Source organism: Myotis nattereri, assembly GCF_964212035.1.
Source record: "Myotis nattereri genome assembly, chromosome: 5".
Classification (NCBI taxonomy): Eukaryota; Metazoa; Chordata; class Mammalia; order Chiroptera; family Vespertilionidae; genus Myotis; species Myotis nattereri.
The window spans coordinates 95,366,872-95,511,050 of NC_138080.1; positions in this window are offsets into that span (position 1 = coordinate 95,366,872).

Below are 144,179 nucleotides of genomic sequence, written 5' to 3' on the forward strand. Positions count from 1 at the left end.
ACCATTGCCCAAATGTAGAAACAACCCAATGTCTATCAGTGGATGAATGGATGAACAAAATGTGGAATCTATAATAATGAAAGGGTAATATGCTAATTAGACCAGACAAAGCCGCAGTGGGCAGGGGCCGCTGCAGAGGTGGCAAAGGCCCCCAGCTGTGGTGGTGGTGGGTGGGGCCTGGGGCAAAGGCCCTTGCAGGAATTTTGTGCATCAGGCCTCTAGTATACATACAACAGAATATTATTCAGCCTTGAAAAGGAAGGAAATTCTGACACATGCTACAACACAGGTGTACCTTGGAGTGGAAACATATAATACAGTGGGGCCTTGACTTACGAGTGTCCCGACTACGAGTATCCCAGTTTTTTGAGATACCAGCTGTCTCTTGGCCGATTTTTTGCATTGAATTGATAGAGTAATTTGAGTTAACGAGCTCTTTAATGAACTCCTTAACAAGCTTGGTCTCAGAATGAATTAAACTCGTAAGTCAAGGCCCCACTGTATTTGTCCTTTTGTGCCTGGATTATTTTACTTATTGTCATGTTCTCAAGGTTCATCCATTTTGTAGAATGTGTCATAATTTTATTACTTTTTAAAAATATATATATATTTTATTGATTTTTTTTACAGAGAGGAAGGAAGAGGGATAGAGAGTTAGAAACATCGATGAGAGAGAAACATCGATCAGCTGCCTCCTGCACACTCCCTGTTGGGGATATGCCTGCAACCAAGGTTCATGCCCTTGACCGGAATCGAACCTGGGACCCTTGAGTCCACAGGCCGACGCTCTATCCACTGAGCCAAACCGGTTTGGGCAGAATTTTATTACTTTTAATTAATGAATAATAGTCCATATCTGTACATGCAACATTCTTTTGTTCATTTTGAGTGTGGTTGTTTATTCTGTTGTTATGTTAAGTTGTGTTTATATATGCTAAATATTAATCTGTTATCAGATATGTGATTTGCAAATATTTTCTCCTATTCTGTGGATTGTCTTTCATTGTGTTGATAGTGTCCTTTGATGCATAAACATATTTTAATTTTGATAAATCCCATTTTATCTATTTTTCTTTTGTTGTCTGTACTTTTGGTTTCATATCCAAGAAATCATTGCCAAACCTATTGTCATGAAGATTTTCCTCTATGCTTTCTTTGAAGAGTTTTACAGTTTTAATTTTTTAGATCTTTGATCTATTTTGAGTTCATTTTTATATATGCTTTGAGGTAAGGGTCCGCCTTCATTCTTTTGCATGTTGCTGAAAAGATTATCTTTTCTCATTTAATGGTCTTGGCATCCTTGTCTGAAATCAACTGACCATATATGTAAGAGTATTTTTAAAAATTAAATTAAAGTTTATTTCTTGCTTGATATCTTAGAAGCTAAACAGAGTATAAGAAGGAAAACAAATATTACTAATAATTTTCCATCCAGATTAACATTGTGGTATATCTATTCTTTCTTTTCTAATTGCATAACAAAATGCAGAAACCTAATCAGACAGGTGTAAATGGTTAAACAGTATCTGTCTTATATTCATATATATATATATATGTATATATATATATATATATATATGCTTTTTATAATCAAATTTAGATTGCATCATAAAAGATTTTACATATAATTTTTCACTTGGCATTATACATGGACATTTTTCACGTATTTCCCTATTCTTTGAAACATATGTCATTATTTAAGAGTTGTTATAGACAGATTTCACCTCCCTGCTTTTTTGTTTTGAAGGCACTTGTGGTCCAAAGACCATTAGCTCTACCCACCCATAAGTAGCCTGACTCCCTGTGGCTCCCCTCAGCTCCCCAGGGGGAGGGTAGAGAAAGAAACATATATCACCATTTCTGGGAACCTTTTCCCGCTCTCCCTGACCCCAGGTAAAATCTGGGTACATTCTACATCTTGGTATCCCTGGGGCACTTACTGTCACATATACATCATGTAGTAGGTGCTTACTAAATGTTTGTTGAACTAAAGGTCCCTCACACAAAGCTTGTGTTCAGTAAACAGTCAACTTGAATCTGTCACATCCCTTCATCCCCTCTTTGCAACTTTTTATATCCTCTCACTGGGCAGCAGCAGGATCTCAGGAGAGGTCTGGCATGTGACGGCTAACCAGCAAGTGTTATGGAGGCCCATGTGGTGCATGGCCCTCACTGACTCCAGAACATGGAAGAGGCTCTGCATCGAGGTGCCCATTCAGTTCTACTCTGCTCTGCTGCCCGAAAGACCAGGTGCACTGTTCCCAGGGAGGAGGGCATGAAATGAGAGTTCTTATAGACAGATTTCACCTCCCTGCTTTTTTGTTTGAAGGCACTTGTGGTCCAAAGAGTAATGCTCTACCCACCCATAAGTAGCCTGACTCCCTGTGGCTCCCCTCAGCTCCCCAGGGGGAGGGTAGAGAAAGAAGCTTTCCCGGGTAGTTGCATTCATTTCAGCTTCCTTCTCCTCTTTCTCTCCATACCTTACACTAAACCCGGGAGGTGAAAGTGTACTCAGAGACCCTGGCTCTGGCTGCACCACTTACTTGCAAAGATTATGAAAGTCATAAACTTCAACTTCAGTTCTGTAAGCTACACACACAAAATGCTCCCTACAAACTCCCATCTTCACAGTGTGAGCAAGAAGTCTTCAGCTTTATGCTTGAGTAACCAATGGCATGGGCCCCACTCCTTTGAGGAGTGGTCTGTGGATGTTTCTCCAGCCCCCTCTCCAGGAACAAGCTCCAGGCTGTGGATACTGAGCACTCATGCACTGCCATTATTACCCACTGGCGTGGACAAGGACTTTGGAGGGAAAGCTATTTAGTCAAATTGAGAAATATCACTTACAGAATGATCTAAGGCTTAGAAAATATAGTATTTCATTGTCGTTATCTAAGTAATTAATACTAAAATAAAATAAGGACAGCTAAAACAAATTAAGCTTTGACTCTATTCCAGGAACTAAGCTGAATGCTTTATATACTTCTAAAAAATTTAATCGTCATGAAACTCTGATCATTTTACAGTTGAGGAAATAGAGGTTTAATGGCTTGTTGAAGGTTGCACAGCTACTCAATAGTTATTTGAAAACTGGTGGTCTATAATTAGAGCCCATGCCCTTCTCTTGCACCATCTTTCCTCTTATTAATTCCTAGTCATCCTTTTTAACTGCAAAAATTGAAAACTATGTACATATGTATATATTTCACTCCAAACTTAGAGAGGCATGCTGCCGGGATAGTTAGAACTAGTGTCTGTCTATGTGTGGGCATTGCTGGAAGAGTCTTTGTTATAACCTTAGAAAGAAATGTCAGTAGTACTGACTGCCTCCTGAGGAGTAAAATCTCCATCCTAGGGGAGGGGTATACACCTAGGGCTGAAGGATTCTTATTAGTCAACAACATTGCAGAGGAGATTGTTGCCATGGATGGGCAGTTGGGATAAAGGACCCTAACGCTCTCTCTTACTTGTAGAATCATAGGTGAAAGGATTTCAGTAAGCCCCTTTTAGATTTTCTGCCCATTTTTGTTTGTTTGTTTGTTTGTTTTCTTTGGGACATTCCTCCACACACCCAGGATACAGGGATGACCCTCTTTAACTCACTTTGGGCCCCTTGCAAACCACAGTTGGATCAGAGAAGTTACCAGATCCAAGATGAGTCAATCAGCTTTCCTTCCTCAGGAATTTGAAACGGGATGAGAAAAAGCAAGTCCAGTTAGTACCTTAAACAGAGGAAATTTAAGCTGAAGAACCCTGTGTTCACGGTTCCCACTAGAGATAGAGGGAGCTGGTGCATGGGCTGGGAGAAGCGAAGATGACCGATGGTGGGTAAATACCCGCTGATGGCCTCAGATTCCCAGCTCTAGTTCTCCCTGAGGACTTTGGGTTCTGTTGAGACACTTCTGTATCTTTACAATCAAGTCCCCTAATGGGTTTCTGTTACTTGAACCAACCAGAAAAGCTCAATTTAAAAAGGGACCAATTGGGAACATCCTGTACTTGAACATGGGTGAAAGGACAGGTGTTCCCTGCTTTGCTAGGTCACAGCAGCACTACAGTCCCCAGGCTGGAGGGCCTCCAGACTGTGAGTCCCCACCACCCTTACTTCACTTTTGCTACTGTCAAGTCTGTGAATGCTCAGGGGAGTCCATTTAAAAAAATAGTTTTATTTATTTCAGAGAGGAAAGGAGAGGGAGAGAGAGAAACATCAATGATGAGAGAGAAGCATTGATTGACTGCCTCTTGCATGCCCCCTGCTGGGTATCGAGCTCAAAACCCAGGCATGTGCCCTGACCGGTAATCGAACAATGACCTCCTTGTTCATAGGTCATCCCTCAACCACTGAGCCACACCAGCGGGCAGGAGGTCCATTTCTGTGTTGGGGAGTTGTATGAGTGCAAGGGAGAGAGATTGATTTGATTTAGCTGTGGCTTAGAGGGTCTAGTGAAATCAAGGGTGCAAGGGAAGGAAAGCTTAGTCAACAAAAGAAGCTCAGGAAACCTGGTTTTGACCAAATCCAACCATTACATCTCAGAGTTTGACCCAAGCCTTATTCTCTGGAGGTGTGTGAGATGTTGTCATCACTTCTAGAGAAATTCATAGAGATCCCTGGTTCAAACATGATAAATCACCTCTGAGAAAGGCTTCGGGATGAAGCCCATCGGCTGCTTTCCAGTGAAAAGCTTGGGGCTTGTGAGCACACTCTTGCACTGGGCAGGCTTAATCAGAGCAGCATCGCCCCAGAGAGACGCGTAATCTTCCCATTCTTCAGGAAGTCTGGGCTGTTTTTCTAGCACACATGGACAACTCATAATTATTCTTAAGTAACCCTGAGAATTTTAACATGAATTGAGTTATGTGTTTCTTGTTAAATGGATCAGATTTCAACAAAGCCCGGGAAACATCTTGAAAAATCACATGAATGCAATTTCCAAAGAAAACAATCCAAGAATCACTGCCAAAGAGTTTTATTTCCACTAGGAAGGAAGAGAAGAGTTTCATTCTGCCCCCCACACAGACTGGATGTGCAATTTGCGGTCTGCAGGGGAAAATTCTGCTGATTTTGCTGAATTCAGGGGTGGAGAGAAATGAAGGGGACTATTGTTGTTTGAGTGATAAAACTGTCTTTCTCCCTCTAGTATTAGTATGTTATGAGCATTTTCAATTCTGTTCTACAAATACTGAGTTTTAATAGTGTATGAGGTACTTACGGTGGGAAGAAAGACAAAGAACTGACCACATGATGCTTGTCTCATGGGCCTTGTAAAAGCCCTACTCATAGGCCCTGTGTGCGTATTAGAAAAAGATGCCCTTTTCTAGAAGAGGTAGCCTTCTGACTGTTACAGTTCTGCCTGCAAGGCATGTAAAGGGCTAATCTGAGAGTCACCCATTGTCTAAACACATGCAGTACAACTGTCATTCTCCGTCTTCAGTGAGCTTGCTAGAAATGCTTAAGCCTCGTCCAGGACATCCTCATTCAGCATGACCGAGGTGAAGTCCAGATACGGCTTCTACACACACTCCCCCAGGTGTTTCTGATGCAGGTAATCCAGGAACAATCATTTGAGAAGAAAACATGTAAGAAGCAAGTAGTCTGAGTCTTCTGGAAGGAGAAGAGATCAAGGCCGGTTGAACTTGCTGGAGAAGACCTCCAGAAGGCAGAGTATTTCAGTTATGTGATAACTAAGCTGTAATTTCTGGAACTTTCGTCTTAGTAGAAAAATGTTTTCATTTCCCAAAATGGATGAGAAAAGCTCAGCGAGACTTATTTGAAATTGCCCAGAAGAGAACAATGACAGCTGAAGAAAATAGTTCCTAAGATAAATTCTTAAAATAAGCTTTGTTTGGGAACTGAAAACTTTATAGCCACTAGTGCTAACTTCTGCCTTTGGACAGAATGACAGAAATTTGACATGTTCGCTGGGACTTGGCAGAGACTGACGCTAACACTGGACACTAGGACAGGATACTTCTGCCACCACCTTTCCCATCAACTTCTCAGATGCTCCCCCAGGCACCCCCAACTCTCCAAGGAGCCTCTGATGATACCACACATACTTAATAATAGGAAACAACTCTGGCTCCCGGAACACGATCTCCTTTGGAAATGGGACTCTTGCTACATATGGAATGATGGTTTCCATGAAAATAAGTTCATTGGAGGTTTTAAGGCCTTCAGCCCAGAGCTTTGTATTTTTTTAAAGATCAATGCTCTATAATAACAAGGAAAATATAATCCAAAGTATTCTCTGGCACATAAAATGTTCTTGTTTCTTTTCCCATAGTAACAATTACCTTTTTATTGTTTATATGACCTTGGAAGAGGAATTTTCTCTCTTGTTACTGGGTCAGCCTTTTATCTGTACATTTTGTCTGTGGTGCAAGCAATAGTTTTATTTGTAGGGACCACATTTAAGAGAGCCCAGAATGAGAAAACGTGAAGGGACAGGTGCAATAGCAATCCCATAATGTAGCAATCCTCAGGACTTCGCAGTCTGCATGTTGGGGAATGGCAGGGACAAGCACTGCAGCCGTTCATCTGTCATAAGAAACATGGCAGGACCTTCACCTCCAGACGCACTGGCTCCTCTGTCCTCAGCCCTCTCATACACTCCTGCTCCATCCCGCATTCCTGGCCAGCATCCCTCTTCTCTTTTCTTCCGAGCCCTTCCCACTGTGCCTATGAAACCTCCATGCTGCCCTGCCCCTTCAACTGTTCAATCTCAGCCTCTTCATATGTCCCTCTAACATTTTTTTTTAATATATTTTTTATTGATTAAGATATTACATATGTGTCCTTGTCCCCACGTTACCCTCTACCCCCCCTCCCCCCCGCTCATGCCCTCACCCCCCCTGTTGTCCGTGTCCATTGATTAGGCCTATATGCTTGCATATAAGTCCTTTGGTTGATCTTTCCCCCTTACCCCCACCCTCCCCTACCTTCCCTCCAAGGCCCGACAGTCCAATCAATGCCTCTCCGTCTCTGGATCAGTCCTTGTTCATCAGTTTACGTTGTTCATTATATTCCACAAATGAGTGAGATCCTGTGGTATTTATCCGCTCTCCAGTTCCATCCATGCTGTGGCAAATGGTAAGAGTTCCTTTTTCTTCTTCCTCTTCTTAAAGAATACCTTTCAGCATTTCGTATAATGCTGGTTTGGTGGTGATGAACTCCTTTAGCTTTTTCTTATCCGTGAAGCTCTTTATCTGACCTTCTATTCTGAATGATAGCTTTGCTGGATAAAGTAATCTTGGTTGCAGGTTCTTGCTATTCATCACTTTGAATATTTCTTGCCACTCTCTTCTGGCCTGCATGGTTTCTGTTGAGAAATCAGCTGACAGTTGTATGGGTACTCCCTTGTAGGTAACTGACTGTCTTTCTCTTGCTGCTTTTAAGATTCTCTCTTTATCTTTTGCTCTTGGCATATAAATTATGATGTGTCTTGGTGTGGTCCTCTTTGGATTCCTTTTGTTTGGGGTTCTCTGCGCTTCCTGGACTTGTAAGACCATTTCTTTCACCAGGTGGGGGAAGTTTTCTGTCATTATTTCTTCAAAAAGGTTTTCAATATCTTGCCCTCTCTCTCCTTCTGGTACCCCTATAATTCTGATGTTGGTATGCTTGAAGTTGTCCCAGAGGTTCCTTACACTTACTTCATATTTTTGGAATCTCTTTTCTTTTTTCTTTTTCGGTTGGGTATTTTTTGTTTCTTTGTATTTCAAATCTTTGACTTGATTCTTGGGATCCTCTTGTCTGCTGTTGGATCTCTGTAAATTATTCTTTATTTCAGTCAGTGTATGCTTAATTTCTAATTGGTCCTTTTTCATGTCCTCCATGGTCTCACTATACTTATTGAGGGATTCATTAAATTTATCGGCGGTTTCCATAAAATTCTTGACAAACCTTATAAACGTGGCCTTGAACTCTATATCCAGTCATTTGCTTTCCTCCATTTCTGCCATTTGTTACCTGTTTCTTTGTCTCCGCATTTTGGCTGCTTCCCTGTGTTGATAGCATGGCCCTGCGCGCCAGGTGTCCTGTAGGGCCCAGTGGCTCAGCCTCCCCAGTTACCTGGGGTGGACACTCTTGGTGCACTCTTGGTGCCTTGGTTGTTGTAGGATCACTGGGAGGAATTGACCTCCAGGCCAATTGGCTGTGAGAATCAGCTGTGTCTGAAGTGGGAGAACTTCTGTGCTGAAGACACCCTTCTGGGGCAAGACTTACTTCAGTGGGGCTTTGGTGCTCACTGAGTCTGCTCCCTGAGTGTGTCCCTTATGGATCTGAGGAGTTGCAATCTGGATGGTTCCCCTCTGACCACTGGGTACATTGGCTCCTGGATCTAAGGAGGTGCTAATTCAGCCTCTGCCTGAGGCCACACAGCAGGAGCCACGAAGAGGCTCAGCTGTGAAGCAATGCAAGCTGCTGCGGGGCCTTGGGCCTTCTCTTGGAAGTTCCGGGTCTGCCTGGCTCGGCTGCAGTTAGGTACATTCACATGCAAAAGCCTCTGCCGTAGCCTGGGTGGGGCGGGTCTCAGGGAATCAAAGGGCAGAGCAAGGAGCTATGGCTGATTCTCCGCCCGGAGTCGCGAGTCTCAGTGACCCGATAATTGCTGAAGCACCTCTGAGGGAAAGCCGCCCTCAAGTTCGCCCGCTGTCCGACAGACCAGCTTCTCCCCGTATGAGTCCTGGGTCCCCAGAGACTGCCCGGAACCGGAGTTCAGAGCAGTCGGGAGCTTGTGATTCAAAAAAACAGCCGCGTCCTCAGGTGCCACCCCCTTTCCGCATGCGCGCGAGCCGCCGTACCTCTGCACTTCACCTCCGCAGCTCCTCTGGCTCTCAGCGTGCTTTTCTTTCCTTCTAGTTGTAGAATTTACACTCAGCCAGCCTTCCTGTTGTTCTGGATGATGTCTGCTCTGTCCTTTGTGGTATTTTTCAATTGTTGTGGGAGGCGGCAATTTCCCGGTGTTTATCTATGCCGCCATCTTAGTTCCTGTCCTTCCCCTCTAACATTTTTGAACGGGAACCCAGATCTCCTAAATTCTAAGTTCGTATGTTTATACCCAAATATGTGTTCAAACTTTCCATTTGAATATCCTAGAGACACCTAAACCTCAGCGTGTCACAAATGAAAATCAATGCCTTCCCCAAATTTGCTCCTCCACCTGTGTTGGCTCAAATTTTGACAGATTAGCTAGCTAGCTAGATGTGTATATATACACCATAAGTATACTTTAGACATGGATCATGTGAATTTAATTACACTCCAGGACAAAACAATACGGCAGTAAGATTTTAAAGTTGTAATGCTCTTGTCTGCATGCCTGGTATTAATTTAAGAATATTAAATTTGTATGTCACAAGTCAAGAGAAGGTATTGGATCTCAAAATGTGATCATTGCATATGTGTTCTGCAGGATTTTAATAGAAATGCACAGAAGCATTCCAGTCTAAAAAGAAAATATTGGAAACACTGGGTTAAACACTACCTTCCTCAGAAGATTTCTGAGGTTTTTTAATGTGCTTGATTGACACTATGACTCAGCAAGGTAGGCAACGAGTGTGCAGCATTTTCAGACTTTCTAAAAACCATGGAATCCTTTCTCCCACTTTCATCTATTTTCTCTTCTACACACACACACACACTTTCATAATTCATATTCAATGGAATATACTTTTTAAAATATTTGCATTTGCTTATTAGGTTCTCCTAAACAAATTATGTTCACTTCTCAAACCCAGCCTTTCATCCCAGTCATTAACAATTTACTTCATGGGCTAAGATAATTAAGATAATTATCTTAGGTCATTAAAATAATCCCTATGTTACCTTCCTATTATTATTAAACTGTAGGTTTCATGAAGGTGAAACTTAGAATATGACTTATTTATTCTATATTTTCCACCACATTTAGAACAGAAAAGGTTTTCAGTAACCACACCAACTAGGGAGCGAAATTAAGTCCTGCGGCTTCTTCTACACACCTGTCCATGCTTGGTTCTGTGTCATGGAGATGTCGAAGCATGGCTGTACATTCTTTGGCACTCCTCCCATCGAGAGGAAGGTCTGTGTTAACACTGGAATCTGGGCGGGCTTATGCCTTGATTAGCAGAGTATGAGAGAAGTAATGCAATGCAGTTTCTGAGGTTGAGTCATAAAAAGTCATGTGTCCTCCACTGTGTTCACTGGAACCATCTTCGAATGCTGATCTTCTGTGTAAGAAGTCTGAGTTCCTTGAAGCTGCTATGCTACGTGGAAGCCCAAGGCACATGGAGAGGCCATGTGTAAGGTCCCTAGACAACAGTCCTGGCTGAGGTAACACTTCAAGTCATGCCAGCCTCGGCCCTGATGTGTGAGTGAGGAAGCCTCTAGGTAACTCTAGCCCACAGCTGTTCTAGTCACCCCAGCTATTTGAATGATCTTAGCCAAGGGCTAGATAAGGCATATCCACTGTGCCTTGTCTGAATTCCTGATGCAAAGTATTTGTAAGCATAAGAAGGTGGTGGTTGCTCTATGCCACTCAGTTTTGGGGTAGTTTGTTATGCACCAGTAAATAACTGGAACACCTGTCAATCTTAGTTTGATTTTATAGCTTAGTGGCTCATGGCCTAGGCTTCCTATTTTTTTAAAAAAAAATTAATAATTTTGAGAAGATTTTTGGATATTTCATCATTCCTCCATTAAAACTTTGATGTAATTAGACACCCTGGTTAGGGGTGGTGTTTGATATTTTGTGTTCAGTTTTCTCCTCTAGAATTCTGTGAAATAAGATATAGCTCTTGATATATCTGGAAACAAACAAACGAAAAATACAATTGTAAGTTAGCCATTTCTTTGCCTGGTTTATCCACTAATGTATTCACTTACTATCTTGTCAATGTTAAAGGCTGAATTATATTTACCTTTGCAAAATGAGAATGTAATCTGTGTGATCTAGCACTGTTATCAAGCCAGTGTAAAGCACATAATAGATGCTCAGTAAATAGTTGTTTATTCTCCAAATATATAGGGAGTGTATCTATATATATACTCTTTCAATATATGAGTACTGCCATTTAATTGTATTCTATAATGAACATATGCCAAGTGAATTTAAATTATTCACATTATTATAAGATAAATTCTATACTATAACATTTCATATTATAGGGTTTATTTGAAGTAGGTCTTTGAGGACTAATGCTATTAAAATTTTGAATGGCTTCATGTTCATGTAGAGAGATTCTTGAAATAAATTGTACAAATAACTTATTTTAGTACATTGCATTTTTTACAACTTGCATATAAATATAATATATATCTTTTGTTCTTCTAACCAATACTGTGAGGTAGAAATATTAGGTATATTATTATTATTTCCACTTTACAAAAGGGAAAGGCAAATTTCATAAAAATTCAAATGATTTTCTTAAATTTTTTTAACCTAATAGGTATGGGGCAAAGGATTGTAACAAAGATTTCCTGACTTAAAATACTCTATATTTTTCCACTATGTGCCATTTTTTATTTTAATGTACCATGAATAAAGTTAAAATTTGTTTACTTGATGTGGTTGGTAGTTAAACTTAGAAAATTAGGTGTTCTTTCTGGTTTGTTCCGTAAATACAGAACCATACTTGGAGGTTGAGGGGTATGGTGACAAGGACCTGGGTATGAAGTTAGAACTGCGCCACATGGAAGTGACTGAAATTACAAATCTCTGTAGAATTCCTTAGGAAAATCCAAAGAAGAAAAACAAAATAAATAAGAAAGGACAAATGAGACACCAGAAACATCTGTCTAAATTCGAAACATTACTTAACTATTCAGTCACATAGTTTTCTCATCTGTAAAATGGAGCTGATTATGTTTATGGCACATGATTGGATAAAATGAAATAAATAAAAGTATAAAACTTCTGAAATTCTCTTAATTCAGTGCTTATGTTTCTGTATGTCTGGCTTGGAAGATTTTAATTATTCAACAAATTTTAAATCAATTTCTTATATAATGAAATAGCTAATTAAAGTCACAGTAGTTTTGTTTTTCATTATCCTTGCCCTCCTGCATTGTGGGCAAGGTTGACTAGTGCCAGGCTTTTCCGCATCTGGAAACTGCATAATATTCAGTTTGTGAATAAAAATATTTTACCATTTCCTGGTCAATTTATTTTTTTAATTTCCAAATTTGGCTCATTCCTTTGTAAATGATGAAGAAGGCCAAAAACTAATGCAACTTTTTTGAAAAAAAAATGTGTTTTTAAATGACCATCGTGTTCCGTAAAATAGCTCCACAAATTAAGTAATGTAGAAATTCTGTTTATGACTAAAATCCAGTTCTGAAAAAGAAACCGTTCACTGACTCGTTCACTTAAATAGCCATCAATAAATATTCACTGAGTGTCCATTATGTGTTAACAATTATGTTGGATAATTAGAATTCAGAGATGAGCAAACCCCAGAATTTCTCTTGGAAGGATTCTAAACAGAAGAACATGTTTTCCTGGTGATCACCTGCCTTGAGCTTTCAGCCCCACTTCTCCAACAGCTGCAGAGGTTCTCAGAAACACATTTGCTGTATCTCCAACTGCTTTGTCACCGTTGGCCGCGGACAGAAAGAATCATAGGTGGAGCTGTTCTTTTAGTAATTAAACAATGATCAAAACTTTGCTCATTTTTTCCAACATTTGTCATCTAATTTTCCATGAGATGTGTGACCAGTGTGTACAGGATCATACAAACAACAACAACAAAAATACACTGACTGCACACACAGAAAACAAAATATACCGGGTGAGGCATAATTACTACTCAGTTTTAAAAATATGTATCCACCCCATAAAAGGCATTTGCTAATTTAAGATTTTGCCAGGGACATCTGTTGTTTTGCATGACCACCTTATGTTCCTTTTTCTGGTGGCATCCCCCTAGCTAGCTGTGCTTGGGGAAACCAATGCTGTCCCATTCTTAGTTCATGTGTTTTGAGTATGCTCCTCAGATCTAGTAGTGGAAATGTGCATACGCTGCCAATCAGGACATGCCAATCCTCAGGCCACAGTCATTGGCTCTGAGGCAATCACGTGATGCAAGCCAATCCAATGAAAGCTTCACCCAAGTTGCTGGAAGAGCCTAAATAGAGGCAACATGGTCTTCCCTTTAGGGTTACTAACAAATTAAGATGTATCCTTGGGACTTCAGGCTTCCATCTTGCTACCACATGGGGAGATTCATCCAGGGAGTGGAGCCAAACCAGAAAGCAGAGCTAAAATGAGGGGAGAAAACTCACACTCCATGATATTTTAAGCCTTTTTTTCTAGACTAAAAATTCCTTAAAAATTTTTGTTTGCTCTTATTAAATTAGCAAACCTGTCACTTTTAGTAACTTCTTCTGCCTTTCTAGATGTTTATAAGGTAACCAGTATATATATATACATATTAGTTAAACACTCACTTTGCTTTAATAAGCTGCCTTTCAAGCCGCTAGAGAAAGATTTAAAGGTTAAAGAATGATGTAGGTAATTTATGTTTGAATTAACCTCCTGTTTTATAGACTATGTTAAAATGTACCTATAAATATTTCTTTTTGCCATCTTCAGTAATCTTAATGGGTTAAGTGCCCAGCATGTTCTACATGTTCAATTCACAGTGATCTACCTGAGCAGGCATCGGCTTCCCACCCATTTGCCACTTCCCTTTTCTTGTTTCCATCATTACTTCAAAGTCTGTCTCTTCTGCAGTGCAGGGCAGTGGGATTCTAAGAAGGTCACTGAGAAAGATATATTTCTGGCCTTAACTTTCTGCTTTCGCCCCCAGGATTCTGATTCCTATAATAACCATAGGTGGAAATCCAAGAACATACATTTTTTCACTGAGAAACCCAATGATTTTTATTCAAGTGAGCTTCTCTCGGTGAAGTATTAGTTTAAGGGAATCCTAGAGGATTATGGCTGGAGGGAACTTTACATACGATATAGTTCAATCTTATCCCCAGCACATGATTTGCACTTTTGAAAACTAGAACCTAGACCCAGAGGTAAATGTAAATGGTGCCAGCACTAGAATCCAAGTCTCTTGACTCTCTTCCAAGCTTTTCCAATGGTGGTCTTCACACTCAGACCTGCATTAGAACACGGCTGTGCTCTCCCCTGCAGCTCTTCTTCCCCCTCCTTCTCCTCCTTCTTCTTCCTCCTGAGGACTAAAACCTTGACCTCAGCCAGCAAACCTCAGCCTGCAAATGTAGGTCATTTGTTATTGTATGAGTGACTGACAGTGTGTACTAACCCCACATAGCAGTTTAGAATGAAGTAAAAATACTTTGTCTTTAGCAGCAGAGAACATGTTCTAAAATAAAACCCCAAAAAGTTCAGATGCCTGGGACATGTTGGAGATCACTGATCTTGAATCTCCAGTGATAAAGGGAAAGACTGGGATATTCCTGCTGCTGCTGCTGCTGCTGCTGCTGCTGATGATGATGATGATAAATAGTAACATTCAATGAGAGCCAATAATGTCCCAGACACTGTTCTTCAGGTTCTGTATACATTATTTCTTTTATTCCTCACAACAGTCCTACGATATAGGAATCATTATGACTCTCATTGCTGTTAGAAATAAATGGAGTCAGAAACTTGCCACAATTCTAGGTAAATGGTGTAGTTGGGAGTCAAAATCAACTAGTTGAGCTCCTGAGCTTATGCAAAATAGGGTGATGGCTAAGTGATACAATTGAATGAGTTGCCCAAAACAGGATGGGCAAATCCCCAAATTGAAGTCTTTAGGAATGGTCAGGAAGACCATTTCTCATGCTTCTTTTATTGTGTCTCCAAGTCCCTAGGACAGCATTACTATGTAGAATACTGACAGTATTAGTTACTAAGCCATTATGAGAATGAACTCTGTATGCTGGACACATTAATCCCTTTGAAAACATTATGTCATGTAATCCTATGGTCATCCCATGAGTTGGGTATTCTATTAAATTCTACTTGCAGATAAATGGCTGCATAACTTGCCCAATGTCATTGCCCAAGTTGATATCAAAGACCTTGATCAGACACACTTCCTGAATTACTAAAGAGATTTACTTAATTATTTTCTTTTCTGGGTCTAAAAGTGTTCGAACACTCCAGGAGTCCTTGTAATAAGCTACAAGAGCTTGGTTATCCCCTTGCAGAACTAACCCCCATCTTAATGTGGCTGTTGGTGGCTGAGAATCCTTCTGGAATGCTGTGTCTGGAGTTGTCATTAAACATTTTTCTATGAGACCAGAGTGGAATGACACAAACCTTAGTGTGTCCTACAGAGGAAACCAGGTGAGGTCAGGCCGAGGCTCAACTTTTGAATAGAAATGAACTTTATGTTTCATTTTTCCAGATCATTGCTGATAGGGAGCCCATTGGAAATAACCAAAGGCACCCTTTCAGAGACTGCATTATGATTACTCAACAATGAATTACCCAAAAATAAAGTTTTAAAGTCATGTCGTTTTATATAACCTCCATGTATAGTTTCAATAGCTTTCTATTAGAGTTTTGTTCTTTATTCCCCCTCTTACTAACAAAGCAGCTCTCTAGCTGATTTCCTGTCTGTGGTTTTGGGTTGAGTTAGAGTATGTGGGTTGATCCTACAACCCACAGTGGGCTCTCTCCCAATACCATCTGCACACCTCATTTGACACTGAATCATACATTCTTCTGTCCTAATGTGTCTCTGGTATTGCTGATTGTAATGTTATTTAAATTTGTGTGTGTTTAAGTCTTGTATCTTCAACTGGCTTGTAAGTTCCTTGAGGTCAGGGACAGTGATTTCTTCTTCCTTGCAACTCCCATAATGCTGTTCAGTACATAGCCAATGAAACACATTGAAGGAACTCTCTCCATGCTGTCTGATTTCTCCATGCCTTGCATACTGTGGTGACTTCATAAACTTGAGGCACCATCTCTGCTCAAGGCATAGTAACAGGCCCCCAGGAGGGTTCAGTAAGAAGTGGTGGGTAAGGGTCAGAATGCTTTGGCTTAAATACCAGCTCCACCACTCATTGGCTATCTGACTTCAGCAATTTTTAAACCTCTCTATAACTTAGTTTCTTCACTATTATATTGCAAGTAATCATGCCTACATTCTAAGGTTTAAGTTAACACACATACATTGCTTAGAAGAGCCTGGGTGTTTGGTAAATGATAAATAAACAGTGGCTATTATTATTACTATTACCAATGCCCTTCGGGCAAAGACCACCAGAAACGTACCTATAGTTGAACAAGTTGGGATTATTGCTCATTGCAGTGAGCGAGAATGTACAACTTGAGGAGCCAGTGGGACGTCTCAGTAAGAGGGGGTTAGAAAGAACTCATTGTAGGGTTTGAGCTTGTGGTAGGTGATTTTGGAGTGGATCTAAGAAAGCAGGGTTTTGTTCTGGATGGATGCTGTCAGAAAGTAGAGTTAATCCTATGATTGAGTATCTAAAGAAATCTTATTTTGAAGGAGAATCTGGATGGAGGATGAGTATCTACAGAAGTCTTACATATGTAGGAACACCAGACAGTGCTAAGGCTATAATTGGTTAAGAAGCAGCAGTCAATCATATTATCCAGGAAAGAAAGAAGTTTGGATGTTTTTGTGCTTTGGACCATGTTCATGTTTTTTTCTGTATTCAGACAGGATTATGGAGAGGTCTTATTTTTGTCTTGATCCATTGTGGTCACAGGGTGGTCTTGTCTGACATTGTTACTCTGTGGAAGTGTTTATGTTCTATGGATGAGCACCATGGCTGAGCCGGCAGTACCAGGCCAGCTCATGGCCATCCAAGGTGGCTTCTATCTTTCTCATTATAATAAAGTAATAATCATAATAATAATGGCTCCCATTTATTGAACACTTTTTACTTTCCAGACATTGTGCTGAGCAGTTTGCCTGCATTAGTTTATATCAGTCTTACAACCATCCTGTAAAGTAGCTGTTATTAACTTCGTGCAATTGAGGAGACTTAGACACAGAGAGGTTGAAATAACTCAGCTGAAGTTATAGAGCTGGGAAGTGATAGATTTTTATGAAAACCCAAGAATGACCAGCTCTGAAGTCTGTGATGCTCAACCCTATGGGAGTAACAGCTGATTAAGGAATTGCTTTTGGCCCAGTGCTTTGCAAGTCCTATCTCATTTTTTCATGCTGAGGGTGGCGGGTACAGTGGGCAGGTAATTCTGGAACTTGTCCTTGGAGTCAGACTATGGGGCTTAAAGTCCAAATTTCTGTAAAGAATGGGGAGTCATATTATCAAGGGACGTAAGATTGACAAATGGAACAGGAGGCCTGATTTCTGCTTCTCTTTGATGCTTTCTTATTTCTATGGATTGGTTTATAAGTACTCATTGGCTCTTCTCAGATAAAATCCAGTGATAACAGAGCAAGAAAGACAGATTTTGTTTGTCACAAATGCAAATGCAACAAACACAATCTTTGAAGTTTATAATATTGAAGAGAGTCATGTGTCTATGTCACTAATGCGCTAACGCTTTCCATCATGATTACTGTTATTAAAGAAGTAATTCTCATAAAGCCTCAGATGTCTAGGTATTGGCTGGCACTGGAGAAGACTGATTAATATTCTGGACAAACATGTGGCTTTTCTACTTTGTTACAACTTTTTTTTTTAGTACTCACCTGAGGATATTTTTCCATTGAATTTATTTATTTATTTATTCATTCATTCATTTATTTATTTTATTTTTTTTAGAGAGAGAGTGGAAAAGAGAGGGCAAGACAGAGAGAAATATCGATGTGAGAGAAACACATCGACTGGTTGCCTCCTGCATGCACCCCTACCAGGGCCTGGGCCGGGGAGGAGCCTGCAACCAAGGTACATGCCCTTGACCCGAATCAAACCTGGGACCCTTCAGTCCATAGGCAGATGCTCTATCCACTGAGCCAAATCATCTAGGGCTATTTATGTAACAACTTTTGAAAAAAAATTCCTTTTATAATATTGACACTTTTTCCATATTTACAAGTTCAAATGAACACTGAAATTTTTTTCAACTGAGTGGAACTTTGTCCTCTATTTGGACAAAATACCAATATGGCTGTGGGCCTGCTGTCTGCTCCTGGGGTGGGACCATGTGAGTTACAGGGAGGGAAGAGATTTCTGGAATGTTGTCCTGTAACTGTGGACTATCTTATTGTAATTGTTAGGATTCTACTTAGTTGTAACAAACTCACTTAGTTTGGCTTAGGGAAAAAATAGGCATATTTAGATAAGGTAGGGGATACCTTATAGTATTTTTGATCCCTGCTATCTATCTACTTTGCATATGGTACCTACATATCGATGCCTTTTAGGATATCACCTCTTCTCCATGTCAGTTCATGGGCTTCCGTAGCACTGGCTTTCCTTCTGTCAACAGCCTGGCCATGTGATTCAGGTCTGTCTGCCAGAACCTCACATTCCCCCAGGCCCTGGGTATTGGCTCAGGATGGCCAGTTTGAGCCATTGAGAAGCATTAAGACTTTTACTGGAAATCCTGTAAAAGGGTCTCACTTTTGCCACTGAGAATAAACTTACCAGAGTAGGGTGCTGGGAGATTCTGGGAGCCATCTTCTGAGTACGAGTGATCAGCCTGCCCAGAGCTGAAAGAAAGCGCTACGAAAGCACATAGTGGAGCAATGGAGAAAGAGAAGCAGTTGCATTGCTTGAGGCCTGGATTGAGCAATGCCTGAAGCTGGACACCTCCCAAATTGTTCACTAACCTGAAATAGTCAACTCTCTTGCTTAAGTCAATTCGGGTTGACATTTTCTCTCCTTGCAATTGACACAGAGAAGGATGCTCAGTTCTGGCTCCACCTCTGCCCTTTAACATCTAGGCTTATATCACCAGCACAGAAAATTCCAAACTAACAATCTAGTGCTTTGGTTTATGGAGGTGGTCAGAACCCTACTAGTATCACTTGCAGAGCTTTCAGAAAACATTGCAGTACCTCTCTCCTTTCCCCGGAGTACTTGGATCTGGATCTCTGGAGTGGGAGTTCAGGCTTTGGCAGTTTAGCAAGGTCCTCTACCTGATTGCAAGGGGCAGCAGGTTAAGAATCTAGTGTGAGGGACTATTTACAAAGAACGGGCTCTCCTGCTTGGTGAGCCCAACTCATCAGCAAGGCTGTCTCCTCATCTTGATTTGGGATGGCAAAGGCAAAGCCAGTGCTCAGGTGTCCTGGGACAACATCCCATCTCCTGTCCCAGAGTCCCCGAAAGCCTGTCTCCATGAGCTGGCACTCATGTGCACATATCACCCCTCTCATACCACACCGTGCTGAGGCACCCATGTTAACCTCCCTTCATCTTGTCCAGATGAGGCTAAGCAGGGAGAAAAGGTGGGGCTGTGATTCACCAGAAGTCTTACATTAGAAGGTGGGGAGGAATCAGCCTCCTAACAATGAAGATTTTCAAACGTCCCCACATGGCTCAGGTGTCACTGTGTTCTGGTCACTCATGGCCAGAGAGTTGGCATCATCCGGCATGGACGTGGCTGCTGGAGTCCCAGCCTTGCCCCGTGGATCTGGGATGCAGGGTGTGTGGGAGAAGCAGTGCCTAGTAAAGGGAACCATTGTGAACTGGGTAAACACTCCAAAGGTTCCCAAAAGAGAAATGCTATAGGTGGAGACAAAAGGGACTATAGGAGGATTACATCCCCTGTATTTCTCATCAATCGAAATCAGCACTCCCTTCAAACCCTCCATCCATGATGACATGTTCTGTCATGGGAGAAGAAAGAAAGAAATGATGGAGAAATATGGCAAAAGAAGTATGGGTGAAGGAATGCGAGGGCCTTGGAGAAGTGCTGGAACCTACTTAGAAACAAAATCTTTGGAGCCCAAGTTGCCAAAAGAACAGAGGGTGGGGCAAACCTACCTCCTTATCCCAACCGATACCATAAACGTCAGCGGGAGAAAACCTGAGTTTGTTTGAACAGCTGGAGTAGGGAGTTTGGTGTAGTCCAGCCGCTCTGTCAGGCTGCCCCTCCCAAGAGCAATTAACCCCAGCATCACAGAATGACTGGCCTGCAAAGGGCCTTGGTGCTGGTCAACCCCAGTTCCTCGCTCACCTTCCCCATGGGCAACGGGAAGCCCCAGGAGGGGAAGAGGTTAGTGGCGGGACAAGGACTAGCCTCGATGTCTTCTGACTTTGGACGGTGCATGTTCAACTTAGAAACAGGGTTTACCAGAAAGAGCCCCAGTGAATCCCTCCTCCTCACCCCCTGCCAAGTGAACCCGTGTCCCCTCTTGAGACAGAAGAACATTCTCTTCCCAGCTGCCGCCCACCGCTCCCAGCAGGGTCAGCTCTAAGTTAGACGATGAAGTAGTCACCGGACCTGCAGACAGATTTCATTCGTGAAGAAAACAGCACGCTCCCGATGAGATTACACAGACGACTCTCTCCCATCCTGCCGTGCTGCGCGATGGCTATCATCGTGTGTCATTTAGGCTTTTTCTCTTTTTAATTTTCTTTCGTTCTTTTTTTCCTTTTTCTGAAACAGTAAAACCACATTATTTCAGACTAGTGAGAGCATGTCCACATGGACTAGTGACTATGATAAATTCGACTGTGTTTCCAAAGAAACATGTTTTCATTAGTTGAAAATGTGCTCCACAAACCCGGTTAGGTGACTCCATTTCTTATGAAGTCCTTAAGGTGTCTGTTGAAGCAACATACACTCAATGACTATTTCTTAGTGCCTGCTGTATGCTGATGGGATTGTTGGTAGAATTGCAAGATGAAAACTGCTCGTCTCTGTATTTAAGAAGTTTACAGTAGAGTGGGTGGTAGCATAATTAGTTAAGATGAGAGTTTTTGCAGGATACCAGGGTCTCTAAAACAATTGATAAAATGGAGCTTTTTCATGCAGCTTAAACATCTGCCAATCTTGTGCCTCAGAATTTTCTTAATGCTCTCCGTGCCCTCAGCAAACCTTTTCATTATGGAAAGTATATAGAGTAAGATCAGCAAAGCTCCAGTTGGAGGGACTGCAAATTCTGACTCAGTGGGGCAAGTTTGGATGAGGTATTCCTTGCACACAGTAACCCCCGCAGAGCACATAACCTTTCTTGCACCAGAATAACAAATCCAATGCATGTGTTTGCTGGTCTGATAAAGCTTATCTCTCCATCCTAATCTCTGCAAAAGGCATGAGGGTATGTCTTTCTTTGGCCCCATCTCTAAATCCCCTCTAGCCCTGAACTCCCAGCCTCTCCCCAGGCGGCAGGGAGAAGGGGCCCCTGTTATCTGGCTTTGCTGATATGCCAAGCTAATGGCATGAAGCTGTCTTGGCTGTCCAGAATGGAAGGAACAGAACACCAATTTAAATCATGAAAAAAAGTCAGTGAATCTATCATCATTAATCTTGCTGTCAGTTTTAATTTTGGGGACATTACCTCACTCAACACCAGTTGAAAAGAACTGCCAAAACCGATGATGTCATCATCACCAGCCACATCTGACCCTGCCTGCTGATTCTCAGAGCTCGGAGCAAGTTAATAAATCCCCTGGCACTTGGACACACAGTAGAGTTTTATTACAATGAAGGTATAACCCATGATGTTGTTTCAATTAAATGGCCTGAGAAAAATACTTTCTTGTGTTTAGCAAAACTGTAAAACATAATTATCCTCATGCAGTTCATTGTGCTGACGTGATGATTATATATTCTCTTCTTCATTCTCTCTTTCTCTCTCTCTCTCTCTCTCTCTCTCTCTAACACACACACACACACACACACACACACACACACACACACAGTCTCAGAGAGGTGTGGAGGGAATTCCAAACATGGCTGTAAAGACGGCTGAATATCCCACACAAATACCTTTTCTAGGCCACCACCTCTGCCTGCTGGCTGCATGGCTGCAGAACTACACTGGGGCTCGCAGGAGCCTGCTGTGGGAAGGGCAGTTGAGGGAAGCCTGGGCTTGGTTGGCATTTGAAATCTCAGGGCAGAATCTTGACTCTTAAAAGGGGGCGGATACACTGGTGAAAACCTTGGACACCCACAGCTGCTGACTCAAAACTCAGAGCTCGTGGCTCTGCAAATATGTATGAATAATTCCCCTCGACATGTTTGCTAACTGCTAAAGATATTAGTTTTTGCTGCTTCTTACTCATGGCCCATCTGAAGTCCCCTGACCTGATCCTCCCGTGAAGTCATCCTGCTGAGCGGCATCATGGTGTCAGGGGCATTGCCATGGCGTCGGCCGGCACATGGGCCGTAAACACAGGCCCTGGTGAGGCCCTGACGGTGCAGCTGGAGGAGAGCGGGGTGCTAAGGTGAGAGGCCTCCCTCCTCCCAACCCAATTTTCTTTTAAGCAACACGGCAAGTTCAGAGGACGTGACACTGGGTACATGACGTCGATGTTTCCAAACACTCTTTGGTGGTAATTATCTCCTCCCTTAAGCACTGTCTATGTGATAGGATATTAGGTATGTGTGGCTGTATGGATGTATACATGGACACATACACACACACACACACACACACACACACATTTTAAAGCTTTGAGCATGGTGAGAGTTGGTAAGCATCAGAAACCTGGCTCTCCCCATAAGTCTTTTTCCTCAGAGTTATTCCACGTGACTCTTCCTAAATTCCTATTTTCCCCCACCCCAGCGGGCTCCCCTAAATGGCCTTCATCAATCATGCCAAATGGTACAGTTGGCTTTGCACAGAGCACAAATGAGGATGAGGGAAGACCCCCAAGCTCATTTTTCATGCCCATCTCCAACAGGAACTGGTCCTCGGTCTCCAGGGGTGAGCGAGCAGTACACAAATTCCCTGCCTCTTTTGCCCTCCCAGATGGAGGCCCTTGGGGATTCTTTATTATTGTTTTTTGTGGTCTAATATAAAGTATATCCATTCACAAGATACATTGCCTGACGTAAGAATCCCTAACTGTGTCCTGTTAACAATCCCTGCTGCTTATGGGATATTATCTTGACATACTTGTTAAACCTCAATAAATATGTTCTTAATAACCATATGGTATTTAACATATAATAACTGTCATATTAGGACTAAATTAAATTCTTGCTCATGAAACTGAATTTAAAGTGTGACCAGTCTTTTCCTGGCTAAGAAGGGATTTGAAATAACCATAGTACGGACATTTCTTTTGGAGAGAAAAGACTATTTTAAAAGTCATTTGTTTTGATGATATGATTAAAGCAAAATTGCATTTAAAAAAATTCATACATGGGAGATAGAAGTGAATATAACCTACAAGGGAGTTGTAATATACAGGAAATCGTCAAGTTAAAGGGCCTCCTTCAGAACACACTTATTTCCTGCCCGGATCACACAGACTGTGAAGTGTGTGCTAAGGGAAAGGCTGGGGCTTGTCTCTCTCTTTGTTCTTCCTGTCCTTCTCCATTGCCCAGCATGAAAGTAGTGGACAAGGCTCATTTTGGACAAAAGAGTGGAGAACAAAAATTAGGTCACAAAGCACTCACTTCCTTTATCGGTGATCCCTCTACCCTCTTTATCGTTGCTTTGTCAGTTTTACTCATTTTGTGCCCTGTTTATGTTGTTTCCCACCCACGTGCCATGCTCTTAATATTTTCCTTGACACTTTGATAATCCCCAGTGTGAGGGGGGACAGGCAGTTAGGAGGCTTGCTGAGGACCAGTTGGGGAGATGCGTGGCATGGTTGTGTTTTGGATGATGGATTTTTTCCAGGCAGGGAGATTGCCCACAGGGCTTTGGAGGTGTAAGAGGCAGAAGGTGGTGTAAATCTTCACCTGAGAAGCAACCTACTCTATGGGGTAGGGTGAAGCGTAAGGGAAAGAAAGCCCAAGTGAGAGTAGAACAAGAGTGAAAGGGAGAGAGTGAGAGAAGGAGGCTACTGATGGAGGAGTCCAAGAGGACCCAGCTGCTATCAGGAAAGGCTATGTGGAGGAGGTGGCACTGTAGCTGAGCCTCTAAACCCAGCGGTTCTCAACCTGTGGGTCGTGAACAGTGAAAATACATCCTGCATATCAGATATTTGCATTATGATTCATAACAGTAGCAAAATTAGTTATGAAGTAGCAACGAAAATAATATTATGGTTGGGGGTCACCACAACATGAGGAACTGTATTAAAGGGTCGCGGCATTAGGAAGGTTGAGAACCACTGCAGCCTTAGGAGGAGTCACAGTCGTCCTGGTAAAAGCAGAGGTCACATGAATCTTGATAGTGGTCCTATGGTTCCCAGCCAGCAGCTTCAGCATCACTTAGGAACTTGTTGGAAATGCACGTTCTTGCCTGCCAATGCCCAGATGTATGGAACCAGAAACTCAGGCAGTGTGGTAGAGCACTCTGTTTTATCAGACCTTCAACTGACTTAGGCACATGCCAGAATGTGCAATCCACGTCTCTGGAACAGGCTTCCTCAGCCTCAGTGCTGCAGACATGTGGGGCAGGATATTTTTTTTTGTTGTGGGCACTATTCTGTGCCTTGTAGAATATTTAGCATCCATGGCCTCTACCCACTCTAGTGGGCCCCCTTCACAGTTGTGACAACTACAAATATCCACAGACATGACCAAATCTCCCCAGAGAGCAAAATTGCTCACCCTAACTGAGAATGTTTGCCCTAAGAGAAAGAACAGCATATGATAATGATGGCGGTAGGGATCCGAGTAGGTTTGAGAAGTAATGAGTGCTCCAGCATGACGAGCCTTCTAGGTAAAAGTATAGAAATGTTGGAAACTAAGCTACAAAGGAAGATTCAAGGATGAGTTAGGATACCATTCAATGGTGGTAAGTTTGTTGAGACTTATTCACAGGGCACTATGGAGTCACTGACAAGTTTAGGTAGAGTGTGACAGATCTAAGTCTCTGCTTTGGAATACACTAGATTTGAGCAGTGACTTTCAAACCGTTGTGAGAAATACAGTTACGTAATGGCTCACGGCATAGACATACACCTTTAATAAACTTTTACAAATGATGTTTATGTTATTTGTAATCCAGGCTGATTTTTTCTATTCTCTTCTATTTTATTTTTTAAATGCTGGTCATGACACACTACATGATTTCATAACCCACTAGTGGACAATGCCCACTGCTTGAAGAACACTGGCTTAGCATTGAAAAATTGAAAGACATTGGAAGCAAGGGAGCAGAGGGATTGGGGGGGGGGCGCATATTTCAAGTGTCCGAGAAAATGCAACCCTAGTTCCAGGGTGGGAATGGGACAGAGGGAAGAGCTGGCAGGAAAGTTTCAGATATAGAGACTTAAGGAAGGAGAAAAAAAAAGTGTGGATTTTATCTATTTTCATAATTATTTTTTTAGTGCCACCAACATAAATAGATGCCAAAATAGTAGAGTTGGGAGAGTTGTTTTTGCTTTTATTTCCTTACTAATTTTTGGCAGGGAGGACATGATGTTTCTGGCTATGGATCTGCAGAGTTCGAGCTGCTTAGCATGGTAGAAATGTCCAGAAAACCTCAGGAGATGTAGGCTGTGGCATGGAATACTTCGGGTCAGGGGTGATGTGTGGATTTATGAGTCATGCCCATGCGAGGCCTGGTGGATGAGGTCACCAGAGGAGGAGAATGCGGTTTCTGAGACTAATAGCTTCTCCCTGTATATTGATATCTATCTGAGTAATAATATTCATTTCTAGTGTAATAAAGACCCACTCAGCAGATGGTATCACATCATAAATAAGTCAAAGCAAATCCAAGACTCGAACCTTGCCCTTTGAGAGGCTATAATTCACTCAGGCCCCCTGGCTTGAGCCGCATGGTATTTTCATATTTACGAGCACCAACTATCAGCCACAGACTATCCTAAGTACTAAGAATAAAGCCGAGAACAAAATCAACACCCCTGCCAGCATGGAGCTTATTCTCTAGTAGAGGGCTATGGACAATAAACAGATCAAACAAGCAAATGAACAAATAACTGAAATATATAGTATGTCAGATAATGGTCAGTGCTATGGAGTGAAATAAAGCAGGGAAGGGGAGGAAGTGTCAGGTGGAAGAATTGCAACCTTAAATCAGGGGAGTCCTTGAAAAACTGGCCATTGAGCCCTCTGGGAGTCCCGGGTTTTTTGGAATGACTGACATGTCCAGGGATAAAAGCATGAGTACTGATGGTTTTGAGACAGAACATGATGGAAGGTTATGAGGTGGGAGGGAGGCAGGAGGTGTGGCTCTTGCTAGGACTACTCAGTTTGGGCTTCTCTTTTACTTCTGCTTTGGAGGCACGGAGGCCCTCCACCTTGGTTTCTGCCTTCTTCATCTCATGTGGTTCCATTGACTAACTCTCCCTTTCCAATCATAAAACTCTCTGAACGTGGGGATCTTAGAATTTACTCTGGCCTAAGAGGCCCTGGTCTCCTGTTCTAGGTGATTCTGTTTGTAGCTGCCTCTGGGGCACTGTTTCTATGCGATGTTAAAAATTATACAGGAAGCACTAACCGGTTTGGCTCAGTGGATAGAGCGTCAGCCTGAGAACTCAAGGGCCCCAGGTTCGATTCTGGTCAAGGGCATGTACCTTGGTTGCGGGCACATCCCCGGTGGGGAGTGTGCAGGAGGCAGCTGATGGATGTTTCTCTCTCATCGATGTTTCTAACTCTCTATCCCTCTCCCTTCCTCTCTATAAAAAATCAATAAAATATATTTTAAAAAAATTATACATGAAAATAGGATTCTGTGGTCAACTGCATTTGGGAAATGCTGGGCTAAACAAGTTTACCAGGATTGTTGACTGTAGATTTTACAAAATCTGTAATGTGCTGCTGGGCATTGCAAATCTCCACAAAGGAAACAACTTGTGTGGTTTTCCAATCTTATTGGGCCATGGAAACCCTTTTTATGGAAGTTCTCTCAGAAGACTGTTGTTCCAAGTACACACGTTGGGATACAGTCAACTGCTATATTGTATGATGATGGACAAATCATTTAGCCCTTCTGAACCTTACTCTCCTCATCCATAAAATGAGAATGTTGGTCTGCTGCCCAAAGAATGTCAACAGTACCACGGGACTCTCAGTCCTTGGCCTTGTTCATGATTTTATCAGTGACTTTGGTGAGGAGAAAAGGGATAATTATCACATCTGGAGATGACACAAGGTTGGGAAAGGTGACTAATAGGTCAGGTGACAGAATCAAGACTTAAACGTCTCTTGACATGTTAGAATAATAGGCCAGACTGATCTGTAGAAAATTTAATAAGGATGAATATCTAGTCCTGCAAATAGTTTTAGAAAATTGATTTTTAAAGTATGAGATGTGGGAGAGCAGGTTTGACAGCAGTTTATATGGAAAAAGACCTGAAGGTTTTGATTGACCACAAGCCCAAGACAAGCCATCAGGGAATGTGGCTGCTCTAAAACTGAACCCAATGAGGGCTTTATTGACAGAAATAGTCCTATTCTGAGGGAACTTTGGCCTCCTCTGGGGCTGGCTCTTCTCATCAGTTACCACTTGGAGTATTAATATCTAACATTTTTTAGTGCTTATTAAAATTTTGTTATATGTATTGTGCCTGGTGAGTGTCATTTGATATATTCCACCCCGCCCCGTTCCCCCCCCGCCCCCCCCCCCCAGTATACACATCAGATGCTATTATAATCATTTTCATTCTACAGATGTGGACATTGGAGTTCAGAGGCCACCCCAAAAGTAAGCTATAGAACCTGGATTTGAAAACAGGTGGGCTCTGTCCAGGGCCTGGGTTATGCTAACTTCTCCTAGGATGACAAGAGATCTGGGGATCATAGATTTGATGGAACAAGTGATACTTTTTAAAATGTTAAATGGCTAAAGATGAGCACAGTCTCTTAACACAAAAGCTCTTCAGTTGAAGAGGCATCAATTCTTGCTTTGCTAATTCATTGGGTGGAACTGGGAAAGGCTAGTGGAAGCCACAGAGGAAGATTTTAATTTAATATAAGAAAAGACTTTCTAAGGGTTAGACTAACCTAAGTTTTAGATTTATGGACTTAGAACAAGCTTTACTCTCTCTGACAATAAACCAGTTGAGTTAAAAGATAGAGGTCATCAAGCCTGTCAACACGCTTTAACTGAAATATGTGTAGAAACAATGGAGGCACCATGGAGGTGTGATCTGCCTAGGGGGTTTGGGAGGAGGCCAGGGCGGGTTCATGATGAGGAGATGCTTAAAGTACCAGCAGGAATTAATTCAGCCAAACAAGAGAAGAAAGGACAAAACTAGCAGAGGAAGTAATAGGATCAACTCCGCAAAGGCCCACATAGTGTGGTCATGGGAAAACCTTCCACCTCTCAAGTTGTTCTATGATTGGATCATTGGTTATCTATTACCTAAGGCACCCAGGATGATTTTAGGTGGATGGCACAAACTCCAGACATTAAATAAGACTGAATTCGTAATTAAAAAAAAAAAGTTTTTCTCCCCTGGCTGGTTTTTCTTGGTGGTTAGAGCATCAGCCAGCAGATGGAAGAGTCGGGTTTGATTCCCAGTCAAGGGCCAAGGGCAAGTACCTGGGATGCAGGTCTGATCCTGGCCTGGGTTGGGGCATGTGCAGGGGATAACCAATTGATGTTTCTCTCTCTTTCCTGCTCCCTCCTTTCTACTCTCTGTAAGAATTAATGGAAAAAAAATATCCTTGGATGAGGATTAACAAACAAAAAAAGAAGGTGTTGTTTTTTAAAAAAAGTTATCTTTTAAAAAAGTTAATCTTTGTGAACATGTCAAGGAGAATGCCTTAGATTCATACTGATATGCAGACTAACTGCCTTTTAACAGAGAGCAGATCTCAAATTTCTCTCTCTGTGCCTCAGTTGTCTTTTCTGCAAAATGAGGGCTGACAGGGTGACAATAGGCACTAATTCATAGAGTTGTGGTGATTAACTGACATATTTTTTGGAAAGCATTCCAAATCAGGCCGGGCACATACTAATACCTCAATAAATATTGCATGTTATTATTTTCATTTTTGTTGCTACTGTCTTCCTGGACAGGCAACACTTATCTGGCGGGGAATGTAATAATATGGCTTTTTATTAAATTCATTTTTACAGTTAACAGTTACCTTCTGTATATTGTAACTGATACTAGTTTCTTTTAAAATTAGATTTATAAAAGTAAAGAATAATAAAAGTGTACATGGAAAAAGCACAGTCAGGCAGGCAGAATGGGAATGGATACAGTTTGGGAAATGTGGACCTGGATGGTCTCTAAGGGTCTTTGCAGTTCTAGAAGCCAAAGATTGTACCTATGCAGGGAGACCCAGAGAGAATAGGAACTTTACCCAAGGTCACTGGCCTCATTAATGGCAGAGCTAGGGAGCAGATCCAAGACCTCCAGATACTCAGCCTCATGTTCTTCTCTCTGGGTCTTGCACATGGTCCCAAACCCGGGTACTTCTCAGCTGAGAGAGCCCTGTCCTGGCCTTGCCCTGGTAGAAGCAGGACCAACAGGGGTGCAGCCCTAAAGAAAGCTCTGCTCTCTCCTTCGGACTGCAGTAAACCCTGAACCATGTCCTAAAAGCAACAATTGCCTGTGGTAATCTTACTCATTCTCATTGAGCCCTGACACCACATTCAAAGCTGGGAATTTGGGTGGGCCTAGAGCGAGTGCCTTTAGTATTACTGCTGTAATTCAAAACATCCAAATTATTATTTTCTCCATAAGACGCAGCCAGGAGGGTGCTGTTAAATGGGGGAGAGGGGGGAGTGTTTGTTAAACTAGCCGTTCCAACAAAATGTCCTCCTTTGCCATTAAATCATAGCATTTCTAAATGAAATGATATTTTTCAAACTTTGGCAGTGCCTGAAATTTGGACATTGTGCAGATTTTTTTTCTCCCTTTCCCATTTCATGCTTTTTCTCTATGTGATCCAGAGAATTATTATTTGCTGGCTTTCCTTTTCTTGTTTGCCTTTCCTTATGACCCAAGTTCTCCATCTTCCCCAAAGACCTCAGTTAACTTGATTTTCTGCCCACAACTTATCATTTTAGTGAATAATGAGGGTGATAAATAGAGTCTCAAGAGAGTACAACCCATTGCCCAAATGGTTGCTTCCCAGTGTCCCCTTTTTCTAGTGTTAATTGTGAAGGGCTCCATGGAAAGAGACTTGCTTGTTACCATGACATCCTCAACCAGAAAATGAGGGTCTATTTATATGATAGTTAACTCCACAAAGATTGAAGTCAATCAATAAAATCTCTGAAAAAAATTGCTTCCACCATATTAACCCTTCTACTGGACAAGTGCAAGCAATACCAACGTCTACCTACACATTCTCCAATCACCCTTGTTTCCACAGGGCAGTTCTGAGTAGAGTTGACTTGCTGAGTCCCAGCTTGTCTCTCATTTCTTCATCTTCAACTGGCAAGGCCTGCACAGTTCATCTGGGTGGCTTCTGCATCCTCTGCCCCCCTGTTGGGGTACAAAGCCTAGGATCAGCAGCTGAGGAAATCCATTGTCAGGCTGGGTGTGTCTGAGCCTACAGCTGGGCTGCTCTCCTCCTGTAAGACCCAGGAGACATGCAGTAGGACTAAGGTTGCAAGACAAAACTCCCTGCGTTCTGGCTTACATTAGGAAAGACACCCCTGGTGACCTTGGAGGGACGGTTTGATTGCTCCTCTGCTCTCTGGCCTGGAAACAAACACAGCATGCTTCTTGGTCAGTGTCTCTCCATAGGCTTGGCTGTACCTGTTTGGGGGCCTCCTTTTTCTGCCTTTTTGCCAGCTCTCCTTTCTTAAACAATCATTTAGGCCTATAACCTAACTTTGGAGAGTTTGGACTCAACACTCAGGGCACAGAAATGAGAAGAGCAACTGTGTTCCCTGGCTTGGCCTGGGAATGGGATGTTCTCATTGATTGAGTATCTTGGTATTCATTCACTCATTTCTTCATCTGTTTAACAAATATTTATTAAGAATAGTGTCAAGGGCTGTTCTAGAAATGATCTATGAACAAAACAGATAGGAATTTTCATTCTTGGGATTAAGACCAGTTTCATCATTTGCAGGGCCCAGTGCAAAGCCCTTAGTTCAAAAATTGGTAAGGATTTCAAGATGGCAACAACAGCATATTAAAACATGGGCCCTTCCAAGTGTGGGGCCCAGGGTGACTTGCAAGGTTGCACACCCATGAAGCTAGCCCAGGTAGGGATAAGGGGAAAGTTAAGATGTGCACCACAGCTAGATGGCCAATGCAAAGGATGGGACATAATAAATCTATTTTCTACAGGAGTGACAATAGTTGGATTATCCTTTGCTGATTCAGGGGTCAAGACTATTTTACTGGGTATCAGGCCATCATTAGATTGTCATTAGTCATTGCACAATTATAGTCTTGGCTTTGTGAGCTCTGAGTAGCTGGATGATGGCTTACAGAGAGTCACTGTGCTTGGGGATTCTAAAAGGAATCACGCTCCCACAGAAATGATACATTTTAAGATTAAACTGAGTAGAGTTCGTATGATTGCTTTCCATAACCTCCTAAAAATCCTCTCACTATCCAAACAGAGAAAAGTCAGCATACCACATGAACTGAAATTGTGACAGCTGCAGTTAATCTGATAACGTGGGACAACCTGTTTTAAAGGGACCCCAGCAGAGTACAACGCAGTAAATGGGCACAGGGGTTAACTTCTCAGAAGATCCATATAGATGCTCAATGTGATTTTTAATACATTAGCCATAAGCCATTCGTGAATGGTTATTCCATTGTTTCCTGAAGTTTAAGTCCCAGGCTTATGCCAGCCCCTTCTGTTACCCCTGTTCCAATGTTTCCCTTCCATCCAAAAGTAATGAAAAGAGAGCCAAGGCTCTGACAGTCAGATTTTGTTAACTTCACTTCTGGAAAAAAAAAATACAAAAAATCCAGGAACATGATTCCGAATTTCAAGCCCAACTGACAAGGAGGGAAACTGGAGTGAGTGAATGTGCTGGCATACGTATCCCGGAGTCTTATGAAAATAAACTAAACCATGTCATCTTTGGAAATGAAAAACAATTGAGTAATAGCACTGTGCAGGAATGGTGTTTTTCTCAAGGTGACTCTTTCACAACTTGGACTACTTGGGGACAAATATGTTTGACAAGCGATGAGGCTGGTCATCATTGTCTAGTCCAGTGTGTAGGGAGATCATTGAATGAGGAATCAGAATAGCTGGTTTTTGAGTCCTCTATCTGCCATTATGTCAACTTTCTAGCTCTCTGAGCTGTTTCTCATCTTTAAAATGAAGGTGGTAGGAATCAACCATTACTGAATGTTATTGTGCGGCTGAAATTAGCAACATAGGTATATGAAAGTACTTGTAATCTGCAGAGCACTTGACAGATGTCGGGATATTATTATTGTTATTGCTGTTACTATTAGTTTCTATTTTCCAAGGTGAGCTCTTTCAGAGGCGAATGCAAACATGAGATGAAAGAGCCATTGCAGGCGGAGCCATCTGATCCTTTGCTTTGGGGGAAGTGGATAAATTACCAGATTTTGCTGGGCAGTGATGGTGGAGGGCAGCTGAATCCTGTCACAGAAAATTTTTTTTTTTTTTTTTAAATATATTTTATTGATTTCTTACAGAGAGAAAGGGAGAGAGAGACAGAGTTAGAAACATTGATGAGAGAGAAACATCGATCAGCTGCCTCCTGCACACCCCCCACTGGGGATGTGCGCAACGCAGGTACATGCCCTTGACCGGAATCGAACCTGGGACCTTTCAGTCCGCAGGCCGACGCTCTATCCACTGAGCCAAACCGGTTTCGGCGTGTCACAGAAAATTTAAAGGCCCTCCCCTTTTTCATTTCCCTCCGTGAACCTCTGCCTGTAGTAATAAAAATCCCTGTGTTTGTGGCTGTGTCGCTTCATTTTAGGAGCTTGACTTTTATATGAATCTTTGTCCCTATGTGGGACTGCTGAGTATTATTTCTGCCTCATCTTACCGATGAAGAAAGGGAAGTGTGTGACATTAAATGATTTGCCCAGGTCACCCAGAAAGTCAGTGATGGAGTCTACGAAAAAAAGAGTCCATTGTTATCCCTCATTCTCCACTCCAGCTCCCAGAGGAAACCCTGCAAAGTGTCCAGGATAGTCTGATATTTAGCCCTCCTTCTGTGCCAGGACCAGGAGCCATGGTCATCCCTATAGGACATGGGATTGACCTCCCCGCCCCATTTGACTGGGAGAGCTTGTTTTCCTGCAAGACCAACACAGGATTAGCACACAGGATTAGAAGCAATATCTACTATGTGCAGAGCCCTGAAGGCTAGGTGCTGGCAGACACTGTGAGGAGACCTGCCACACTGACTGTGGAATCACAAGCGAGGAACCTAGAAAGACCTGCCCTGGAGAGCCATTTACACTTGGGTTTGAACCTCAGGGTAGCCAGCTGTGTGATTTTCAACAAGTTGCAGAACCTCTCTGAGCCTCACTTCCTTCACTTTTAGGATGGGCTTTTAGCATCTACCTCAGGAGGATTATTGGGATAATTCCCAGAGCCTATACGTGTCTGTAACTGTGGGCATACGTGAAGAATGAGATTGAGAGAAAGGACAGGAGAGAGACCAGCACATGCTTAGCACAGGTTGGTAGTGCAAGAAACATCATTTCTAAATTTCTTTTCCTGAATTGGCCAGCTATGAATCCTGACATTCTTGACCATAAGACACTTTTCAAGGGCTCTCATAAAGAATTATGCACTACATTGTATTCACAGAGAATTATTTAGTTCTTAGAAACTATGGGGATGGCCCCAGAGCAGGTGAGGCCTCAGGCGTTGTGTCCCCTTAGGTCCATGAACTCCCTTTAAGAGGGCTCAGTTGCTATTATTAGTACTTGTTTTAAAGTCTGTCTTCTCTGCCAGACTCTCAGCCCCCTGAGGGCAGGGGCAGTGTCTATCCCAGGGGTGGGCAAACTTTTTGACTCGAGGGCCACAATGGGTTCTTAAACTGGACCGGAGGGCCGGAACAAAAGCATGGATGGAGTGTTTGTGTGAACTAATATAAATTCAAAGTAAACATCATTACATAAAAGGGTACGGTCTTTTTTTTTTTTAGTTTTATTCATTTCAAACGGGCCGGATCCGGCCCGCGGGCCGTAGTTTGCCCACGGCTGGTCTATCCTGTTCATGACTGTCTCACCCACACCGACCTTACTGCCTACACGTTTAGGGAACCAATAAATGTTGCTGATGCATGATTGTGTGAAAGGTCGGCAGGAGTTAAGTTGAGTTAAGTTCTGGGTGCTGGGTTTAGAGTGGGTGACTAAGGGGGTAAGCACACTTCAAGTCCATTTCCATCTTTTCAATATTGGTGTGTACAGGACAACCTGGTTCTTACCACAAGAACCTTGAGTCTGGCAGGACCTTGTGTTCACTCATTCATTCAACAAAACACATTTTAGCATCAATTACATGCCAAGGACTATCCGGGTGCCAGGATGCATATTGGAGTGACATAAAGGAACCCAAATCCCTGTATTCCAGGAGATTATGTTCTAGTGGGAGAAAACAGACCACAGACTAATAACTATACCATGTGGCAGGGGCTGTGGAGATCTGTGAAGGAAAGTGAGGCTGGGTGGGAGCGCTGGGAAGTGAGGGGGGTGTTGTTTCAGATGGAAGAGAGACTAGATAAAGGGAAAAAGAGCAGAGGCCCCAGGCCTTGAGGGGCAGAGCCTGCGGTACCAGAGGGAGCAGTTGGAGGTAGAAGTTGACTGTCCTGATTGGCATTTACTGTGGTGGAGGATGGGAGCCCGAGGCGGGAGGGGCAGCTATTGGAACCAGTATGGGGATTGTAAAGAAAATACATTTTATGCTTGTCAGTCTTGCTCCAGGCAGTCCTGGCTCCTCTTTCAGGCAAGTGCAGGTGACCATTCTAGTCCTTGGGCTAGAGAAACAGCTGTGGCTTTGTTTCATACCTCGGCCAGTGTTCTCATGACTGTTTAATGATGGAAAATGCAAACCTGTAGGAATGATTCCCACACTACCTGAAGGCTGAACACCTAGTTATGTTACTGGGTTGCTGCAGGCCATAACTCCTTGGCTCTGGGAGGGGATAAGCTGAGAAAATAGCCCTTGGGAACCAATTGAGGCAGATGCACACCCCCAACCCCTAACCCTGAATCCTTCACTGATGAGCAGCAGGGAAGAGGAGCAAGCTGCTCCCCACCAGCAGCGAGGCAGTTAATCTTCCATCTGAAGAAATTCACAGGCAGCTAAGAGAGGACATATTTCCAATTTCTCCTGAGAGAAGCTGAAGGGAAAGTCGCACCTCCCAGTTGTTCCCGGTTCACGGCGAAGAGCCTGAGAAATCACAGGAGGAGGAGGAGATGTGAAACAGCTCCTCTGAGGAGCTCTGAAGCGCAGTGGCAGCTGGAAAACCTTGCTTTCCTCAGGTTTCCAAACTTCCTCAGCAAACTTCACTGTTGATCTCCGTCTGGTGTGAACTGATTAATTCTTCAAAATGATGCGGGAGTCGCAGAGATCCAGGCTGCTTTTCTCTCTTCTGAGGCGAGCCAGAAACATATCTTATCACTACCTGCTAGTTTTGGGGGATTTTGTTTGTTTGTTTTTTCATCTGACCCTTTCCCCATAAATATTTGTGCTGGCAATTTAAAATGGCCAAGTGATACTGTATGTACCTGAGACTCATTTGCCCTTATTACTTTTTTTGTTTGTTTTGTTTTTCACACCCTGTCTGCTTTGGCCACAGGACACACTCATCTGCTGATCTAAAGAGCTAGTATTCCTGTGCTCCCTAGTCCCAGAGGTGATGCTGTGCTTGGTAAAAGTTGGGGCTGAGGAGGTTGATCTGGACTAGGGGGATTAAGAGAAGGTCAAGTAGGTTGAATGGCTGTTCAGTTTTGAAGTGATCTCTTAGTGTTTGGTGAATATTCATTGATCTAACAATATTTATATTAAGTGCTGATATGTGCCAGGTGTTGGGATTACAGAAATGAATAAAATGTAACCCTCAATTTCAAGGGGGTCACAGATTGGGAGGACAGTATGAAAATAGAAGACCCATGGTGGTGGGGGTCCACCCAGAAGCCCCTCCCTCCCTCCCTCCCTCCCTCCCTCCCTCCTTCCCTTCCTTCCTTCCTTCCTTCCTTCCTTCCTTCCTTCCTTCCTTCCTTCCTTCCCTCCCTCCTTCCTTCCTTCCTTCCTTCCCACCTCTCTCTTCATTATTTATTATTGAGCACCTTACCTGTAACAATTACCACTTAACAAACGGCACATAAGAACAAGTTGTTACCGTCACACATTGACATTTTAGTATTTAATATCTAATGTTTTAGTGAGAAATGGTTTATATCAGAGGACCAAATAGCCGAGCTTCAGTTTTCACCCCTCAAGCCACAATCTCTAGAAATACCTCAGAGGCCTGTAAGCAGTTCCTGAGGGCGGGAACTCAGGTTTTCCAATTCCCCTCCATTGCCTGTTTACCCGACACAGAGTAACAGCTCAATAAGTATTGAATGAGTGACTGAATGAATGAATAAAATATTCACCTTACCACAAAGTGGCAGCGAGACTTGACAATCCACCAGAAAATTGGATCTTCATTGGCGGCCAGACCAGATAACTTAAGCCACGGTTGGAAAATTTACTTTGGGGTTTGAGTTGTATGCCATAGACATAACTCACTAAAAATATGTGGCTTTCCTGCCCAGGCAATTTCTAGACCCATCTAGGAAAGACACTCGCTCGAAGTATTCTGACAGCTCCTTTGGCAACTTCTTTCACTGCTTGAAAGTTGGGTTTTAGGAGAAAGAAAATTTTACCAGTTCTTACCTGGAATGTCCTGGTTATGCCCAAGGAAGCCTGAAGATGACTTGGGTGGAGGCCGCTATGCCTCCTGCCCTTGCCAATCCCATGCCCTATTGCTACAGCCCTGCGCCTTTGAATTCGGGCTTGAACTGTCTCTTGGGGCTGGTGTGGTGGAAATGAGGGAAGAAGATTGAAGTTAAGGGATTGAAGGGCAAATATAAGTAGTGTGATCTTGAGCCTGCCTGGTATTAGTCTGTTGTTGCTGCTGTAACAAACTACCACAAACTTGGTGGCTCAAAACATTATAAATTTATTCTCTTACAATTCTGAATGAAAGAAGTCCAAAATGAGTGTTAATCAGGGTAAAAGCAAAGTGTCAACAGGCTCATTTCCTTCTAAAGCAGTGCTTCTCAACCTTCCTAATGCTGTGACCCTTTAATACAGTTCCTCATGTTGGGGTGACCCCCAATTTCATTGTTACAAATTGAACATAATTCAAGCATAGTGATTAATCACAAAAGCAATATGTAATTATATATGTGTTTTCCGATGGTCTTAGGTGACCCCTGTGAAAGGGTCGTTCGACCCCCAAAGGGGTCGCGACCCACAGGTTGAGAACTGCTGTTCCTAGAGGCTCCAAGGGTGAGTCCATTCCTTACCTCTTCCACTTCCAGAGGTGTGGGCATTTCTTGGCTCCTGGCTACATTGTTCCATTCTTTGTTTCTGTGGTCACATTGTTTTCTCCTCTATTATAGTCAAACTCCCTCCACATCCCTCTCATAAAGACCCTTGTGATTACATAAGATCCACCCAGATAATCCAGGATAAACTCTTCATCTCTAAATCTTTAATTTAATCACATATGAAATGTCGTTTTGCTGTAAAAAGTAGCAATCACAGGTTGCAGGGATTAGAATGTGGGTATCTTTGGGGGAGGGGGGTCATTAATAAGCTTACCACCAGCCCTTTAGTCTTGCTGAAACTATATGTACATATTACTGTGTAGTATTCCATTGTGTGAATAGGCCACACCTTATTTACCCATCCTTTTATTGGTAGATATTTATATTGTTTAATTTGGGGCTATCACAGGCAAAGCTTTCATTAACATTCTTGTACGTGTCTTTTGGTGGACATAAGCAGTCTTTTCTGACAATCAAGAAAGTCCATCATAAAGAAGAAAAATATTGAAATGCAAAGCCAATTCCACCTTTAAATACTACACACACACACACACACACACACACACACACACACACAGTGGGGCCTTGACTTACGAGTTTAATTCGTTCCGTGACGGAGCTCGTAACTCAAATTACTCGTATGTCAAATCAATTTTGAAGGAGTGAGACACGTGATGCTGGGCTAATGTTGTGGTGTTCACTGTGACGTTTGCTGCGCCAACTAGCGGTGGGGGGTATCTGAAGCTGGCTCATAACCCGAATTTTAGCTCGCAACTCAAAGCAAAAAATCGGCTGAGATGGCTTGTATCTCGAAAAACTCGTTAGTCGGGACACTCGTAAGTCAAGGCCCCAATATATATCTATATCTATATCTATATCTATATCTATATCTATATCTATATCTATATCTATATCTATATCTATATCTATATCTATATCTATATCTATATCATCTATATCTATATCTATATCTATATCTATATCTATATCTATATCTATATCTATATCTATATCTATATCTATAATCTATATATACATCCCACAACAAATTCCATCCAGGTCTAGATGTGGAGTTTTAGAAACACAAGACACAAGGAAATATTCTTATCAAGTTCAGAAGGTCAGCTCCAATTCAATAGAAGAATGCCTGAGAAGTTCACAATTTCATGGTCATGCTTTTATGTCTGGGGGAAGAACTTCGGTGTTCAGTAGGAGCTGCAAGCACCCGTCAAGTGTACTAGCTGATCCACATCAGTTAGGATAGAAGGCTCTGGCAGGAATGGAATAAGACTCTGGCAAGTCTCTCTCAAAAAGGTGGGTGGGTAGTGGTAGAGGGCACAGTTCAAAGGCAACTAGGGAGCACTGCGGTTGAAGAGAAAGCAGGAGTCGTCATTGGCAGCTTAAGGCTCTGGAAATGCTGAAACAATCCATGTCAGTTTATTTTACAATCATTCCTCAGAGTTTCCATCTCACATTGGATTTTTCTGGGGCAGATTAAGAAGGGAAATCTACTAATGTGAATCTCATGTTACTGCAAACAGTTGGAAATCTTAATTGGGCGGGAGTGAGCAGGTGGTCCTTCCCAGTCAGCTATCCTTTCACCTGTCAGTCAAATGAGGAGAGGGCCTCCATCGCTCATTAGCAACCATTTGTCACCTCAAACAGAGCTTTGCAAGGGTTTCTTTGAACTTTGTTTTGGGATTGATTTTCTGCATATGCTGAGCTGTTACTGACAAACTGTGGGCAACTGCTCCTCTGTAACAAATGCATTAAAAGAAAGGGTGATAGGATTTTAATAGCCTCCAAATTACATAGCCTGGAAGGGTAGGATTCTTTCCCCTCCGCCAGTTCACCCCTAAAACCCTTCATTTTTTTGGCATTGCATTATAATGAATAATAAGCACTTTATTCTTCTTAAGAGAACTATCTTGAACTTTTGATTTTGTTTTTAAACTGCCACTGGCTCCAGACTAAATCGATTCCTAACAATGCTTCACTAAGAATGGACTTTGTACCATGGTTTTGTCTCTCACCTTTCAAGGAATATTTAGGGCATGGACAGGCCTTTGTATTATCAAGGGCTGGTTTGGCATGCTGCCCAGATGGTCCTACAGATGCTCTTTTAGCCTCTTCCATTCTGATCCCTCTTAAGGTCGGGGGCTAGGGCTGATTTGCTCAATACTGTATCTCAAGTACATTCCAATGTGCCTAGCACAGAGGTGATGCTCAATAAATGTTGAGTTAATTAATTGATTCAAATAATAACTATCACTTTTGCCTTGAGGTTTAAGGGTGATGACATGTTGTAACTCACCGTAGCCAAGGAGAGTAGCACTAGTTCATTAATCCAATAAATTATTTGGAGGAGCCAATTTTTATTGATTGATTGATTCATTTTACTGAGTATAAGAGTAAACTTTGTATACATTGTGGAAATTTGAGAAAATATATGTAATTCTTATAAAGGTGTGATATCCCCTCCCACAGAGCAGGGTCATCTTTCAAGGAGCATGGGTGGTCCAGCCAGAACTATTCATCTGCACCCACCTGTCTGTCAAATGCAGAAAGACATTGAAGAATTCACAACATGTGAACTCTTATTTAAATCTTTTGTGCTCATTTCTTCTCTAGTACCAGAAAAGTTTAGGGACTCTCTCCTTATCTTTTCTCTCTCTCCTCCCTTCCCCCCCTCCTCCTCTTTCTCCCCTTCCTCCTCCCCCCCCCTTTCTCCAACAGAATATTCTCATCTCACTGCTCTGTTTCAGCCAACAGCTTCTCAGTGCCCCATGCACCTGCCCCAGGGGAGGGTAGTTCCACTGTGGTTCTGACTACCTTTTCTAGAGAGAATCTGTCTGAGCAGCTTCAGTTGTTTCTCAGACAGCCAGGGAGGATGAAGGGATGGAGTTCCCCTGCCACACACACGTTAATAATTATCATCCCATCTCATAAAAACATATTCAACAATTAAATTTATAGTTAAACCTCACCATGCACAAATAACCATTTAACACTTTTTTGTAACCGTACTATAAATTACAGTACTGCCTCCCACTTTTTAACTTAGCATTTTGAGCATTTTCCCATGTAATTAAATAATATCCCAAACCATGGTTTATAGGGGCTGCCAATATTCAGTCTTATGGAGGCGACATTGTTTTAGACAATTCTTCTATTGTTGGGCATCTGGATTCATGTGGGTTGTGATATTTCTCTTCAGTTCTATGCCATAAGGAAGGCATTGGTGCTAAAAAGTTGACTTTCATTATGAACCTCGGTCTCAATGTTTACTATACACATTTTCCTCTTACGGTTTTGGCCTCCTGGGGGTCAGAAACTGAAGCTGTAATCAGTGGAAGCCAAGCATGCTTGCTGCCAACTCAACTCACATTAGGAAGTTCCCAAACCTCCTGGGCTGTATCTTTCTTTAGAACCTGACAGATCCAGGCATCGTGCAAATTAAATAGGATGAGCCAAGCCAAACCTCCCCATCTTTCAAATTTCTGAGCATCGGTCTGGAGCAGCCAGGGGACTTTTAACACTGACCTCTGGTAGAAAAATGATAACACACTTGTGCTAATGGACCTGGAAAACACCCAATTGCTAGAATCAGTGTAAGGGGGGATGGGTGGTAGTTTGCATTCTCAATTTTATTAGTTTGGTTCACTCTACCAGATTTTTATACTCTGTTCTTTAGGAGCAATGGAATGCCTATAAACTATGTAAATTACACTGAACTTTGGGAATTGATCCAGACTCCAGTTGCTAAAGAAATAAAAGACAAAGAGGCGCTGGCTGGTGTTGCTCAGTGGTTAAAGCAACGGCCTGCACGCTGAAGGGTCACAAGTTCGATTCCTGATCAAGGGCATGTACCTGGGCTACAGATTCTATCCCCAGCCCCAGTTGGGGCTTATGAAAGAGGCAACCAATCGATGTGTCTCTCTCATATCAATGTTTCTCTTCCTCTCCCTCCCTCCCTCTCTCCACTCTCTCGATTAAAAAAAAAAAATCAATGGAAAAAAATATGCTTAGGTGAGGATTAACCAAAAAGAAGAAAAAGAAGAGCTTGTCAGAAGTCAGGCTTCAGTTTGGAGCTTGACACTCTTCATATGCAAAGCCCCCCTGAGAGCATTTCTGCCATGGCTTATTTATAGGGGAGACGAACAGACTTCTGTCTCGGAGGGCATTTGCCATGTGATGTGCATAACTCACTGCTGAGCAATCACTTGCTGGCCAACCTGGACTTTCAGTAGAAGTCAACACAGGTCCCCATGGAAAACCAAGCTAACCCATGGGAGGCCTTCAGTGTTGGTTCTTGGCCAGAATCACGTTTTTAGGTCATCAGAGAACACAGCACTCTTTGGTGTGTTCTCTTTGACTCTGGCGGACGTGATGCCATTTGGTTAGGGAAAAGAGGTTGTGAGTCATCTCCTTTGGTTTGCTTACAGAGGCGGCCATTCTGGCACCACGTGAAAATAAGAAACAAATGTGGAAAATACGACCGAAACTGGGATGGTGACATTAATAAGTGATCAGGTTGGGTTGTATGCAAGACAGGTGTGGATGGGGCACTTGTGTCCAACGGCTGTTTCTTCGCAGACGTGTTGTAATTTCTTGACACTAAACATGGACAAAGCAGAGATTGTGTTAATTGGGAATGACAGCTTGTATTCTGCCTGTGCTCGTGTTTAGTTCAGGTTGACAAAAGCTGACTAAGCCAGATACTGGGTCCTGGGAATCCAGCATTGTTCTTGACGCTGACCTACTCTTTTGTGCTAATATTGGCTCTTCAATGAGGTTATGCTGGTATCATTTTTAATATATAAAAAAATTGTAAATACCTGACCTTTTAGCTGCTGAGGTGGCCGTCATACTCTCATCATCATAGGTATGGATTCCCGTTTTTCATGTTTTCTTCATATTTTCTTTTATTTCCCTGCTTTTTTTCTTTTTCATATTTTTAAATTCAAAAAACACCAGAATCAATTTTTAGGTTGGGATTATACATTATTCCATTGTTTTGAGAGCCACTCAATTGGTCAGCTACCTCAAGGGGCAGGACTTCCATTCTTCCCATTCTGTGTTAATCTACATTGTTCTTGCTTTAATGTTATGGCAACTTTGGTGCCCCAAGGAAACCCTAGGGTATTCTCATGATGCACTTTCCAGACCACTTACCAAATGCAGACTGACACAGAAACACTCCTCTAAAAATTTAGTCTAGGATGGCCTATGGCAGATCTTGTAGCCATCTGCACTGAGGCCAATGTTAAAAGCAACCATTTGAATGATTGTATAATAGACATGCGGTATCTGTACTGAGCTTGCTAGTTATGATTGTGGCACATCTGTGGTGTTAGAGAAACAGCAGCCCTATTCCAAACCTTTGGCACTCTGGAAATTCCTCCGTTCACCTCTTTGTATTCCTCTCCAGTTTCTCATGTGCTGTCCATTGAAATTAAGTTCTGAAAGTCCTGATTCAGTTAGATATCACCAGAGAGTTAAAGAATGGAATTCATAGATTAGATTTTCCCATCTGTACTGTGGGAATAATATTTAACTGCACGGCACCAGGCACTGGAAGAACTGTAAGTTAAAGATAACTAGACGAATAAGGTTATGCGAGTTCTGACTAGAACGGGAACTGAAGACGTGGAGTAGGCAGCTTCACAAAACAATTTGGAGCGAGCGAGCAAGAGAGGAAACTGAGATAAAATTACTGATGGCTTAAAATATTGACTCTTCAGAATTTTTCTATATAATAAACTGGACAACCTTTAGGAACCAAAGGATTGATGCTAACAATAGGATATCAGACCCAATGACAGGTGGAAGGAATCATGTGGGGACAGGGGTCTTGGCACAGAGCTTTCAAGTCAGGGAATAAGCTGTCCCTGGTAAGAAGCCTCTTTACCGTGAGTTTTGATAGGCAATGCCCCTGGGCTCTGAATCTTTGAAATAAGGCAACTTTTCAGAACGAGTAATTAGTGCCATGCTGCAGTCTTGCCCTAGAGCCTGGGCCTCAGGACCAGTTTATAGCTGAGGTTGCTTTGTCACAAAGTGCTTCAGGTGATTGTCAGAAAACATCCTCCCTAGGCACCCCTTTCCCATCTAACTGATGATTTTTAATCTGGGGAAATGTGGGAACTTGAGAAGGGGGTGCAAGGGCAGCTTTGAGCAATGAAATCTGCCCAGGGTTCAGTTGGAAGTGGGTTAAACCAGACCGTGCCCAGTGCAGGCTTCAGAGCAGCCACAAGGATGTGGAGGGAGACACTGAGAGGTCTCAGTATTGAGCTGTAGTCACTGGACATGGCTGACCCCGGGTGCCATTATGTAGGTAATTTGGGAGGTGGCTAATGGTGCTACCTATAAAGTCTGCCAGTAGGAAATGAGCAACAATTCCAGATAGGCAAACACCATTTTACTATATTTTAGAAACTTCCTTGATCTGGCTTTTGCCTGCTTCTCTATTCCATCTCTCACTATCCTTCCATCATTCATTATACTCCAGATGTAATGATTTTGGAATACGTCAAGTTGGTTCCATCCTTCAGGTTCATCTTCCATGTCACCTCCTAGGATTATGCTCCCCTAATCACTCTATTTAAATTACTCTATTACCCCAGTCACATAAATTATATGGGATTATCTTATAAAGTTGCCTGTTTATTTCTATCTTGCTTCTAGAATATAAATTCCTTTGGGATCAGGGGGTGTATCTGTTCTGTTCAGCTCTGCCTTCTGAGTGCCTAGAACCAGTTGGCACAAAGGCACCTCTGAGTAACTAGTTCTTGCATGGATAAATGAATAAGTGTATAAACAGGGCAGCCAAAATGGGAATTCAGCAGTAGGTGCAAAGATAGAAAGCTTTGTGATATAAAACCAGGATCTAATCACAAAGAATTAAGCAAGGAAACAGCTACTGGGACCAAGTAAAATGTCAAGCAGGGCTTAGCAGTAAATATTGACTTGAAGAAAAGACACTGACCTAGGTATACTTAAATACCCTTTATTAGTGTTCACTTATAGACAGATAGCCTGGAGTATAGCTCAGCTGGGAGTGGGGACTAAGTCGTTTCTAGAGGCAGATGGCGTGAACTAGAAAGCTAAGTGGACATTGTGAACAAAATGGCAAATCCTGGGCTAGCATTGGTGCTGCTACACCCATCTCTTCACCCGTAACAGACATCACTAATAGATCCCAGAATCTTTACTGCTAATCCAGCAACCACCAACTACCAAAATGTAAACTCTATCAGGGCAGGACTTTTGTCTCTTTTGATCACTGTTTTATTCCCAGCATCTACAACAGTGCCCTTTTACTTGTAAGTAGGCAAGTATGCAATAAATATGTGTTGGATTAAATATTTGATGAGTGACTCAGATTTAGCACATGCGATATATTTCATTTGCTATCCCTGACCTAAAGCAACAAGATAAGGAATTAAAACTGGAGTCAGGGAATTGTTATCCCAAAAGAGTAACAACTCATCTGATAGTCCTAAAGAAGTGTTTCCATACTAAGAACGGGCAGCTGCCTCACCAGCATCCTCAAGGACAAAGCCTGGGCTGTTCCTTCATTTAGACTCAGAGCAACTCAGCAAAGGTTCAAGGTACTTTCCCTTTGCACCAAATTATACTACTTAGCAAAAAACAAACAAAAACCCCGCTATAGTTGTATTTTTGGTAATTGTCATATGATGCGAGGATGCCAACTGAACATTTATTTACTGCCTACTACACACCTATGCTGTCCTCCACAATGAGGTTTGGAGCCCGAATCTCTGCTTCCAAAGAGGAAGATTTCCCCAGCAGCCATTTCCCACAGAGTGACTGTTCAAAGGGAGACTTTCCGGCAGTCTGTTTACATATTAACATACTACTTATCCATCAAAGGGCTATCTCTGGGATTGCACATGAATTTCATATAAAACGACGTGATCTCTTTTTACTCGTTTATTTTACTCGTTTATTTGAAATCAGTATATTTTGAGAACCTACGCGTCGGCCCTCTGCTGGGGATACATACACGAACAACAATGTTCAGCCCTAAGTCCTTTCTGTGGAGATTACATTTTAATAAGAAAGACGGACAGTGAACAAATCAAAACATAAATATGTAATCTCAGCTCAGACGGTGCCAAATTATGTGTTTCAGTAGAGCAATGGAGACAGGAACTTGATTAGCATGGCTTGAAGAAAGAATGGAATGTTAGAAAATAAAACAGCCATCTGGGACACTTTAAAAATGGGATTTGTTTTGCAGGGAGGCTACGAAAATTAATTGTAGCTATAGGAGTATTGGGGCCAAGGATTTTATGAAGGTGAGAGATGGCTCCAGAGCTGATGGCAGTGAGCCATTGGATGGAGAAACTTTGCAAAAGAGCGAGTGGATAGTCCCAGGAGCAGCATCTTCGGAGACTCAAGGAGCTGGGATGCAGTAAACACATGCCCCTCTCCAGGCCGTACATACCGTTTCTCTTGAGGAAAGTGAAGGCCTTCCTTACATGACACCCGCCTGTCCAGGAAGTGGTCGGCTGTGCTTATTCTTGTTCCCATCTGTCTGTCTTTATGTCGGCCTGTTGGGGAAACTGAGGTAGGTCCGTATGTGGCTCACAGCTGAATCCTGGGATGCCAAGAGAAAGGAGGAGAAATTCTTGTTCTCAAGGACACCCCCGTCTGGTAGACTCCTGGAAAAATGTATCCTTTTCCCCATGTTCCTGAGAGATTTCTCTTGCAGTGGCGTGTCCTCTTAAGGGGTTTGGTCAAGTCATTTTAAATCCAGATTTTTATTAACCTTTCTTTCTTCCACACCCATCCTTAAGCGTATTACCTTGAATTCAGACTCCAATTAAGTATGCTTGGCTAGTAACTTCACCATGAAAATATCTTAACCTATTAAAGTCCTGAATGAAGTATTCTGCTTTTGACACTCCCCACAAACCTCATAGGATTTGAGAAACTTGAAGTATGCAGAAGAAAATCAGACTAAATGCTCACATATATTTTATTAGAAACATTTCTTTAAAAACATGAAGACAAGGAAAAAAAAAAAGACCAAATTCAATTTTTGAACCGGGCACTTCGTCTTCTATGCACATAGCTCCATTCTAAACAGGAAAATAAAATCAGCTTTGTTCCTGTGCATGAGCTTTTGACGTTTTTTTTCCCCCTCTTGAAGTCTGTGAATTATTAATAAACTAATCTCTCTTTATAGTTCAATCTTTGGAGATTTAAGTGCTCACTCAGATGCACAGGGAAGAGATAGAGTTTTAGTTCCAACAGCTCCAGTCCTCTCTGGAGATGCTGGCCCTGGAGGTATCTCCAAGTCTTTGGTATCAGTCTTTGACTCGACTGGGAATTTTGGATCATTTCTAGAACTAGTCCGTTAAGACCACTTAATGCCCTGCTTAAGGTGGGCCATTTCTGCCCGCTGACTTTATGTTCTCACTTTGCTCCTGAGATAGTTTCTCTGTGTGTTTACAGCACATATATGTGCATTATCTCTCTGCATAGTTATACTTGATGGATTATTTCTTGGTGGGCTGTATTAGAAGGCAGGGATTTTGATAACAGAGGATATCCAGTAGATTGGCAGCAGTTGCAATAAGCCACATAGGGAGCTTCCTCCCTCCTCAGAGAAGCTTAGAGGAGAGAGCTTCTGGATCCATTGAGGAGATAAGTTGGCGTAACCCAGAGCTGCACAGCAATAGAATATGCTCTGCAGTAGGTTCCTTCCTTCACCTGGACCAGTGAGCCTGTTAAAAGGAGCATCTGGGTGGCCAGTGGTCAGAGTTGAGGGATAGAGAATTCCTCCATCAGCTGGGAGTCACTTCCAACATTGTAATTCTACTGCTTCCTGGGATCTCAATGTATGAAAATTGTCATTTTTCTCCCTTCCCTAGCATTGGAAATTGTCATTTTTCTCCCTTCCCTAGTATGAAAATTGTCATTTTTCTCCTTCCCCTCCCCTCCCTCCCCTCCCCTCCCCTCTCTTCCAGTAGGAGAAACTGAGACACTGAGTTTAGCCGATTGCCTGATGTCCTGCATACTGTATGAAGGGACTGAGCATGCTTTCCCTTCTATTTGATAGACCTTAGAGCAAACATGTCAAACTCATAGCCTGCCAGCCATGAGTTTGACATGCTTGCCTTAGAGGGATTCAGATTCTGGGCGCGGTCTTCTGTCTCTCTGATCTCTGGTCTATTTATTGGTCAAAAGGCAGAAAAAAAGAAAACCATCTAGCAAACACAGGCCAAGGTGTCTGGGTCAGTTCCCAGCTCTTCTCTCTCTCGACATTCTCTGAGGGAAGTGGCTTCAACACTCTCTTCATTTCCCCTGCCTCTCCCAGTAACAATCTGGATTCCCGGGATCCGGTGATCAGGTGAGAGAGTCACTGGGCGCCATGTTGAAAGAGATACTCAGCCGGAGCTCTGAAGAATTGAGATTCCCCAACAGTAACAGGAAGCTTTCCCACCATTGCCAGCTGGTGCAGACAGCAAACTTGCCTCTCTCCCAAGGAGGCCTGGATCAGAACCTGAGCTATAAAGAGGAAGGGGAGCGGGGGTGGGGGTGGGGGTAGGGAAAGGCCGAAGAAAAGAAAGCATTTCCTTTTTCATTTTTACAGCCAGTTCTATTCTGGGAATTTATTTACTTTTTTGTTTGGCTCTAGGGGTTAAAGGGCTCACAGTAATGGAAACTGGAGGTCGCCGATTTATTGCTCTTCCTCTGGACTCTCTGGGCCGATTTGTCTGGTGGTGAGTATCAGCTTCCTCAGCCTTTCTCAGCCAGGACCTCAGCTTCCTCCAGTCCCAAGAGCTCCTTCTCTCCAAGACCTGGGAAAACTCAGTGAGCTGTGGCTAGTGCTGGACTCTGCCAATCTGAGGCTCAAGTAACTGTCCATATGAAACACCATCTCCTTTTACCAACATTTGTCTTTTTCTTTAAGGACCCAAAAAGTCCTTTGGGATGAAAGACCCATTTGTCAAAGAAAAACTTTCTTTTCTTCATATTTTGTTAAGATTTTTTAGCCTTCCTAAATTTCTTTTTAAAGGGTTTGGTTTTTCTCTCTGTCCTCAATCCAACTCCTTTGCTTTCTCTAAAGACATATGTCCTTGTCCCACCATTATTCACATGGCAAAAACGTGTGCATGAGCCCTTCCCATGTCTTTGTAGAGGTGGACTTGGTATACTTTGCATCCTGTATTTTTTCTGGAAGGAAGAGAATATCTCAGGAATGGAGTGGAAAGTCTCTCACAGGCACTGTGTCAGTCAGGGTTCTCCAGAGAAGTAGAACCAGGAATTGGCTCACATGATGGTGGGTCTGGCAAGTCTGAAATCTGTAAGGCAGGCCAGCAGGCTGGAAACTCAGGCAGGAGTTGGTAGTACAGTCTGAAGGCATCATTTTCTCTCTTCTAGAAGACTCAGGTTGTCCTCTTAAGGTGTTCAACTGATTGGATGAGGCCCACCCACATTATCAAGGGCAATCTCCTTTACTTAAAGTCAGCTGACTGCAAACAAGGAAAACAAAAAAACAAAGAAACAAAAAAAGTCAGCTGACTGCAGATGTTAACCACATCTCCAAAATACCTTCATAGCCGTGCTGAGATTAGTGCTTGATTATCACTGGGTCCCAAAGCCTAGCAATGTTGACATAAAATTAATCATCCGGTGCACTACCAAGTCCTCTCGTTTATATTTACTAACTCTCTCAAAGTCATCCACTCTCTCTCTGTGACTCCACTCACCATACTAAACTCAGCTGCCATCATTTTTCCTGAACCACTGCAATGGCTTCCTAATTTGCCTCCCTGCTTATGCTTTTCCCAAACCATTCTCCACCCTGCAGCCAGAAAGGTCTTTTTGAAATGTGCACCTGATCCTGTACTCCTCTGCCTAAAGCCACTCAATTGCACTTGCCTGCATCTAGAATCAGTCACAACTCCTTAACCACGTAGAAGGCTCTGTTTGTGCCTGGTCTGTGCCCACTTCTGCATTCCAGCCCTTCAGTATCTTGTGTTCATCCCATTCCCTTCTGCCGCAAGGCCTTTGCAAGGGCTGTTCCTTCTGCCTGACAGCTGGTCCCCGCCCCTTCGGCTTGGGTAACTCCAATTTATGGCTATCAAAGTCCACCTTATTCCCTTTTCCCACCACTCTGACCAGATCAAATTCTCTGATTATATATTATAGCCCACACCTCTCCTTTGGAAGACGTATTGCACTGGACAGTTCACATCCATTTGTGCGATTATTTGATTAATATCTGCATCCCCCACAGACATTGCTCTGTGCTGATAGCAGCAGTGACTAACTTGTTCACCACCGCTCTTCTTCTGTGGTGCTGATATATGGAGGGTACTCAATAAATATTATCAACTGAATACATGAATGAATGGCTCAAATTAGGATGGAGGTCATGGTTACATCCTGCCCCTTCCCTTGACCTATTTCGCATTCTCTCCACTCCTTGAAAGCAACCACAGTTTCCTCTGACTTAGAACCTTATATCTCAGTTGGGCACTGGGACTAGGAGTTTTAGAAATGGCCAGGAAACCAACACTCTTGACTGCATTTCCACTCATTTGGCTGCTCCATTGGACTTGCTTGGCACCTAAAGGTACCATATACCTAGTGTTTCCAGTCCACCATACAATTTTATAGTTTTGAAGACAATCCCAATATTTTAAAATCAGGAGATTTCATTTAAACTATAAATTTATAAGTTCTCATTAAAATGAAGAAAAAAAGATTGTCCCATACTACAAAAATCAACTTGAATTAAGCAGAAACTGTCCATACAGGAAAGGACATTAACCTCCAGACCAGCCCCTTCCAATAGGGCCCCTCATTTATATTATCATTCTGGCTCCTAAGTACATGGGATTTTGAGGCCCCTGATATAACTGATAGTAAGTTACCAAAAAGCTCACTTTTTCCTCTCCTCTTTCTCTTCTCTGTGATAAACTCTAAGGAACATGCTCTAGGGGCAAATTTCATAAAGAATTATGAAAGAACAATCTGATATTATATCTAGCAATGCTGTCTTCTATAGGCTGTGGCCAACCACAGCAAGGTCATGAAACTAACTACCTCTACCATTCACATAACCTTTTAGATTTGGGTGGCCAAGGATAAAACAAAACTGTGAATTTACAGGCAGGTTCTCTACAAAAAAACTAAAGCAATGGCCGCAGTCGTATATCAGTTGCTTTTGTCTGTAGAATGGGAGTGAACATTCTTAGCAGTACTGACAGCCAAAATGGCACAGTATGAAGGCCATGCACATGCATCTTTCATGGCCTGACTTCTCCCGGGAACTTAAGTAAATTCCCTGAGCTCATGACCTTCCATTGGACACAATACAAAGGGTCATTATTTGCTTGATTCTCATGCTTACAGGGGAAGAAAAAAAAAAGGAAGTCCAGATGAGAGTTAAAAATAGGCCATGTGAATTTAATGCAACTTTCTCTGGGATCATAAGTCTGGTAAAAGGAAATAAAGAAGGAAGAAAAAATAGACACCATATTAAATGAGCTTCCTGGAGGAATGTTATTTGCTCACAAATGTTTATCCAGAGAACTCCTCAGACTAATTCCTCATTAACAAAGTATCCTGGAATGTAGGCAGAATCCATCCTTACATCCTCAAAGGAAACTTGAGACCTGACTCAGAAAAATCCCGGGCTTAGGACCATGTTCCCTGCTCTGTACATCTTCCCCAGTTACTCTTCCCCCTTGTTATTAAGTATTTTCTCCTAATATCTGGGGCGCCTATGTATAATGTTCCCACCTTCCTTGAAGTCAGAATTTTATTTTGCATCATATGGCTGAGTTAGAAAAGAATACCCACACCGTTCCCAAATTGCAGAGGAAAGGAGCCCCTTCTATTTTGCAGATATGATTCGCTTCTAATAAACAAAGATGGTTTTCTGCAGTTTGGCCTGGGGGGAAGGGCTGCATCTAAACTTCCAACTCTGCCTCTGAAGCATTATTTCAATCAGGGAATTATGTCGCAGGTGGAGACGTGTCCCTGGGAAAGAAAGCATCTGCTCCCATACAAATGTCATCAGTAATAAAGAGAGATGGGGAAGCCACGTGATCCAGGAATTGGATTGTGTCCATATCAGATCTGCTTTTCAGTTGTAAAAACAGTAAGTTACTCTCAATTATTCTTATGCACTCGGCGAAACCCTTTTCTTAGCTGTGCCAGGGTCCAGAGAGAGACACACGAGAAACTGGCGAAGGCTTTAGAAAATGATCAGTTCTCAATTCTGCCTCAAACTCCAAATGGCACTTCCTGGTTCAGAAGCAAGAGGCTTGGGGGAAAATAAGTTTAAGCTCATAAAAACACTCAAAGGGCATACTGGTCATCAAACAGCTCTGAGCAAACTGCATTTGCAAATGAATCTGAAAACATGTGGATTCAATTTCCCTTGAAATGCCCAGAGGTTAAAAAATTAAGGGGGGAATGTTTGGCAGAAAGAGCCTGGGGTTTGGCTATGTGCACCAGTTTCTGAAAAATAAATTGATTGTTTTGCCAGAGAGAAAAATATTACCTGGTCCCCCTTCTCAATCACATCCCTAACTTAATTACCAGTGGCCCCGCTTCTCATTGTGTCTGCGAAGTGGACCAGAGAGTTGAACTCATTGGAAAGAGAGCAAGCTTTATCCGTTCCTAGGGTGGCCTTGTGCGTGGGGGGACCCAGAATGTCCGGACTGTCACAGATTTCAACTCGGGGACATAGTGGCAAGAAACCCATCTGCTAGCAAAGTTGTTTCTCCTCTGCCTGTTGCCTCCCATCTGCCTCCACTCATCAAGTGTTACCCCTCTTTTTCCTTCCGCCAACGCCCGCCCCCCCCAAATAATACCGTTTTTTATGACCAAATAAACACAGGCAAATGTGGAACTGCTTTAGAGCAAATCCAAACTGTTTTTAAAAGATCATGAAAATAGAGTGGGTGTGTGGGGGGGGGGGGGTGTGGGGGAACTACATCTGTGAAAAGGCAGTGATTAGCCTTAAAACAATGTGAGGCCAGCGGCACCGAGTCCCATTACGGGATGATGTGCAGTGCCTGTAAGTGGCTGTTCCTGGTCTCTGAGGTAGCATGGTGGTCACATGGCTCCGTTGTTGCCATGGCGATAATCTGTAATTGTGCAGAAAATCCACAGAACTCTGGAACAACTCCTTAGTGGATTGGGCTGAAAGAAAATCAAACCTGTGAAAGCCTGAATTGATGGGGCCAGGAAAGTGTGTTGGCCAAGCTGGTCCAGTCTAAGCTGACCTGATTTTGCAGATTTCCTTCTCGGGCCCCGATCTAGCTATGGTGAGCTCCCTCCTCGTGTGTCTTTTTCACACGTGCATGTTTATCACCAGTGAGAGGTATAAATGCTAGTCATAGAGGCAGATGCTCCGGCTCACTCCTTAGCATTCTGAGCACATAGTTGGAATCTACAGGTTGGGAATTGTGGCTTTTTTGGCTGCCGTACTGTTGTCGAAACCCTTGACTAACACTGAGGACCAAGGCTATTTGTACATAAAAACATTTGAGTGTCCACAAGGTCAGGTGGGTATGTTTCCTTCCAACAAAGGCACCAGGGACACACTGGGCAGGAGACGAGTGAAGCAAGGATGTGTTGTTCCTGAAGTCGCTTGGCAACAGAGTACACACACATGCACAACACACCCATCTGAAGGCATGCCAACACTCGCCTTCTTTAAGGCTAGTTAATACAAACCATGCCCGAAAGGTGGCTGGGAAAGAGAGTAGGTAGCATTTCTCCCTCCTGCACTAGATACCGTATGCTGTTTACACACATGTATCAGCCATCAACCCCAAACAGTTGAGGGCATGAATGAGTGTGGGGGCCCCTGACAGTAAATGGAGCAGGAAGAAGAGTCAGACAAATTGCTCTCATGTTCCAAACTTCAGTGAGAATCCCATGGGAAGGCGTCTTCTGAGTAGATCCCATGAGAACATCTGGGATGAAGATGCTCACGCCAGGTCCTAAACCCAGTCTTATTAGTAATGATGCTTCTTTTTTTTTTCTCATTTATTTATCCTCTCATATACCACAAGTATGATTTGTGTTCCTTTTGCAAGTTTTCCTACTGGGAGCAGGCAAAGAAATGTGGAGAATAAACATCGAGTGGTATATTAGGAGCTTTCTCTGGGTACCCCGTCACTTGGGGCCACTCAGCTGCGGGCAACAGGATCCACTTAGTGTAACTTAAGCAGAAAGGACTGTAATATAGGAAAGTGGAGGAGTAGTGGATTTGGGCAAAAGCTTGAGAATCAGGATAGAAATCTGACAACTTAGGGGTCTAGATGGCGAGAAAAAAATGAACAGTCTGATCATAGTTTGCTACTAGAATATTTAGCTTCCACTTTTTTTCTTTTGTGTCCTTTTTCTCAAGAATCAAAGTCTTGGAGAAAAGAATTCCAATGGCCTAATTGGGATCGTAAACCCAGTTGTCTCTTCAGGTTGGAGGGTGGTGGGCATGAGAGGGAAGGAAGGATACAACTCGTAGAGTCTCATCAAGATTCCTCAGAGTGGGAGAGGGATTATGTCTCAGGATGGAAATCAAAGTAAACTTGTGGCAGGAAGGAGATTGGATGTTGTGAGGGTCCTGGTGTTGACTTGATGAAGAGAGAGCCCACCAAGTCCAGCACTTTGGCTCAGAGGAGAGTTGAATGGTGGAAGTGCCAGTCGCCCGGCTTGTGGTCGCTTGCCTGAGCAGAGGTTTGTTAAGAAGAATTGGAACAGAAAGGTAGGTAGGTGAAGAACAAGTGAGAGAGAGTCTAGACCAGTGGTTCTCAACCTTCCTAATGCCGCGACCCTTTAATACAGTTGCTCATGTTGTGATGACCCCCAATTTCATTGTTACAAATCGAACATAATTAAAGCATAGTGATTAATCACAAAAACAATATGTAATTATATATGTGTTTTCCGATGGTCTTAGGCGACCCCGTGAAAGGGTCATTGGACCCCCAAAGGGGTCGCGACCCACAGGTTGAGAACCGCTGGTCTAGACTTTGCCTGGCATCCTCTTCCAGAAAGAACATGAAGAGTCAACAATCTGACCCGCCACCAGCCATGCTGGGGCCGACTTCCCGCTTGTCAAAGCTCTCAGTTAATGTCCACTTCTCAGCATGTCTGGTTGTGGGTTGAAGTTGACCGATCAGCAAACTACTCAGTTGTAAGCCCATGTCCTCCCCATGGTGCCACTAATTAAAATAGGGATTTGTCGGTGCTCCCACACTCCATGGAGCTCTACCTCCTAAAAGCTGAGTTTGTCACAACAATTAGCCGGTTGTCAGTGGGATTCAGTCTCCTTTTTCCTTTTCCCAACTCTGTTCCTGTCTGGTGTGAATTTACCTCTGGAAAATATTCCTCAGGATTATTGACCCCCACCCCACCCCATCCCCTGAGCTGTGAGAAAGAAGCACATGAGGCAGGAGCTTTGAAATGCAACCTCCAAGTGCAGTTATGTGGACATCTCAGTGTTCTGGAATGCTCTGGCCTTTTGTCCTGCCAAGCGCCACTTTCTCTAAAATCGCATCATGAAGGGTAGTCCTACATGCACTTAATTTTTTAGAGGAGAGAGAGAGAGAAAGGAAGGAAGGAAGGAAGGAAGGAAGGAAGGAAGGAAGGAAGGAAGGAAGGAAGAAAAAGAAAGAAAGAAAGAAAGAAAGAAAGAAAGGAAGGAAGGAAGGAAGGAAGGAAGGAAGGAAGGAAGGAAGGAAGAAAGAAAGAAAGAAAGAAAGAAAGAAAGAAAGAAAGAAAGAAAGAAAGAAAGAAAGAAAGAAAGAAAGAAAGAAAAAAGAAAGACATGGCTCCGTCCCCGTCCATCTGCAGGAGAGCTGCCGTCCAGACACCTGGGACAAACGCAGCCTTGTTTTCTTTTCTGTCTTGATACACATAATGGGCCACTTTGGTAATTTCAGCTGTCAGTGCACTAGTGTGTAACAGGATGATGCTTCCATGTGCGAGAGGGGAGAGAGAAGCGATGTTGAGCAGCACCATGGTGACAGGCAGCAGAACGGAGCGGGGCCTCGTTACACAGCCCCAAGCATATCCCGAACTCTATTGAACGCCAAGTCCGTGGCATCCTGACTAGCGAAGGGAACTTTTGTAAACTGCTCAAGGTTCAGTTCAAGCCTCCATTAGTATTAAAATTGATACCCGTGGCCCGAAACAGGATGACACTTCAGGCTTCCTTCCAGAGAGACTGCCAGTTAGCCTCCGGCAGAAAGCTCCCTGCCCACACTCCTCCTGATGCCCCTTCTCCCTTGGAAACAGGCAGCTCTAGATGCCCTTGCCTTTCATTACAAACTTGTCCGTCTAGCAATTGATGACTCCATTGTTCCTCCCACCTCAAAAGAAACTAATAAGTTTCTCTATCAAAATGCTTTCTTTTCAAAACACTGGTAGACATTTAAAAGTTTCTAAGAAAGTTGCCCTAACCGGTTTGGCTCAGTGGATAGAGCATCAGCCTGTGGACTCATGGGTCCCAGGTTCGATTCTGGTCAAGGGCATGTACCTTGGTTGCGGGCACATCCCCAGTAGGGAGTGTGCAGGAGGCAGCTGATCAATGTTTCTCTCTCATCGATGTTTCTAACTCTCTATCCCTCTCCCTTCCTCTCTGTAAAAAATCAATAAAATATATTTTAAAAAAATAAAATTAAAGTTTCTAAGAAAGTCACTTTGCACCCAATTGTAGAGGGTCAGACAGATTCGGTATCATAAATGAAAATAGAATGTAGCTAAATGTTCCCTACAACACAACGGTCAAGTGTTGTAACTCTGGGGTCAAAAAGATCTTGGTTTCAGTTCTGAAATTACTAGTTAATGTGTATTTTGGGTATCAGTTTCCAAATCTGTGAAATTAAAACAGTGATAATGTCTCCCTCAAATGGTTTTTTTGGAGGCTTCAGTGAAATAACCCACACAGAGCACCACTGTTGAGAGTTGTTATTAGCAATCTGCAACTTGGGGTAGAACTCCTGAGCATGTGACGGGTCAACATGGGTGAGGGGGGAAAGAGTTTCTGGGGATCTGGAACCCAGTGCCATGCAGGCAGTGCACCAACACTGGCCTCTCCATGATCTGTGTCCCCATCTTACCCAGATTTCTTTGCCACTCTGTTCCCGCCACTCTACCCTTGATATGTTCATGACTTCAGCCCTGTATCTCCTACAGGGTGGGCAAGCTGTCCATGACGGGGTATGGCAGCTGCAGATGACTCACTTAGTCTCACTTACCAAGGTTCTTTATCACACATGGCTTCCAGGTATCACTGGATGACAAAAATGGAACAGGAAACAAACAATCTCTCTCTCTCTCTCTCTCTCTCTCTCTCTCTCTCTCTCTCTCTCCCATCCTGTTAAGCATCCACACACAAACACATGCTCTTAAAGCTAACACTCAATGACTATCCACTTATTATTCCCTGGTGGACATTATTGTGTAAATTCCACACGTTAGAGATTGATTTAGGTTGGGATGACAAATTGGTATCAGCCAAGCTCAGGTCAGTTCAGTGATGTAGGGATGGAGTTCACCAGCAGGCAGTTTCTTCTAACCTTAGTGCCTTTCTGACAGTCCACACTGCAAGCAGGGAATAGGGACTCAGCTAACAAAGATGTTAAAAGGCAGGACAGAGCAATATTAGGGAGATGGTGGGTGGAGAGCAGGAAACAGCACAGCTAGCTCTTATACAGGCTCAGATTGCTCACTGTCATCTACAATAAATCTGCTGAAAATGTTAAGGCAATTAAATAAAATAAAGAGAATACAAATGTGGAAAAAAGCTATTGTAATTGGATATTCCAGACTCAAGACCCAGGCATAATGTTTTTATAATAGTATATATAAGAGAGTGTTCTATTCAATAACATAACAAGGATTAAGTAATTGAACAACATTATTTCAAAATATTTTCTGGGTTGGCTCTTATGTTTCAGCATCTCAAACACACACACAGTTCTAGTTATGGGAATCTGCAGTGTTAGGACAATGAGCTCCAGCCCACAGAACATCTGGCTTCTACCAGTGTTCCCAATATCTTGTTTTTATAAGCAATAAATTTGGAGGGCCAGGTTTGCATGCTTGGGTCATTTGATTTACTTGATGCACAGATAATTTTGGCCACTTGTTATAGCTGCTAGTCAGAGGTACCTGACTTCAATCCCTCAGAGTGGAAATGGTTCTGTTCTTTTCATTTAGTCACCTAAGTATTTTTTAGGTCCTTGGTGCCTTCATAATTCTTTGGGATGGGTCATGACTCAGTCATTTACAAAAAAATATTTATTGAGAACCAACCATGAGGCAAGTTCCCTGCTTTCACCAATTTACAGTCCAGCAGGGGAGACAGATGTTAGACAAGTCCGCACCTAAATGGTTATTTGATTACAGTTGTGAAGAATGATTCAGGGGAGAAGAATGAGGTATTACAGGGGGATGCTCAGCTGGTCTGGAAGTTAGGCAAGGCTTCTCTGAGAAAAGCGGTGTTTAAGACTTTTAAACCAGTGGCTGACTTGGTGAAAAGAAAAGGGAAGAGATTGAAGGGGAGAGGGGCACGAGAGAGAGAGACAGAGAGAGAGACCAGTATGTGCAAAGGCCTAGATCCAGAAGGGTTGAGACACACTGAGGAGCTAGAGGAAGGCCAAAATGGCCAGAGTGTGGGCAGCTACATGGATGAGAGTGAGGAGGTAGGTAGGGTCTTGCTGAGGACGAAGGTAGAGGGGGGACCTAGATCATGTTCTCAAAGGTACCATCTAATAGAGAAACAACTCCTCTCAGAAGTAAATTTTGTTAAGTAGGCACTCAGAAAATATTTATCTACTCTCAATTGCTACTCTCAATCTGTCCCCACTATTGGCAAAAGAAAGAAACACAGTTCAAGGAATGACCTACTCATGGTGGGTTGGTACAAAGCATAATGCATTTCCATTTTATCAGTGTTTCCCAAGTTTCAGCCATCACATCTTGTTATGATGTGATGTGACTATGGGGGCTGAGCAGTGCTGAGATCTGCAGTTGGTACTCTGGAGGTGCAGGAGTTTCAGGCTTGGGAAAGGCCTGAGAACCAGGAGATCCACTGGTGTATGTTCCAATCTGAAAGCTGGCAGGCTCCAGACCCAGGAAGAGTCAGTGTTCTAGTCAGACTCTTCCCTCTTATTCAGCTTTTTTGTTCTATTTTGATCTTCAACTGATGGTGTGAGGCCCGCATGTATGAGGGAGGGCAATCTGCTTGACTAAATCCACCAAATCTAACATTAATCTGATCCAGAAGCACCCTCACCCACACACACACACACACACACACACACACACACACACACTCAGAGTTTGACCAACTGTCTGGGTACCCTGTGGCCCAGTCAAGTTGACACATAAAATTCACTATTATGCAGCCCTAATAATTTTTGCCACACTCATGTAACATCCATATCCTAATTTATACAATGTTCTTTTTTAAACAAAATTCTCCTTTCCTTAAACCAAGTTTTTCCATTTGTAAATGGAATGTTAAATCAACACTGTAAAGGAAATGTTCATATTACCTGTCATAAATTGAAAGTATGCTTAAAATAAATAAGAGTGATAACAAAACAGTGTTATTCCACACTTAATAATCTCTGTGGTCTACTGGAGTTCTTAGCCTATGGCCTCCTCCATTATATAAAATGAAAATTAGCAAGAGTTGGAATAAAAAGATAGGCTAACACCAAACTGAGACGTTGCCTTGACAGTGTAAGTAACATCAAGTCAGCGTGCCACATAAAAACATCCACACGCCACTGGTGGCACTTGGCCCACCCTTTGAGACACAAAGTTATTTTCTAGGTAAATATAAGCCAAAAGCGTACAGTCTTAACTCACTGAAGGAAAGCAGACATCCCTTGCCATGTTAGTGAATGTGAACCTCACTTTTTGGAAATGTCGTAGACATTTTGCTACATCAGGCAACTTTGCCTAAAGACAAACATTCTTATAGACTAATATGCCAGAGATCCTTCATCTGGACCAGAACTTAGCTCTCGTGGACCTTGAGACTAACCTGACCAGCCAGAGAGAATGACCTCAGCGAGGACCTTGCCATAGGGCTGGGCAGACAGGGATGGTGTCATGGAATCTGGAGTACACGGGGTGGTGGGTGACTACTTACAGAGGTCAGGTAGAACCTGACCGCAGTCACAGGAAACTGTGGTGAGTATTCAGCAGCCAGCAACCAGTGTTCAATAGGCAGAAGCTCTTGCATTGTTGGTGCTCATTATCATTTTACATATAGGTGCCAGCCCATCATTGGCATCAGCAGAGTCAAACTGTTGGCAGCAGGGACTGGCAAGGACTTGTGAGAGTCAAGGAAGAGCCAGGTCCCAGAGGAAATGGCCTATTGGGCTGTTATTTGGTCAGAGCCTAGGGCACTAGGAGGATGAAGAGAAAGATTCAGTTATCCAATCTGTAGGCATTTGGCCACCCAGAGTGAGCTGGGAGTTGTACAACTCTTACTTATAGGAAAAAGTCAGTGCAGAAGAGAGACTGACCAGGTATTCGTTGCTATAACCACAGTATAACTAGTCTGGGCCAGCGGTTCTCAAAGTGCAGTCCCTGGACCAGCCGCAGCTGTATCACCTGGGGGCTTGTTAGAGAAGGGAATTCTCTGGCTTCACCCCTACCAGAAACTCTAGGGGTGGGGCTCAGCAAGCTGTGTTTTAATAAGCCTTCCAGATGCTTCTAGTGGGTGCTAAAGTTTGAGGACCACTGGTCCGGGGAAGGGGTGAGTCCAGGTGTGCCCAGCTAGGGAACAACAGGGCTGTTCTCCTGGTCGGGACACACAGGTGTCAGAACACAATCAGGACGTTTTCTGGCTTCAGTTTTGATTTCTCTTCTCTTGGTAGTGACTTCTCACCCTCTAGCAGTCGCTTCTTCTGCCCTGCTGCTCACAAAGAAACATCACATCCCAACAGGTGATGAGAGGACTCTCTCACTCATCATGGCTACTTTTTTAATCTCAATTTTTTTAAGTAGATACTTCCAGGGGAATTTGGACACGTCTCCTAATTTGTTTGATGTGCTGGAAAATTGTACAAATAGACTCCTTAGGTTGTTTGGTTGGTTTGAATGCAAGGCCTCCTTGGTGTTATATGCCTAATGAGGCAGTCACTGCTGCATCGCAGAGGAAGGCCTGCTGCTTCTCCCTCCCAAGCCAGTATGCAGATGTGGAATAGTTCTGGTGAACAGGGGTGATTTTGCAACAAAGATCCGGTGGAGGGAGGGAGCCTAGGAAGCTGCAGGAGAAGTGTGTGGCATAGACCCTGGATCCAGATAGACCTGGATTTAATCTTGGCTCTGTTACATGTTCATGGCTAAATCTAGGAGAGATCACCTACCCTCTCTTGAAATAGTAATACAACTATTTCATAAAGTTATTGGTGGGATTTAAAGAGGTGATGTGTGCATGTAAAATGCTGAGCTTAAATTAGTTGCTCAATAAGTAGAAGTGATAAACTTGTATTATTCCCTAATCTCTCCCATGTTTCTTGAGATCCATAGCAGGGTTGTTTACCGATTACAGTCTGAAAGATAATAGCCAATATTTACTGAGTTCTGCTCAGTTAGACTACTTTACTGCATGTCACTGAAACCTGACTCAAGCCAGTGTAAATTATAAGAAACTCTATTATGTCATATAACAGGAAATCCAGAGAAAGGAGGCATCCCAGGAGTGACACAGTCAGGGATCCAGCTCTGTCTCTCTATTATGCTCTCAGTTCTGACCTACTCTGTATCTCAGCTTCCTCCTAAGACTGGCTTCCCTCATGGTCACCAGATGAAGTTACATGTTCCTTTGCTCACATCCTTCAAGGAAATCATGTCTCTTCCCACCAGTCTTATTGAACTGACATGGGTCCTTTTCCTTCCCAAGAATAATAACATGCACTGATTGGTTGTTTGTCAGGAGTCTGGGGTTTTGATCCAATCACCGGCATCCAGTTATAGTAATCAGTTAGTTAAACCGGAAGGAATGTTCCTGAAGTGGGGGATAGTACCAGCTTCCCTTAGTGTCTTGGGCTGAGTTTTGATGGAAGGATGAGTAGCTAGCAATAAAGAAAAGGAGAGCCAGCTAGGTTCACTGCAGTTTTCTACATCCCAGGGACTGTGCTAAGCATTTTACATTTATTTTCTTATTTGCTCTCCACAACCACCTTAGGAGATGGCTCTTTTATATAGATAAGGAGGAAGAAATTCAGAGAGGCTAAGTCACTAGCTTGCAAAACTGGAATGCAGATCAAGCTCAGGAGACCCCAGGGCCACGCTCCTGGCCTCTGAGTTGCCTCCTTGGCTGGCCTCTTTAGGGCGGGACTCACACTGTGGCCTCACTGTGCGGGGTGTCTAGGATCCTGGCATTAGCCCAGCGAGGTGGACTCGTTTTTACCCCATGCTGAGGAATAATGGGAACATTCTGGAAAGAACTTGAGCTCAGCTCTCAGGTTTCTACAGTTATTTGTCTGTTGTTACCAAACACTAAAGACTTCAAAAATTCACTGTGGTCATATAGGCAGGAAAAATGACCTCATGCTTGCAACCGCAAATCCAAAAATGCTCTGGAATCTGTAAGACGAACTGCATTTTAATTAGAAGAGAGAAAGAGCAATGAAGACGGCCCTTGGATATTTTTTCAAACCCTCCCTTGGCTTGCCTTCAGGCCAAAATGTGACAAGTGCCCTAAATCTGATAACAAACACACACTTCTGAAATCATTGTTAGCTTTCCTAAAAAGAAAAAAAGAAAAATCACATTAGTTTCCTGTTACCAGTAAGAGTTCAAGAATGTGCAGCCTGAAACCCAGCACATGAGAGCACAGGGAACCATCCCCATTAAACATGAAGGAAACATGGAGCTCCCGACCCATTTTCCTCTCTGCTTAGAAGGTGTTTTATGATGTCAGGTCCTAAGAAGTTTGAACCCGGCGATATTAAAAGGCTGGCACTTTATCCCTAAAATCTGGTCATGGGTTATTGTCCAGGTGTTATTCTCAACCACCGGGTCAAACCTCCCAGCTGATGAGCAAGTTGTGCCAACTGACAGTGCAGAGCAGTAATGCAGCTTCCACAAGCTGCTCCCTCCCCGGCTTTCTGAACAGCAGAGCTGGCCTTTGGCGCAGCCGCTGCCTCATCGAAGGGTGGCAGCAGGGAAAGGAGAGGAGAGACCCTTATGTGCTTATGGTGAGGCACACTTTCCTGAGAACTTTTATGTAACATTATCTTGTGTAGGTACTCGCCACAAGCCGGTGTGGTATCCATCCCATTTTATAGATGAGCACACTGAGACATAGAGAAGTTAATTAATGATGCTTATGTTAGAAGGGCGTCACACACAGCTAGGAGAATATGCAATTAAGGATGGTTAAAGTAAGAATCTGCAAACTCTTTCTGTAAAAAGCCAGATAATAACTATTTTACACTCTCTAGGCCAGTGGTCGGCAAACTCATTAGTCAACAGAGCCAAATATCAACAGTACAACGATTGAAATTTCTTTTGAGAGCCAAATTTTTTAAACTTAAACTATATAGGTAGGTACATTGTTATTAACTTAATTAGGGTACTCCTAAGCTGGCCGTTGCTATAAACGTCCTCAGTCTGATTGAGGGACGTTCGCTGAGGTCGACCCCTTCCAACTCTCCCATCCACACTCGTCTTGTATACTTGTTTCATCTATCTCCTTTCGTTCATCCTCTCTATATGTCCAAACCATCTCAACATACCTTTCTCAATCCTTGACACTACATCTTCTTTCACTCCACAACGTTCCCTAAAATTAACTTAATAAACTTTACTTAAAGTTTTAAGTCAACTTCGCACTGTGCGTGCCCAAACGTGGTATTTTGTGGGAGAGCCACACTCAAGGGGCCAAAGAGCTGCATGTGGCTCGCGAGCCGCGGTTTGCTGACCACTGCTCTAGGCCATAAGGCCGCTGTCAGGATCATATAACTGCTATAGAATGAACACATCCAGAGAGAAACACAAATAAAAAGCGTGGCTCGGTTCCAATAAGACTTCACTTATAAAAACAGCCTTTGGGCCATAGTGTGTTGATACCTGGCTCCCAGCAATGTCTCTCAAACTGTCTGCAACAAATAACCAGCTAACTTGCCCTCTGATTTTCAGTGTATCATGGACTGATACTTCTGTAAAATGCAATGCAATTAATTAATAAAATTTGAACATAAATTAAAATTTTTATTACTATTAGATTCAATAGACATAAAAGTGACTCTATCAGACTGTTGTAAAAATTTATAAACACTCTCAATTTTTGTACCTAACATGGACCAGAAAGAAATAGTCCATGGCATGGCACCATTCTATGATTGACATATTGAGTAGCCAGTGCTTTAAGGATTAGGATTCTATTACCTTAACTAGAGGTCTGGTGTACGGGTGGGGTCCCTTGGCCTGGCTGGTGATCGGGGCTGATCTGGGCTAATCGGGGCTGGGAGAGGGGGTTGGCTTAGCTCAATTGTGAGTTATCCCCTCAGAATGGGCCCAGAGCCACCTGATCAAAATTAGGATTTGCTAAGCCAAGACGGATGCCAGCTCCAGGAATGTGCTTAAGGAAATCTGGCTATTTGTTTAACAGCTAGGGCCTGCAGTCCTTATCTGTTCCACCCATAAGCTGTGCTCCTTCTCTTCCAGTCATCCATTCCAGTGAAGAATTCTCCTCTCATGGTGCTTGCTTTGGGATCTGTATAAACTTAACCATTTGTGTGGAGCTTTAAAAATTATAGTGGGCTTCCATGTGTTTTATAAAACTTGTCAATGCTTACCTGCTTGCACCAATATTGTGTCAGAGGATGGAATTTAAGTGTATGGATGATGGTTGAGATTATGTAGCAAAAGGAGGCAGCATTAGAACTCTGGCCTAGGGCTTCGCACACTCTTCAGTGAGTTTGTTCAGAGGTATTTGACCATTTTTTCCTGCACTGACCTACTAGCCGCATCCGACCAATGGTCAGCCAATGTAGGCCCAAGGTCAACATAGGCAGTTATTGGTGTGAATTAACTGGTTGCGTCAACAGAAATGATCCTCCTCCCCCCCCCCCCCAACCACTTCTTTTTTGACCATGTTGATCTGGATGGTCGCATGGAGGGCGACTGACTATCTTGAATTACCTGAAGCTAAGGGACTTCCTGGGATGCAGGGCTTCCAGTTTTAAAACCGGGACAGTCCCAGTTTTCAAAATTTTTAAAAAATTGTTTATTTAATTAAATATAATCGTTAGGAGAGGGAACCCCAGTTTTCAATTTTACCACAGAAGTCATTCCAGGAAAAGTGGGGCAAGTTGGCTACCCTGGTTTCTGGCCTCTATCTACTGTCAGAATGTGCTTTTGTCTATTTTTTGGCATGCTAAGTTCACAGGCCCCTAGTTTTCCTGGAAAATTAATAAACAATGTGTCTAGCTTTGTCTTGTGGATGACTTTTTTTTTTTTTTTTTTTTTTTTTTACAATTAAAACGTCTAAATTAAGAGAAACACGGACACGTCTTAGAAATTCTTTGTTTCTTCCACAGCTGAGGATTTCCTTGGGAAATTTTTAGAAGTAATTTTCCTTGATTGTGAAGAGAGGCATGCAGGAAGACCTCATAAATTTTTATTTCCGCTTCTTTTCTATCTGCTACCAAGCCCAACCAGGCACGTGGCAGCCGGTCTGACAACCCACCGTTGAGCTGAATGTATTTAAAGATACTTCAGCCTTTTGCTTATCCACTGCTGGTCTTGGACTGTCTATTAGAAATCACTGAATGTCCTTTAAAGAATAAAAATAAATAAAAAAATTCCTGGGCCCTACACCATGTCTATATTGGGAGGTAGGGGTAGGGAATGGATTTGGGGCCCAGGGACCTTTGCTTTCCACAAAGTCCCCAGGTAATCCTGACATGCTACCAGCTTCAGACGCAACTGGCTGGAATATGTCAGTCAACCTGTCTGAGTGACGACTAAAATTGTAATTACGCTATTAAAACAGAGAACCTTACAAAATTGCTCATCTTTGCCTTTCTTCCTTTCTCTCCCTCTCTGCCTTTCTTTTTCCTTTTCTTCTTTTTCTTCAATGGTAGAAGCTCATGTGAACATTGGGGGCAATTTTAGGAAATGGAATGAAACTCACAGATATTTGAAGTGAATTTAAATACACCTTTTAAACATTCAGAAGGCTGTTTGCCGCGTAATGTCTGCAGGGACATGAGGCTTGAACAAAAGCATGGAAGGAAGAAATCTCTGGGATTATCCCTAGCAAGGGACACCCCAGGCTGCCTTATTCTTCCACTACCTCCATCCCTCTGGTCTTCTTCTCCTGCCTCCATGGTCCGCACCCACCTGAGGATTGGTGGACAGAGGAGGTCTGATTTACGCTCACTATGCCACCAGTCTGTCGGCTGAGCCAGGCAGCAGAGATGAAAATTAGTGACAATTCCCAGCCTTGCTTTCTGTAATTTGACAAAAGCAAGCCCCATAGCAGTAAAGGTTCTAGTTAAGGCCTCTTTAACGGCTCAGACTGATTTCATTCTTTTTTAAGCCACCAGAATAGTTAATAGATTGTGTGGGACAACACGATTTCCACTGGGGCGCAATCAAAAAGGAAGCTTCTCTCCGCGCCTCCTTTCATCTCTCTCCTTACATCAACCTGAAGCCGAGCGGAGGCCCCCGGGGACGCCGGCTCAGCAGCTCTGCCTCCCACAGAAGGGAGACTTTGCCTAGACAGCTCCAGAGAGTCCCGATTCAAAGGTAAAACAATTAGTACACATTAATCATCACAAGGATGTACTAAAAGCATAATCCTCTTAGAATGGGAACAAATTACACTGAAAGTAGCGCTATAAAATCAAGCACAACAAGACCACACTATCAAGGAAGATGAGAGGACCCTGTGCTGCAGCCCAAATCTGGCTGCCACAGATTTGGTCTTGACACAGAAGTTACCCTGCCCTCTTCAGGTGGCTGTAAAAACCAAAGGCTCGCCATGTGGAGGCCAGGTAGCCATCTCCTCACAAGGCTAGACGCTCTGGGAACATCTGGCAACTACAGTTACGCAGCCTCATGGTTTTCTAAGGGTGGAAAGTTGCCCCCAACGCCTGGAATCAGCCCACCTAGGACTTCTCCAGGAAGAGAGGAAGACATTCCTTTTCTGCAAAAGGAGGATCTTTGTCCACCTTTCCAAATGAAGCCAAGATTGTTTTAAACAAGGAGCGTCTGCTTCCTTCACTCCCACCCGAGGCTCCCCTGCCTCCTTTTCTCTTTTCTGAGCTTCAGCCTGTGAGGTGAGCGCTGTCTGGGGAGAAAAGTCACAGGATGCAAAGACGAATGCTGCTGTCACACTCTGTATCAGCTGTGAGGCTCAGAGGCTGGGCCCCACAGGAAAGGCACAGCATTACTTACAGCCATTATCCATGTGCTTGGAATCCACACCAGGCCGCAGAGGTATCTTCCCTACTTCCCTCAAGTGGTTTTCCATGGCCCCATGGCATTTTCCTTGGATCTCCCCAAATCCTCTGCCCTTTTTACACTCTCCCGGGTTCCCAGCCATATCCCAGTGTCCCTTGTCATTGGGACAGTCCCATTTCAGGCCAGTGTCTATCTTCTTTGAGCCGACAAGGCTCTTTTGCTCTGGATCCTATGAGCTCCATAGTAACAGCTGGGCACCAAGAACGTTTACCGCCTCTTTGCGCAACTGGTACACTGTTATGTTGGAAGAGTTCCTTCCCATCCAAAGCACTGTGAGAGAGTGAACAGAACAGAGAACCCCTCCTGCTGCCAAAGGTGTGTGGACCTTGCTGTTTATTTTACACTAAAAGAGAATGCAATGGCCCTGGCCCGTTTGGCTTAATGGATAGAGCGTCAGCCTGCGGACTAAAGGGTCCCAGGTTCGATTCTGGTCAAGGGCATATGCCCGGGTTGTGGGCTCAACCCCCGGTGGGGAGCGTGCAGGAGACAGCCAAGCAATGATTCTCTCTCATCACTGATGTTTTTATCTCTCTCTCCCTCTTCCTTTCTCTCTGAAATTAATAAAAATATATTTTAAAAAAAGGGAATGCAATGCTTAAAGTCAGGAATCACTGGTGGACTTTCACACCAGTGTGGGGACTATCTTCCCAGAGCTTATACAGCTAGAAACTCTTCCAGATATAATCAGATTTCTTACTAGGGACAGTTTACAGGCTCAGTCCCTTTCATTTGTTTGGAAGCTCATACTGCTAGTTAGATGTTCAATATTTGTAACTGTCCATTTTTGTTCTCACCTCTCTCCACATTCTTCCTCTCAGTATATCACTACTGGAAACAGATAACATGATGCTAGGAGGAAGGCCAAGGACTCATTGGCCCAAGCTGAGACCGTTGCTTGCTAACTCCCCGGGGCGCTCCTCGCTCAGTGTTGTGTGTCTGTAGGACACATCAGGGAGGTGTTTGGTTTACTCGCCCATGCCAGAGTTCAGGCCATGTGATTACGAACTTTGTGCCATTTCCAAAATGGAAAATATTCAGCTTTTGATGAGATTATTAGCTCGCCTCTGTCCGGGTCCAATAAATGAAAACCAGATTTGCATGTATAAATAACAATGGAGTGCTGAAATGATTTATTTAGTAAAGTTACTGTTTTGGAAACCAAATCAATGTGTCATGTCAAGATCCAATCTGCCCTTCACTCACATGGCAAAGGAGACTTCTCCGGGGTCTACTAGAAAACAAAGAAAGAAGTTGGAATCCTATTAATAGTTTACTCCTACCACAGTTACAGTGGAATCCAGCTCTGAGAATGAAAGCTTGAAATAATGTTTCCGAGAACATCCTGATAATAGCGTGTGCTATTTTTTATTGTATTCAAGACACACATGAATAACTCTCCCCACCCCCTGAAGGAAAGGAAGCAAAGCAAAGGGCAACATATTTTCCCACTGTGTGAATTTCCTTCCTCCAGTAGAAATAGTTGCAATTGGAAGGCAAATCCTATGGTCATTACATGTCAGAACGCTGACATGATGACAGCTTCGGAGGTGTGTTGGGCTACACTTGTGCGTGCTCTTTTTAAAGAAGACAATAGGCGTTGAAAATTAAGCACTGCATCAAAGCCTTCTAAGTCCACTGAGAACGAGTCTATGGAAAACTCAAACCATGAGGCTGGGCCATTTCTGCATAAATTGTGTGGAGGCCTAGGTGCATGGGAATCGCATTGTCTAGGATGCTCTGGAGGCAGCCAGAGTGGCATTTCAGAGCCGGTGACTACAGAACCATCTGCAGCCGGTCCGAATCATGCTTCTGGCATTAAACCAAGGCTTGTCATTTGAATCAACTCTGTTAATGTGCAGGGACCTCACTTGATGCCACTCGGTCTGAAGTGGGCTTGGATAGTGGATAGTGCCAACCAGAGCCCGTGATGAGGGAAGAGAGTTGGCTTGGACCTTACCCCACTCTATTACTTACCAGGTGCATGGCTTTGAGATAACTGGTTTAATTTCGTTGCGCCTCAGTTTCTTTGTTTGTAAAATGGGCACAGTAATATCTAACTTGCAAGAATATTGAGAAAATCAGCGACACTGCATGTGAAGTTCTAGGACATAGTAGGGACTCAGTAAATGGGACTGTGTATGTGTATATGTCTGTAAGTATGTATGCATGCTTAGTTGTTTGTTTATTTATTTACTTACTGCAGCACCCACTTCATCTCTTTATAGCAGAGACTCTTAACTTGGGGTCTACAGAGATGAGGGACCTAATCTGAAATTATAGGCCAAATCTCATGCAGATGTGCATTTTGCTGAAGATGAGTGTTTATAACTTTCATAATATTCTTAAAAGGGGTCTGTGATCAAATGAAACATTAGAGTCACTACTTTCTGATTTGGTCTCACCTATGTGTTGATCCCACAGCATGAAATGAAAAGCAAAAATTTTGTAATTTGTGATTCTTTTCCCATTATATGTATGGCTATACCTAGTTGTCCTCCAAAATAAAGCCTGCATGTTATGGATATGTGGGTATGCACATGTACATGCATACTTGTGGGTTTATGGAATGCTAATTTTATAATGAGCCACAAGTTTACTGAGAAAAGACGGAACAACTGTGAGACCAAAGAAGTGGATGACAGATGTTGTGGAGCCTGGATGATCTAGGAAGCACACGGAGGGCAGAAGCAGAGGAGACATAGAGAACAGAGCAGGGGCAAGGCTGAGCGCCCATTGGGGTCCATTTTGCTGGGGACTCATTGGACACAGAACCCCAGTGGACTTGGGGAGGGTGGCTGCTAGGAGTGTTTGATTGGGTGCCAGGTATAAAGAGGGTCTGAAGGGATCAGCAGGAAGGAATGTGTGTTCTCATTAAAGGAAATACCATAACATGTTCTGGAAGAGAGAAATAAATGCCCAAGGTAGAGGAAAATTATATAAATCAGATAAAATAAGTGATAATCCAGCAGGCAAAAGACTCAGAGATTTAGAAGCAGAAGAGAAATTCATAGACCTGTTGTTTTCCACTTTACTGGCTCTCTGTGGCTCAGATGCCAAGAGTTGAACTTGCCCGAGGGCACCCAGTGCTGAGGAAGGGTCCTGTGCACCCCAGGTAGGCATGTCCTGTTAGGCTGGGTGGGGGATGAAGACCAGAACTTGAGTTTAAAAATATATGTATGTATGTATGTATTCATATACACATCTACACACACCTAAGTAGGTATGTGCATTACTCCAGTTCTTGATCAACTTCTTGAGCTTCTCCCCTGCAGGATATAGCAGTGTGCGTGCATATGTACATACATAAATGTAGCAGCAAACATGCCTTCATGTTTACCATTTGCTAGCCACTGTGCTAAGTGCTTTACAGCTCATTCCCATTTCACTCTAAAAGCAACCCTATGGAATAGGCATTGTCTTTGGTTTTCATTTTACAGATGAAGAAACTAAGGCTTTCTAAGGGGAAGTGATTTTCCAAAATCACACACTTAGTAAACTGTTAAGCTGGGATTTCCACTGAAACAGTTTGATGCTGGAGACTGCAAAAACAGTTGCCACCCTATTTATATTCCTAGGGAAGATGGAGTCTATTTACAAAATTCTAGGGCAATGATTCAAGCAGCAGCAGAAGAGCAAGAGACCCAAGTTTGAGGTGTGAGGCCAACTCTGAGTCTCAAGGAACCATTTCATAACATTCTCCAACGTGGATGTATGACCTCGTGACCTCGTGCTGTGCTCTGCCGTGTTTTATTACTTCTCTGTACACCAGGCGATAGAACTCTAAACACAGAGGAGAGGTCAGCTTAAGAAAGGAGCATAGAACTATTGAAAGCCCTTTTATTTTTCTACACCAGTCCCACAGGTCTAAGAAAGTCAAGGACTTGATATTTACCATTCACTGGCTCCACACAAATAGAGACCCTCACTCAGAAGCCACAAAAACAGAAGAAAATGAAGTTCAGCACCTCCCGGCAGTCCTAGTGATGGGGAGGGATGGGTTGGAGCTGATCTTTGCTGGCTGCTGTTAGTTCCTCATGAGCAGTGTCAGGTTAGGGACCAGCAGGGAGGAAGGGTCCCTTCTGCTATGAGCTCGGAGAGTGCATTGACCTTCACAGATGTCTTGCAAAAGGAAGTCAGTGTATTGAACATCTCTGAAGATTAGAATTTTGGGGAAGTTTCTCAGAGGTCACAGAGGCTTCTGAATGCCCAACAATTCATCAAGTACCACACACTCTTTTGCCTCAACTGCTTGCATCCCTTTTCTTCTTCTCCCACCCGGTAGCTTGCCGCACCCTACATTTTGATTCTCTCTCTGTCTCTCTTGTTTTTTTCCTCACTAATGAGAACTGCATTAGAACCATGTTAAGAGAGAGATTGAATGGCACCCACCTGGGAATACACAGCCAGATTTCCACTGCCTGAATACAGCTGCTGAGCTATTTGGGGTTTGCTCGGAGAAACAGGGACATTATAACATATTGATTTGGATGGATGCTAGTAGCCATAGGCATATAAAGTACCATTCACTTTCCTGATGAGGATTTAGATATGGATGGAGGATGTCATAAAATTCAGAGAAAATTGGTGAGAGATTGACTGCATGGTAGGGGTGTGTGTGTGTGTTGTTTGTTTGTTTGTTTATGTGTTGTTGTTTTCCTGGACAAGCATTCTCCGTCATTCCTAGATATAGAAGCTTCTGGAAATTACTGTTACTAAATATTCCTGTCATTTTTATCACTGTATTCCCACCTCTTAAACAATGCCTATTATGTAGTTGGTACTCCATACATATTTGTTGAAGAAATGAATAGATGGCTAAGTGGGAATTTGCAACACTAACTAGATGGCCTTATCCATCTTTGATCCCCTGGTTCCTAATACAATGCATGATTTTGGTCAATTTAAACAGCTAATGTAAGCTATTTCTGTAATTTCTGAGTAGGTGGTCTGTGGTGCATGTAAATCATAAAGAGGAGCAGCCCAAGGCTAAGTTTTCTTTTGGGGATCACAGTAGGGCAATGGATGCTGGGAAGGAGTGGGGGAGAACCTGTCATCCCTACTCCTTAAGGTCCCACTGTCACCTTGGCTGAATGTCCCTTGGTTCATCAGGTTCTCCTCCCTAGGATCCCCTCCACAAGTGAATCTGTGCTGTACACTGAAATCCTATTCACATAACCACTCCTACCCTTCATCCCAGGGAGTATTTCCATGTTAACAGCAACTTTACCAACACAGGGCTTTTGTCCAAAGAAGAAGCCCTAATAGTGGGAATTTCAAAGACTAGAACAAGCCAACAGGAGAGATATTTTCTACTTTTATTTGAAATTCCATCATTTGGGTATTGTCCTGTTCTACCAACACAACAAAAGGAGTTGTTTGCTCACTCACTGTGGTGGTATTTTCTTTATTGGAGGGAGAAGGGACTCTCAGGGAAGGAACCAGACCAGCCTAATTAAAATAAATAAGCTCTTAGAGAACCCCTTAACACCCCCTCACCATGACCCCTCCACTGCCTTTTCAAATCAGTATTCTTACTAGCTTAGCTTTAGAAGATTCCCACCCCTCTTATGATTTTTTATGAGGAAAAGCAGTCCCACTTGGAAAAAAAAGGCGATGCAGCTAGCATATTTGAAGACTATATTTTATTTATTGATTTTTTTAAACATACATTTTTAACAGAATTTTTGTTGAAGTTATGTTTATGGGGTATCAGCCCTTGGAGAAAATGTGACAGTGTGTGCAGAATATAAATGAGTGAAGCTCTCCACAGACAGGAGGGCAGTCAGTGATGAGTGAAATTCATCGCATGTATTTTTCCTTTGTATGATACTTATGTCTAGAGCATTCACAGTGCTTTATGTATATGTGATGCTGTATGTCCCCTTATGTGGGTCTGAAAGGGCTCCAGACCAAAAGTCAGGAGCTCTGGGGTTTGATCCTGGCTCTATCTCAAAGTTTCCAGAGGCCTTGGGCAAATCAATTGATTATTCCGAATGTCAGTTTCCTAGTTTGAAAAGAAAGATATTGTTATAGTTTCTAGAATAAAAGCACTAGAGCTTGAAAGTCTTGGATTCCAGCTAGACTATTACAAGCTACGGGGTCCTGAGAAACTCATTTAACATCCCTGATCCCTTTATAAAGTGGAGATAATGACAGCAGCTACCTAACAAGTTTACATATGAAGAGACATACTCTTTGGACTCCTGCTTCAAGGTTGACTGTAATGGGGTATGGCAGGTAGAATCTTCCATTATGAAGCCAGGAAAATGGGATAAGTTACAAAACCCCACTTTTGAAAACAAAGAGCTATAGAAGCAACAGGAACTAGATTTTTTAAAAAATCCAGAATAGGAAGATCCCTTTTAGGAAATCTAATGATCCCTAGTAGTTTTCTTAACTGGCGGCATTTGTAAATTCTAGGATTAGCTTAAGGCTTGGATTTAAACCAAACTGAGGGATTTTATGGAGGAGAGATAAATCAGCAGAGGTTTTGGCAGTGGAGAGCTGACTTGATAAACTGGAAAATTAGAGGATCCCCAAATGCAAGGGAAACTTGCTGAATTCTAGGAGGATGTGGGAGACTGGGGGCTGGGTGAGAAAGGAAAAGTGAAAACTCCCACACTCTTGCAGGCAGTTCTTTTGTGTCATAGTTTATCTGGGACTCAGGATTCCCAGAATGTGGACCTTTAAGTTTTAAATCCAAGAGAGTTTCAGGCAAATAAAAATGACTTGGCCACATAGGTAGTTAGAAGAAAAAATCCCACTAGAGGGAGGGACTCTACAAAAAATAGATAATCAATCTCTTGCTCAAGATACTTGCTAAATATTTAACTTGCATAAGGTATGGAGCTAAAGAACTAGATTTAAAATATGCAAAGGTCATGCTTGCAGAGTTGAGGAGATTGAGATATCACAGTTCCCTAAATTCTATGAGGGCCATGCCTGAGGAACCCAAGATGGAGTAAGACTTACTAAACCAATAACCCAGACAAAACTGAACTAATTCCTGATAGAATTATAGTGATCAGCATCTCCCTGTCTCTGACAAGCAGAGAAAAGTAGAACCCCTGTTGGTAGAGAATGTTGTATAAGATTCTATGGTTCTTTTACCTCAATGTTCAGCATATAATAAAAGTTACCAGACAGGAAAGAAGCCAGTAATGTGAAATCAAGAAAACAAAACAACCAATAGAAATAGACCTGCAGATAATCTAGGTATTGGAATTTGCAGATAAAGAGTTTAAAATAACTATGAATAATATGCTAAGAAAAATTGAGAAGAAAATTGTCAAAATAGATGAAAATATGGAAAATATTTGAAACTTAACCAAGAATTATAGTGTCTTAAAAGAATTAAATGGACATCCTAGAACCGCAAAATGATATACAAACAAGAGTCTGGATAGAGTAAAAGATATCATAATCTCAAAGACTGGTTAATGGACAAGATTGAAATTGAAGCGTAAAGGGAAAAAAGAAAAGGAAGAACAAAAGCTATATGGAAACAATCAAAAGATATAATAGATGTGTGAATTCCAAAAGATAGAAAACAGTGAGGAAAAAGCAAATATTTGAATAGATAATGGTCAATAACTTCCAAAATTGATAAAAACTACTGACCCACATTAACCCACAGATTCAAGAAGCTCAATAAACTTTAATAGGATTAAAAAAGAACGTACATAGGCACATCTTAAGCTGTTAAAAAATCAAAAGACAAAAAAATAAAATAAAATAAACAGGAAAAAAAGGACATCTTACTGTCAAAGAAGAAATGATATCTAACTTTAAAAAAATATATATTGGAGCCAGAAACAAAGAAATTACATAATTAAAGTGATGAGAGGGAAAAAATGTGCCAATCTGTATTTCTATACCCCACAAAAATATTATCCAATAATGAATTAGAAAGAAAGACTAAAGTATGTGAGGATTCACTGTTAGTAAATAGACATTCCAGAAAGTATTGTAGGAAATTCTTCAGGCTGAAGGAAAACAATGCCCAGTAAAAGCAGGGGGCAATGAAGAACATCAGAAAGGGTAAATGGGTTGGTAGATACAAACAAATATTAACTGATCCAAGCAGCAGTAATAAAACTGTCTTGTGGAATTGATAACAGCATAGAGGAAAAAGATATGTCAACAAGAGCACAAAGGGTAGAAGCATAAAAAAGTTGTGAAACTGATGTTCCTTTTATTACTCAGAAAATGGTCACAGTACTGACAGCATCGGCTATTAAACTCAGGCTTGCATACCGAAATCTCTAGGATAATTACTAAAAATAAAATATAGCCATATATCACTAAAAAGGTAATCGAGGAGAAAATATTGAGTAAAAAATACTTGAGGAATTAAAAGAAGGCAAGAAAGCAGGAATAATAAAAAAAAGGATATATGTGAAAAATAGAAACTGAAAGCCAGTGAGTATCATAATTACAATCAAGGTATGTGGAGTAAATACACTTCAAAAAATGAATTTTTAAAAAGGACCCGACTATGTACCATTTATAAGAGATACAAGTTAATTATAAAATCACAGCTAGGTTGAAAGCAAAAGGGTGGAAAGAAGATGTATCATTAAAATAGTAACAAAGAAATGTTGGTATGGTTGTATTTACATTGAGCAGAATATCTTACTGGAATATAACGATTGCTCAGTAAGTTATTATCTCAAATTATTAAATGAAAAAAATGTTTTAACAATTTGAAATCTAATGATTTGGGATTTTATAAGCCTAATTTAGGGAGGATTCTCAAAATTCTCTACTTTTTCTTTTAAACTACTTTTCAGAATCTACCAAAAAATTTAGATTTTATTTGCTCAGGTAAATTTTCAACTGATTATAGGCATGTCATCATGACACATATCACAATTAAACCAAGGCTACCTTCAGGCATTAAATATTTCCATTTGCATTCCCTTAAGTATACCAAGGAGGACTATGAAACACCAGCATGTTTAAAATTCAGGAGGATAGCCCACAAAGGGTAAGACGGAGAAAGGTAGATCCCTGGCCTCCTGACTCATTGTGCAATGTTCTTTTAACTTCAGTATCGTGCAGACCTTTATGAAACTCATTTAATAAGTATTTTTAAACATTCACTGTATGAAAGGCACAGATGTAATCGTTGGATATAAAATAACAGCAAGACCCTGTCATCAGTAGACTTGCAGTCTAACAGAACACAGATCTTAAATGTTTTTCAAAAATTATTATTTTATAAAATTTTCTACTTTTTTTTTAAACTAATTTTCAGAATCTACCAAAAAAATCTAGATTAAATGAGTGCAACAGCATGTAGGGAACTCTTAAAATAGTAGGATTCACCCTAGTGTAGTTTTCATGAAAGACTTTCCCTAGGAAGTTGGGATCAGAGTTCATTAGGAAAAGAAGAGAGGGAAGAATATTCTGGTGGAGAAGAGGAAGTGTGATGGCCTGAGATAAGAAGGATCTTGGTTGGAACCTTAGAACCTTAGGACTGGAAGAAAGACAGTGTAGCTGAGTTCAGAGTGTGTGTGTGTGGGGGGGGGGGGGCGGGGGGGGGCGGGGGGGCAGGGAGGAAGTTCAGGAAGAGAGAGGTAGAACAAGACTTGAGATCATAGGGGTAGAAATTATGGGTCAGAGTGTTACAAATATTTTTTAAAAGACAATATTCAGGAATATTTGGCATGTGGGCAACAATCTATCTCATATTAATAGTTTGTGAAAGTGAGAGAGTACTATGGGAACATGGAGGAGATGTTTAGGATCCTAAGATTACCATCACATCCTCTCTTCAGTGTAATTCTTAAGGTGCCAATTACATAATATATATTGTTTTTCACCAAAAACAGATTAATTCAAATAGATTTGATATATAATATGTCAAATTTTGTTTAGGTAGAACATTTGTATATTGGTAGTCTTTTATCTCTAAGTGGTAGAAAATGAAACTCAAATTGGTATATAGATAAAGGAAGTAGTTCACAGCCAAGAAGCTTCAGGTGGGGTTTGATCCAGTAGCTTATCATGTTATCTGGGACCTGATATCTTCCTGTTCTCTGTTTTGCTGTCCGTGTTCCCTGTAGGGCTGGCCCTCTTCATGGCCACAAGATGGTTGGTTATTTCCTCTTTCATGACCAAGAGGGGTGAGAGGAGGGCATTAAAGGGAGAGAGAGAAGTTATTCTTCCTCAATCCTTAAGAAAAACTCCTCAGTTAGATGAGAACAACACAATTCACATGTCCATTCTTGATACAATAACTTGCAATAGGGATGAAGTTATACTAATTATTTTGGTTAATCAGGACCCACCTCTGAAGCTAAAGATGGTGTTAAATCCCATGGGCCCCATGGTGACGTATGTGGAGAAATAAATGCCTGGGATGGTAGCAGACCATATCCACAAGTTATTTCTCAAGCTAAATATTGATCAACTGGATTCTAAGCTCAATGAAACCAGGAATCATATCTTTCTTGTTCGTTGCCGTAGCCCTCGCATGAGGTACAAGGCCTATCATCAGAGAACCTTAGTAAATACTTAGTTATTGCTGAATAAACAAAATAATTTTTTCTGTTGGGAGAAATGCACAATTTTATTCCTTTGCTTCTTGATGCTCCCCGTTTGCAGTTGTAGAAGCAGGAAGTATTGGGATTGATCATCACACAAGAAACATTTTCTTCTAAGATGTTTAGCACTGTTTCTGAAGCAAAAGAGGGTGAAGTCATTTGGAATAAGGAAAGATTAAGTCAATCATTTATTTCCCTGATTATGGATATTAAAAGGAAGAGAGAAAAGAAAGAGAAGGGGAGGGGAGGAAGAGAAAGAGAAGGAGAAAAGGAAAAAAATAATAGAAAGGAAGCAAAATAGAAAGGAAGAGATAGAGGGAGGGAGAAAGGAAGGGAAAAAGGAAAGGGGGAAGGAAAGAAGGAGAGAAGAGGGAGGGAGGGAGGGAGGGAGGAAAGAAGGAAGGAAGGAAGGAAGGAAGGGAGGAAGGAAGGAAGGAAGGAAAGAAGGAAAGAAGTAAGGAAGTTAGGAAGCTGGGAAGCTATAACTAGAATCTGGATCCAGGGTAAAGGCACTTTGAGATGGTGGTTATTCTATGACATCATTTTGCTAAGTGTGTGTTTGTATGTCTTGTGTGTGTGTATTTTGCTTCTTGATAAATGTCAAGCCTCGTCTGAGGTTTTACAATTTACTAAACAGTTATGAGAATGTGGATAGCAAGTTATAAATCACCCAGTCACTTGGGTGTGGATGTAAGTCTGGGGCCAAATACCTGAGTGTCCACTTCATAATGGGAATAATAAGGCTATATGAAAACACGACCCCTGCCCCAAACAATAGGGGTTTTTTTTCCCTAGAAAGCTGTCTGACATGTTTATATGCACATATTAGAATTGTATCCAAGGGAAAGAAAAACAATTGACTTTCTGACTTTATGGTCTGTCATTGACTTTTAGGGTATTTCATGAAATGAGGTAATAACTTCAAGATCAAGGGCATTTCCCTTTGGGTCTTCATCAATTATTTCACTTTCTCTTGGCAAAGGCCTCCACCCACTTCTTCCGACGTATCCACCACCAGGCTGACATCGCACTGGAAAATCTTACTCTGTCTCTCTCTCTGCCTTCCTGAATGCGTGTTTCATGCATTAAATTGTTTTAATCACTACAGTTTTTACTAGAGTTTGGCAATTGGTACATTTGCTGAATTGTGTGTTCCCAATTTAATGCTTTTAGAACGTATTTAAGTAAGTTCCAATACACTTAGTCATTGCTATTCAAATGAGAGAACCATATTTCAAGGAACAGCTCAGGGAGAGGGAGATGAGGTGAGTAATGGGTAATAAGTGAAAACCATCTATCAAGACACATTGGAGGCTGAAACAGATGGTGAAGAAAAGCCCCCAAGTCCATTCCCCCTGGCCTCCGAGGGCCTATCGGTTTTATTTCCAGCAAACATACACCTTGGCTGGCTTCCCCTCCTAGCTTCTGGCTGATCTTTCCTATTTTAAGATCTTGGAGAAGTAGGAAACTAACTTGTTTCTCAGACCTAAACTCATAAAAAAGGCAGCCCCACAGGGAGGGCAACGGCCGATCTCGGGAGCCCTAAGCAGGTGCTGACATTTATAGGGGAGGGTTGGCAGAGCACCCATCCTGAGCACTGGTTTCTAACCAGTGTTTGTAGGACTAGGACAAAGGGACAGTGGAATGCAGAGACATTCAAAGTAGATACAGCTTGTTTTCTTCACCCCACTTTTATTACAGTCAAGGGCCCAGGCATTTGGTGACCCCATGAATGTCCAAATTTCAATGTTGAACTTCTCTCTCTCTCTCTGTCTGAGAAATGAACCCAGCTTTTGAGCTTCCAAGTTCTCATATATAAAGTAGACAGACTCACACTGACTTCTCAAGAGCGGTGTGTGGCTTACACGAGAACATGTGTATAACGGACCTCGCAGAGCCAGGCACATGTTCAACGTGTTTCCTGCCCCATGTCTCTGCCCTGGCCTTTCATACAAAATGTGGGGAGTGAGCCATGAGCTTAAAAGCAGGGACGGGGCATCCATCCCAGGGCCTAAATGTTGAAAAGTAACCCCTCAGGTGCTCACATGGGCAGCACATAGACTGGAATTAGACGCTACGGAGAAGATTACCATGGCCCCTGCGCAAGGACAACTCGCAAATTTGTGAAGTGTCCCATCTTAAAAAAAGAAAGATGCCCTAACCGGTTTGGCTCAGTGGGTAGAGTGTTGGCCTGAGGACTGAAGGGTCCCAGGATCAATTCCAGTCAAGGGCATGTACATTGGTTGTTTTGTGGGCACATCCCCAGTAGGGGGTGTGCAGGAGGCAGCTGATCGATGTTTCTCGCTCATTGATGTTTCTAACTCTCTATCCCTCTCCCTTCCTCTCTGTAAAAAATCAATAAAATATATTAAAAAAAAGAAAGAAAGAATGAAAGGAAGGGAGGGAGGGAGGGAGGGAGGGAGGGAGGGAGGAAGGAAGGAAGGAAGGAAGGAAGGAAGGAAGGAAGGAAGGAAGGAAGGAAGGAAGGAAAGAAATCCTCTCAGGCAACTCAGCAATTTGTATCAAATCCGCAGTGTGAGTCATCAGAGCAATCTCACTTTTAGGAATTTGTTCTCCAGAGATACTCACCCAAGTGTGCAAGGTGCATACAGAGGACCCACGTCACATTGTTGATAATGACAAAGAATTACAAACCCCCTTCATGACCATCTAAAAAGCTCCTGGTTAAATATGGCACATCCATGGAGTAAAATAGCATTCAACTTCTAGAAACGATGGGGTAATCCTATTGTTATTGATGCTAACATTTGTCTGTGTCACATGGTAAATTAAAAAAACGAGTTTACAAGTCAGCATGTATGGTGTGCTTGCATATGTGAATATATGTATCCATAGCCATATCCATACTTTTAGTTATGCAGAATCAGATACGACAAAGAGGTATTTGGAAGGATGTTAAACGGGACTTTTTACATTGTTTTATCTCTGGGGAGTGACATCTGAGTGTAAATTCTACTTTTGTCTTTGTACTTTTCCACCCTGTGTGATTTTAAAGAGCAACAGCAATGGGCCTATGCGGCGTTCATCCAAAATGCTAAGACTGTGTGTCCCCCGAACATCTCTAAGCCAGTTGGAAACCCTGAGCAGAGACATTTCTATCTCAGCCTGCACTGACAGTACCTCATCTGCTCCCGCCCGCTGTCATTACCTATGTAGCTGATTGTTTTCCCACTAGACTGAGCTCTCCTCCAAAACCCGGGTTTTACCTTTCCTCCAGTCCCCAGTCTGCATACCACAGCAATAAGGGATTCTCAGTGAGTGTTTTCAATGTTTAAATCCAGAAGTCTGGTGATCTGGATGCTATTCCAGTTCTGACATTGCCGGGCAGTGAGGTCATGATCGACACCTTCTCCAGAGATGGCTCATCCTCAAATAAAACTACCATGATCTCGGAGGCTCCTTCTATTCCTGACCTTGTCATTCTGAAACTGAACTTGTCCAGTCCTCACAAATCTGATGAAATCAAACACGACAACCTATACAGCTCAGCTTTGTGGGTTCCAAAATGCTATAAAAATGCAGTGTGGGATTACACATAAAGAAAAAAAAAAACAATACTAACAACAATAGTGACCATTATATATTGATGCCAACACAGAGAAAGTTCGAAAATAGGATCTAAATAATTTAAAATTGCTCTTCACCTTCCCCCACCCTCACCGCAGGGCCTGCATTCCCTGTGGACTTGCCACCGATACTCAGTTTGGGGATTAAAGCAGGACCTGACCTGGATTTGCTCCCCATTGCCCATGCCCTAGATTGAAATGTTAAAGGACTTGGAATAAAATAGTTGCATTTTCACTAACAGCTTCACAGTAACTGGGGAATTAATGTCAGCCAGGCAGTGATTTCCCAGTGGTTGGGTTTGTAGCAAAAGCCTTCAACTTTTATGTGTGGCCTGTTTGAAGTTGAAAATTGTTGTTAGACTCTCCCAAGTTGTTTGAGGTGTCACTCATCCTTCCCTTTTGTGTTGGGGCGAGAATGTGAAGCACAGCGGCTGGGAATGGTTCTGTGACTGCCGTCCCCAAGGCAGGTCTTTGCCAGAGCCCAGTGGAGCCTGTCTCCCAGGGAATTCAAAGCATCCAGTGCCTTGTGGCCCTGCCTCCATGTGCAGCCCATGGCCCACCCTCCCCTCAGGGACTCTGCATCCGGAAGAGGGAGGATCGCAAGGCCCCCTGCAAATGCACATCTCGACAGTTTTTATTCAGTGAAAAATTGGCACTCCTGGGGTGTCGCTGTTCGGAGAGGCAGCAGCACGGGCAATGAAAATAATAACGCTAGCATAGCAATAGCAGCAGTGATAATAGTAATAATACCAGTGGCTAACACCTTATTTAGCCCTGATTACAGGCCAAACATTTTACATAAGATTTATTGTCTCAATCATCCCATCGAATAGATATAGTTCCTTTTTACAGATGAGGCAATGGAGGCCCAGTGAGAAGTTTCCTGTGACTGTAGTGGAGAGTGTAAGGAGACGATTAAGTAGGTAGACACATGAAAACAACCTCGAGGGGTTTGGAATTGACTGACCCTTCCCCAATATATCACTTGAAAACCACTAGTTTGTGGCAGTCTTGATTTTGCTCCCCTGAGCTACCTTTTTGCGAGTATATATAAACTCAGTCCAACCAGACTGTGGCTTCCAGTGGGCGGACAGTGTATTCTAGACCTTTCAAGGGCAGTGTCTTGCCCAGGTAGCTTCTCCACACACACTTGGCAGTTGTACTTGGTGCTAAGCAAAGTGTAATGTAGCATGTACTTTTGCCTGGAGTGTTTTTGGGGAATAGCAAATAGCTTTCTCCTTGGGTAAGGACCTCTGGGTCCCGCCCAATAGTCATTTGGAATGTTTGTTCCCTTGAACCAGCATGCGTTTGGTGCGGGGAGAGCCATTGGCCAAGTGAGGGGCTTATGGACAGGGTCCCTCTCTCTCTGACCTTGTTTGTTTTTTCTCCCCAACGATGACATTAATTATTTCCTAACCACTTGAATTCGTTTCTAGCCGAGAAATCATGCCATAAGGTTGAAAGAGTCATGTGCAGATTTTTGGTTTGTTTGTGTTTTGTATTTGACTCCTGAGACTTTTGTTTCATAAGATGGTGTGATCATGGGGTGAGGGCTCGTCTGGAGTCACCCAGGCTATTGTCCTATGGACTTTTGGGGACATCTTTGAAGGACCTTGTAGATTCCTAAGGAAGAATTTAGACCGAAATTAAGAGGCATTTGGTGGATACTCAACATGTTGTCATTTTTTAAGGCTAAGTAGAAAACAGAAACACTTTGGTCTCCAAAAGTGTGCTAGAGCTGGCTCGGAACAGCCTATGAAAACCAATGATTAAGCATTCAAGAATTTTTCGAGCCTGTTATCAAACCATTGGTAGCTTGAAATCATCTACAGAGGGAATATATACACCATTGAAATTGGCAAATGTTTCAAATCAGGGCTTCTTCCTTCCCTTCCTCTTCTAACCCCCTCAGAGCTGGTTTCTCTGCATACCACTGGGTCTAGTCCATCTAGAGGAGTAGCATTTTCTATATCCAGACTAAAAGCCTGTGCTTTGAAGCACAAGGGGGAAATATATGATGGCTTAAATTCCACGTGGGCAAGAACCACGTGTGTTTCCTCGGCGAATATATCCCATGGCATTGCATAGCACAGGGTCTGTCACATAGTAAGTGCTCAGTAAACAGCTGTTGAATGGTTCAGTACTTACTGGTGGGCTGCTAGGCACCTTCGCAGCAGCAGCCAGTCAGCCCAGACCAGTCTTCTCTAGGAATCCTTCCTGAGCCACACATTCTCCAGAGTTGCTCAGGAAACTGGACTGTCCCTCTTTTGTAGTACTGTATCATTTACTTTTTGTTGTTGTTAATCTTCATCCGAGGATACTTTTCCATTGATTTTTAGAGAGAAGGGAGGGGGAGAGACAGAGAAAGAGAAGCATGGGTGTGAGAGAGACACATCCATCGGTTACCTCCCTTAGGCACCCTGACCAGGGCGAGGGGTTAAGCCTGCAACCAAGGTAGGTGTCCTTGACTGGAATCAAACCCAGGACCCTTCAGTCCATGGGCCAATGCTCTATCCACTGAACCAAACCAGGTAGGGCTGTGTCATTTACTTTTTAAAGACAACTGTAACTCTATCAGTATATTCTGCGGTCACCATCCACTTTAAGCTCTCAAAAGCAGAATTCTTCTGATTCCTTTTTTTTTAAACATAGCAGATGCTCAATAAAATGAAACATCTGCAAAAAGGGTGAGTAATAATCTTGGACGAAGTCACAATACTTCATGTTTTCCAAAATATTTGACGGGTGTAGCGTGGATTGATGCCATGATATCCCTGTGAGTAGGCAGAATAGAACAGTTACCCCTCCCAGCTGCCAAAAAAACAGGGCCTAGCATGTTGGGGGAACTAAGTATTTGTTGATTTTATTATCACTTGGTCCTTCTATGTCACAGATGAAGAAACAAGCTTGAGGAAGTTACCTGACATAGTTCATTTTTAGATAGTATCACTTCTATCTCCACTAAACTGCCTCTATTAACAGTCGCTTGACTTTTAATGCCTTATTGCATATCCTCACATTTATTTCCATGATAACTCTGTCAGGTTTGCAGCTATGTGCATTCATGATTTAGGGGTAATAATGCTAGGACACAGAACGTTTTAGAAACATGCTTGCGATACACAAGGATTTGAGGGTAAAGCTAGTATTACTATCTATGTGTCTCAGAATTCCCGAGTTTGACTGTATATTGTATATTGTACTCATTCATTCCTTCAGAGGGAAAAAGATTGTCAAAGTAGGCTAAGAAAAAGCATTGTACCACAAAACGCTTTCTAGACATCATCCCGAGCCCCCCAAGATGTTTCTTTCCCTGAAACACCTTAAAACATGCTGATGATTAGAATTTGTGCTTTGCCACTTAAGCCTCCCAAAGATTCAAGTTGAAGTTTCAAATGTAAAATTATAGGAAATTACCTTCTTTCTCTTTTGTGAATAGAATCTTGAATTTTTTTTCTCATCTGAGAAGGTGCTGATTTTCCATGTATAATGGAAATTCCATGATTTTTCTTTCCCTAGGACTCTAACATTTCAAAATGGCCACAACACCTCCTGTATGAGTTCTGGAAAGGGTCCAGCATTAAGCCTGATGACTTTTAAATTCGTGTTGTAAAACTCTGATGCCGTTTCCAGCACAGTGCCTCATTTCCGATGAAAAGCATGCTGCCAGCTCCCCTCTTTTTCTGTGGACGATATCACCACTCATTTCATTAAAGCCACCAGACACTCCTAGCAGCACGCATGATGTCGTTTTGCAATGTGGGGGGAAATAATTTTGGAAATGGGAGCTAGTTCACATTTCTAAAGCATGTTTTTTCATTCTTGCCTTTCCCTTTTGACCTTCCTGAGGATGCGTGTGGGTGTTAAATTGTTACCAAGGGGAGGGGCCGTTGTAACTACAGCAGGATCCACACACACCAAGACACACTTTCCCACACACAGGACTTGGCTCGGGGACACTTTAATGGAATGCTGAATGGAAAAGATGCAGGGTGTTTTTGATCTGCAGAGAAATTCAGCCAGTGGAGCATCCATCATTTTTATTTAAACAGCCAGATGAGCATTCGAGCTGGAAGGCAATGTGTGTGAGAGGAGTGGGTGTCACTGGCAACTATTTTTCCTCTGTTTAAAAAATTATAAACATAATGTAGCCCGTTTATAAACATTTAAATAATAAAGAGGAATATCAAGTGAAAAGTAGAAGTCTCCCCTTCCTCCCATCTCATCTCATTCCTAAGAGATAGTTTGATGTTTGTAGGTGTAGAACTTTTTCTGTCCAAGAACCGCTTATTGAGATTCTATAATTTGTGTTAGTCGTCCATTTGAGGGTGAGAGTTTGATCCAAAAATATATCTTACATATGTTTTATTCTACAACTTGTTTGTGTTTTTTTCATTTAAATTTTTTTCTCTGGGTAGACTTCCAGATTTTGACCATTCTGTTTAAGGGCTGTATAATGTTTCATTGCATTGGCTGTGCCTTATTTATTTCTTACTTTTAAACCAATTCTCTATGGATGAGCACTTGGGTAGCTTCTAATGGTTACTCACAGTGTCGCTTTGCATTTCTGTGTTTACACAGTGGAGTTGCATTTCTTTAAGACTGTTTCCTGGGAGCAGAATTGTTAGAGGAGCAGATCATGAATATGTGTAATTCTAGGGGAGAATGTCTGTGTTTTTAAAAAAGATAAGAATGTTCATTGGTCAACACTCAGAAAGACTCAGTTGCATATAAGACAAGTTCTAAGATTTGTCCTATTATCATGTTCTCAATACTGGTTACTCACTACATGACTTTGCGGAAGAGGAGCTTTTTGAAACAAAGCAGTACCTCTGTCTGGACGTTACCTTGACAAACTACATCAGAATCTCTGTTGTCAGAGTTCAAGTATGTGTATCTATTTTTAAAGTTCCTGAGGCCAGATTGGGAGCCACCACTCTAGTGAAAGTATCCCCAACATAGCATCGAATGTGCCATTTTTGTTGTCGTTCTATGCCGGTATGCATGCTCAAGCACATACAAGCATGCATGCTTTATGTGGTTTAGGATAATATACTTTTCCTACCTTTTGCTTGGCTGTTTGGTACATTTGGCCTCGATTGCTATCAGCTAGCCCAGAAATACAGCATGTGTCATGGACAGTTCTGCATACAAATAAGGATCAGGAGGATGATCAAAGAGACAAATGGGAACTTTAATGGGGGGGACGGTGAGAAGTCCTAGATGTGATTAAAGAGAAGATAAAAGGGCCATTAAGCAACTGTGCGGAGTAATTTCTAGACTGAAAAATTGTAGACAGTCCTGTATAAACAGAATCCATATAGGGCATTAACTACCAAGGTAAATGACCCTTTATCGTCTTCTCCTATATTTCTTCAACTTGCAGAGTTTGGTTGGCAGATGGTAATGGAAGGGAGAGAGAGAGAGAGAGAGAGAGGGAGAGAGAGAGAGAGAGAGAGAGAGAGAGAGAGAGAGAGAGAGAGGGGGAGAGAGAGAGAGAGAGAAGTGGTCTTGTGCTGGACAGGAGCAGTTACTTAAAAATATTATATACACTTATACCCTTTAAAATATATGAATCCCATATGAATCTCTGTTTTATGTGACCCTCCCATCAATCTTGTAGAGAAGATGGTGGCACTTCCATTTTTCAGAAGAAGAAACTGAGGCTTAGAGAGAAGTGATGAGACCAAGACTGTAATGCTAGCATATGGGACAGATGGAATGACATTTTACTTTTAATGTATGTCTTAGTTGAACTAGGACCTAGGGTTTCTGATTCCTACTCTGTGTTCTTTATGCTAACATACAGATGTGAGCAGGGGTGAACAATAGAGAGTGGTGTGGACTATGGCAATTAGGAAAGAGCATGCCCTGTCTAAAGGCATTCAAATTAAAAAATTTTAAAATAGTGTGAGAAAAAACAACCCTTGAGCCAGATGCAATAAAACGGCTTAAATTTGTGACTCTAATTTTTATTTTATTTATTTACTTTTATATTTTAAAATACATTTTTATTGAATTCAGAGAGGAAGAGGGAGATAGAAACATCAATGATGAGAGAGAATCATAGGTTGACTACCTCCTGCATGCCCCACACTGGGATGGAGAGTGCAACCCCAGCATGTGCCCTGACTGGGAATTGAACCATGACACCCTGGTTCATAGGTTGATGCTCAACCACTGAGCCATACCAGTCAGGCTTGTGACTATAATTTTAGAAAAATCTAGAGTTTGTGTAATAGAAAACTAGAGAAAGAATCTACTTTTGAAGGTAACAGCAATATTTCCTAAACACTGGAAAAAGGTTTTAAACGTAGCTGAATGTGGTCTGATGTAAATGCCTTCTAGAAGCCTTTTCGTTTTGTATTTCAAAAATATATATATAAACATTTATTTGTAGTGCTACTTTCCTTCAATCTCCTCTTTGTGAGAAGACCTTGGCATTGCTGAGCATGGTTTTGTCAACTCTGGTATTTCCAGGAACGTAACTTCCACGGTGGTCCAGGGATTGCTATGTGTTGCCTGGAGAGGGAGCACAGTATGACCCATTTCATCACAAGTTTGGATTGTTTTCCCAATTAGTCAATTATCATCTTGCTGAGAAAGCACAGGCCAGTGTGTTGGGATAAGGGACCAGTCAGTAATTGGGGAAGTTCTGGGGGCCAAGAAGGTGGGAGCAGATTGAGGTTGGAAATACCTGGGTGGGCAAATTAAATACAGCATCATGGAAATCAAGGCAGAGAATGGGGAAGGCCAGTGGGCACAGCCCAAGCCTAAGGTCTGAACTGTAAAGTTATTTTAACCTTATCCATCCAGGAAGCACTTTATATATTTTTTTTCCTTAGTATTTTCTCAGCCATCCCGTGAATTCAGTGGGGAAGATAGTATTAGCTCTAATTTTTAGATTAATAGCATCAGAAAATGGTTCCATAACTGCCCAAGGGTCAGAGGACAACATTACCAGCACAGCTGAGACCAGAACTCAGGACTCTGCAGAAATCCTTGTCTCTGCATCTCATACTTCCTATTACACACCTGGAGAGGGGCGGGGCTCTATGGTAGGGTCCGCCTGGTACCAGACTCTTGAGTAAACAAGAAGGCCTGTTGTCAGGTTCAAGTGTGGGTCATTAAAGAAGAAGAGGAAGGACCTGCTTCAATTCAGCAGGTGAAAAGAAAAATGACCAATGAACTGAAGTTCTCTGAGTGAGAAGAGATATTTATTTCTCCCAGACTGCTGGGGAAGGGGGAGGAGAGGAGGACATGGGTGTGGGTGTGGACATGGATCTCATATTACGTTGTTAACCAAAGCTGTTTGTAATATTTGAGACTGTTTCAGGAATGAGCTCCATGCCAGAATGCTAGAGGCAAATAAACATTTTTAATAAATTGTTTTTTAAATAGCAAATTCTGGGAACTATAGTCAGGAACTTAATTTTAACTACACTTGACCATAATTCTAGGACAGGCTGTTGACTAGAGAAGCTTTGAGGCCTGAGCAAAGAATGTGGCGAATTGTGAGAGCAAACATTGGTTCACTAAAAATGAAGTAGAAAAGACTAACTGATTTCCTTTTTTTAAAAAAAAAAATATTACCACATGGGTCATAAATCACATTGATCTGAATTTCAGGAAAGCTTTTGTCAGAATCGCTCTCTGGAAAATCTGGTGAACTGCATACCAAGTATTCATTTCTTAACTTCAAATTGACAAACTCCAGTAATGATATCTCTAAGCCTCTTTTTAACTCTAACATTTTATGAAAAAATGGGATAGTTTTCTTCTTCACTGTTCTAAAAAGGCCAAGATAAAAGTTGCAAAGAGGCAGGTTTAGATTTCAGATTACAGTGAAGAACATGTCCAATAGAGCTGCCTCTGAAGGTAGTGAGCCTATCATCATGTGAGGTAATTAATTCAGATCAACTGTGGAAATACCATGGGGTGGATTTCTTCCAGCAAAGAGGATTGTACTGGTGACTTCTGATGTCCCTTTTGACTCTAAAGTTATATATAATTTAAACATTTTTTAAATATATTTTTATTCATTTCAGAGAAGAAGGGAAAGGGAGCGAGAGATAGAAACATCAATGATGAGAGAGAATCATTGATTGGCTGCCTCCTGCATGCCCCCTACTGGGGATTGAGCCCACATGTGCCCTGACAGGGAATCACATCTTGACCTCCTGGTTCATAGGTCGGCACTCAACCACTGAGCAACACTGGCTAGGCAAACTTTTTTTCAAATAGTTATAATTTGCAAATTTCTCATTTGAACCCATCCCATCTGTATGGTAAATTTTATAAATTTCTATTTATCTTATTAAATTTTTTTCTTTATGCAATTAAAAATGATATATTCTATCACATTAAACCTTTCAGGATAATTCGTTTCTAAATATTTTTACAACTCCACACAACAACGTAGTTACTTGTATTGACTACATCCCCTCCCAAAGTCACTAACAGAGTAGTTATTGCAGTCCCTGCTGCAGCCAACTTTGGCACCGTGAGAAGTCAGGAAGGACAGCATGCTAACTAGTGCAAGCCTGTCCCAAGTAACCTTGGTCACAGGGTCTCATTAATCACAGTCTATTTTCCATAGCAATGAAATTGTACATTCAATAAAAAGCAATTGCTCTTAGCAAGAGTGAAATCCCAGGAGATGGAGCAGGAGAGCATTATTTTTTATACTAGCTAGAAGACCTAAGTTCTATGAGAAGAGAAAGTGTAGTGTAAAAAATGATGCCTTCCTGAGAGAGGGCCCCGGCAGGTAACTGAGCATGTTGGCCATGGGAGGGGTTGTACTTTCTATGTCTTTCCAGGTAAGAGGAATAGGGATGTTCTTATCCTATAGTGCAATGGGAAATAACAATTATAGTAGTAACAACTGATAACATTTATTGTGTCTCCTATACGTCACACTCTATTAAGTATCATACATGCTTCATCTCATTTAATCCTCACAGTAACTCTCATGTAAATTTCATCATCACTGTTTGTTTGTTTGTTTATGTTGATCATCACCCAAAGATATTTTTTCCATTGATTTTGAGAAAGTGGAAGGGAGAGAGAGAGGGAGTAGAGGGAGAGAGAGAGAAACATCGATGTGAAAGACACATCGATGGGTTGCCTTCTGCATGCACCCTGACCAGGGCCATGGATTGAACCTGCAACCCAGGCACATGCCCCTGACCAGAAATTGAACCTGTGACCCTTCAGTGGGTGGCTGACACTCTAACCACTGAGTACACTGGCCAGGACTTAACATCACCATTTCTCAGGTGACTGAGCCAAGGCTTCATGGTTTGTCCACTCTCACAGCTAGAAGATCTCTGACTCCAAGGCCCATACTTCCAGCCAGTTGGTTATATTGTCTTCCAAATCCTGTCCTCTGGTTAGTTTATCTCCAGCAAAAGAGTTGTCATTAGGGGGAAATCACTATTTTATCTCTCTTTGAAATTCCACTGGAGGTTTTACAACTTCAAGTCAAAACTTAGGAACTCATGAAAAGGACTGAAGTGTGTCACTAGGAAGAGGCCAGAAACAGTACAGTTGTCAAACATGGTCTCTGGCCTAAAAAGCCCAGAGCCTTCTAAAACCTATGCCACATATGCCACTTGATTGGAAATGGGATTTTGTGGCCCAAATCTGAGGAGTTCAGAAATGCTGGTGTTCAAGTTGAGCTTTATTAGGGAAACTATTGTAATGTCCCATACAGGCCTGTATTGGAATTTGTCCTCTATTTATCCTGGATGGTAGGCATTGGCTAGATGCATTAATGGATGCATCTTAGATGATGGAAGGAAAGATTGTACTTCAGGTTGACTCCAACGTCAGGATTTGGATAGGTGTGGAAGCAGGAGTGAGGCTTGGAGTTGACTCATCTGCATCTGGCTTGGAACAGGGGTGTGAATCTCAGTTTGGCTACCGACTAGCTGTGTAATTTGGGGCAAGTCATTAATTTCTCTAAGCATCAGTTTCTTCAATCCTAAGTTCATGATCATAATTTCCATGCTGTTGAAAGAATAAATGAAGTGATGTTCCTCCCTACATCTTCTCATGGCTGAGTCCTCATCACTCTAGTCTCAGATCATGTCAGCTCCTCAGAGAGAATTTCCCGGCCTCCACACGTCAACTCTCCACTCTGGTCCATGCCAGTGCCTGCTCCCTTGCACTGTTTCATGTTATTTGGATATTTGTCACCCTCTGTACCCAACACCTATAATAATAAAAGTGTAATATGTTAATTAGACCAGACAGCGGGACGACCTTCCGGACATCATTTCAGACATCCTTCTGGATGAAGCCATGGCAGTGGGGGCCAAGGCAGAGGCGGTTAGGGGCGATCAGGCAGGCAGGTGGAGTGGTTAGGGGCAATCAGGCAGGCAAGCAAGCAGTTAGGGATGATCAGGCAGGAAGACAAAGTGGTTAGGGGCGATCAGGCAGGCAGGCAGGCATGCAGGCAGGCGAGCGCTTAGGAGCCAGTGGTCCCGGATTGCGAGAGGGAAGTTTGACTGCCCGTTTAGGCCCGATCCGGCAGTTGGACATCCCCCGAGGGGTCTCGGATTGTGAGAGGGTGCAGGCCAGGCTGAGGGACACCCCCTTCCCTTATGTACAAATTTTGTGCACCGGGCCTCTAGTATTTACATATTTGTTTATACATTTATTGGCCTGTCTCCACGAAATAGAATGCAAGCTGTTTGAGGTTGGGGTGTTTGTCTTTTTGTTCATGTGTATGTCCCCAGTGCTTAGAACAGTGGCTGCCATGGGGTAGGTGCCCAGTACATGTTGGTCTGATGTGTGCTTGGAGGAATGAGCATGTGGTAGCCACCAGGGTGCTTGTTAAAAATACAAATGCCCCAGAGGCTCTGATGTGGAGCATCATTAGGGGGATCACAGGAAATGAGAATTTTACAAAGTTCTTCATGTGATTCTGACATGGAACTAGGTTTCAGAAAGGTTCTGTGGTAAAAATTGCCTTTGCCCTCAAGCAACTTTCAGTCTTCAAGGACAGATAATATCATCGCTTAGGGAAGGAAAGGAAAACATTGCCACCAATTCGATCACCACAGGCCTAAGCTTGGGTTCTTTTGGCCTTCCTGAATTACAAAGAAAAAAAAGGAGATGGAAAAAATGGGAAGAAAAAAGTAAAGATGGGGGAGGAAGAAGGACGCATTAAAACACCCTTCCGCAGCAATCTGTTAGAATAATGATAAAGAAATAACAATGAAAATGCAGAAGAAACAGATGTGTCTGCCAGAAGTTAAATACACATCTGTGAAGAATGCTCTTCTCATATGCAGGGTCAGAAAAATATGTACAAATGTAGCACCTCGCTGATTGACAGAGAAACCTCAGTTCTGGCACGGGGACTCTTGTTTTCTTGACAGCACTTTGTTTTAAAGCTGGAGGCAGAGAAATGTCTTATGCATGTCCTTAAACGGGGAGGCCTTTTGTTCAGGACACTTATACCATTTGCAGTAATGATGTGCATAGCAGTTTCAGCTGTCTGCATATGCATTTTTATGTTTTTTTATGACAGCTCCGCGTACTGAACTAAAAGGCCATTTAGAACTGTCAGGCACTGACAAGCATTACCCTTTACATTTACAATTCTGTTAGCGTGCATTGTCAGGTGGGCTCGCCAGACTGCAGAAATGTGATTTTCTTTGAAACCTATGTATGACTTTAATTTAATACAGCAGCCTCAAAAAAAAAAAAAAAAAAAAGACAGTGAGCCCAAGAGAGCGTTATTAAGTATTCTTTTTCCATTAATCTCCTACTTTTTTTGTTTTTATAAGCCCCTTCCTCTCTTCCTCGTCTTCTTTCTTCCTCTTTCTCTTCCTTCTTTCATCTTGCCATGATTTCCTCTTCATCCTCTGCTCTGCCGAATCCTTCCCGTCAGTCTAGAGAAATGACTGTACCTGTCTGAGCCATGCCAGAACATCTCTTACTTTTCCAATGGCCCGAGGTTACTTGTTAGTCAAACCAATTTTTAAAAGATGTTTGGCTCAGCCTAGGGCTGGGCGAATATTCAGGACCTGGGTAGTGAGGGCATGGAAAGAATCCACTTAATCCAAGTAATGACTTATTCTCCGCTATCACTCCCACCTGTCTCTGGGAGTCTCTTTCCCTCCCCCAAACACTCACTTCAACACGATGGAGAGCCTGCCCTGTGAAAGACATGGGAGCGCTGGGAAATGGTGGTTTCGCACTGTGGGATTTCACAGTCCAACTGGGGTGGCCGGCCGTGTGTGCACGAAACAAACAAGTTTCAACTCAAACTAGTCTGGGCTGAGATGCTCACATGTATGTGCTGACCTGAAACCGACCTACTGAAATGGGACAAAGCTCCTCTCACTTGCCTCACCTGTATGGGTCCTGGGGGTGGTTGGGAGCTGATGCAAGTCGTGGGTGCAGAGAAGCGGAGTTGCAAACAGGCAGCAGTTTCTTATAAACATTTCTGATAAACAGCTGAAAGAGAGAACAGGATAGAAAGGGCTTGAAACCTCCAGTCCCTTTTTTGTAACCTAATTTTGTATTCATAGTTTTGTGTTCTTTATCTCACAAAGGATTCCCATCTTGTATAAGCCTCAGGTCCCATAATCCTAGACCTGCCTCGGGGGGCTCACAAAGCCTCGATCAATGTGGCTTGGTCATCAAGGTAGATTTTCTTTAAGAAGCTTGTCTTAATTTAGCCCTTAATAAAGCCTGGGGTTTAGGTAGGGAAAGAGGAGGTAGCCACCATCAGTGAAGAGAGAGAGTGTCAGGAAAATATTAGTCTATAGATAAAAATTTGGGGACCTATGTTTTTTACAACAGTTATTATTATTATTATTATTATTATTATTATTATTATTATTTTTACTTTCTGAAACTGAGTGCGTGCAGTACAACATGCATCAATCTTAAATGTGTGGCTTGTTAAAATTTTCTGTGCTTAACCATTTGTATGCCATAAGCGTCTATAGATGCAAGCGGTGGACCTTTTTTCATTAAATTCAAAATATTGTGGCAGTTAACTGGTTAAAACCCAGATCCAGATGTAGAACATTTCCAGCTCCCACGAAATTTCCTGACTTCCGAGTATAAAATTCATCATCCCCTCTACCAAGTTTTTCAGAAAGGCAGGTAGGGTATACTGGGAGTGCCGAATTTGGTGTCAAGAGATCGTACTTTGTGTTGACCTACTAATGCTAACACAGTTCAGAGCGGGGAGTCACCTCCCCTTCTTTCTTCATCCTGAGGAGTGGGTACACCTACCCCGACAGCAGCGTCCAGCTTTATGAGTGGCAAAGAAATGTTATCTGGCCCAGCTGGCATGGCTCCATGCTTGAGTGTAGACCTATGTATGAACCAGGTGATCACGGTTCGATTCCCGGTTAGGGCACATGCCCAGGTTGGGGGTTCCATCCCCAGTGGGGAGCATGCAGGAGGTAGCCCATCAATGATTCTCTCTCATCATTGATGTTTCTATCTCCCCCTCTCCCTTGCTCTCTGAAATCAGTACAAATATATGCTTTTTTTAAAGAAAAAAATGTTATCTGGTATCTAGATGGTGACTTATAATTTCACTAACGCCTGCAGGTTCCCCATTGGGGTCATAACTGGGTTAAGCATGGCCCTTTTGTTAGGTTCTTAGAACAAACATGTCTCTACACTCAGTCTGTGAGGGGCGTCACATCATTTCCAACACCTTTCTTTAAATCCGCTACTCTGGAGCTTTCTTCCCCGGCAACAGAGGCCTACGGAAGCCCCCCAGACTCCTGCTGAGAGGCGAGGAGAGAGGAGAGCTCTCTCAGGGGAGCCAGAGGGTGCAGAGGTGAGCCTGAGTCACCAGGATTCCACTCCGCCATCAGGAGGGCACCCCGCAGCCCCGCTGTGAGCCAGGCTGGTTGAAGTCCCTCCTGGAGGAGAAAAGGTAAAAAAGGAAACAAAATCCAGGCAGTGTACTCCCCCTCACCCTCCTCCACCATCTCCTCTGAGTCACTAACCTCGGATGCCCTGCGGGAACCAATTACAGTATTCTAATGAGTGCAGTTCCCAATAACTGTGTTTGCCTGCGGGTTACCTCCTCATCCACATGCTGACCGCCACCCCCTGGTCTCAGATCACCCTTCCCAACGACAGAGCCAACAGAGCCGCCTGCCTGGAGCTGGCTGGCTGGCTGGCTGGGCATCTCTCTGCAGGGTCACAGCGACAGAAGGCCACAAGGACGTCGCGGGAATACGCCTGTTTGCAGAATGCCAAGGACTCAGGGCCACGCTGCCTGGGAAATAAACCAGTCAGGTTGGGGCTTCCGACAGACACGGTTCACCTGCTCCAAACAGGCTTTGGGGACCGAAATGAAAAGCCGCTTTTTCAAACAGCCCTCATGGCCTAGATGAGTGTAGAGCAGGGGGGAAGTGCGGCAGTCAGAAGCATGATGAGCAGGGAACCTGGGAAGACTTACCTGAGGTTAATGTCTCTGTCGCTCTCTCACTGTGTGACCTCCAGCAAGGTACTCGACCTCGCCATCTGTAAAATGGGAATAAACATAGTCCCTATCTTATAGGGTGATCATGTTTCAACAATAGTGTATGGGGAGCTCTTGGCTCACAGATGAAAATGGACCTATTGTTATTCTAACGCAACTTGGTCTGCTAAAGACATAAATAAATATAAACATGGATTCTTGTCACTCAGGGGCAAAGTCCTGCCCCCTCCCCTTGGCTCTGCTCTTGTCTCTGCCCAAGTCTGGTCTCAGCACTTGGGCGTCCCTGTCTATTCCACGCAGCCATTGCAAAGCACATGATCACTCTCCACGTATTTGCAGGTCAACTCTCCCAGACATATTAACTAGGAAAGGCACCTTTATTCACGACACCCATGACTATGTAACCTGTAAGTAAGACAACACATAGAAAGGCATTGAGCTCGGTCTTCCCCAGGTAGGCGTGGGGCTGATGGCAGAAAGGAGGTAATTCCACATTTAACTCTGACCACTCCTGATTGTCCAAATCTTTTAAGACAAAGATGTATTCAGGCATTTCTTGTACAATTAAAAAAAAAAAAAAGTAATACAGATGTATCTATGTGGTCCGGAGTGGAAGGTCGTGGTGTTGCTGGTTGGAGCCGTGGTATGCTGTTCTCATAGTCTTCAGCAGCCCCACCCCCCACCACTGAGCCACTCCACACCCTTCAGGGCAGAACAACCACCCTTGTTACAGCTCCTTCTTTCTTGTGGGTTTACAGGCAACTGTGTCACTAAGGCCTCAGATCCACTACCCATTGATTGTAAGGGTTTGGGGCTTTTATAATCGAGAGAGAGAGAGAGAGAGAGAGAGAGAGAGAGAGAGAAGGAGAGAGAAGGTTGTTTCCAAATTGCTTGTAAAGAAAACCCAGATTTATAAATAGAGAATTTGAGAGGTGACTCTTGCCTTTGCATAGACAGTTGAGAACGGTATAGGATCATTTCTTTAACTGTTTGGCTCCCTTATCCATGGACACATCTGCTTCCTGCTCATTAGTTCCAGGAAGGAGACTTGGCGGCAGTATTGGTCAGGGCTGGCAATCAGAGATCAATACCAAACGCAGGTCAGCGTCTCCGGTGCCAAGCCGAGTCAATGAGAACTAGGAACGCATCTGCAGAAATCTGATGGGAGCTGGCCCTGCACAGCGCTTCTTTGTTCAGTTTGCGATCTTACATTCAAATCAGTGGAGAAGTCGGCATCTGGCTGAGGGGGTTTGTGTTCCGCCTGGCCCTCTAAGTATGTGAAAGACCATGAGAGAAAGGATGGGAGAGAAGACCGAGTCCACAGAGCCTCGGTGTGACAAAGGCAGGCGCTTTGGGGGTAAGAAGCTGGACTGGGAAGGCTGAGGAGACGCGGAGCCTGGAGGGGTGTCTGAGCCTCGCTTGCTGAGAGTGAAGCCCAGGCTGGCCTCTCCCGCCCCAGCCTCCGGTGGCCCTGCCGTCTTGACCTAGCAACTGTGCAAAGGGTTGTTCTAAGCCTCCAGGACTTTCCCCAGTTCATTGCCCCACTGACTCCTGCTCTCCCTGCAGTTTTCAGCTCCTAAACCCCCTGCTCAGGAACGTCAACCTTGACTTACCCAAACTCCCACCCATTATAAATTGTTTCCTTGTGATGTTATCTCATAAACCCAAGTTATTTCCCTTCATAGCACTTATCAATCACAAGTCATAATCTCATATTAGCTTATCAGGTGAATTTATTTAATGTCTGTCTTGCCACGACAGACTCTTTGAGAGCAGGACTCTTCATTGTTTTATCTTCCTGTTTAGTGCTTAGCACAGTGACTGGCGTGTAGTAGATGCTCAGTAAGTACTTGTTAGATGAAAGGGTAAATTAGTCCAACGAACGGATGAGTCACTTGCTGTAGGCATCCTCTCACAAATGCTTATACGTCTTTCCTTCCTCTGCTTTATCTCCCCGAAAGATCGTCTTCCTGTCCATTGGCTAAATGCTCCTCAGCCTCAAAACCCAGTAACAGTGACGGTGATAATATGGACGATCTTAAACACCTCCGGACCCTGCTCTGAGAATTTGATTACACGTAACTGTATCCAATCTTCATAACTCTATTGTTATTGTCAAATATCAAAGGGCAGGCACTCAGACATCTTCTAGGAATGCAGCCTGCATCTCAGAGCCCCGGTGTGCGGGGGTGGAAACAGTGAGGCCCGTGGCCTGGCTCTTTGTGATTTGTATGTGGCGTCTCTCAAGTGTGTCTGTATTTTAAGCCGAAGGGCAGTGGCTGCGGCTCCTTGCTTTTGTAATTCTCTGCAGCGCTCTGGGACTGCTGGGTTCTGCTGAGGAGCGAAGGGCAGAGACAGGTTTGTTATTGCATTTCTGATGCTTTCAGTTACTTACTTGGTCCTGGGGGGGGGGGTGTCACAGGGAGGGAAGAAAGTGGGGATATGAGGCAGCCCCAGCCTATTAAGATGTAAGGTGGGTGACGGAGAAAGTAGTTTGATTTGTGAGGCAGTGAAAGTTATTATTCCCACCCACTCACTCAGGCATCCCACCTCCGCCTTTACCACCAGCTCCCTCAGCACAGAGGTGGCAGGGAATGGTGACCTCAGAGGCCTGTCTGCTGGGCATAAGCAGCCCTGGCCGGGGGCCTCAGCATCTACACTGAGAGCCTCAGTTTCCTCATCTCTAAAATGGACATAAGGATAGTTCCCATCACATAGAGTTTCACAAGGATTCAATGAAATAGCAGGTGTGAAACCTTCGTATAGTTCCTGGTCCAATACCACATCTGCAACAGACATTCTTGTAGTGATTATTATTTGTGTTGTTGATTTCCTAAATGCCTAACGTCAAGCGTCAGCCTAATTTCAAACTCAGATCTTTCTGACTCCTGTGTCCTTTGGGAACCACCCCTGATCAATGACAGGACTATTTGCCTGCACTGTGAGCAGAGAGGGGAAAAGGGAAGATTCATTACGGAAGTCATAAAAAAAATTCACTCTCAGATGAATGTAATATTAACATACGTAATTACTTCTCAACTTCAGAAGCTGTATCAAAGATAAAAACCATGTCAACTTCCATCTTTTTCTCATTGTAGATTCAGACCATTACATTAATGACTAACTTTCTGAGCTGTATAATTTTCATTTGGAAAGATACCTTTTTTTTTTTTTTTTTTGAGCTAAGCACAGAATCCCATTCCCAGGCACACCCTGGACTTGTGGGAGGAAGGGGAGCCTCCTAGATGAGGCCACTCCCCTCCCCTCCTACTGAGGTGATTGTCAGTGGGTCCACTCCCTTTGTGAGGAAACAAAGGCAATTAATCACACAGGCAGCCAAGCCCTGCCTTTGGCTGGCTGTGCAGTTGGCTCCAGAACTTCCCTGGAAGCTGGGAGCCTGGAGTGAGGGACCTGTCAGGGTTCCTGGGTCAGAGAGGGCTCCCGTAATCGCCAGCCTCTGGGCATCAGTCAGTTCCTGGAGAAGAGGTCCCCACACGTCTGTGGCTCAGCTCTTGTTCATTTTAAACAAAGGCCCTCTTTCCCACCGCTCCCACCCTGGCCTGCACCTTTCATCTGAGTGACAGAGGACAGGATCTGGGGGCACCACCATGTGGCACCCTCTCCCTGGAGCTACCTCGGTGCCTCCTTTCAGAGGAAAGAAATGAGAGGTGTCCTGGGCATTTTTGCCAGAAGGATGCAAGCATAGCATCCTTGGAGGTTCTTCCTCCTTCTCAGGACCTCAGGAGAGAATTGGGACAAGGGAGACCCCATTTCCCAGAGGCCATGTTAAGGAGCTCACACAATGCCAGAATTGCTACTAAATGGAACTAGAAGTTAAGTGCTCTAACTCTTTTGAACCCCCTCTGACACAATGAGCAGAATGGGAGGTAAGGAAGGTAGTCTGGTGTTTTCCGTTTTTATTTTCTTTGGGGGCTCAGCCCTCCTCCCAGCACCCTTCCTCTCCCTTTTCATTAAGCGTCCAAGTCTGTTACATAGCTGCTCAGAGTAGCCCCCTTCCCGGAGTAGCATCTTTTCTCTGGACCCCTCTCTCTATTCCGATGCCAGGGGAGAACTTTCTGCCTGTCCTCTGGTTCTCTCCTTCTGTTAGCTCTGACTCAGCCAACTAATTATGGGGACATGATTTTCTATTTCTTCCTCTGTTGCCCCATCATCAAAAAGTGCTGTTTCAGATGGGCTGACTCTTCACTGGGGCTACACAGAATAAAGTACACACGAGATTGGCAATGTTCTGGAGAGTAGCTGAAACTGAGGTTTCTGGAGCAGTCCATGTGGCTCCCCGGGGAGAGGTAGGCCCTGGATCCTGATGTGTTCTGCACAGATAAAATAAATAGTGCCTTTCCCCCTTAAATCAAGTCCATCCTTGACCTAGGGCAAGAGTGAAAAATGGAGATCTATGTACCATATGTCCCAATATTTAAATTATATCTTTAGTTAACTATCAAAATACTCTCTTCTCCTAATTTGACAAATACATCTTCATAACACCCTATGGTACATCCTAACTTGGACTTCTTGGACTCCTTGGAATTAATATCAGAACATGGACAACAAGGAGAGGTGACCCACGGTGCCTGATCCCCAGTTCCGCCCTTCTTTTCATACACCCAGTGCTGGGTGCTGTCCCACACCGGGTGTGTGTGTGTGGGGGGGGGGGGGGGCGGGGGGGGCGCTTGTGTAAGGTTCCACAGTAGAACAGACTAGAACAAGCCTGCTTAGGTTCTGAAGGTGGGCTCAGGTAATGTGGGTAGGAAATTGCAAGGTTCTCGGTTCTAGAGTATGGTCTAGAACAGGGATGGGCAAACTTTTTGACTCGAGGGCCACAATGGGTTCTTAAACTGGACCGGAGGGCCGGAACAAAAGCATGGATGGAGTGTTTGTGTGAACTAATATAAATTCAAAGTAAACATCATTACATAAAAGGGTACGGTCTTTTTTTTCAATAGTTTTATTCATTTCAAATGGGCCTGATCCGGCCCGCAGGCCGTAGTTTGCCCACGGCTGGTCTAGAAGGAGGTGTGGTATAGGCTCCAGAAGGGTGCATTCCCATGACTCTGTGGGCAAGGTTTAGGGAGGCACCTCTTAAAGCTCAGGGCCTGGGGCAGGATTCTTCTGACCCAGGACTAATGATGGTACTGACCTAAAGGGTAGACGGTCCCTGTTTCATGCATGTATTTGCAGTCAAGCTGCTTTTCCTATGGGCCTCATGCTGGATGCTCTAAGCTGTTTTAACTCCCGATTTGATTTAATGATAGTTAATGAGTCTCCTGAGCAAAAGGGCGAGAGGGCAAATGAGTTCACAAGATGATAGGTGACTCTTCCTGGATAACACTGACCAGCACATAGTAGGCACTTAATAAATGCCTTATGTGTGAATAAATGAATGACCTACTACTGGAATAAATGAATGACTTACTACTGGAATTTTATAAAGGGTTTCATATATGAAAGGAGTGACCACTGGTGGAAATTTTAGACACTAATAGCAGAGGATATAAACTTTGATTTGTAAACTGTAAGAAGAACCTGCTTATTAGAACCTATTTCTGCACACAAAGCATCCATGGCTACACCCAGAGCCTGGAGAATGTATTTGCTCCTGAAGCAAATATTGTGAAAACAGGACTTGTTAATCTAGTGTTGCTGTTGACTTGGGGGCAGGACCATTCCCTGCTGTGGGGGACAGGCCTGTGCATTGGAGGGTGTTGAGCAGCATACTTGGTTTTTACCCACTAGATGCGAGTAGCATTGCACCCCAGTTTTGACAACCAAAACTGTCTCCAGACATTGCCAAGTGTCTGTGGGGGACAAAACCGCCCCAGGGTGAGAACCACTATTCTTAAAGGGTCTGAGTCTAGGTAGCTCGGCGTCACCTGCACCCAGCCACAGTGAACACCCAGCAGAAATCACAGCAGGCTTCGGTTGCCCCAGGTTTATTGTCAAAGGAAAATGAGAGCCAGGGGAAGCCAAAGTAATGTTGTAGTTTGCTTTGTTTCATCAGTCTCTAAGATGGTAGAGCAAATGGTGTTTTTCAGCTAAAAAATGAAAATGAAGAGTAATGATGTTTAAATCTCTTATAGCAATTGCTCTACTAATTTCTGTTCCTTGTATTTTTAGTGCTAGGGAGTGAGCTAGGGTGAATGAGCTAAACATTCAAATGTAGAAGGAGATAAACACAGAATGAGAAAGTAGATACTGAAAGCATCTCCCCTTCTTGCCCCATGGAAGGGAATTTTAGGGAATTCAGGAAAGGGATATTTGATACAAAGGCAACCCCCATTTCCATGGGTGTTCACTGAGCCTTTTTCATACTGGTCCTCCTATCTCTGCTACTTCCTATATCAAAACAAGAAATGATGACCTATGCACATGAGAGCCTGTCATAAAACTTGGACTTCAAGAAGTTTCAGTCTGCATGGCTATCAGTGTTATTTTGGGTCCAAGAACCCCCCCCACCACCACCACCACCACCTCTCCACCCATGATGCAATTAGGCATATTTACTTGTGTTGCAAAGACAAAAATTATTTATGCATGAGAACACACAATTTTGCCTCTTCCCCACTTTTTCGAAGCAGGAAAGGATTGTTTCTTGCTAAGTGAGTTTCCAGAATCTTTTGTTGAGAATCTAGTTAGTAAAATTAAAGAAGGAGCTAATTAAAGCTATATAATAAAGAGCAAGAGTGGGTAGGGAATAGAAGAGCTACATTGACTTTGAATCCATAAAAATGCTTGAAAGAAGAAAAAGAGGGAGAGAGAAAGTTGGGGCAATAGCTGGCATACAGGTGGAGTATGCCTTGATGGCTCAGAGCTAATTCATGGGCTACACTTGGAAGTGCCTATAGTAGCTTCCGGTCAAACGCATCCTCACACCTACTATGAAGCCATTATTTTATGTCTAATTCCTCTCTTGGCTTGGTGCTTTGACATGAACCTAAGGAAAGATTTGCCAGTCAATATGCAATCCACCATATCATTAATCAAATACTAATTCATTAAATGTCTATGGTGATGGTACCGTGTGCGAGTCTGGTGACACAAACAAGAGCTTGCAGTCTTGTCTGTAAATAACTTCTTAATAAATCCATATGATTACCCACCAGTGAGCTAAGTATGTATAGTCAAAGGAACCTGGTCTTTTCATAACAATAAAACGTATTCCAAAAGTATATAATCATTAAGATTTGTAGAATTTTCCAACCGACTGAGATGGCTGTATGTAATATGAATAACTTTGTTAGAACTCCCCCAGTGTTCCCAATTTTTGGACATCTCTAAAATAACAGGATTCGGAAAAATGTTTATTACATTTTGTACTCTCCCTGCTAAATCTGATATGGCTCCAGCAATGAACAACACATCTTTCTAATATAATGACTCACACTCAGAATCAACAACACAATTTCAGGAGCAGGACGGGCAGATGAGAAAATGCCTCCGCCTGATGCACGCCTCCATTGTGTTTCAGCCCGATGCCACATCAAGCTCAAAGTTCGTTACTGATCCTTAAACCAGCCGTGAGAAGGAGCCTTCTATTTATTTCCCCCTCTGGGTCTGGGGACATGTTATATTCCATTAGCAGCCTCTCTGATTTTTCATCTACAGCCCTTCCCTTGCCTCGGATGTTGGCTAACATTTTCCACTGGTCAGAAACTTTGTTTATACAGCTGATCAAGTTAACGGTTCATCTCCTCTGCTCTGTAAGCACTCCAATTCTACCGTCATCGGAACTAGGATTGGCTGTTTTACTTGGCAGAGTTATTTTGGTAATACTAGATAACCAAATTGGATTGGTGATCGATCAGTACTCATTCCACTAAAGAAAGCCAACAAGACTCCAAGTGGTTGAACTGTTATTGCTGGAGAGGCACAATGTGAATCAAAGCTTAGAGACCTCAGGGAATTTCATAAAATCTTACTCTGCAACCAGACGATTGCCCTGTGATATATTCTGTGTAGCAAGGACCCCATCCATTTCAGCTTTTCTCGGTGACAGAAGCTAGTTGTCTGGGATGCATAGATGGGAGATACCACCCTTTGTAAAAGTTGCCTTTGAAAACCTGTGGGCTCAGGGAGGAGTCCAGAAGCCTAAATGCTGCTGCTCCATCGTGGTTAATAGCTGCTCATTTTGCTATTTTCATTTCTGTGTAAAATGCTGATATGGAAAGAATTTGGAGGATCATCATAACCTTTGCTTCGATGGACACAGAATATTGAGTGTTGAATCATAAATAAGTAAACCTAGTTTGTAAGTATCTCTGGTTTGACGGGAAAAGATGAATTTTTTAAAAAATGAAGACTTGTTAGGTGCCTCAAAGTTTATTACACAAGATGTAATGGAGAATGTATCAATAATCTTCAAAGTGTTTTTTTTCAAATAAAAATAAAATCCCAAGTATTAGAGAAAGCTTTGCCACCGATTTGTTATGTGAACTTAAAACATCTTGTTTTACACTTTGTTTTCAGTAGAATAAAAGTCATCATTATGGTCCTACCTACATGAGAACCAAGTAGAACATAGTATGTGAAAGCACTTCCTAAAGTCCACACAGGAGTTAAAAGCATGGACTGCTAATAGGGTTCCCCAGGTTGTAAGATGCAGTGATAGTTCAAGACAGACGTACTCTGACAGGGTTGAGTGGTTCACTGTAGGAAATGGAACGGTCTTGAACTCCGTAGTGAGAAATGTAATCCTCCTTCAGTTCTCAGTCGCCCTTTCTGATTCCTAGGAGAAGCGAGTCTTCCTTTGGGGCTTGCTGTCTCTACCACCTCTTTAGCCCTTTCCTTGAAGAGAGAACAGACTTCAGGCAAGGAGCCTGGAATAGGCAAAGGTATTGAGCTAGATTTTAATAGCATGGTTTAGTTTTTCTTGCTTGTGTATTTTTGTGGTAAACTACTTAATGGCCAGTGGTAATGGTCTTCTGTTAATAGCAGTCATATAAAATTTTATTTCCATGCAACTTTATCTAAGTGGGGAAAAAAGAGCTATTTTAAAGAAAAATGTTAACTAATAGTCAAGTGATAAGCTGATTTGACAAACATTGTGAAAGTGAAATGAACATGTTTGAAGTTTGGGAATGTCTACACTAGTAAGTGTAATGCATTGGCCAAGACCTAAAGTGTTTGTCTTGGAGATAGTTAATAGTTAACTCTTTGTATTTTTTAATTTATTCATTTATTTATTTTTATTGATTGATTTGAGAGAGAGCGAGGAAGGGAGAGAGAGAGAGAAACATTGATTTGTTGTTGCACTTATTGAAGCATTCATTGGTTGATTCCTGTGTGTGCCTTGACTGGGAATTGAACCCACAACTGTGCAGTATTGGAACAAAGCTCTAATCAACTAAGCTCCCCAGCCAGGGCAAGAGTTAACTCTTTTTATGTTGATATGGCTTATACTTTACCATCCTTGAACACTCCTTTCAAGGGGACACTGGAAAAGAAAAAAAAAAGAAAGGAAGTTGGAACTTTCAGCTGCCATTTTAACTTCAGCTGATAAACCCATTTATTGAGAGAATCTAGGCACTGGAATCCACATACATTATCTAAACTTTCCAGCACTAAAAATTGGCAGTGTTGACTGTGCTGAGGAGATGGCCCCCTCCCCAAGAGTCCAGTTTGTCTCATTAACCTTGAAGGGGGAGCCAGGCCCAGAGATTGACCTGGCACGCTCAGACACACACATGTAGTCTATCAACCTCATTCAGAATGGGCTTCAACACTTTGATGAAATGCATCTTGCTCCATCCTCTAGAGACAACATGAACCCACACACAATTACAATTTTGAAGGAGTTTTGGTTAAGCCAATCCCTTGTGATCCAAGTGTTTTCTCACCATTTTTCTGTTCTCTCTCTCTCTCTCTCTCTCTCTCTCGATTGGGAAGAGAGTAGGAAAATCTTCAACAGTTGTGCCAGAACAAGAAGGGCATTCTCTGGCCTGGAAAATTGGTTGTTAGGTTTTAAAAATGTTATTTCTGAAAATTTATGGATGAGCTCAATTTAGAAAAAGTGGAGAAAGCACATGATGACATTCAGGCAGCTTGGGAGTCTATCTCCTCCCCCCCGCTCCCCCGTATAATGTTGTGCTGAATAAAATCCCAAAGTAATGCTTTTCACTTGTTTATAAATAATTCTTGCTTGAAGTGAGGAAGTCTAAGAAATTGTAATAAAAACACTACTAGGGTCATCTTTATTTCTTTGAAATATGTTAAACTCCAACCCAGGAAAAATAACGCCTTATCCCAGTACCGAATGCCGCCTCTTGTGTTAGCTGTCTTTTCATTTTATTATTTTTTATTGGTGTATCTCTTTTCCTATAGTTTTCGAGCCTGTGTTTATACAATTACTGTTGCCATGTAGGTATTTGACACTTTAATAACATATTATTGCACTTTAAGGAAACACACCCTTCAGTACTATTCTTCTCGCCTGGGTGTATAGCAACTCTTTAGAGCAGATGTTCATTGCTGTTACGAAAGGGCTTTAGAATGCTGGCTTCGGATGAAGCTTGGAGGCGAGCGCCAATTATGTCATATGGTGTCAGTGCCCAGTTACAACACTAATCGGACCAGCTTTTTTATTATTTTTAATTTTTTTGGTTTTAATTATTCCCATGTATAGTTCAGGGTTCTCATTATGGAAAACCAGAATTAGAATTGCTTTTCTTTCTTTTTTTTTTTTTTCTTCTTTTTGGCCTAAACAGGACAGGAAAGTTTTTCATAGTCTGATTTTCAGAGTATCAGGAATATCTTAAAACAAACAAATAAAACAAAACACTACCAAAATCTCTCCTATAGCCTAATCACTGTTGATGTCTGGCATGCCATAGTTTTCTAGTACACTTGTATTGCAAGAGTTAATACAATAACTAAACTAACACTACTTTTCTATTTTTCAAACTTCAGTTCAATTATATGCCTTTCCTATTTCGTAGGGTCTGGAACCACTTACATTTATATTATCTGAAAAAAAATAAGAAATAATGGCTCATTCACAGGAGGGCTGTTTAATCTTTTAACATCACTGTTCTTCCCACATTGTTGGTATCATGAATTTACTTTATGTAGAGATAGTGCAAGTAAATTTGTTGGAGATTTTATTTTGGGGTGTTTGTTTGACTAGAATAAGGGTCAGCCAACCATGGCCCCACATGCCCAACAAAGCTTGTTCCATGTTTTGGTAAATAAAGCTTTATTGGAATACAGTCACACCTGTTTGATTACATATAATTTATGAGAACTGCAGGTCCATAGTGATGAGGTAGAGCAGTCACTTCAGAGACCAGATATCCTGCCAAGCCTAAAATAATCACTAGCTGATCTTTTACAGAAAAAACTTGCTGACCCTTGGACTAGAGTAAAGGGAATTTTAGAGGTAGAAAGGGAGTTAGAATAGTATTGCATCCCTCAAATTCTGTTTAGAGCAGTGGTTCTCAAACTTCTGGCCCTTTAAATACAGTTCCTCATGTTGTGACCCAACCATAAAATTATTTTCGTTGCTACTTCATAACTGTAATGTTGCTACTGTTTTGAATAGTAATGTAAATATCTGATATACGGGATGGTCTTAGGCGACCCCTGTGAAAGGGTCATTCGACCGCCAAAGGGGTCGCGACCCACAGGTTGAGAACCGCTGGTTTAGAGTGTTTATTAATTCAAAGTTTGGCTTTCTATTGATTCAAAGATACCTAATAGATGTGCTTGGCTTTATAAAGTCTTAATATAGCATGGAAGGTAATAAGATATCAGATAATTATTATTACATAACTTGACCCCCATTTTTAATAGTAATGAAGGTAATAATTGTGACAATATGCAGAGGGAGAGGACTGGTGAAGTAAAATTTGCATTCGTACAAACCAGCTACCATCCTTTGCATCACGATGAGACCAAATGTATGGATGTCACAAAGGAAGTTAGTTTATACCGTCCTTTCCCCAAATGGCTTGATTTCCAATAAGAGTGTCAAAGGGTCTCAGAAAGATTTGGAAATTGTCTTGTTTCCTGGAGATCAGCATGAATACTGCTTATGCACTGCAGGACTTCCCAGAATAGCAAAGTGTGGTAGCTCACCACGTGACTGCCGCTGTCAGACCTGCTGGCTGACCCCGGAGCTCAGCTCTGGGCGGAAAAGGTGTGTGGCAAGGAGGATGCATTCGGTTTCGTCCACTGCTTCCCAGCCAGGACCCTCGGGCTAGGTGTCTCCACTCACCCTGTGTGATGTGATGCCTCTGGGGCAGTGAGCCTGAATCCACACACGGCAGCATCTTGAACCTTGTGGGGTGCATGATGTAGGCACAGCATTGGAAAGAAAGGAAAGGGATTTCATCCAAGTAGCCAGCTACCTCCCGCAAGAAAAGAGAGTAATAATTCATGACCGTTTCCTTTGTGTTTATTGTTAATTAGGCCAAGCTCTGACCTAATTAAAATCTGTCTCATAACTAATGGCAGTTCATTGAGTTCTACCCACAAGCCAACAGTATATGGTCGTCAACGTTTAAAGATACGGCTCAGAGAGGTTACACAGCTGGTAAGGGGCAGAGTAAGAATTAGACTCTAAAGACGCTGTTCTTTAAAATGCTACATGCGAGATTTTTGCAGAGGATTGGGTTTCATGAGAGGGTGACATCGTTTGACCCCCTGACCTGGAGTTGTTCAATATAAAAACCACCTCTTCAAGGAAGTTGTACTGGGTGACCTCAAGCAGAAAGAATTTTTGCTACAAGGGTCTAGGACCATTCTCCCCATCCACCTGACTTGGCTGCCCTGGGAAACGGGGGCTGCTCTTTGGTGTATGACGATCCTTTCCCACTAAGAGTCAGTGCAACGCCCTAGCATGAGAAGCGCAAGCTGGGCTGCCTGCTTTTGACTACCCAAGAGCTCAGGTCAGAGGAGCAGGCTTAGCAATTCCCAGCTTTTCAAATGATGGTACGGCAGCCCCAGGGTCTCCGACTCAAAGGCAAAACTTCCTCAGCCTCTGCAAACTTCTCCTTGAGGTTTTGAATTAGAAATGGTACAGAATAGACAGGTAAGACATACCTCCCCCACATGTTAGATGGACACATACATCCCACACATATCATGTGTTAGATGGACAAACATACATGTTAGATGGACACACACATCACACATATCACATGTTAGTTGGACACACATACACGTGTTAGATGGACTGACACACAAGCACACACCCTACGTGAGATGTGTTACAGGGAGCAGGGGGCCCTCTCAGACCACCGGCCTAGGAGCACGTGCTCAGGAAGAGTGGCAGTGCTCACGCTCACTGTATCCCAGCGGGGTTGTGGGCTGTGGCTCATTCCTCCAACTCCATGTTTGGTTGCCACACCTCTTACCTGTGTCCTGGGTCTCAGGGAAGCTGGGTGGTGCTTTGAAAGGCCTCTGCTCCCCAGGATTGTGATTTTTTTTTTCCAGAAGGAAGGGACACGGACTATCTCCCAAAAGGATCACTACCATTTTATACCACAGTGCACAGTGACTCTTATTAGCGATGAGTAGCCCACATTTAAAGATCAGTCTGTGCCAGGCGGCACACTCAGCACCTTCCACACATCGTCATACTAAATCATCCCAAAGACTCTCAAAGTTAAGTGCTATTGTTCTGTTCATTTTGGAAAGAATTGTGGAGGTCCAGGGCCGCCCTGGCCAACACTGCAGCCGCTGGCCACATGTGGCTTTGAGCACTTGAGATACGCTGTGAGTGTAAATATATATACACATGATTTCAAAGACTTAGTACAAAGAGTAAAAAGCAAAAAAGCATGCAAAATAGCTTATAAATACATTTTTAATACCAGTTACTTACTGAAATGCTAACATACTGACTATACCAGATTAAGCAAAGTATATTATTAAAATCGCCTTTTTAAAACTTTTCCTACTGTGGCTATAAGAAAATCAGAAACTACGGGTGTCTCACGTGCATGGCTCATGCTCTGTTGCTATTGGACAACTCAGATCCAGGGCGGAGCTCGGCACACTGCAGCCCTCAGACCGAGCACCGCCCACAGCCGGATCTGTACTGCTTATAAGCTAAGAATGATGGAATGATTTTTACATTTTTAAAGGCTTGTAAAGTTAAAATAAAAACAATATGTGACAGAGACTGTAGGTGGCCTGCAGAGCCGAAAATATTGCTCCCAGCCCTTTACAGAGGAGGTTTGCTGACTCCTGGTCTAGATAACGAAGTGAAGGACAGGCTTCAAGCCCAGGACCCCTGGCTCCACGGGCTGTGCTTTATCAGCGCAGCATGCCAGCTGTGCGCCAGATGCCAGACATCGCATGGATCTTTAGGCATGGCACTGCATTTAATTCTGAGATTAGGTGATATTAATTGATCATTTTACTAATGATGTTACTATAATATTACACAAGATTAGGAATGTTATTATATCCGTTATACAGATGAGCAGTCTAGGCTTATAGGGATTCAATAACTTGTCTTAAATCACACAGTTAATCAGTGTTGGGACTTGGACTTGAATCCACTTCTCTCTGAAAGGCATAGCTGTAGGCCCCTTGATACGCTATGTAGTCAGGGATATTAGCATCCTTACCTACTCCCTGAATGCCTATCTGTGGTGGTTTAGTCTGCCCTGGCCTGATGTAACCTAGGGATCAACAAACTATAGTCCATTGGTCAAAGCTGGTCCCAGATTTTGCTTGCTTGTTGTTTGTTTGTTTGTAACACAAACCTGCCCTTTTGTTTATGCATTATCTATAGGTGGCTTCTTGCTACAATAGGAGTTGCCTAATTACAACAGAAACCAAGCATCCCACAAAGCCAAAAACATTTACTTTTTGGGGCTTTACAAAGAACGTTTGCTGATTCCTAATCTAACTTGCTTTGGACAGGGACCATATTTGACCCACGGTGCCTAGTACAGTGCGAGGTTGACAAGGGTCCAGTAACCATGGAGTGGCCGAGTGAGTGAGTGATGGGTGGGTAGGTGAGAGAGCAATTTCCTCTCTCCCTCCAAGTCCAGAGCCTGCGTTGTTAGTGCACACGCACACGCAGTTCCCACCCTGAGCTGTTGCCATCTCTCTAATTGCTGATGCTGGGATTCTCCCATATTCTTTCCCCATTTCCTTCCATAATGGTCACTTGACCTGGAACATGTGGGTTCGATTTCACTTAAAATACACAGGGAATTTAAAACAAGAAGAAAACATGTTTGGCAAAAGCTAAAATACTTCGCAAACCACCTGAGATGCTCTCTTGTTTGTACTGGAGCTGAGTGCCACTGTCCTCCATGGAGAAATGATTTTCATTAAACCCTCATTAGTTTCAGGACAATGGGACTCTTCACACTTAAAGTAAAACCAACAGGAGTGTTGGCCTCACCACAAAGGTGGTGATTCAGGAACACTTGCGGAGAGCCATGGCAAGAACTGGTGCATGAGCTGCCTTTTGCCATTTCCAAACTATGTAATAATAACTACCATTACCGAGTATTTCCTATGTTCCAGGCACTTCTCTAAGCACCTTCTACCCTTTACCTCAGTTAATTTTCCCCACAACTATATGAGATGGATCCTATTACTGCTCACATTTCAATCTGTGGAAACTGAGAATTAGGCAACTTAATCATTTTCCCCAAGGCCACACATCTAGTAGGTAGCAGAGCCAGGACTTAAACCCAGAACCAGGACTAGCTAACGCAAAGCCCGTTCCCCTTATTACTATTCTGCACTAGGCTGCCCACTAAGTTCCACTAGCTGTGTTTCCCAGGCCCTGTGAGGTCTAATGGTGCTGGGCACGTGGTAATGACTCAGAAATTACTCATTTCCCAATTTATAGATTTAAAAAATATGTATTTAAGGCCAGGCACCGTGATAGGCAATAGGCATTTAGTGGTGATCTAAGACAAATGATTATAAATAAAATTGATTAATAAAGAAAAGAAGACATAGCAGCTGTCACGGTATCTAGAAGGTTCCAAACGGGTGGAAGTTTTGGGCTCTTCATTCCCTTGGCTCCTCCATTCCTTTTACTTGGAGGACAATTCATCTTTCTGTGTCCTTTCTCTCCCTTGCTTTGCCCCTTCCCCCCTTCTCCCCAAATCCCAGCCCCAAAACAGTGTACAGATTGTGAAAAGGATTTCTTAAACCACAGGAGTGATGTAACTCCAGGCCTGTTTTTTCTCTCTCACACACACATAATATTGGATATGAGTGAGATTTTTAAAAATTGGTTTTCAAATGTGATGAAAAGAGTGTCCTTTTCACCAGAACAAAACAACCCCTAACACTGAAGCCTCCTTCCTGATACGGTTGGTTTCCAAAGATGAGGAAATCGGCGCCTTGGGTCACAGCCTCCGACAAAGGGCGAGGGGCAGAAGGAAGCCATGGATCGCAAAGAGCTTCACTGTTCAGAGTGAGGCTGGAGGGTCCCGTTGGACCCTGGAGGCTGTAGTTAAAGACATAGCCTGTATTTAGATGGGCAGCGGCCCAGAAGGCTCGCTTGCAATCCAGCTGATATGACAGGGTTTTTGCCATGGAAAGTGTTCGCATTGGAGCGTTTCTCAGCTCTAGTCACTGGCCATCAATTACTTAAGAGTCAAATCTTGGCCAGAGGCCCCCGTTCCACAAAGTATGTCATTCTGTGTTCACAGAAATGGAGTTTACAGTCCTGCCACTAAATTAAAACTGGGGCTCCCAAATTAAAAGCAGACAGGACAGATGTGCAGGGAAGAAATGGAGACTCACATCTTTTGTGAATCAGCTAATCTTGGTGCCAGAACTTGGAATCAGCTTTTCCTGCCGAGGCCTCAACTGCACCACACCTATGTAAACGCATTAAGTGAGGTGGAATTAACGTTTTACCAGATATTTCTTCCCACTGCCATCTGGAGAAGGATCAAGGGCTTGCTGAAGCCCCAAATCCCAAAGATTCTGCAACACAGGAAGTTGGGGTGAGCACCTGAGGGTGGCCACATCTAGCTTGTCCCCATGTTGAGCAATTTGGAACCACTTAGGACATGGGAGAGTGGATGAAAGCAAGTGGGCCACTCATAATGACAAAGGACTCAAGCACTACCCCAAGCTTTGGGGCCTATACTCCTCAGGGGAAAAGGGTGAAAAATAAGGCTTTCAATACTCTGCCTGCCCCGTTAATCTATTTGCGGTGGAAGCATTAGCTTTAACTTATTGAGCACTTATTATGTAAAATTTGAAAACCTTCAATATGATCATGTGACTCCTGCTTAAAAGCCTTCAGTGGCTTCTGATCGCCCTAACGATAAAGACTGGCGTCCTTTTTTGGGTCTCTAAGACCCGTAGGTCTGGTCCTTTGTCACCTGATGCCACTTCTCATATCTCCATGCTCCAGACACACTGACTGAGTTTTCTCCACATACACACATTCTCTGCCACTTCTAGGTGTTCCCTTTGTGCAGTGTTTTCCTACTATCTTCTATTTTTAACATCTGTATTGAGAAATAATTCACATACCATCGATTCACTCATTTAAAGTACATAATTCAGTGGTTTCTAATATATTTTAAAAGTGGTGCAAACATCACCACAATGTATTTTAAAACGTTTTTGTCACCCCCTCCAAAGAACCACCTTATACATTAATAGTCATTTCACATGTTCTCCCAACCTCCCTCCACTTCCAGCCTTAGGCAATCACTAATCTACTTTGTGGCTCTGTTCTGTCTTCTGTCATGAACATTTCATACAAATGGAACCAATATGTGGTCTGTTGTGTCTGGATTCTCTTATAATTTTTTCAAGGTCCATCACATTTTACTTTGTTCGTGTTTTGTTCTTATTGTAAAATAATATTCCATTGTATGGATATACCACATTTTGTTTTTCCATGAATCAGTTGATGGACAATTGAGTTATTTCCACTTTTCGGCTACTCTGTATAAGTCTATTCTGGACCTTCACATACAAGCTTTTATGTGCACATGTTTTCATCTCTTGGGTATATACATAGGAGTAAAATTGCTGGGTCATCCTGTAACTCTGTGTTTAGCAGTTTGAGGCAATTATCATCTTTTGGACTTAACATTAATCACTACTCATTCTTTAAGCCTCAACAAAAGTATAATTTCCTCAGAAATTAATTCCTATTCCTCCTGAATAGAGTGCTCCAGGTATATACCACTCATAACTTAGTATCTTTTCTTTCATTGTCTTGTCCTAGTTAGTTGTTATACTTAATGTGCATAATAATTTTATATATGTCTGTCTCTTCTACTAGACATGTTAGATGGCTCTTTAGCTCATCACTATATTCCCAGAGCTCATGTGAAGTCACTGTGGTAGCCTTTAAGATGGCCCCCAATGATCCTACCCTCTGGCATTCATATATTTATTTAAATATGTCATACATTTATACTCTTATGTAATACCTTCCTTGACTTAGAGACTTCTTTCTAACATACAGAATAAGGTGGGACAGACAATATTTTATTTGAGGGACTAGTCTCTCCCTCATCACTTGCTCTGGGAGAAGATAGTGGTTGCCTCATGAGAGCACTATACAGTGATCCACTTGGCAAATAACCAAGGTCTCTTTCCAACAACCATGTGAGTGAATAATCTTGGAAACAGGTCTTCCAGCCCCAATCGAGCCTTCGGATGACTATAACCCCAGTCCATATCTTAATGGTAACCTTATTAGAGGTCCCGAGGCCAAACTATCCCAGACAATTCCTTGAATTCCTGACCCACAGGAATGATGAGATGATAAATGTTTGCTTTTTTAATCTGCTAAGTTTAGAGGGTAGTTTATTGCACAGGAATAACTATACAGAAAATTAGTATAGTTATACCAGCTAGAACATCTGAAGAGGTCAGTAAATGATGAATGAATGAATGAATGAATGAATGAGTGCTTTAGGTTTCTTAAAAATCAAGATATTAATGTGAACTCATCATCTTCCTCCAGAAATCTGCTTTTTCTCATATTCTCCATCTCAGTGATGGACTTCACCAGGTCTGTGGCAGAAATCTGAGCAGCTTCCTCATTTCTTACCCCTCTTTATCCCTGCATCGTTCATGCTCAGCTCCTCTTATCTTTTTCCTGGATTATACCCTCCTCACTGTCTTTCCTCCCTCTGCTTCCATATGAATGTTGCACTGACTCTTTAAAAATAAGCCAACTTGCTCATGGCCCTAATTGACAACCAAACCGATAAACCCTGCTTACCAGGTCCTTCCCAATCCAGCGTGCGCTTTTCTCCAGAGTTCTACATTTCACCACCCTCCACTTGAATCTTTAGCCAAATAAGCTTCCTCTCTTCCTGGAACCCACCGTGACTTTCCATGTTGTTCCCTCTACTGGAGCACTTTTCTCCCCGTTATCTCCTAAGATGGCTAACTCCTACACTCCCATTTCTACAAAAAAAAAAAAGAGAGGAAGAAAGATGCGAAAAAGCTACATTTATTGAACACCTCCTAGATTTAAGTGTTTACACCAGAATCTCATTTAATGACCATGTCAGCCCTAAATAATACAATGCTGGCCTGCATTTTACAGGTGAGGAAACTGAGGACTGAAGAAATTAGGAATAAAATCAGACCCATCTGATAACAAATCAGGAAAATAAAAAAATAAAAACCGTACCATCCTGCCACCTGGCACAGAATTTCTTCACCTGTCCAAGGGAAAGAACTCTTCAGCTATTCTGGGGCCAGAAACAAGTCGAGGGATCCACTACATAGACCCATACCATTTTTTGTGGTTTCATTATTAATTTATTTTTAAAAATTTTAAATTGAGATGAAATTTATGTAGGATACAATTAACCCCTGTAAAGCCTCCAACTCAGTGACATGTACTACATTCACAGTGTTCTACAACCATCACTTCTGTCCAGTTATAAAACACAGGGTGGGGCAAGAGTAGGTTGACAGTTGTGAGTATCTGAAGCATAGTTTATTCTTGTATTGTTATTTATTAATTGTATTATTTTCCATGCAAACAAGTGTCAACCTACTTTTGCCTGCCTTATATATATATTAATTTATTTTAGACTTTGAATGCAGAGAGTTGTCTTAGTTCTGCTTCTCAGTCCATGGCCCATTAATATCATCATTAGGGCCGGGCTCTTTCTTTCACTCACTTCTGTGTGATTCCCTTTTATTCCCCATCCTGGAAGCTGTGCTCCCCTCACTCCCCACCTCCGCCCCCCAGCATCATACTACCATGTCTAATGACAATCTTATTATTTACCCACACCTTGTTTTATAAAACCCTCATGCATGTTCCAACCTTGATACTCCATTCTTTTTCTCAACATTAAAGAGGAAGCTTTGCTTTTGTAGAAAGGGTGCTAAAATGAATAGTCAAGAATCCTTTGCTCTAAACCAGGGGTCCTCCAACTATCGCACAAGGGCCAAACGCAGCCCTTAGCCTGTTCTGTAGACACAGTCTATTGGAACACAGCCATGGTTGTCAGTTTCTGTGTTTTGTCACAATAGGGGAAGAGTTGAGTAGTTGTGACAGACACTGCCATCTTGCCCTTTACAGAAAAGGGTGGCCAAGCCCTGCTCTAAACCACAGTCTGTCACCCAGAACTCTTCGTCTGACAATTAGGCAAATCTTTCCACCTCCTGGGCCTTAATGTCTAGTTCCTAAAATTGAGGCCAAGGTACTACAAACTATCACTTTTTAGTTCTCTTTTTAATGTTCTTTTTCACTTTCTCTCTGCCTTACATACAGTAGCATATATTTTTTTTTTCAAACAAAACATGGATGGGAAAACCCAGTATGAGAAACACAAAAGTGAGAGATCGCTGGTAGAAATCCCATTCTGCCTGGCTGGCCTCCCCTCACCTATCTCTCCATTAGCCTTCACGATACCGTATTGATATGCCAAGGCTCTCGGGTCCTCGGTGAGAAAAGCAACCTGCCTCTTAGATACTTTCCAGGCTAGTCCCTTCTGTGGCATCCTGCTGTTGTGTGGTCATGTGCACAGTGATAGATTTTGGGATTAGTGACTGTGTAGCTTGGGCCACAATCCTCTCTGCGCCTCATGGTCCTCATCTGCATGAGAAAATGGGGATGAACCATCTTGGCATCACAGGCTGGCTGTGAGGATTGAAGATAATATTTCTAAAATACCTGCCGCAGATATCAGCATTAGTGACTGGGAGCTACAAAGCATAAAACACGGTTTTCATGCGAGGGGATCCACACAAAGCCTTCTTCATGTGTGTTAGTCCAGGATCCTCACTCAGAGTATAAGTTCCTTGAGTTCTGCGATCGTTTGAGTTTTTGCTTTTTGGAAATCATGACTGAGATTGGAAAGATCAGCCTTTTTATTTTGATGGAAATCTGTTACTTATGTACTGTGACTTGGGGACACTCCTCAATATCTAGTATCTCTGCTTCAAAAGGGGTCTGGGTGGCTGGATGAGTGTGTGGCCTCCACTTTGGTGGTTAGCAGACTTGGGGCTGAGATACTGCACCGTCATCCACAGAATGTCCCAGGCAGAAATAACAGGTTAAACCATTGTTTTCTGTAAAGGTTTCGTTTTAGTTTTAAATTTATAAAGTTTACGTCCTTGAAGGAAAGAGGCATAAACAAGGCTTGGGAAAGGCCTGCAATGTATATGACCACTTCCAAGAATAGTGGAAAGGGAGTCATCCCGAGTTGAGTCTGCCCTCTTCTTACAGAGGCATCATGGCTTAAGGCAGAACCCTAACCTCTCTGAGCTTCAGTTTGCTCATCTGAACAAGGCTGAGAATTCTGACTGACGTCCCAGGGTCATGGTGAGCATCAATGATCAATGCCTGGTCCACTGGCTGGCTCACAATGGGCACTCAAAGCTTCCTGGATGAATCAATATAGGGTCACAATCAATACAGGAAGGGAGCACTCTGAGCATCTGACGTTGTCATGTCACATTGAAACCATTACTTTCTGAATGTCATAGCAAGACATTCAGAAATGTATGTATTATACATTGTAAACTTATATTGTAAACTGGGCATCCACTTGGGGGTCCTGGCCTGCATGAGGGCCCCGGAGAGAGGGAAAAGAGATCCAAGAAGGTAGGGACACATTGATAAAGGTGAGACACAAGCATGGCTAGTAAGGGAACCAGGAACCTACCACGGATCATGGCCGGAAGCAGCCAGTGGTTTGATTGAGTCAGAATTGCATTGGATCAAATCAGACAGGCACTGAATCAAAGTAATAACTATCACCAGACACACAACCGGCACTCACCGTGTGCTGGGAACTGTGCTGAGCCTTCCATCACATCCTCATTTAATCTTTTTACAACAACAATGGGATGTAGGCACTGAGCCCAATTTACAGCAGCACCCGCTTCCTGTGTGTGGGAGAGGAGTGCCGGCATGGGCTCTGGCTGAAGGACCATGTGTGGGAAGGCTGAGACAGGTCATTCCGAGGGAGGTAGGAGCTGTAGTACTTCCTTCCCCTGCTTCTTTGCTGCCACAGTGAACTTCAAAGCCACAGGTGGACAGAGCAATGCCAGACCCCAAATCCCTTAGCTGGCTGACAGAGAAGAAACCCCTCCACCTGTGCGAGTGAGAAATAGACTTTCATAAGCCCTGGCTGGTTTGGCTCAGTGGATAGAGTGTTGGCCTGTGGACTGAAGGGTCATGGGTTCGATTCCTGTCAAGAGCACATGCCCGGGGTGTGGGCTTGATCCCCAGGTTGGGATATGCAGGAGGCAGCTGATCAGTGATTATCTCTCATCATTGATGTTTCTACCTCTCACTCCCTCTCTCTTCCTCTCTGACATCAATAAAAATATATTACAAAAAAGAAAAAGAAAAGAAATAGACTTTCATTGTGTGAATCCACTGAGGTCTCAGGGTTTATTATTCACTGAAGCAGAGCCTGATCCATCCTGAGCAATACAACAACCAGCATTTACCGGTAGTAATGCCTGCTAACACCCTTAGGACTTTATGCATATTTTAATATCATCCCATCCTCACTTTCTTTACAAAATATAAAATCAGTAAATTATCCAGGAATCTACACATATTTAGGATGTATCAGGCCCTGAATTTGAACCCAGAGCTGCCTTCTAAACCACTACACTTAACTGCTGCTTCCAGGGAGAATAAATAGTTGAGAAGTTAAGGGACTTGCCCAAGATCACAAACACAGCAGAACCACGATTCAAACCCAGGTCTGTTTGGCTTCATATTCTGGGAAAGTGGCCACAGTTCTCTGCCCTCTGCTTTGCAGCTTTGGCCCAGGCTGACCCACAGTGACCATGGAGTGTCTTCCCCTGGTTTCCACCCACTGCCCAGCATGGGGAACGTGAAAACACTCTGTAAAGTGTGAACCACGCAGACAGGACGGGTGATGTAAGGCAGCCACTGTATGATGTGGAGGCAGGCAGGGCCGGCATGGCCCGCCTTGTGCTCAGGTCTCTGTGCACTGGGAGGCCGCAGATGCTCTGGCCCGACAACCACAGAGCCTTTCCTTGGGCAGCCCTTCCCACACCACGAAGCTCCTGTGTGCAGGGCCTGCCTAGGGCCTGCGGAGCCCAGACACAGCCGTGGGCGGCCCCTGGAGAGACCAGGAGGCCTGCTATCGACAGGCATATTGACTTTCAAAACCACAGTGTCGGAGCCTCGGGGCACTCTGACTCACATTTCCTTTTTCAGTCTATAATGCGGAGAAGTTCAGACAGACAGTGAGAAAGGCAGGCACAGCCCTGCCCGGCTGCGTAATCAGGAGTGGACCGTGGCTCAAAGGGAAGGAGATGAAAGGGATACTAACAGCAGCTCACATTCGGGGGCACATGTGCCGGGCCGTGTTTAAGCTGCTCTGTGGGTGTAGCCTCATGGAATTCTCACAGCAGTGCTGAGAAATGGTGTGATCTGGGTTTACCGGGCAGAACGTGGAGATTCAGAGAGGTCAGGTGACCCACCCAAAGTCATGCATCTAGGAGTGAGAAATTGTGTTGGATTCCTCTGGAACCAGGAATCTTCATGTGCTCCAGTCTTTCCATGTGGATTTGCTTTGTAAATGCTTTTTCATGGGGGTTTACTTGACAGTTTTGCTGTAATGAAGAGTCCGTTGGAGTTCTTACCTTGCAAAGAGCATATGGAAAGGTTAATTCATTTCATTCTCACAGAAGCTTTGTGAGGTAGGGAGCGTGTATCTGATTTCCTATTCAAGGACACAGAGACACACTCAAGGTCACACCGTGAGCAGCAGAGGCAGGACCAGAAACCTAGGTGTTCTGAAACTTGATTGGATGTCTTCCCGTGGCTCCCCCAGGTTCCCTTCTTGGAAACCCAAGATTGTGAAGTGGCCAAGAGCATAATCTTAGACACAGGGCCATCTTGGGTCTGAGTCCTCCCTCCCAGCTCAAGAGCTATGTGGACCTGTGCCATACAGAGGTTTCCTTAGCCATAGAGTAAGAAGAGTTCCTGTCATACCCATCTCGTGCCATTATGAGGATTCAGTGGAGGTTCATGTAAAGTCAGTTTTTCCTATTTTATAAATCCCTTCATCTGCCTCTTCCTGTCTGCGAAAGATCATCTGATAGAACCCGAGACTCCTACCGGCTCATGTGTGTTTCATCCTCTGAGATGCCCAGGAGCCTAACGGTGCCCATTGCGCGCTTTGTGGATCCCGTGGAAAATAATGCCATTGGCCCCCTCTCCTCTGGCGTCTGGCCCCTCAGGAGGAAAGGTTGGGTTTGGGCTGCATTAGGGATCCTGCCTGCCCATGAATGGCTCCACGGTCTAGGTCTCCAGGAGCTGGGAAGCCGCTGTCACTCTCAGCAGCCTCGGCCGCTTTCCTGATAACAGTGTTATTCTCTTTGGTCTTCTGGGAGTCCCACCAGCATCATTAATCAAAGCACCGCCTTGCTTCCTCGTACTGAAGTATCCTCACCGCCTCATCAATCATAAAAGCAGCAAAGGGTATGCTTTGGATTTCTAAGGAAAGCTCCAGACAGCACCAGAGGAAAACAAAAGTGTGGGGGCGGGGGGAGCTTAATTATCAGCTGGTCCTCGGCCCATCACTCACGCTGGAAATGTCTTTACAGCTTTATTTGGGTTGTGTCTCTTTTTAAATCCCAGTAAACAGCCGTTAAGCTAAAAACCCTCATTGCTCGGCACAGGGAGCCCCACTGGTTTTCAAGCTATTATTTTAATAAGGCCTATTTTACAATTAAGGCACCATGGGCTTTAAATTACATATAAAATAAAAGGTGGAAATTGAAGCATTAAGTGTGTGACTGCCACTAGAGAAACAGCAGCCGCTCTTTGTGGTAAAATGCTGCCTAGTGGAAAACGAACAGAATGGAAGGCTGGGGTTGTGTGCACCATGATACACACACACACACACACACACACACACACACGAGGGAGGCCTGTCCACTCTCCTCCAGTGAGGATTTGGGGTCATGCCTAAATAGAGTTAAATAATAACAATAACAGCAAAAACAATACTGTGCACATTATAAAATAACAGGGCTCTTACTATACGCCAGGCACCACTCCTGCACCATGTCATCCTCTCAACGAGTGTGGGAGGGAAGGGCCATTCTTATCCACAGGGGGAGGAAGGAAATGGGAGCTTGGAGTGGAGGTCACCTCCCCGAAAATGCAGAGCTGGCCAGGGACAGAGCCAGGAGCTAAACCCAGGGACCTCACTCCAGACCCTGTGGTTGTTGTCACTCTACGTCAATCCCAGATTCTTTATTTTGGTAAAAAATATGTTTGAGCATCGATGCTGGGTACCAGGCAGTCAGTCGGTCCATTGGCAAATGAAAACAACTATGGTCCTTGACCTTGTGGCATTTATAATCCAGCAGGAGGATAAAAGGGAACCAATTGCATGACCATGGCGAGTGTTAGGAAGGAAGCAGCAGGGTACAGGAAAGGGGGAAGTGGCTTCTACATAAGTAGTCAGGGAAGACCTCTCTGAGCAGGTGCTGTTGAAGCTAATGGAAAGCACTTGGGAGGGAAGAGGACCCACTGTGAGGTGACACAGGGGCTGTGGCACAGCCCAGCAGCCTGGTAGCATTCGGTGACCCCAGGGAACTGAGGGAGACGGCGAGGTTGGAGGCTGTGAGAGAGGGTGGAGGTGAGGCTAAGGAGCCACTCAGGTGTCAGCCCAGTGATGACCGCACTAAGGAGATGGTTTCATTCTGTCTTGGGAGAGGTCAGGCACCAGAGACTCCCGCTCCAATTCCAAACACATCACCTGGCTGCTAGTGATGATGGGGTGGAAGTGAGCATGTGTGACAGTGAGAAGACGAGCCGGAAGGTTGTTGTAATAGCCAAGGAGGGCCAGAAGAGTTGGCAAGGAGCTGGAGACTGGATGTATTCCAGTGATCTTTGGGAGGTAGAAAGAGCTGGGTAGGGCCAACCACTCAAGTCCCACAGTTCCCTTCAGACTCTGTTGTACCTTTACCTGGTCCTCATTTTCTCTGAGGAGGCTCTGCTCCCTACCTGGAGCAAAGCTTCAGGTTCCCAACTGCCCTCCCCTCCCTTCCTGCAATCACTATGGATTTATTCGAGGGCTTTGATGGTCTTGCCAGCCACCAACTCCTCCTTCCTGTTAAAAAGCAAACATATGTTTTGAAGCTACCACCCCCGCTGACCAACGCTTTCCCCGTGGCTGGCAGGTGAGTCCAGAGGGTTTGAAAGGTTTGGAGGCATCTTCTGCCCATAAGAAAGCCACGTGCGAGTCAGACCCTCCTACCTGTGGGGAAGGCTGTCAGCAGAGGGTGATGCCACAAATGTCCGGTTGTCCTTACAAAGCATCACAGCCCCACAGGCAGGAGGCTTTTACAAAAAAGCACCGAAGGATGGACAGGGGCCTCATCTTCCCTGGTGCAAGGACACCCTGCTGCCAGTTCCTTATCTCCCTCCATAGGTGACCTCCTCCCAGAAGAGCAGAGGGCGTGGCCAGCTGTGTCATTGACTTGGAAGCGTGTCCCCTTTTGCCCACAGAATCCAGCTCCTGGGTGGTACTGAGTCAAATTCACAAACATCTGACAGCTCTTCCATGGCTTATGGAAAACAACTTGCAGCATCATGGTTTGATTCCCAGTTTGACCTTTCACAGCTGGAAGCAACCATGACAGAGGTCTGGGGACCAGGCGAAGGGTCTGAGGGAGGGAGTGGTCCTTTGAGCTCTTCGTGCATCTCGGTGCTCACAGGAAAGCTGCAGGGCCAGTGTTGGCAGAACAGAGCTTATACCCTTCCTCCCAAAGATGCGCTCTCTCTGTGGGTGTCTTTCCTGGTGCCCATGGAAGGACATTGGGGATATTCTTTTTTTAAAAATATGTTTCTATTGATTTTTAGAGAGAGGGGAAGGGAGAGGGATAGAGAGATAGAAACATCATTGAAAGAGGAAAATCATTGATCAGCCTCTTGCACAGCCTGCACTAGGCACAAAGCCCACAACCTGCACATGACTGGGAATTGAACCAGTGGCCTCTTGGTTCCTGGGTGATTGCTCAACTGCTAAGCCACATCAGCTGGGCTTGGGAAGATTCTTAGCAGAGATTCCTCACTTTCTGTAGAATGCATCTTAAATTTCCTAAGAACTGATCCTCTCATCTGCTCCATCCACATGCTTACCGTGGGAGAAACCTGATTTCTGCAGTGGGCTCTCTGCCCTGGCTTCAGCGAATGAAGACCAATCAGACTCCCTGGCCTAGGAAAATGGAAATGAGATCAAGGTTTCAGTGGTTCCAGAGGAAATAGCATCGTACTGGCTGGGGAAAAATCAGGTTTTGCCTCAGGTGGCATGAGGGAAATTAGTGCTACCTCCCACAATAGGCAAGCCCTAGATCTCTGGGCTTAACACCACAGGAGTACATTTCTCACGCGTGCATGCATGCATGCAGGAATGCCCCATGGCCTTCGGGCTGTCAGAGCAGGAGAAGAGAAAGCTAGAGGGTCACAAGGGATGTGTTTAAGGGTTGGGCCTTACTTCCTTTGCATTCCGTTGACCAGGATTAAATGAGATGGTTCCTACATAACAATGTGAGACAGGGAAGTAGAGAAATACAGTCTTTGCCTGCTAAGGAAGAAGAAATGTAGTGAGCATGTAGCATTGCTTCAGCACACACGTGAACCTACAGATGAAGTCCTCAAAGAGAAGAGGAAATGAAGGGGCCATGCTACAAACAGCATCCCCGAAATGAGCTCCTGTTGTAGCCTGAGGTAGTTTAGGGGTTCAGGCTACACCCAACTCCTCATGCTTATGACTCTGGGCTTCTAACCATAAATGGCCTTGAGGACACAGGTGTTCTGGTGTTGTGGAGGCCTGCTGGCTCAGGTTGGAAAAGATGAAACTTTTCATACTATCGACGGAGAAAGGACCCTTCAGCCCAGTCATGAGTTTGTTCTTTTTTAAAAAGATTATACTGTCCTTTTGTAAAGGTCAGGTGCTTTTGCTATAGAGCAGGAAGGAAGCCGAGTCCAAGAGCAGAGCAAAGGAGACGGGGCACCATCGGCATCAGGATAGTTCCATGTGCAGATGGAATGGGTGGCACCCTGGGTATTGCTTTCACTGGTGTCAGGAGAACCTCACAGGGTCCTGTGTTCCCCCCTGAAGCCCCACCCTAAGAACTTCATTTGCTTACGTCTTTACAAATCTTCCCAACCTCACCTTCTTGCATGCAACACCCGGAAGCTGGCGGTTCCTGCCTAAGTCCCCAGGCTCACTCCAGTCTGTCACTCTCTGCCCTGCTCTACCTCTCTATCTCCCCTAAATGTCCTTGGCCTCCCTTCCTCATGGAAAACTCCACTCCTTCTTCAAAGCTTTCCTCGTGTGGCCAAAGACGACCACTCCTTCTGTGGTTCCATCACCTCCGTAACCTCTCTTTCTTGTAATTATTTGCTTCTCAGTCAATCTTCCCTGCCCCTGCCCAGTCCCCCAAACCCCAATCTGGACACTTCTTGAAGGCAGAATAGTCATTTTGAAGTTAAATTCTTGTGGAATTATCAAATATCTGATACATAGTAAATGCTCAGTAAAAACATTGACTAAATAAGCGAATAAGTAAATGAATGAATGAATGAATCTATAAAAATAGTTACCTCTAAGAAGAATAATCAACCATGACTTAGCAAATATATAAGTAAGTGTTTATTGTTTTGAGCTTTTAGGTAAAGGAGGGTGGTTTTTGTTATTATTGCTAGAGACATTTATTTTTTTCTCTCTGGCTTTCAGCTCCTCCTCTGACCTTTTAGACTCCATTGGCTCCAACTTTAAATTTTTCTACTCTACCTTGCAGTGCTGTTTACTTTTGTCTCTTCCTCCTAAACACGTACACACAAACTCATTGATGTACCTTACAGTATTAGGGCACTAGTTCCACTGGGAAACTATGCCATCATGGCCATCAGCATCCCCAGTGCCTAGAATAGTACCTGGCACATAGTCATATCTCAATAAATACGTGCTGAATAAATGAATGAATCAATAAATATGTAAAATAATAATATAGTGTTTAGATGGCATTTCTCCCTATGTTATGAGGATGATAAATTGGTTTTATTGAGAATAAACATTCTCAAACACTCTATTGAGAATTCAAATTGAGTTCTGTGGGAAAGAGGACCATGATTGATTAGTGATGTCTGTCTTAGGGAAAAGAGGAGAAAGTAGTGATGCATGTTTCATTCTTGAACTAGAGAAAATTCATGGGTAACACATAACTAATACTTGATTATGTGGTTTAAGCTGTAGAGATCTGTGTAAAGTGGTGAGAAATAAAGGAAGGCTGGGATAATGAAAATGCCTAGGGTGGCCAGGTATGAATTTGAAAAAAATTGGTAAAAAGTTTTTAAAAAATTGATTTATGCACTTCTATTCAGATGTATAAATAAATCTCTCAATTTAAATGGCCAAAACACTAAAAATATGGGCCTGAAAAAAACACACACAAAAAAAACAAACAAACAGCTTACCGATCATATTGTGCATAGACAGAAGCAAGCGTTTGGGTGCCTTGGAACAAATCACCTTGAGAGATCCTCTGTGGTCTTCATTAGTGCCATTCATAAAGTATTTCCAATATTTCTTTGGCTTAGTCCATGATAGGATTGCATCTTCGTTGGCTCCTTCAAGTTGGTTGTGATCATAATACTTGCATTGGCAAGATGCTCAAGGAAATGTGAATGAAGGTGTCATGAGCCTCCTTTGGACAAAAGCCTTTAAGAGCCAATGTTTGCCTTTCTTAGCCCCTTCCATATAGCAACTAGCAAAGCTCCAGATGGTACCTCCTTCTTCAGCCTGAATCCCTGACTGGAGACAACATGGGGTGGAGCAGAGTCTCCAGCTGATCTCTTGTCCACATTAAGCATGAACAAGAAATCAACCTTTGTTAAGATTATAAGCCACTGAAATTTGGGGTTTACTTATTTCTATAGCATAACTGAGCCTGTCCTGATATATTCTCCAATTTGGAATTTATATGTCACAGTGCAGGATAGAAATAAGACCAGTGGATAAGGACCAGTTGCTCAGCTAAGCATCCCCTTCTCTAAACCAGCTTCTGCTCATCTGAAATATTTAGGAAAAGAATCAATAGAGGAATGAAAGCTCTACCTCCCACTGCTCCTCATCATGAACCTTGTGCTCCCGCCAAACAAAGCAATGCACTGTTCTCTATCATCACCCCCAGGCTTTCTCATTTCAGGCCTTTGTTCTGCTTCCTCTCTCCTTAGAAAACCTTCCTATCACCTTGTATCCAAGTCTACCCATCTCCCAAGGACGAGCTACAATGCTGACTTCTCCAAATGTATCTTCCTATTAGCTGGCACGAAGTAGTCTCCCTTTTCCAAACTCCGCAGTTATTCACCATTTTCTCTCTTATTATACTTTCCATTGTCTACTGTACATGTTTACAGAACAATTATATGAAAGAGTAGAGAGGGAAAAGGGAGGAAAGAAGGAGAAAGAGAAGGAAGCAAATTCAGGGAATTACATGTGCAATGTGGAAATAATATTTGCAAATTCTGAGCTTCCTTCTAAAAGCTATCCACCTTTTATGCTATCCTCACTTATCCTGGGTCTCAGAATGGCCTTCTTTTAACTATGCCTTCTGATTAGTTATGATGGGTTAATTGCTCAGGTAAGATGCGTTCTTGCTAACAGGTGAAGGAACCTCTGATCCTGTTCTATGTAATGCACACTTCTGTTGGCCTCTCCTCCATCCCTTCATGGCTCATGATACACAATGGTTGTCTCCAGGATACACTATTTGAAAAATTATAACCTGAACTTCTGTAATGGGCCATTGGAAAGCCACAATTCAGTGTTCACTACCCAGTGCAAAATGAGAATTCCAGGTCTCTTGTTCGAAAGTTTTGAGAATTTCAAAATGACAACAGCAGAGCATTAAACCAACGGTGAGGCCCTTCCAAGTATGGGCTCCATGTGACCCCACAGTAAGCCCTTGTGTGTGATGCAGGAATTGAGTTCTCAGTGCCTTCAAATCCTACAATGTCGTTGGCAGTCAGTTTTAGTTACATAGAGATCCTCTCCAAACTGGCAGCAACTTCGTCTCCCTCCTCTGTCTACTAGGCATGTCCCCACCTTCCCATGAAGACCCTGACTTCCAGGAGTTAGACAACCTTCAGGAATGTTGCCTGCTGGTTTTGTTCTCTGCAGAGAAAATGAGATGCATTCCAGCATCAAAACAGCAGCTTCCCTCAGCTTCTTCCCGCCTCCTTCCGATGTGCTGCTAGAGGCTGAGTCTGTGTCCTCCCAGAATTCATAGATCAAAACCTAATCCCCAGTGTGATGATATCAGGAGGTGATGAGGTCACGGCAGTGGAGCCCTCATAAGTGGGATTAATGTTTTTATAAAAGAGACCCTACCAGACGTGGAATCTGCCATCACCTTGATCTTGGACTTTCCAGCCTCCAGAACTATAGGAAATAAATGTTTATAGTTCATAAGCCACTCACTCTCTGGTTTTGTTATAGCAGCCCAAATAGACTAAGACTGACGCCAAGGAAGAGTTGTGGTTTGTCCTCATTTTCCTTTAACAGTTTGCCTGTGTTCATCTGCTGGAGCTCTTACCTATTTCTTCACAGAGTTGAAAGTTTGCCCACATCTCCTAAGAACTGGGGTCCTGATGGCCTGGGAGTATGTTTTATTTTATCTTTAAAAAAAAAAAATTCCCCCTACTTAAATCAAAGGGAGATTGAGAATACTTCTGGCTTATGTTGTCTAACTCCTCTACAGTTCAATTTCACATCAAGGTAACAAAGGAACTGTGGAGTGTTCTCCAGTAGGGCAGGCCAGCAGGGGTTCCCAGCAGGACTCTGCGATGCTCTGTGATCCACTCATAGCTTTGGAGAGCACACCACACAGGGGAGGTCTAGTCTGCTTCTGTTCAAAATTCTGGGAAGCACCAAAAGGTTGCTATAAGCCTGGAAGTCATATTGCTATTGTCCTTGCCCCCCTTTAACAAACTGAGTCAGCAAGTTTGGAAAGTGAGTGCACAGGGCAGATGAGGGCAGGGTGGTGGCTTCCATCCTGTGGGGCCAGGATCCTCTAGTTGGCAGCACGGCTCATTGCCATTCTTACCTGCAAGGATTAGACCAGCATTCATTCTGATGGACAGGAATCTATGTTGTATCAGTTGTTGGATTTTGTTTTATTATCATCCCTGGAAAAAACCACATGCCCATTTTCAATCTGGTATCTCAGAAATGTGCAACTGAGGACTATTGGAATAATGGTGTGATGGAGCGCGTTCTTCCCAACCCCACCTTCAGTGATGGAACACTGGTATCTTAGAATCAGCCATAGTGGGAGCATTTACACCACAGAAATCAGCAAACACCAAAAATCATAGAACAGCCGAAACCGGTTTGGCTCAGTGGGTAGAGCGTCAGCCTGCGGACTGAAGGGTCCCAGGTTCGATTCCGGTCAAGGGCATGTACCTGGGTTGCGGGCATATCCCCAGTAGGAGATGTGCAGGAGGCAGCTGATCGATGTTTCTCTCTCATCGATGTTTCTAACTCTCTATCTCTCTCCCTTCCTCTCTGTAAAAAATCAATAAAATATATTAAAAAAAATCATAGAACCAACTTATTAATTCATCACACATCTTACATGAGAGATGCGTGACTCATTTGTTTAGCTATTCATCCATGATACAGTCAAAAACACTTATTGCTACATATTTTATCTCCCACACTATGACAATTCTAAGAATGAAAGGGGATCTCTTGAGAATTACATCAGGACAACCCAGGGTGAACAGAGACTGTCTTGGGCAAATAAGAATGTGTTGGCACCATCATGCATTGCCTTCAGGCACTGTGTTCAGTATTGGGAACACAACAGTCAGATGAGAGACACTCCATCCTTCTGACATTACAACCTAGTGGGCTAAAGGAATATATCAATAGATAGCATTGCTTACTGCCTCATCTCCCATGAATAAGATCAAGAGGCTTAAATCAAATGCTATAAGAATAGCTATGTAAAATCTGGCTTTATAATAACCATCTAACTTTAAGAAATTTTGTGTTGTGACTACACAATTTGATGGCCTTACAAAATAAACCACACAAACACAACTATGTTCGATGCAGTCACCTTGAGAGGCTGTATTTATCCCAGTGAGACTGTTATTTTGGGAACACTGAGCTTCTGAGGGTATTTAGAAGAGCTTTGATGGTAGCCAGTCTACATCTGTGTGGTACTGACTTACCTGTTGAAATGGACCGAAAGTTATTTGGCATGAAGTGTGATTGATGAAGAAAGAAAGTGACCAAGCTGGGAAAACACTTTGTTTTAGAACAGGGTGGAATCATAGGTCATGAGATTAAGTTTCCTGTGCATTTAGCTCAAGTGGCTTTGCCAACAGACACTCCCAAGAAACTTTGCCGAGTGAAGTTTCACTCAACTCATTGGCATAAACAATCTTAATTATTTAAATTAGTCCAAGAGCTGTTGACCACATCTGATGTAGTTCAGGTATGGGAGAGACGCAAGGCTACAGTGGAAAGAAGAAATTCAGGTCATCTGATGTTTACGGCACAGATTCACAGAAACCTTACTGATAAAAATATTTTTCAACCTAGTACAAGCATTGAAATAGCTAGTCAAAAATCAAAATTCCTTAATATGGTTAATCTTAAAATGTTGCTATATAGAAAAGCCACTGCTTGCTTCCTGATGTTAGAAGGTGCTGATCCTCACACACATTCCACATCCATCCAATGGACACAGAGTGATGGGGCAGCTACCGTGAGCCAGGGCCTGGCCCTGGGCATGTGGCAGCCAGGAACAGTCACCCTACTCCTGTCTCCTTGGAAGTTATGGTCTAGCAGGGAGAGAGAAGCTTTGCTCAAACAACTCACAGATGAAAGGTGGTTTCCAGCTGCTGTCCAAGATGCCATAGAGGCAAGTACAGGGCTCTGTGAGAAAGGACAACTCTGCTGAGGAAGAAAGGTTCAAGCCAGCACATGATGGATGAATGGGAACTAACTGGTCAGAGGGAGAGAACAAACAAGCAAACAAATTGTGGGAAGAAGGCAACATGTGCAGAGACCCAAAGGCTTGAGGATCAGGGAATTATTCTAATTTGGGGCTCACATCACCAGAGTCCTCTTCTGGTAAGTGGGGAAAGGGGAAAGGTCAAGTGTAGAGACCAGAGGTCCTGACTCATATCTCCTTCGGGATGTACCCCAGCACCTTGCTGTCCCTGCCTGAATTCCAGGTGTGTCTGGAGTATGCAGAGAACCTAAGAACCAGGGTGGTAACCAGGTGTTTCCATGGAGGTTAGAATTTGGGGCTTGTACACATACATACACACATAGAAGTACGTACACATATACATATATACAGATATATGAATAAACACATACCTCTATTTATACATATGCATATGTATGCACACACATGCACTTACTTGTATACTTGTTTGTTTATAAGTGTGGCTCTTTATCTACACTATATTAAGCAGCAGGTAGAAGAGCAGAAAGAGGACTGACTTCCACCCCTGTCCATATTGGCACAAATCACTATGTCATTCTATGCCTCTGTTCTTATGTGTAAAATAGGACAAATGACCAATCTTGTGGTCCAGATAATGCATTGGTTTTAGGGAGGTTTTAAGCAGATGGTTAATATAAAAGTGTTCCATATGCACAATACATTACCATATTGTTTTGAAGCAGCTGGAAAAATTAAGCAATGGCTTGGAGAGGTCTCTCATGCCGTGACACTAGGCCTTTTCCCTTGAATCTGGAAATTCTTCACCTCCACGTGGCCACTTGATGCAGGATTCTGAGATCCAGCCCCGTGAGAACTGCCCCACCAGGCCAGGCTCAGACTTCCAACCCCTGCCCATATTGGCAACATTGTAGGCTCAGGGTCATGAGCTTTGGAACCAGAAAAATCCAGATGGCAATCCCAGCTCCGTAATCTCTAGATCTGTTACCCTTTTAAAAAGCTACTTAATCTCCCCGAGCCCCAGTCCTCTCATTTGTAAAATTTGGATACTAACATTTCCCTCCTAGACTTGTGAGGAGGAGAGGCTATTTTGGGAACCCCCTGGGCTCCTGTCTGTTATGCAGGAGACCCCAGGAGGCTGCGCTTGGCAGGGCAGCGCTCTGCTCCCAGCATCAGCCCCAGACACTGCCAAACACCCAGAAGTCTTGTGCATCTGTGGCACCATCACCCATCTGCCATTCTGTAAACTTTAAAGATCTGTTGGGGGTACTATTTATACATTCAGTCTGGCTCATGTTTTGGGGGCTAGTTCCATTGTTCATTCAACAAATGCTTATTGAGCACCTATTTTGTGTCAGACACCATTCTAGGCACATGTCACAGGTTCTATGCACCATGAGCAATATAAACAAAAGCACCCTCTAATGAGGAAAGACATAAAATATACAACATATTTATAAATTCTGTCCTCTACTTGAAAGTGGTATGTGCCATGGGGGATAAAAGATCAGTGTAGTTGTTTAGTGGGTGTAAGTTTCTCATTATGCAAGATGAATTTTTCTAAAGGTCTACTTACTCCATAGTTAACCATACAGCATCATGCACTTCACAACTTGTCAAGAGGGTGGATCTCATGCTAAGTGTTCTTACCACACAAAACCAAACACACAAAACCAAAGGGACACAAGGAGGTAAATGGTGTCATGGGTGTTTGCACAACCCCAAAGTCATCAAACTGTGCACATTAAATATGTACAGTTCTTTTTGTATCTCAATTATATATGTAAATAATTTATATTAAATTTATATGAAGTAAATACATCAGTTATATATAAAATTGTAGGTCTGTGCTTTTCTTTTAGGAGTAGTGTAAAGTTACCAGGAATGCCAAGGGTGGGGTGGCAGGTGTACTACCTTTATTTAGAGCAGACAGAGTAAGCTTACTTGGCAAGAGACCATCTCCGCAAAGACTTACAGGAGAGAAAAGAGTGAGCCATGTGGGTACTTGGGGAGGGAGGAGAACAGAGAACATTCCAGGCAGAGGGAGCCGAGCATGGCTGACATACTCATAGGAAGAAGGAAGGAAGGAATAAGAAGGAAGCCAGTGTGGTAGGAGCAGAATGAGGAGAGGAGGTTCACGAGTTAATGGAAGGCCCGATCATGGAGAGCTTTGTTGGCATTGCTTAGACTCAGGATTTCACTCCGAATTTATTCATTTGAGAAGTATGCACTGTACTAGGTTTCTGTTTCATGGATAGCCATGTGTTAGGAGCCACGGTGGCCAGGAAAAAGTCAGGAGCAAATAGAAATGATCTGTTTGCCCCTTTGCTATTAAAACTAGTGGACAATCAAGGACATCTATGAATACACCCTTTTCCTTATGTTTGTTCAATACATACAACCTTTTAATGGCTGTCAGGACACAGCGGTGAGAAAAACCAGAAAGGGTCCCCATCCACATGGCGCTTTCAGACTCACACAGTGTCTCCTCATCTTGACACTGTACCACTTGGGCCATGTCATCGTTTGTTGTAGGAAGCTGTCCTGTGTGTTGTAGGGTACTAGCAGCTTCCCTGCCCCTCCAACTACTGGATGATAGTAACATCTCTTCCACTTGTGACAACCAAAACTGCCTCCCAACATCGTAGATGTCCCAGGGCAGGGACAGGTAAACTCATTCCCAGAGACTCACCTGTGCAACAGGAAAGATGCAGTGGACTTCTGTTCCTATTTTTGGTTGGTAGCAGCTAAACCATTTTTCCTGCTATTTCAAATCCTCCACATTATGAGATTTGGAGGCAAGCTGAGTCTATCTCCTTCTACAGAATCTGAAAATGCCAGAAACTTTTGTCCAGAGTCCCCTGACAGTGAGGGCATGCACCTAGGTTTGGCCAATTGTATATCCACCACCTCCCCCCCTCCACACACACACAGTTTTATATTCCAAGATAGAGCTATAAAGAAGCAGGGCCTGTGGAAAGTTCTTTGGTAGTGATGGTGAGCTGAGCAAGATGTTGTTCCCAGGAAAGTAGAGAAAGGATAGTCCTTAAAACAGCCTGATCCAGAGATACAAGTTCTGTCACAGAGTTCTCAGTCCCAGAGGAGGCACTAGCTGCTCACACCTTCCTGTGTCAGGTTGGGGTCATCTTCCAGACTGGTAGTTTCTGAGTTTGGTTCCACTGGCATAATACCCTATATTCTTTTGCTAAATTCTTTTTCTGCAACAGTTTGTGTTGCTTACAACCCAAACTTGCTTGAGACAGAAGATAAGACATTGAAAAAATAATAGCTGATTTCTGAAGACAGAGATCAAAGGGGTTGGTGCCCACACCTGGGGCAGGATGGGTTCTTATTGAGTATTGCCATTTGAATGTTCTTGTGCATCTTGATATTTTAGCATCCTGCCCTCATGGGCTTTGGATTTTTCAAAGAGTCTTAAGTGTTCAGATGCACTGCCTCAAGCTTTTCCTGAAGAGACACTGACACCTGGGCGGCAGGTGGCATTGTGCCATAGGTAGGGACTTGGGCTGTAGTCAGAAACCTCAGAGAGCTCACCACGGAATCACACCCATCAAAACCCCCAAACTTTCCACAAACTACAGAATGGTGTCAACAATTTTTACTAGATTATGCTGGTGGTTTGGCTTGGACCAGTCAGGTAACCATAATGATCTAAGACCTTCTTGGTATCTCTGCTTGTTGAATCTGGCCCTTCTCCAGCCAGGTTCTGTGAGAGAATTACATCCTGGTGTCTTAACGCATCCTTTGTATGTAATAAGAGAGAGAAGAGATTTATTTGAAAATGAAAATGAAAATGAGAATAAATAAACATTAAAAGCTAATTCTGAGCACATTCCTGTGTCAGGGACTAAGTGCGCACAGATACAACTTTTCCTTTAACCTTCACCTTGGTGGTCTGAAACAGGCACTATTATTATCCCCATTTTATAAATGGGAAAGCTGAGTGAGTGAGTGGTCCACTAACTTGTCCAAGGTCACACTGTCAGTGAAGGGCAGAGCTGGGAGATTAATAATTGACCAGTTAGTTGATTGAATTAGGAGCACCCGACCCCTTTCAGCATGATGATTAAATCTTCTGGTCTTAAAGCCTTGGGTTCAAATGCTAGTCTTTCTCCTTAGCAGCTATGATAACTTACTTTTTAACTTTAGTTTCTCATTGTTAAAAATAAAAGTAAATAATAGTGTCTAACCTCATGGGGAGTGTGAGATTAAATGAGTTAGTACATGTAAAAACTTGGCACTGAGTGAGGAGCCAATAAGTGTTAGCTAATACTATTAATATTGTTATTTCTCTATGTGCAACTCAGGCAGACTGACTTCAGAGCTTACATTCTAGCTACCATGCAGTATTGTTCTTCATTCTCTGTCCTCAGTTCCTGAGCTGAATGATTGACACATAGCAGTCAATAAAGACGTGATGAATGAATGAGTGAATAAACAAATACATAAAGAAATGAATGAGTTAGTGAAAGCTGCAGAGAACTGGGTCTGATCTACTGTGTGGAGTTTGGAAAGGGAAACACAAACTTGTATTTTTTAGGAAAAAGAAGAATAATCCCCCTGTGTTTGCTATCATTAATGGCTTAAGACATGTGCCTTCCTTCAAAGGAAAGTGACCAGCTTGTCCACGCAAAAGCCGCGAAAGCAAACCGCAGGCCTTTGGGCCTCCCAAACCCTCTGGGCACCCGTCCCTCTCCTACTTTCTCTTTGCTTCTCCATTTGGGCCTCACCCCTCCCACCAGCCTGTGCTGAGAATTTCATGGCCGTAGCTTATGCCAGTAAAAAGCCTTTCGTGCTGTGCTAATGTGGCATTTGTTTGGTAATATGCGGGAGAGAGCATTAAAAATAAATCCAGAAATGGCATCTTATAAATTTGGGTTTTCCGTTCTCGTAATTTATAGGAGTTCATGTTAGAGAGCACTGTCTTATGCATAAATACAATTTCCTTGTGAGCTGATGATGGAATTTATATCAAAGGAGTTTGAACATATACTTCATGAACTCAGCATCCACTATTATAAGCCATTTCATGTATAACTGGAGACAAATGATCTCTCCCCCTGTTTGTCTTAACTTAAAATGCGGTTGGCTTGCTTGAATTCATTTCCAAGGCACAAGATTTATACACCTTTAATATAATCAATTCTAAACATTTCTTTAGACAAATAATTTAAAAATCTTTGCATCATGAAACACCTCTATTAATTTCAGGATACACAGTTTGGTGCATTTTTATGTGATTGTGGGTTTGTGTATTTAAGGAGATTAAAAAAAAATTCCATCCCCTGTTTCCTTCCCCCTATGAAAGAAATTTTAACAGGAACATTTTGAAATAAAATCCCACAAGGAAACAATCCCCTTAGACAATTAAACTGGGAGAAAGTCCCCCGAGGGCAGACAAAAAAAATTCGTAAAAATAATTGCCGGGCTGGATTTCTGCTGTATTTTGGGCCGTGTGGGTGTGTGTGCGTGCACACACACACACACACACACATCCACACAGAACACACACACACACACAAAGCAAGCGTGTCTTTCCACGGAGCAGGCTGGTGACACTGCTCAGTGGAGCTCCCCAGGCCACACTCAGGCCTTTCTGGCCGGCAGCAGTGAGTTGGAGGCTGGAGGCAATATAAAATAACAATCGGGTCATTTACAAGGTTCTGCCAAATATTAACCTTATATCCAATTCTGCGCCAACCTTTCAGAGCCCCTAATGTGAATCAGACCAGCTCCCACGTCACTTTACAATGTTCTGGATTGGGGGTGGCAGCCATGGGTGAGTGGGGGGAGCTGGTATGCACTTGTTAGAAATACTTTAAGGGGGTGTGTTTATATCAAGATAATGATGTGGTTTGTTGTTGTTGTTTTAAGTGCCAGAAAGATTGTTTAATTGCCCTCCCTTTCCTTTGGGGAAACTCGAAGGTTAATTTGTCCAAGAAAGTGGGGTTTGCATTTGCCCTGAAGATAACAGAATTACTTGAGCTGTGGTCCAGGGTGTAGGAAACTGTGGTTTAAGACCAGGTGGCCCAGAGTGTTTTGGCAGGGAGGCCTGGAGTTATGGTTTTGTGTTAGGGAATTGCTTTGGACGAGAGTCATGCCGTATTGCATGTAATGCCACACTTAGGCGTGCACTCAGACAGTTAATATTGTATTAATGTTTATTTTTAACATAGAATCCTAATTATTTTGAGCACTGTAAAAGAGATCATAGATTTGATCGTGACCTCTATCTACTTCTTCACTTCTCATTTTTTTTTAGCAACCTCTTTTGGGCCCTTACCAAGGGCCAGATGCCACAGTTGACATGCATTATAGTTCTACTTAATCCTTACAGCAACCCTTGGAGGTAAATTCTGTTAACATCTTCACTTCAGAAACAAGGGAATACCTTTCCCAGGTCAAGTCTTATGACTGTGGTGCTGGATGCAGATTCCCCTTCCCTGGCAGCCTATTCTCCCAGGTTGTGGACCTTCTACTAAGATGGTAGCAGCCATCGGTGCCTCAGTCTTTTCTGCAGGCTTTTCTAGTCTTTGCCTTCAAATGCCAAGGGGGCAAAGGCAACTGAACTAGTCCGAGCCAGGTCACCGAGAGCCATCAGATCAAATCCCCAAGATCTGATGATCTTGATCCCCAAGATTTAACTGGGAAATCATTCCTAAGGAAGCCCCTCTGTTCGAAGACTGGATTGAATTCCTTCTCTCTTCTTGCTGTATAAATCCTAGCCAAGTTTTCCTCCCCCTCTAAAGACCGATCATGCCTTCCTCTGAAGGCCTGGGAGAATGTCAGTGCAATTTCCAGTTTGAAATTAGGCCAGGTGGAGGCTTCAACAATAACAACAACACGGGTCTCTCTGGGTCTTCTCTGAAAATTGGTGTTATCACTACTTCCCTGGAAGCAGCGGTGATATTTCTTGTCAGCCAAGACACGACATCTTACGGTGAGCTAGTCTTCTTTGAATGCATTTCTTTCTTTGCAGAGTGGAAGTGGGGGTGGTGGCAAATTCTTCAGCGAATATAGTGTTGGAATAAACAGTCCTGCTCGAATGTTGGAATGGTGTTTGAAAGTGAGGACCGGGGTATGTAGTCAGGAGACCCAGTTTTTTAACAGCAGGGCTGTTATTGTAACAATAGGTTACCAGATCCACTGGGCAATCTGGCTAAAAGCCCGTATTTATTTCCCTAATTTTATAAACATTTAATAGGTCCTTATTAAACACATCAGCCAGCATGATTTAATAACACAATCAGTCTAGAAGTTTAAGAAAATTGAAAACAGGATTTGAATGTAATGCAGCCACAATTACTGAAGATTATAGGGAATCATTCCCATATGTCTCCAGTGGAGAGCTGCTAATCTCTGTTTGCGTGGAGGTGATTTCCTTTGGAACCCTGCCCAGCCTTCAACAGCGCTAGCGCTGAACAAATTAGATTTGAAAGTCCCCAATTTTATGACTAAGGTAATATACTCTGTGAATTTAGAGAAACACCGAGTTCCTATTTTCACTGGCGCTCAAATGCTGGACAGAGACCTTGATTTCATTTAGTTTGGCTCCACTTGCAATATGGTCATAGGTTCGAAGGGGTCAGCATATGTTTTTGTGTGTCTTTCATAGATACGCTAACTTCCCTCCACCCATATTGCTGAGGCATTTGCATCATGGCTCGGTGCATGACGACAGACCTCAGAAATGCACTGCAATTAAACCTGGAAGACGGCCTGCCGCTTGAGGCCTGGGGACCCACACCCCCTCCTCGTTCTCTGCTCATAGGCCCTCTGGGTGGCTTTACTTATGCTCAGAGAGTGGCAACCTGGTTAAACTAGGCCTTCTTTTTCGCCCTTTCTTAGGCAGCTTCTAGAATAAAAGGTGGATTCTTTGCAAGGAGGCTGGATTTCCGGACTCTGGGTAAATCAGCAATGACCAAGAGGTGAACAATTAAAGTTCTAGGGGTTGCAATATTAGGGGCAAAGCTGAAAATACCTTTCCTACTAGTCTGATGGTCTCTATCTTGAAGTTCTCTTCCCATCTGCCTCCTACTTTTGCAGAACTAGAAAAGCATAATAAGCACGACTCCCCGTTACTGGGTACTTTCTATGGGCCAGCACACTATAGTATTAATGACTTTAAACCTCATCCTAACCCAGTAAGGTCAGCATCACCATTACACTTTACCCAAAAGGAAACTGAGATTCTGTCAACTCTTGCACTTTGCTATGGTCTCAGCAAAGGAAGGATTCAGAGAGCTCTGATTTCAAAGTGCCTATTCTTAATTGCTCTTTGGAGCTTGCATCCAACTATGATGAAGATAATGGAGATGATAGCAATGCCTTATGTGTCCATGAAAAGAAAATACAGGTTTTCCTAAGCATCTTCCTACTTAATCCCAGAGTTCTGGTTTTAGTCACTCAGTCTCTCCCTGGCTGTTTCTGTTTATGATGATTCTTTTAGCTTTTGAAGGTACAGAAGCAGCCAGAGGGGGAAGAGACGAAGGACTAGAGGAAGAATTTGGGGCTAAGGTTTAGGAGCAGTGCTGGGCAGCTTGCAGAGAATGAGAGGAAATGAGAGTTTAAAGCTCTTGAGTTAAGGTTTATTGACCAGTTACCATGCGCCATGCACTATTCTAAGACCTTTTTTGTATTTCCCTTCATTTTAACCCTCCCAATTCTGTGAGGGAGTTCTGTCCTGAGTTAATCATTTTTTACACACGTCAAGTAATTTGTTCAAAGTTACCCAGCTAGTAAGAGGGATTTACACCCAGGCTTTCTGGGTCCAGCGCCCTCTCTTACCACCATGCCAAGGCTGTATGTATCAAGTAGTCCCTTCATGCTGAGAAATGCAAGTGAGAAATTCATGTTACTTTCAGGTTCATGTGTGTTTGCTGAATTATATTTGGCCTTCTCTAGAGCCCTTGCTTGAAGACCTCAGAAGAGTTATTTACACAGAGTGGGATGAAAACACTCTACCTAGGAGCTGACTTTGCCTCCTGAGCCTACACCCACCTTCCCACCACACACACATGCATACACACATACACACATTTATGTGATACAACCCACAGCACAAACAAGTCCATTACTGCTGTATATTAAGGTAATATGTGCTGAATATTAATATAGAGGGGAATAAAATTAGTCCCTCAGGCCATCAAGAAGACCAGAATTCTCTATCTACCCACCATGCTAGCTAGGGACTTGGTTGCCTAAAGGTTGAAAGTTTGAACACCCAGACATCCGCATGTAGTCGTTCCTTTTGTTCTTTCTTTTAATCCAGAGCAATTGGTCTCCAATTCTGGCATGCATGATAATTTCTGTAGGGAGAATGTACCAAGCTGAAGGGTCTCCCTGAATGTGATGGGCACCTAAGGCCCTGACTCCCTGCAGACTTGTGATCACCTTGGGTGAGAGCCAGCTCAGTGACACATGGGTGAAGGCTTTACACCAGCTCTTGGAGGTGGTCTGTCCAGCGCCTGGGCCAGTATATGTATACCATGATTTCATCAACAGTGGCTCCAGCACAGGGAAGAGCCTCATCTTCAGTTAGAATGTGCTGGGCTCTAGAGAGAACTTCCAGACTTCCCTGAATATAGTTTCTGGGCCACATAGAGTAGCATCATTTTTTTCAAAATTTTACTTTTTACTGTGAATGGCTCAAATGGTTTCTAGCGCCATTGTGCACAGCCTGAGTATTTAACTCCTTTTCCAAAGAAATGTAAATAAATTCAGCTGAACTTTCTGAGAACAAATCTAACCAAATAAACATCAGATAGGCTTTTTGGCTTCCAAGAGACAGTGCCTTCTTGCATATCAGCCCATTCTATCACTAAATATTTTATTTAATTAAAGTTTTCCAGTGCAGATTTTTAGCAAAATTCTCATTGTTAATTCTAATTACATAATGTGGCTGAGTGGTTGCAGAGCATGGTCTCTCCATACCCCTCCCACCTGACTTGGCTTACCAACCACTCGCTTTGTATCCTTGGACAAGTTCACTTAATCTCCTTGTGCATGAGTGTTCCCATATCTAAAATGGAGACAATAATGGAATTCACCTCCTGAGGTGGTTGTGATGACTAAATGAGTTAATTCACGTAAAGTACTTAGAACAGTGCCTGGCACATATTAAGAGTTTAATCAGTGTTGTCTCCTATGCTCTCAAATGGAAAATGCCTCAATTAAGATGGAAGCCATTGGGTAAGATATATATATATATATATATATATATATATATATATATATATATATATAAATAATTTGGTTTCAGAATAAATAACATTGGTGGAGTGTTATGTAGGGGACCGAGAATGGGATTTTAGAATCAATCAAACCCGATTTGGCTTCCTGGCTCTGCCTTTCTAGAGCTGTCACCTATGTAACTTCTCCAATCCTCGGTTTCCTCATTTGGGGAGGATAATGCTTACTTTAGGAGCTTGATGGATGGAACCTACATGGGGGAGCATATGCTCCAATTCAAAGACGAAAGGATGGCTATTGTCCCCTTTCTTATTCCCATTGAGGATGAGGGCATGGGGCTAAGGCCCATCCGCTATCTGGCAGGAACCTGGAAAAATAACATTCCTGTGGTAATCCCTCCTAGTGTTCAGTGACCTGAGAACATTTCAAGCATTTTATTTGCACGTCTGTTCCAATTAATGAAAACAATTTAAAGAAGCAAAATGTCAGGGCCAAAATTTTCAAAGAGATTTCTTTTTTTTAACCTCTAGCTTGAAAGCAAACAGTAACTTTCTAAGCAAGCAAACAAAAAGGGCTTTTATGCATATCTGATTAGCTCATTTCCTTTGATTTTGGCGAGTGATGTCATTTGGGCCCAGCTGTTGGTATGCTACAAATGATTTCCCTTCCTCGTGTTTCAGCAAGCCATTTCTGCCCCTAATGGAATTACTTTGAGTGGAACCCAGCATTTTTCATGGTTCACCTCCTCTATCAGCTGATACCCAGGACTCCTCTGGAAAGAATGGGGAAAGGCTGCAGAGGCATTTAAATGCCTGGAGAACAATAATTTCATGTAGACTCTTCACGCCCTGTAGTCATTTTGTGGTCTGTTTCTGATGCCTTAGCTTCTCCATTTGTCCTATAAAATAATAGTGAGAATCTGGGGGGCTCTGAATGAAGGGGCCCTGGGTCCTCAGGAACAGATTTGGCCCATCCCTTTCTGCCTTGTGTGCTTACAACAGAGCTAACATGTTATCTCAACGGGGAAGGCAGTGGGCCGTGGAAAGAACTAGGTAGCACACAAGAGCCTTGGCTTTCGAACTCCATACATCCCAGTCCCAATGCCAGCACTGCAATGGTGAGCTCATTGTTGGAGGTTCTGTGAGCCTCTGTTTCTTACAGGTCAAAAGCTGCTCCTAAAAATGAGCCCAGGTAATGGGGGAGGCTATGTGTGTATGAGGTCAGGGGTATGTGGGAAAACTGTACTTTATTTATTTTATTTATTTATTTTTAAATATATTTTTATTGATGTCAGAGAGGAATGGAGAGGGAGAGAGAAATAGAAACATCAATGATGAGAGAGAATCATTGATTGGCTGCCTCCTGCACTCCCCACACTGGGATTGAGCCCACAACCCTCAGCATGTGCCCTGACCGGAATGGAACCATGACCTCCTGGCTCATAGGTCAATGCTCAACCACTGAGCTACACCAGCTGGGCAGAAAACTACATTCGATCTTATTGTGAACCTAAATCTGCTCTAAAAAATCAAGTCTGTTTTATAAAAAATAAGCACAGAGGGTTGCTGTGAGAACAGGCCTGGGAAGTACTTGGAACCCTACAGGACCTAGTAGACATTCTCTGTTGCTTCCAGTTATCTAATAAACTGGTTATTAGATATCAGGCTAGGGCTCTTCTGTGGGCTGAGGGATTTCCAGCCTAGCCACTGTTGGCATCTTGGGCCCTTGAATCCTGAATGTGGGGGTGGGGGTGTCCCACACACAGTAGGAGCATCCCCAAATCCCTAGTCTTTCCCTACTAGACTCTGGTAGCATCCCCACCCCCAGGGCTCAGTTGTAACAACCAGAAATTGCCGCTGGTTGAAACCATTGCACAGGTTAAAGGAAAACCACTAGGCAGTGCATTCCATGGCTCTGCTTCCCAGTCAAGGCGAAAGCTCTCTCTAGTCTCTCTAGTACTCAAACCCATCTGCTCAGGTTGATCTCACAAGCACATCTGGCTCGCTTAACCCCTGCCCCTGATCTCTGGCTCCCACACCTGGAATGCACTGTCTTTCCTGCCTCTCCTCCTGCCTTCACCCACCCTAGCTTCAGGCCCCAGCTCCTTCAATAATAAATCTTCCTGAATAACTGTAAGCCTTGAGTCATCTTCCTTCCAAGCTTCTTAGTCTGCTGCTCAACAAAGCACCTAACTCTGCCCTGGCCCTGCACTGCTTGCCTTAGAGACACGGGGTTTTAGAGCCGGAAAGGACCATGCAAATCATGTATCCCAGCAGCCTTCTGGAGCACATGAGGAAAGTGGGACTCAGAGAGGTTGAAGGACTTGTCCAAGGTCACAATGCTGGTTGATAGCAGAGCTACGCTTGTAACCCCTGGAGGGTGTCATCCCAGGAGTTGGTCCCTGTGTCCAGCCTATGCCTTCATTCCCAAGTCAGCTCCATTTATAGACTGGTTGGCAGGTGCAGACTCATCTGCTATTCAGAGATATTCAAAAGCTCAAGTCAGAGAAATGGTATAGGCAGTAGTTCTCCTGTAGTTTTTTAAACACGGACTGCTGGGCCCCACCCCTAGAGTTTCTGATTCCATGTTCGGGGTGGGCCTGGGACTTTGCATTCCTGGGTGATGCTGGTATCGCTGGTCTCAGCTTCACTTGGAGAGCCTGATAGAGTGATTCAGAACTTAGACTTTGGAACTAGGTTACCCTGGTTTGAGCTCCTGCTTTTCCATGTTAGACAAATGACTCAATCTCTGAGCCTCCGTTTTCTCATTTGTAAAATCAAAATAATAATAATTAGAAGTGCTCATGGAAATGCACTATGATTTTTCATTAAACATGATATCTTTAATTTCCGGCATTTACCAGTTCTCAGCATGTGTTCTGCACAGAGGCATGAAAATAGGCCTATTTCCTTCTATGTGTTTAATCTGGTGGTGTAAGAGGAAATCACAGGACATCTGAGCTCCAGGGAATATGTTTCATTTGGTATGAGACTTGGCAGAAATCAATTGATTTTTCAGCCATTTCTGTATAATGGGCAAAACGGCCCTTCTCTGACTCCCCACAACCACCAGGACCCATTCATTGGACAGGTCAGAGGAGACCAATGAGTGCTTTAAAAAGTATACTTGAGCCCTGGCCAGTGTGGCTTAGTTGGTTGGGTGGCATCTGGTGCACCAAAAGGTTGCTGGTTGGATTCCAGGTCAGGGCACATGCCCAGGTTTTGGGTTTGATCCCAGGTAGGCAGCATGCCAGGGCAGCCAATTGATGTTTTGCTCTCACATGGATATTTCTCTCTCCCTCTCCCTCTCTTTCCCCCTCTCTCTCAAAATCAATAAAAAAAAATCTTAGAAAAAAAGTGTTATTTTTATATGATATTATTTATTCAAGTTTATTTTTGACTTGAAGGCTCATTGGTGATCATCCTTTGTTTCTTTCAAATTCCTGCATGCTTTCCTTCCAGTAGGAACCGTCTCCCTTTTCTGACTTGTCTTTCACTTAATTGCTACTTAACTCTAATCAGCTTGCTTTGAAACTCACCTGTCTAATGAGTACTGTCTCTTGTCTCTTCTCTCCAGTTAGACTAAACATTCTTTGAGGAAATGAGCTATGCTTTCCATTTCTTTTGAATTCCCCCCAAGAGTCTGGGATTATTCTATGAACAGCCAATAGACAAATGTTGGTTGAATATATATTATGTAGTTTGCACAGTATTAATATCAAAGTTTTAACTAGAACATGGGAAAATAATTCCCTACATTATTTTCTTTAAAACTAGAGGCCTGGTGCACAAATTCGTGCACATTGAAAGGAAATTAATTAGAAGAGATATTTTAATATCGCTATTTTCCCTTTCTCTATAATAGAAGTGTCAACCAAATTCATGATCAACAATGACAGATGGAAACGCACATATGTGATTGGTGCCAGCAAGAGCTCTATATGTATTGTGCATGTGTGAGTCAACTTAGCCTTTTACATATATAGAATAAACTTGCTTAATTAGACATGCTTT